The following is a 142,150-nucleotide window of genomic DNA, read 5'->3' on the forward strand; positions in this document are numbered from 1 at the left end:
CCCCAGCCCCCACCACCCCCCCAGCCCCCACCACCCCCCCCAGCCCCCACGACCCCCCCAGCCCCTACGACCCCCCCCAGCCCCCACGAACCCCCCCAGCCCCCACGACCCCCCCCAGCCCCCACCACCCCCCAGCCCCTACGACCCCCCCCAGCCCCCACCACTCCCCCAGCCCCTACGACCCCCCCAGCCCCCACGACCCCCCCAGCCCCCACCACCCCCCCAGCCCCCACCACCCCCCCAGCCCCCACCACCCCCCCAGCCCCCACCACCCCCCCCAGCCCCCACGACCTCCCCAGCCCCCACGACCCCCCCAGCCCCTACGACCCCCCCCAGCCCCCACGACCCCCCCCAGCCCCCACCACCCCCCCAGCCCCCACCACCCCCCCCCCCCCCCCAGCCCCCACCACCCCCCCAGCCCCCACCACCCCCCCCAGCCCCTACGACCCCCCCCAGCCCCCACGACCCCCCCAGCCCCCACGACCCCCCCCAGCCCCTACGACCCCCCCCAGCCCCCACCACCCCCCCAGCCCCTACGACCCCCCCCAGCCCCCACGACCCCCCCAGCCCCCACGACCCCCCCAGCCCCCACGACCCCCCCCAGCCCCTACGACCCCCCCCAGCCCCCACCACCCCCCCAGCCCCTACGACCCCCCCCAGCCCCCACCACCCCCCCAGCCCCCACGACCCCCCCCAGCCCCCACGACCCCCCCAGCCCCTACGACCCCCCCAGCCCCCACGACCCCCCCAGCCCCCACGACCCCCCCCAGCCCCCACCACCCCCCCAGCCCCCACCACCCCCCCCAGCCCCCACCACCCCCCCAGCCCCCACCACCCCCCCCAGCCCCCACGACCCCCCCAGCCCCTACGACCCCCCCCAGCCCCCACGAACCCCCCCAGCCCCCACGACCCCCCCCAGCCCCCACCACCCCCCAGCCCCTACGACCCCCCCCAGCCCCCACCACCCCCCCAGCCCCTACGACCCCCCCCAGCCCCCACCACCCCCCCAGCCCCCACCACCCCCCCCAGCCCCCACGACCTCCCCAGCCCCCACGACCCCCCCAGCCCCTACGACCCCCCCCCAGCCCCCACGACCCCCCCCAGCCCCCACGACCCCCCCAGCCCCCACGACCCCCCCAGCCCCCACCACCCCCCCCAGCCCCCACCACCCCCCCAGCCCCCACGACCCCCCCAGCCCCCACCACCCCCCCCAGCCCCCACGACCCCCCCCAGCCCCCACCACCCCCCCAGCCCCCACCACCCCCCCCAGCCCCCACGACCCCCCCCAGCCCCCACGACCCCCCAGCCCCCACGACCCCCCCAGCCCCTACGACCCCCCCCAGCCCCCACCACCCCCCCAGCCCCCACCACCCCCCCCAGCCCCCACGACCCCCCCAGCCCCCACGACCCCCCCAGCCCCCACGACCCCCCCCAGCCCCTACGACCCCCCCCAGCCCCCACCACCCCCCCAGCCCCCACCACCCCCCCCAGCCCCACGACCCCCCCAGCCCCCACGAACCCCCCCAGCCCCCACGACCCCCCCCAGCCCCCACCACACCCCCAGCCCCTACGACCCCCCCAGCCCCCACCACCCCCCCCAGCCCCCACGACCCCCTCCAGCCCCCACGACCCCCTCCAGCCCCCACGACCCCCCCCAGCCCCCACCCCCCCCAGCCCCCACCACCTACACATGAAGAACTTACAGATCACCCACCTGCCAATCAGCACAATAAAAAAATGCCAAAAATTGAAGGAGGAGTGTATAGTCCAATCACATAAACCTCAGAACATCGAACAGTTCATCCGTGACTCAGAACTCACACTTGGTTCAAACAGTGGCCTCTGCTGGGAGCGATCGCTGACCCTCTGGCCTCTGTTGGGAGCGATCACTGACCCTCTGGCCTATATTGGGAGTGATCGCTGATCCTCTGGCCCCATTGGGACCAATCGCTGACCCCTTGGCCCTGTTGTGAGCAATCACTGACCCTCTGGCCTCCATTGGGAGCGATCACTGACCCTCTGGCCGAACACCTTCACCTCTGTGCTTCAATCTTCTTTGACGCTTTGAGGTGAATTTGCTCATGACACCACGTCCCATCTTTGGTTTTGTTCCATGAGTCAGCTTGTGTTCTTTGTCCTTTTTGGGTTCTCATCTCTGATCTCCACGAGGTTGCTTTCTGGACATAGCACCACACTGGATCCTTCAGTCAAGATCCAAACAATACATCACAGGCAGCAACAGTTTCTATAACACAAACAATACAAAAAGAACAAGCAGAAGGTGTAGAAAATGATTTAAAAGATTTGCTGTCTGAAAGATGTCATCCGAGGAATCATTGTTCACTGGTGCCATCTTGACCAGCTCACCCTTCAGGACATGGGGACCTGAGATATAGGGAAAGGCTGAATAGGTCAGGACTTCATTTCCTAGAGGTAGGAAAATTAGGGAGATTTGAAAGAGGTATACAAAATTTGGTGGGTATAGATAGGATAAATGCAAGCAGGCTTTTTCCACTGAAGTTGGGTGGGTCTACAAGTAGAGATCATGGGTTAAGGGTGGAAGGTGAAACGTTTAAGGGAAACTTGAGGGGGAATTTCTTCACTCAGTAGGTCGTGAGAGTGTGGAATGAACTGCTTGCGGAAGTGGTTTGATTTCAACATTTAAGAGACATCTGGATGGGTACATAGATGGGAGGGCTATGGCCTATGAACAGGTCAATGAGACTAGGCAGATTAATAGTTTGTCACAGGCTAGATGGGCAAAGGGCCTGTTTCTGTGCTGTAGTGTTCTATCACTCTATCAATATCTGATTCCATCACATTCTCCGGCAAAAACTGCCAATACCCACCATTCTCTGCATAAAATATCCCCTTATAGTCCTCATGTCCCCTTTAAAACTCCTTCCTTTCACCTTAAACCTCTGCCCTCTTGAATCCCTCACCCAGGGAAAAATTCTGAACATGTACTCTATTTACACTTATATACACCGATCAGGTAACCTCTCAGCCTCCCTTGCTCTATCAAATCTCTCCCCTTAATTAAAGCCCTTCCTTCCAGGCAAAAGCTTGATAAATCTCCTCTGCCTTCTCTCTAGCACAATCAGATTCTTTGTATCATGTGACAACCAGAATTGCATATGTACTCCAAGTATGGTCTAACCATTGGTTTGTAAAGTTACAATGTCCCAACTTATTTATTTCATACTCCAAACTTTGAAAAAAAAGCCCTCTTCACCACCTTATCAACCTGTGTTGCCACTTTCAAGTTACTATAGACATAAATCCCAAAGTCATTACAGTTCATCAGCATATCTCAGTGCATTATCACACTATACATTCTAGCTCTATTTGACTTCCCAAAATGCATCACTTTGCACTTGTTGGGAGCACATTCTGTCCAACATTACAACTGTATCTATATTGTGCATTTTCTGTAGGCAATCTTCCTTTGTCTTCACAACACCAACAAATTTTCATGTCATCAGCGCACTTACTAATTATTCTTCCAGACTTGTAGATATAAACAGAAAATAAATTGAAAGCACAGCTTAAATAAATACTCAGAAGATATCAGCAACACTCCAATGAAAAAGACAACACAAAAGATGAAATGAGACATAATACTTCAACAATAAAATAGTACATGCTAGACAACCGACAGAGAAGAATGTTTCAAGCACTTGACAAGTCAAGAGGACAGAATTGATGTCTTTAGTTAATAGTCCCTCATTAGCCTGAGGAAAATGACAAAACGCATGTTAAACTAGAGATAGAGGGAGAATGAGGACAGCAGAGTGAATCATTGTGATAGGGGACAGATGAAAGTTGTTAAGGATACAATTACTCTCAAAACTGACAATCAGATATAAAAACATAACGGAAGTTACCACCACATCTGTTGGGAGAGATGCCTTTGTGAGCAGAGAGCTGCAAGTTCGGTTAGGGATTCATAGATCTGGAGATGTTAAGAGAGTAGAAGAATTCCAGCTGGAATGTGAATTCAGCAGACAGTTCACAGCATGAGGGATATGAAGGGTCTCGGCCCGAAATGTCAGCTGGTAACACTTTTCCATATATGCCGCCCAGCCTGTTGAGTTCCTCTAGCATCTTGTGTGTGTGTTACCTAGATCTCTGGTGCTGTGAGGCAACAGCACTAGAGCCATAGATTCATAAAGCAATACTTCATGCATACAGGCCACTCAGTCCAATCAAGCCTGCTGAGTGAAAATGACTGTTCTGATGGACCTATCATGCTGTCCTCACGCACCACAAAGCCGTGTGCTCAGCTCCCTGCTCTACTCACTTTATGCTTATGACTCTGAGGTTCCAATGCCATGTTTAAATTTGCTGATGAGACCACTGTTGTTGGCCAAATCAAAGGTGGTGACAACTCGACATATAGGAGGGAGATTGAAAATCTGGCTGAATACCATAACAACAATCTCTCACTCAACCCAGCAAAACCAATGAGCCTATTATTGACTACAGGAGGAAGAAACCAGAGGTCCATGAGCCAATGTTCATCGGCAGTCTTCAATCATCATGAGCACTTGGTTGTTGTAGAGGCAATGCAAGGTTTTAAAAAAAAGCCCAGGGCTATTAGGAATTTTTCAGCAGGCTTCAATCATCAAGAGCATTTATTTCTCAGAGGGGAGGGGCAAGGTTTAAAAAGAGTTTAAGATGCTCTGGAACTTTTCAGTAGGCTTCAATCATTATTATCTATTCGGCACTTGGCAAAGGCAAATAAAAAAAAGTGAAGTGTAAGTAGAGTGACTGTTGCGTGAGTGGACCAGTGTTAGAGTGGTCAGTTTCGGACTTTGGTTCAAGAGGCTTGGGAGACAAAAGGCAAAGGCTCTGTTTCTATTAAGTTGTTTTTTTCTTCTTTCTCAATTAGTGCATAGGGAGTGCAGTGAGAATGGGTCCATGGTCAGTGGTTGTTCTTCAGGTGAGATGTGGGAACTCTGGTAAACCACCAGTCTCCCTGAAAACTACATTTGCATGAGATGTGACCAACTGCAGCTCCTTACAAACAATATTAGGGAACTGGAGCTGCAGCTCACATGGGAGAATGAGGAGGTGGTAGATAAGAGCTACAGGGAGGTAGTCACCCCATGTTGCAGGAGGCAGGTGGCTGAGTGACTGTCATAAGAGGGAAAAAGAAAAGACATCCAGTGCAGAGTACCCCTGTGGCTGTTCCCCTCAAAAATAAGTACACCGTTTTGGGTACTGTTGAGGGGGTACCCTACTAGGGAAAAGCTACAATGACTGGCTCTCTGGCACTGAGTCTTGCCCTGTGGCTCAGAGGGGAAGGGAGGAGAAGAGGACTGCAGTAGTGATAGGGGATTCCATACTTAGAAGAGCAGACAGAAGATTCTGTGGACATTTGCCTCCCAGGTTCCAGGGTCAAGGACCACAACATTCTAAATGAGGAGGATGAATAGCTGGAAGTCATGGGACATATTGGTAAAAGTGACATTGGCAGGAAAAGGGATGCGGTCCTGAAGAGAGAATAAAGGGAATTAGGTGGAAATCTGAAAAGCAGGACCTCCAGAGTATTGCTGCCTGTGCCATGTCCCAGTGAGGGTAAACATAAGATAACCTGGCACATGAATATATGACTGAGAAATTTGCAGCTTTCAGATTTCTGAATGATTGCAGTCTCTTCTCAGGAAGGGATGACCTGTACAAAAAGAATGGGTTATACACAAACTCAAGGGGAACCAATATTCCTGTAGGCAGTTTTGCTAGAGCTGTTGAGGAGGGTTTAAATTAATTTGGCAGGAGGATGGGAAACAGAATGACAGAGATGAGGATGGGGCAGTTGGTATACAATTAGATGTAGTGTGTAGTGAGGCAGTGAGGAAAGATGGGCAGATGATAGGGCAACATTGCAGTCAGTGGGATAAGTTAAAGTGTAACATGGGGGCAAAATCAAAATAGGTGATGAATACAGGACCAAAGGTAATAAATTTGAATGCATGCATTATCCAGTGTTGGATTCTAATGTTTTGATCCAAGGTTCTTTCAGAACTCAGGAAAAAGGCAAAAAACTTGTTGCTTCATGATCATTTTATTAAGAGTTGATGGGACAAGGAAAATTGAAACAAACTGTGATAGAGGTCTACTAACAAAAGAAAGAGGCCAGAAAACTAGGGTGGTGCTGCTTTGTGGTCGGCTATCTTTTTTACTACAGAGAAAAGGAAAATTCCATTTAAATTTGTAGATAGAGTTAACCAATAAGAAAGCACTTATTCAAATACTGAAGTACAAAGAAGCCTCTAGAGCTTTCCAGAATAATACTTTGTATAATATCTAGAGGCATGTTAAACTTGCATATACATAATATTATGACCACGAGGAAGCATACTAGACAGTTATTTGTATACTGAAAGATTCAAAGTACATATATTATCAAAGTATGTATGCAGTATACAACTCTGAGATTCTTTACCCACAGACAGTCACGAAAGAAAGAAGAACTTCTTAAAATAATAATTGTTGTAAATAATTAATTGTTGAACTGGAAAGAAAATATCAATTAAGCATTCTAATCTAAGAATTAACAGAATAAGGTAAATGATATTCCAGTGCAATTAGACATTGGGAGGTGTGACAATATCATTGGAAGGCATCACTGAGTTGTGGCAAAAAGAAGAATATAGTTGAGAGCATAACATTGTATCAATATGACAGGCAGGTAGGCAGAGAGGGTGGGTGGCTCGGTGGGTAAAAGATGAAATCAAATCCTTTAAAAAAGGTGACATTAGATCAGAAGATGTAAAATCCTTATGGGCAGAGTTAAGAAACTGCAAGAATACAAAGACCCTAATGGGAGTTATACACTGGCCTCTGAACAGTAGCCAGGGTGTGAGTACAAATTACAATGGGAAATAGAAAAGGCATGCAATATTACGATAGTGGTGGGGGATTTCAATATACAGGTAGATTGGGAAAATCAGATTGGTGCTGGATCCCAGGAGATGGAATTTATAAAATGTCTATGAGTTGGCTTTTTAGAGCACCTTGTGGTTGAGCTCACTAGGGGAAAGGCAATTCTAGATTGAGAGTTGTGGAATGAATCAGGTTTGATTAGGGAGCTTAAGGTAAAGGAACTGTTAGAAGACGGTGATTAGAATATGTTAGTGGTCTATCTGGCCTACAGTATAATAAGGGACTACTTTATGTTGTAGGGACACGTCGTCGCATGAGCTATTAGGCACATATCGATCTGTTCGTTTGTGCTGGGTTCAGTTTCTGCCAGTAAAGAACCATGAACCTTAGCTCCCATCTCCAGCATTTTTATTAATAGCATTGTTGTGTAACCAGGCCACAAACACAACAAATGGGCGACGAGGTTAATGAACCTACATCGTATTGGAATGATAATGACACTCAGAGGAACAGCCCAAGAAGCGAGCTAAGGAAGCGGGAGCACAGACGGTATCAGGAATGTCGAGAGACCAAGAGGCACAGTCGGAGCTGCAGCACGTCCAGGCGAGACCACAGCCGGCACTGAACTCCAGGGCTGGGGGTCTGCCTGCCCCAGAAGGGAGATAAAAAGGAGCAACACATGCACATCTAGACGAAGTGCACTCGTGACGCTAGCAAAAGGTTACGTGAGTCCAAAAAAAGGGAGAACAGGGCTAAATTAACGTAACAAAGATGGCGATGACTGGAACCATCACAGCATTTGATAGCAGCATTGAAGACTGGGCAATTTACATTGAAAGAGTGGAGTTAGATTGTGATGCTAACGATGTTAATGATGAAAAGAAAGCCAGTATTTTACTTAATATTATGGGAGCAAAAACATATGGACTGCTACGGAGTTTGTTAATCTCTGAAAAGCCAGCTGACAAAATGTTCAAGCAAATAGTAGACACTCTCCAACAGCATTTTACAATCGGAATCAGAGCAAAAATGAAAGCATTTCTGAATATTGAGCTGGATTGCACAAATTATCCAAACATTTGTCAATTTGGAGCAGGTCTATCGGACGCATTGAGGGACAGGTTAGTGTGTGGCAAGCGCTGTGAAACCACACAGAAGAAGCTTCTGTGTGAAAGGGACCTTACATTAGAGGAGGTGCTGAACATTGCAATATCAACGGAAACAGCCGCAAGGGGTGCTTCCAGGATACAACAAAAATCTCTGGAATATACCACAAATAAAATGCAACTGAACGGAAATGAAGGAAAGAAATGTTACCATTGTGGGAACAGGTCACATAACCCGGATGACTGTTGGATTAAAGACAAAGAATGCAGGAACTGTGGCAAACAGGGCCACATTGGCAGAGTATGCAAAGCTAGTCAACAGCAGAAAAAGGGCAAAATACAGAGAAACAAGAAACCCCAGAAAGGAAAATACAACAAGGTACACAAAATGAAAGAAGGCAGTTCTGATGAAAGCAGCTCTGACGAAAACGACTCCGACGAAAGTGAATTGTCTTGTTGGCAACTTCACAGCATGAAAGAGACAGATGATCGAAGAGTAATATGGATCACTCCACAAGTGGCGGGTGTGAGACTGAAAATGGAGTTGGACACAGGCTCAGCTTTAACAGTGATCCCTGTGCACAACTACAAATGACTGTTTTCGCATATACCTCTGAAACGAACTAAACTTCTACTAAAGACTTACACAGGACAGAAAGTGCATCCCGAAGGCAAAATTAAAGTGGTAGTAACCTACGGAGATAAAACACAGCAACTGAACCTCTATGTACTGAAAAACGGAGGACTACTGTTGCTGGGACGTGAATGGCTCAGGAAAATCCAGTTGGATTGGCACACCATCAAGGCACTCGGTGTGTCGACAAAGGAGGGCAGCTCGGTGGGTAAGATGTCCGCAGCTCTCCTCTCACCAATTGCCGACTAATACAACAACGAGGAGGAGCTAGACAGTGTCGATGATGAGGACGAACGCAGTATCCGTGGCTGCGACTCAGATGAAGATACAGAGGATGCAAGGAAGACAGATATTGCCAAAAAGCAGGATGATGAATACTACCTGGAAGTAAAAGAGCAGATGTACCAGGAGAAATTGACATCTCTCAAAAGACAGCTACAGCAGTTACAGGAAGGCACTTTGCAGGAATATCAGAAAAAGATGAAGAAACTAGATCAACAATACAAGGAAAGACTACGAAATGCAGAGCTTTTTCTGCAACTGGAGACAGAACAAGTGGAAAGGAATTATATTAAAGAGAAGAAAGCAGCAGTGAAGGAATTTGAAGATCAAAAGATAGAGTTAGAAGAAAAAGATGATTGAGAATGAGAGGCTAACAATGGAACTCACATGAGATTCTATGGCGGTAAAGCCAGTAACGACTAGGAAACTAAGGAGAAGACCTAATGACCCTGCTCCAATTACAGACAAAAGACGAAAACCTGCACCTACGCAGTTAAATTACTTGTTAACAGATGAACAGATAATGGAAGATCCGCAAACTCTGAATAAGCTTAAAATGCCGAAAAGACCAGCATCTCTGTCTCTCCTGAACATCTTCCCAGCACTCCTGCTGAATCACCAGCACAAAGATATGAAGCACGAATAGAAGCTGGAAAGTTATATTATGTTAAGAAATGGTATCATAAAGGTCAGGCTATCTATTTGGAATCTAAGGAGAATACGAAGATTGGCTGTGTAATTAGCTCAGTTGGAACAAATGAGATATGGGTAAGGAAGACAAATGATAGCACAAAGATGCGTATATATCTAGGACAGCGGCAAATAGGAATCTTCATTATACAGAGACGATCTGCTGCCTAGAATTCTTAGCAAGTTGGAAGCGCACATCTCTTAACTTCCTATGCTCAGAGGTCAACTTTTCATGACCTTTATATGGAAATCTGTATTAAAACAAACAAGTTTATTGTCAGACTGAAGAACACACTATTTAAAGACACTTTTCAATGCCATCTCAGTTTTGATGATTGTACATATCTTTAAGAATAAGATTCACCTTTTCACGGATTTCACTTTGCTTTCGTCATCTTTGCAAGATGGAGGTGACTACTCTTTATGGCTGGAACCTGCCAATTTGAGGATTGTTCAATTTATTCCAGTCAATAGAGGGCAGACCTATTTGCTTCAGTGTCGGACAATCTAGAGAAGACACCCCCCTCCCCCCAAGACTTGAGTTATAAATGGGTCTTAGACCAAAAGTAAAAAAAAAAGGCTTGTTATAATTCGATATTATTACGTGACTTTGTTATAATTTGATATTATTAAGTTACTAAGTAAACAAATGGTAGGCTTTTGTATGTTAAGGGTAGACATATTTGATTAGCATAGTGACCCAGTAAAAAAAAAGTTGATACACTATTAAAATAAAAGGGGAGGAGTGTACTGTATGGCCTACAGCAGTGGTCCCCAACCTCCAGGCCACGGACAGATACTGATCCGCGAAGCATGCAGTCTGATCTGGGCCAACATTTACGTGCCGCGCGACACCTAATTAATTAGCTTGTTTATTTCGGCTTTGTTCTTAAAGATGTGCGAGGTGCATTCCAGCTACCGCTGCACTCCTGCCTGCTTTGTGGATCGGTATCGGTCCGTGGCCCAGAGGTTGGGGACCACTGGCCTGCAGTATAATAAGGGTTGTTGCATGTGCTATTAGGCACGTATTGTTCTGTATGTGTGTGCCGAGTTCAGTTTCTGCCAGTAAAGAACCATGAACCTTAGCTCCTGTCTCCAGCATTTTTATTAATAGCATTATTGTGTGACCAGGCCACATACACAACAGATAGAATTCACCTTGCAGTTTGAGAGGGGAAGCAAGCCATGATCATAATAAATGGCGGTGCAGGCTCGAAGGGCTGAATGGCCTACTCCTGCACCTATTTTCTATGTTTCTATGTTTCTATCAGTATTACAATGGAGTAAAGGGAATTACAGAAGTGGAAGCTGGTCGAAGTTGATTGGAAGGGGACACTAGCAGCGATGATGGCAGAATAACAATGGCAGGAATTTCTGGGAGAAATTTGGAAAGTGTAAGATAGATAAATCACAAAGATAAAGTAGTATTCTAAAGGGAGGCTGACGCAACCTTGGCTGACAAAGGTAGTCAAAGCATAAAAAGAAAAGAGAGGGCATTTAATACAGCTAAAATTAATGGAAAGTTAATTAATGGAGGACTAGGAAGCTTTTCAGAACTAACAGAAGGCAACTAAAAATGCAATAAGGATAGAATGGATGAAATATGAAGGTAAGCTTGTCAATAATATAAAAGATGATACCAACAGATTTTTCAGATACACGAAGAGTAAATGAGTGTTGTGAGTAGCCATTGGACCACTGGAAAATGACGCTGGGGAGTTGATAATGAGGGGCAAAGAAATAGCGGCTGAATATCTTGTATTCGTCTTCACTGTGGAAAACACTAGCTTGAAATTCAAGAGGGTTGGGGGACAGTAGTGAGCATAGCTGCTATTACTAAGGCAAAAGTGCCTGGGAAGTTGGAATGTCTGAAGGTCGATAAGTCATCTAGAGGTAGTGCGTAAAAAGAGCTACCTTTTAATCAGGAAGGCGACTGAGATTTCAAAGGCAGAGTTTTGTGGCACTTTCTCTGGGTTGAGGAGAAAGCTAGAGGGATTCATTATAAAGGGCAAATAAAAATAATTCAAGTGCAAGCAGAGCGGCCATTCTTGTGAATGTACCTGTGTTTAGAGTGGCTTTGGTTCATCAGGCTTAGGTGAGATCAGGCTTGGGTGAGGTCGATTGTTTCTCACTGTCCTTATTTGTTCATTCCTCATCTGTTAGGGCATAGTAGATTAGTGAGAATGGCTTCAGGGGCAGTGTTTTGTCCTTTGTCTGGGAGACCTCTGATAAAACAGGAGCTACAGGGAGGTAGTCACCCCTAGATTGCAGGAGGCAGGTAACTGGGTGACTGTTAGGAGAAGGAGGGCAAATGCACAGTCAATACAGAGTACTTTTTTCCCCTCAATAATACAACCTTAGGTACAATTGAGGGGGCAACATACCAGGGGGAGCAGTGCCACAGTAACTGGGTCTCTGGCACCGAGTTTGATGCTGTGGCTGAGGAGAGCAGAGAGGTGAAGAGGATTGCAGTGTTGGTAGGAGATTCCTTAGGCAGAGGAACAGACACGAGGTTCTGAGGGCATAATAGAGATAGCTGGATGGTAAATTGTCTCCCTGGTGCCAGGATCAGGGACATCTTGACATTCTCAAGGGTGAGGGTGGCACCAATGACATAGGTAGACAAGGTGAGGAGGCCTGAAGAGCGATTTTAGGGAGCTAAGTAGAAAGCTGAGAACCAGTACCTCCAGAGTAGTAATTTCTGGATTGCTGCCTTGCCACATGCCATTGAGGGAAAGAATAGAATGATTTGGCAGGTGAATATGTGGCTGAGGAACTGGGGCAGAGGGCAGGAGTCCATATTTATGGATCATTGGGATCGCTTCTGGGGAAGGTATGGACATGTACAAAAGGGATGGGTTACATCTGAACCTGAAGGGGTGCAATATCCTTGCAGGCAGGTTAGCTGGAGGTGTTTGGGCAGATTTAAGTGAATTTGGAAGGGAGATGGGAACTGGAGTGATAGTGCTGAAGATGAGGTGGGTTTACAAGCTGAGGCAATCTGTAGTCAGACTCCCAGCAACGAGAGGCTGGTGACAGGGCAAAGTTGCAGTCAACAGGATGAGTTGCAATGTAAAAGGCGGACAAAATCGAATAGGATAAATAGAGGACTGAAGGTGTTATACTTGAATGTTTGCAGGAGACTCCCGGAACTTCTGGGAGAGGTGAGATGTCTGTAATACAGTAGATCCTTAGCAGTTTGCCAGCTAGTTTAAATAGCGTTAGCTGTGCTAATGAATGAATGACACCTGTTAATCTCACCTCAACATGTCTTTTACAGTTTTAACCCACAATGGGCAATAGAAAAGTCACTGTTGCAAACAGTGCAGCGAGCAACACTGTCATTAATTTTGACCCCTATTAGGCAGGGGTACACTTCAGGGTAGTCTGGGGTGACGTACGTTTTATATTTTCTTTTTCTGGAACACTCTGCCATGGCCCACACGCTCTCTCTCTCTCTCTCTCGCGCTCTCTCTCTCTCTCTCTCATGGTTGCTCTCGCATTCACTCTCTCTAGCGCGCTCTCTTGCTCTCTCTCACGCTCTCTCTTGCTCACTCTCTCGTGGTTACTCTCGCGCTTGCTCTTTCTCACACTCTTGCTGTCTCTCTCTCTCTCTCTCTCTCGTCACTCTCGTGCTCGCTCTCTCTCTCTCATGGTTGCTCTCTTGCTCTCTCTCACGCTCTCTCACTCTCGCTCTCTCATGCTCTCACTTGCTCTCTCTCTCTCTCTCTTGCTCTCAAAAAAATTGATTTCCGGGACATTGTATATAATTCGCGGGCATCAGAGAGCCACTATTAATATACGGGAGACTCCTGGAACTTCCAGAAGAGGTGGGATGTCTGTTATAGGAAAGTTACTAACATGGTTAGAACAATGGTTGATTGGTAGGAGGCAGCGAGTGGGAATAAAAAGATCCTTTTCTGGTTGGCTGCCAGTGACTAGTGGTGTTCCACAGGGGTCGGTGTTTGGACCACTTCTTTTTATGCTGCATATCAATGATTTACATGATGAAATAGATGGCTTTGTTGTCAAGTTTTTTCTAGATTAGATTATGACAACACATAGTCCTCTTTTATTGTCATTTAGTAATGCTTGCATTAAGAAATGATACAATATTCCTCCGGTGTGATATCACAGAAACACAGGACAGACCAAGACTGAAAAATTAACAAAAACCACAGAATTATAACATATAGTTACAACAGCGCAACAATACCATAACTTGATGAAGAACAGACCATGGCACAGTAAAAAAGTTCAAAGTCTCTCGAAAATCCCACATCTCACACAGACGGGAGAAGGAAGAAAACTCTCTCTGCCGTGCCTGACCACAGTCCGACTCTGAGTCGTCCGAAAACTTCGAGCTCTGATCAGTCCTCCGACACCGAGTACTGAGCGCCATCTCTGCCGAACGCTTTGACCTCAGCCTCGGTCGCCAGCAGCAGGCAAAGCCGGGGATTTTGGGGCCTTCCCTCCGGAGATTCTTGATCGCACAGTAGCAGCGGCAGCAAACCGGGCATTTCAGAAATTTCTCCAGATGTTCCTCTGTGCCTCCTCACGTCTGTCTCCATAAAATCAGAATTGTGCACGGTACCCTATTTAACAACTACGATATAATTTCACCGGAGAGCTGCGCGTGCTGCGGCGCGTCGCCATCTTGTCCTCCCGCCCACCAGTTTGCAGATGATACAAAGATTCGTGAAGGGTCAGGTAGTGATGAGGAAACAGGTAGGCTGCAGAAGGACTAAGAGAGATTAGGAGAATGAGCAAGAAAGTGGTAAATCAAACACAATGTTGTAAAATGCATGGTCATGCACTTTGTTAGTAGAAATAAATATGCAGACTATTTTCTTAATGAGGAGAAAATCCAAAAATCTGAGGTGCTAAGGGACTTGGAGTCCTTGTGCAATCACTTGCAGGTTGAGTCAGTGATGAGGAAGGCAAATGCAATGTTAGCATTCATTTCAAGAGGTCTTCAAAAGCAGGGATGTGATGCAGAGGCTTTATAAGGCACTGGTGAGGCTGCACCTTGAGTATTGTGCACAGTTTTAGACTCCTCATCTAAGAAAAAATGTGCTGGCATTGGAGAGCATCCAGAGGCAGTTTATAAGGATAATTTTTCGGAATGAAGGGAATGAAAGGGTTGTCATGTGAGAAACATTTGATGGCTCTGGGTCTGTACTTGCTGGAGTTAAGAAGGATGGGGGGCATCTCATTGAAACCTTTCGAATGTTAGAAGACCTGGATAGAGTAGATGTGAAAAGGATGTTCCCCATGGTGGGATGGTCTAGGACAAGAGGGAACAGCCTCAGGATAGAGGGGCATCCATTTAAAACAGAGATGCGAAGAAATTTCTTTTGCAAGAGGGTGGTGAATTTGTGGAATTTGTTGCCACGTGCAGCTGTGGAGGCCAAGACATTGGGTGTATCTAAGGCAGAGTTTGATAGGTTTCTTGTTTGAAAATGGCATCAAAGGTTGCAGGGAGAAGCCAGGGGAATGGGGTTGAGGAGAGGAACAAGAATCAGCCATGATGGAGCAAACTCAATGGGCCAAATGGCCTAATTCTGCTCCTATGTCTTATGGTCTAACCTCATTCTCCGGGGTCCCCACACTTACCATATTTTTTTCTGTTCTGAAAGGATATAACTGAGGGCCATAAAATAGATCCATGATGGAACAACACGAAGTACTGTAGTTACTGGAAATCTGAACTACAAAGAATGTTGGAAATACTCAGCAGCTTGGACAACATCTGTGGAGAAAGGAAAATGGGGCTAATGTTTTAGTTTAATATACTTTTATCAGAACTAGCCAGCTCTAGTTTTACTTAATACTTTATTGTCACCAAACAATTGATACTAGAACGTACAATCATCACAGCGATATTTGATTCTGCGCTTCCCACTCCCTGGATTACAAATATTAAATATTAAAAATGGTAAATATTAGTAAATATTAAAAATTTAAATTATAAATCATAAATAGAAAATAGAAAAATGGAAAGTAAGGTAGTGCAAAAAAACTGAGAGGCAGGTCCGGAAATTTGGAGGGTACGGCCCAGATCCGGGTCAGGATCCATTCAACAGTCTTATCACAGCTGGAAAGAAGCTGTTCCCAAATCTGGCCGTACGAGTCTTCAAGCTCCTGAGCCTTCTCCTGGAGGGAAGAGGGACGAAAAGTGTGTTGGCTGGGTGGGTTATGTCCTTGATTATCCTGGCAGCACTGCTCTGACAGCGTGCGGTGTAAAGTGAGTCCAAGGACGGAAGATTGGTTTGTGTGATGTGCTGTGCCATGTTCACAATCTTCTGCAGCTTCTTTCGGTCTTGGATAGGACAACTTCCATACCAGGTTGTGATGCACCCTAGAAGAATGCTTTCTACGGTGCATCTATAAAAATTAGTGAGGGTTTTAGGGGACAGGCCAAATTTCTTTAGCTTTCTCAGGAAGTAAAAGCGCTGGTGGGCCTTCTCGGCAGTGAACTCTGCTTGGTTGGACCAAGTCAGGTCATTTGTGATATTGACCCTGAGGAACTTAAAGCTTTTGACCTGTTCCACTTGCGCACCACCAATGTAAGTTAGGTCGTGCGGTTCACTACTCCTTCTGAAGTCAACAACCAATTCCTTCGTCTTGCTGACGTTGAGGTAGATCAGTAGAGCTACTAGGACTTGATGTTTCAATCCCTATGGTAAGTTGGCACTCTCGATGTTGGCAGTGGGTTTGGAGTTGTGACAAGGAGGGAGGGTAAGTATGTCATTGGGGTCATCAGGTGGGCACCCTCCTTCTTTGACGTTTCATTGATAAGCCCACGACGTCTCCAGAGGGCTCAACGGTGCTACCTGGCATCCCAGATACACCCCTCTCAGTTCCATACCCTCCTGCCTTCATCTTGCAGCCCAGTTGTTGTCTTTCCTTTTAATCCAAATCCAATGGCTGCTTTCTTCTGCTGCATTTGACAAGGACTTGATGGCTTGTTGGAGGGAGTGACCCCTCACCTCCATCTTCTTCAATAGACTGGTCGTAGATGTAGCAACGAATCCCCTGCATCCCACTTCTACAGGGAAAATCTTGGTCTTCCAGACATTCTGGGCAGCTTCAGTTGCCAGTTCAGAGTACTTGGTCTTTTTCCTCTCATAAGCTTCTTCAACACCATCACCCATGGTACTGTCAATTCCACATAGGTTATTGTCTTTGCACCATGCCACCAGGTTCTTAATGTCCTCTCTGTATTCAGACTCATCATTACCTGAGATACGGCCTACAATTGTTGTGTCATCAGCAACAATTTGATGAAACTTGCCTACACAGTCATGGATGTACAGTGAGTACAGCAGGGGGCTGAGTACACAGCCTTGTGGGGCACCGGTGCTCAGAGTGATTGTAGCGGAGAGCTTGTCCCCTATTTTTACAGCCTGGGTCCTGTCTGTGAGGAAATTGAAGATCCAGCTGCAGATCTGACTGCTAAGGCCCAGGTTCCGGAGCTTAGGAATCAGTTTATTTGGAATGATGGTATTAAAGGCAGAGTTGTAGTCAATGAAAAGGAGCCTTACGTATGTGTCTTTATTCTCCAGGTGTTCTAAGGAGGAATGTAGGACCAGAGAGATGGCATCTGCTTTAATGAAAGATCTATTAGAAAATACAAAGATGTTAAAGTTTACATTAAGCTTCACTTTACCACTGTAAAAGGCTGATAGGCAAGATCAGAGAGGAAGTGGGTTGAAGATCAGGGTTGCCCTTGCTGACTGAACAGTGGTATTCCACAAAATTATCACTCACTCTGCATTGACTTCCTCCGATGTAATAGCATCGACAACATTACAACGGCAAATGCAGTATGTTAAATCATAAGAAGTGAACGTGAATCCTTGCTTCAACTAAAGAATATTAAGGGCTGCTGTTAATGGGAAGGGAAAAAGCTTCAACAACTTCAGAGCATTTAGTAGTTCCCTTCTCACAACAATCAATGTGCACTTTTTGGACAGGTTGACAGTTTGGTCCGGTGGCCAAACATTTTAATTCCAATTCCCATTCCAACATAGTGGTCCCTGGCCTCTTGTGCCAAGATGAGGTTACCATCAGTATGAAGGACCAACACCTTATATTCCATCTGGGTAACCTCCAATGGCATAAATATCAATTTCTTCATCGGGTAATAAAATCACCATTCCCCACTTTGGCCTCTTACCTGCCTATCACCTCCCCCTGAGTCCACTCCTCCTTCCCTTTCTCTTATCGTCCTCTCTCCTCTTCTATTAGATTCCTTTGTCTCCAGTTTTACCTTTACCACCCATTTGGCTTCACCTATCACCTTCCAGCTAGCCTCCTTCCTCTCACCACACCTTTCTTATTCTGGATCCTCCCTCTTCCTTCTAAGTCCTGAAAAAAGGGTCTTGGCACAAAATGGCAACTGCTTATTCATTTCTGTAGATGCTGCCTGACTTGCTGAGTTTCTCAGCAGTTTGTGCTGTTGCTTTGGATTTCCAGCATCTGTAGCCTTTCTTGTGTTTAAGATATCATTCAGTTTTTTTCATAGTCTTGGCTTTAGAATCTTGAAAGACAGTATACATCAACTGGTTCTTAAAACATCTTAAACCCATCCAGAATAAGACAGAAAACTTCATGCTCACAGTGTTAGAATGTGAAGCTCTTCGGAAATATGGCTTCATGTCTTTATATGGATATTTTTCTGATTCAGTTCATTCTTTTAAAGTTTGCTCATCTTCTTTCTGACTTAGTTATCTCTGTTGCCACAAATGGAAAATCATCTGGTATTTCCAATCTGAACATCATGTTTTCCCTTTCTTTATCTGAGTTCCTCAACATCAACCATGACTAATGCATTTTATTTCAATATTCTATGATTGTATAACTATATTAAGGGAAGAGAATGACTCAACCTTTGTATTATTGACACATCCTTTGTCATCCTTGCTTCAGATAATTGCTAATAACGGCTTACAACCTGTAAGCAAAATAAAAGGTCACTCAGTATGAACTTTTCCAATCCTGAGATACTTCCTAATGTAATTTACTCAATATAAGCAGTTGCTTCACTCTTCATTTTCACGCAGGTGAGAAACTGCTAGAAAGTTCAGCAGTCTAATGAACCAGGAAGCAATTAAAAGAGAGAGAGAGTACGGTGTGAGTTGAGACACGAGCTGGGAAGTCACCATGGTAACAGCTCAGAGTGGTTGATCTAACGGACGCTGGAATTTTGGATGGATTATAAAAAGTTGATCCTTCGGTCTGATAATGGCAGAGGAGACAGGACAAGGGAGAACTGTGGAAGCTACCCGAGAATCCACTGGTGGAGTTTAAGACCACCACAAGGGTGGAGGCAACGGACTGATTAATTTCGACCCGTGATGACCAGTGCAGGTAAGAGCTTGCCTGTGGGGGTCTGCTGGTAGTGAACCCATGCCATGGGTTAATAGACCATTCCCTAGAAGGGGCTCTTTCCATCTGTGTCTGTGTGGGGGTCACACGAGGTGACTCTGAAGACTTCGGAAGCAAGAACAACTAAAGCTGCCAACTTGAACATCAACTCAATTAACTCTCTCTCTCTCCATCAGTTCAACTTGACGTAACACAAAGTGAACTGAACTGCTTAAACTTACCTGACACCGTAAGACTGATATCTACCTCCTGGACTATTATTTTTTGTATCCACATACACATTTATGGATATATATATATAATATAGCGTGTATTGTATTATTCGGTTTAACGGTATTGATTTGTAGTAGTAATAAATATAGTCTTAATTTATAGTAAACCAGACTCCATTTCTGCTGGTCCTTTTCAACCCGTCACAGGGTTCATGACAAAATTGGGACCTGCGTCCGGGATCTGAACAAATTTTGTTGGAGCCAATTTTCGAAATTGGGAGATTGTCTTGATTGGGGAAATCCCTTGTAATCAATCTATGTGTGGAAAACAGCAGAAATGGAGGCTAGGGAATTTATAGAGAACCCTACTCCTCTGTTTTTGAGGAGTGCCAGAAAGGAGGTTCTATGTGAGATTGCTAAGAAATGGAAACTTTCCAGAATTCAGAAGAGTATGACGAAGGCAGGACTTCAGAGGAAAATAGCTGAATATTGTGTTGGGAAAGAGTTATTTGAGGAGGAGTCGCTACAGGGGTTTCTGAAAGGTGATGAAGAGACCCTTTTACGATTAGAACAATTAAGAATGGAGAGACTTAAGTTCGAGGCTGCAGAGGCAGAGAAACAAAGGGAGTTTGAGAGCGAGATGCGGCGTCGAGGGTCAATTGTCAGGCTGTGGTGGTGAGAGGGGTGTATCAATTAATGTCAGTCAGGAAATTAAGTTGGTACCTCCGTTTGCTGAAGAAGACGTTGATAGGTACTTCCTACATTTTGAGAAAGTGGCTGAGAACAGGAAGTGGCTGAGAGAGGACTGGGCAGTATTGTTGCAAAGTGTGTTAAAGGGGAAGGCGCAGCAAGCATATTCTGCCTTATCTGTGACCGGGTCAACTAATTATGATACAGTGAAGGGAGGCTGTGCTGAAGGTCTATGAAATGGTGCCAGAAGCGTACCGACAGAAGTTTTGGGGTTTGAGGAAGTTCGCCAATGAAAAGGAGAGGTACTTTGATTGGTGGTGTGCCTCGAAAGAGGTAGACGGGGACTACCACAAAGTGAGACAGCTGATGCTGATCGAGGAATTTAAAGAGTGTGTCCCTAGTGAGATACAGACATACGTAGAAGAGAAAAAGGTTGAGATTCTTTCCGCAGCCGCTAGGTTAGTGGATGAGTTTGCCCTGACTCACAAGATTAAGTTTTTCCCAAGCAAGGGTTATCAGAAGAGTTACCGGTATAATCCGCAGAGTAAAACAGAAAACAAGGCAGGGGCGAGTGACAGAGGTAAAGCGGAGGGGAAACAGACCAAAAATAAGCTTTCCAATTTTACCTGTTACTACTGCAGAAAGCCTGGCCATGTGGCATCTAACTGTCTCATTTGGAAGAAAGAAATGGGAAAGGAGAAGGGGAAAACCCCCGACGCGTGTACGCCGGCGGCTGAGACCACACGAAGGAAGATGGGCTCTGGCCGAGTTCAGGAAGGGATTGACTGGTTTATTATCAAGGATTTTGTGTCTGTGGAGGAGGGGTCACCCCTAGTTCCAATGAGAATCTGGCGCGATACTGGAGCCTTTCAGTCACTGATATTAAGTGATGTCTTAGAATTTGATGACGAGACAAAAACGGACCAAGTGAATATTCTGGAAGGTATTGGCAAGGGAACAGAGGTCGTGCCTTTGCACAAAATAATTTTGAAATGTGACTTAGTGTCTGGACCAGTTGAGATAGGTATATGGCCTAAATTAGCTAACGCGGATGTCTTGTTGGGAAATGACCTGGCAGGAAAAGATGTATACCCAGGGTTACAGCTAACAAGCTGGCCTGCTGTTAGTGAGACAAGCGCAGACAGTGAACTTTATCCCACATGCACGGTCACAAGAAGCACGACAAGGGAGGCTGCAGAAGTGAAGCAATCTGGACGGGAGGGGTCAGGTGCCCGCGATAGCAAAGACAGGGGTACGGATCCTACTGACTTATCTGAAACTTTTCTACCACCTGTGTTCGACCAGGACCCAGGTAGTGAGGCGGATAAGAGGGGTTTGTCATTGTCCAGGTGGAAGCTTGTGGAAGAGCAGGATAGGGATCCTGAGATTGCAGTTTTAAAAGAGACAGCTCTTTCTGAGGATGAAATTCAGAGGGAGTCAATGGGTTACTATCTGAAGGACGGGGTATTAATGAGGAAGTGGAGGCCTACGACAGTACCTGCCACTGGGGATTGGGCTGTAGTGGTTCCGAAGGGTTACCATACAGAAATTTTAAAGATGGCTGATATAATGCCTTTAGGGGGACATCTTGGAGTTAGAAAGACAGGGCACGAGATTATGAAAGAATTTCATTGGCCGGGTATAAGGAAGGATATGGCAGTTTTTTGTAAAACTTGTCACACATGTCAAGTGGTAGGAAACCCAATCAGACTATCCCAAAAGCACCACTTCGCCCCATACCAGCTTTCGGCGAACCTTTCTCCATGGTCATTGTGAATTGTGTTGGCCCACTGCCAAAGACTGCAGGTGGCCACCAATACTTGTTAACCATTATGTGCACTACCTCTAGGTTCCCAGAAGCAATACCCCTCAGGAACCTAAAGGCTAAAACAGTGGTGAAGGCACTTATTAAGTTCTTCACGTTAGTGGGTCTACCCAAGGAGATACAATCGGACCAGAGCAGTAATTTTACATCGGGTGTATTCCAACAGCTAGTTACGGAACTGGGAGCGAAACAAATTTTGTCCACGGCATACCATCCCCAATCCCAGGGAGCAATAGAGAGGTTTCACTCTACCCTCAAAACCATGATTAAAACATGCTGTATGGAAAACGAAAAACATTGGGATGAGAGTATACCTTTACTCCTATTTGCAATAAGAGATTCGATCCAGGAATCGTTGGGGTTCAGTCCGTTTGAGCTTGTGTTCAGTCATAGGCCTCGAGGACCTTTGACCTTACTGACAGATCAATGGTCTGACAAGGAAGTGCAAATTGGTGTATTGGATTATGTCTTAGAGTTTCGAGACAGGCTGAGCAGGGCTTGTGGCCTTGCAAAACACAATCTCCAAGACTCCCAGGCTGATATGAAGCGCTGGTATGACGCTTCTCAGATATGAAGGAGAACATCAAGTCCTAAGCCTTTCCCAGATACAGAATAATGATAATGAAATGATTGCTTGCTCAAGTACCAGAGACTCTATAGGTGAAAGGTGGTAATGATGTGGGGCAAACAGTGTCTGCTGAATCCATTTAAAGTGTAAACAAGAGAGAATCTGCAGATGCTGGAAATCGGAGCAACACCCACAAAATGCTAGAGTAACTCAGCAGGCCAGGCAGCATCTACGGAAAAAAGTACATACGACGTTTCGGGCCGAAACGCCGCCCTTTTAAAGTGCAATAGATCTTACAAAACTTTTCCAATATTGCTTCAGTATGTGGATGGTTTTATGTTTCCCAAACCTCTGAACAAGACTTTTAGATTAAAGTACACTGTTTGCAAGACCAAAGAGAGGTCTCATCAGAAATGAGTAGGATGAACCATTTTTGAATTTTTCAGTTTTTTTTCCCGTCGGCATTCAGAGAGGCGGGACTGTGCAGGCGTGTGACGTGGGGCAGTGAAGCTCGGAAGATTTAAAAGGAACAGAGCCTCATACAGTGGGCAGCGGAGTTTGTGGGTTGCAGAGTGAGCCAGGAGCAGAGTGAAGGCTTAAAGGCTTCGGCTCAACGGGCTTAGGTGGAAATGGGGGAGGCGAAGAGGGTTTGGTATTCATTTTTTGTTGTTATTTGAGGAAAGGGGCAGTATGAGTGTGAGGGCAGCTTGTTGTTCTCGGTGTTGGATGTGGGAGGCCCTGGAGTCTCCAAGCATCCCGGACGTCCACATCTGCGCCAGGTGCGCTGAGATGCAGCTCCTAAGGGACCGCATTAGAGAACTGGAGCTGCAGCTCGATGACCTTTGCCTGGTCAGGGAGAGTGAGGAATTGACAGCGAGGAGTTACAGGCAGGTAGTCACACCGGGGCCACGGGAGGAAGACAAGTGGGTCACGGTTAGGAAGGGGAAGGATCAGGTACTAGAGAGTACCCCTGTGGCTGTGCCCCTTGACAATAAGTACTCCTGTTTGAGTACTGTTGGGGGGACAGCTTACCTGGGGGAAGCGACAGTGGCCATGCCTCCGACACAGAGTCCGACCCTATAGCTCAGAAGGGTAGGGAAAGGAAGAGGAGAGCAGTAATAATAGGGTACTCGATAGTAAGGGGGTCAGATAGGTGATTCTGTGGACGCAGTCCAGAGACCCGGGTGGTAGTTTGCCTCCCTGGTGCCAGGGTCCAGGATATTTCTGATTGCATCCAAGATATCCTGAAGTGGGAGGGTGAGGAGCCAGAGGTCGTGGTACATATAGGTACCAATGACGTAGGTAGGAAAAGGGAAGAGGTCCTGAAAGGAGAATATAGGGAGTTAGGAAGGGAGTTGAGAAAAAGGACTACAAAGGTAGTAATCTCGGGATTACTGCCTGTGCTACGCGACAGTGAGAGTAGGAATGCGATGAGGTGGAGGATAAATGCGTGGCTGATGGATTGGAGCAGGGGGCAGGGATTCAAGTTTTTGGATCATTGGGACCTCTTTTGGCGCAGGTGTGACCTGTACAAAAAGGATGGGTTACACTTGAATCCTAGGGGGACCAATATCCTGGCGGGGAGATTTGCGAGGGCTACTGAGGTGACTTTAAACTAGAATGGTTGGGAGGTGGGAATCAAATTAAAGAGACTAGGAGAGAGGAGGTTAGTTCACAACAGGGGGATGGGAACAAGTGCAGAGAGACAGAGGGGTGTAAAATGAGGGTAGAAGTAAAAAGTAGTAAGGAGAAAAGTAAAAGTGACAGGCTGGCAAATCCAGGGCAAAAATCAAAAAGGGCCACTTTTCAACATAATTGTATAAGGGCTAGGAGTGTTGTAAAAGCAAGCCTGAAGGCTTTGTGTGTCAATGCAAGGAGCATTCGTAACAAGGTGGATGAATTAAAACTGCAGATTGTTATTAATGAATATGATGTAGTTGGGATCAGAGAGACATGGCTCCAGGGTTACCAAGGATGAGAGCTCGACATTCAGGGATGTTCAATATTCAGGAGGAATAGACATGAAAGAAAAGGAGGTGGGGTAGCATTGCTGGTTAGAGAGGAGATTAACGCAATAGAAAGGAAGGACATTAGCCGGGAGGATGTGGAATCGATATGGGTAGAGCTGCATAACACTAAGGGGCAGAAAATGCTGGTGGGAATTGTGTATAGGCCACCTAACAGTAGTAGTGAGGTTGGGGATGGCATTAAACAGGAAACTAGAAATGCGTGAAATAAAGGAACAGCAGTTATAATGAGTGACTTCAATCTACGTATAGATTGGGTGAACCAAATTGGTAAGGGTGCTGAGGAAGAGGATATCTTGGAACGTTTGCGGGATGGTTTTTTTGAAGCAACATGTCGAGGAACCAACTAGAGAGCAGGCTATTCTAGACTGGGTATTGAGTAATGAGGAAGGGTTAATTAGCAATCTTGTCATGAGAGGCCCCTTGGGTAAGAGTGACCATAATATGGTGGAATTCTTCATTAAGATGGAGAGTGACATAGTTAATTCAGAAACAAAGGTTCTGAACTTAAAGAAGGGTAACTTTGAAGGTATGAGATGTGAATTAGCTAAGGTAGACTGGCAAATGATACTTAAAGGGTTGACGGTGGATGTGCAATGGCAAGCATTTAAAGATCGCATGGATGAACTACAACAATTGTTCATCCCAGTTTGGCAAAAGAATAAATTAGGGAAGGTAGTGCACCCGTGGCTGACAAGAGAAATTAGGGATAGTATCAATTCCAAAGAAGAAGCATACAAATTAGCCAGAAAAAGCGGCTCACCTGAGGACTGGGAGAAATTCAGAGTCCAGCAGAGGAGGACAAAGAGCTTAATTAGGAAAGGGAAAAAAGATTATGAGAGAAAACTGGCAGGGAACATAAAAACTGACTGTAAAAGCTTTTGTAGATATGTGAAAAGAAAAAGATTGGTTAAGACAAATGTAGGTCCCCTACAGACAGAAACGGGTGAATTGATTATGGGGAACAAGGACATGGCCGACCAACTGAATAATTACTTTGGTTCTGTCTTCACTAAGGAGGACATAAATAATCTTCCGGAAATAGTAGGGGACAGATGGTCCGATGAGATGGAGGAACTGAGGGAAATACATGTTAGTAGGGAAGTGGTGTTAGGTAAATTGAAGGGATTAAAGGCAGATAAATCCCCAGGGCCAGATGGTCTGCATCCCAGAGTGCTTAAGGAAGTAGCCCAAGAAATAGTGGATGCATTAGTGATAATTTTTCAAAACTCTTTAGATTCTGGACTAGTTCCTGAGGATTGGAGGGTGGCTAATGTAACCCCGCTTTTTAATAAAGGAGGGAGAGAGAAACTGGGGAATTTTAGACCGGTTAGCCTAACATTGGTGGTGGGGAAAATGCTGGAGTCAGTTATCAAAGATGTGATAACAGCACATTTGGAAAGCGGTGAAATCATTGGACAAAGTCAACATGGCTTTGTGAAAGGAAAATCATGTCTGACGAATCTAACAGAATTTTTTGAGGATGTAACTAGTAGAGTCCATAGGGGAGAACCAGTGGATGTGGTATATTTGGATTTTCAAAAGGCTTTTGACGCACAAGAGATTAGAATGCAAACTTAAAGCACATGGTATTGGGGGTAAGGTATTGATGTGGATAGAGAATTGGTTGGCAGACAGGAAGCAAAGACTGGGAATAAACGGGACCTTTTCAGAATGGCAGGCAGTGACTAGTGGGGTACCGCAAGGCTCAGTGCTAGGACCCCAGTTGTTTACAATATATATTAATGACTTAGACAAGGGAATTAAATGCAGCATCTCCAAGTTTGCGGATGGCATGAAGCTGGGCGGTAGTGTTAGCTGTGAGGAGGATGCTAAGAGGATGCAGGGTGACCAGGTTAGGTGAGTGGGCAAATTCATGGCAGCTGCAATTTAATGTGAATAAATGTGAGGTTATCCACTTTGGTGGCAAAAACAGGAAAACAGATTATTATCTGAATGGTGGCCGATTAGGAAAAGGGGAGGTGCAACGAGATCTGGGTGTCATTATACACCAGTCATTGAAAGTGGGCATGCAGGTACAGCAGGCGGTGAAAAAGGCGAATGGTATGCTGGCATTTATAGCGAGAGGATTCGAGTACAGGAGCAGGGAGGTACTACTGCAGTTGTACAAGGCCTTGGTGAGACCACACCTGGAGTATTGTATGCAGTTTTCGTCCCCTAATCTGAGGAAAGACATTCTTGCTATAGAGGGAGTACAAAGAAGGTTCACCAGATTGATTCCTGGGATGGCAGGACTTTTATATGATGAAAGACTGGATCGACTAGGCTTATACTCGCTGGAATTTAGAAGATTGAAGGGGGATCTTATTGAAACGTATAAAATCCTAAAGGGATTGGACAGGCTAGAAGCAGGAAGATTGATCCTGATGTTGGGGAAGTCCAGAATGAGGGGTCACAGTTTGAGGATAAAGGGGAAGCCTTTTAGGACCGAGATTAGGAAAAACTTCTTCATACAGAGAGTGGTGAATCTGTGGAATTCTCTGCCACAGGAAACAGTTGAGGCCAGTTCATTGGCTATATTTAAGAGGGAATTAGATATGGCCCTTGTGACTGAAGGGATCAGGGGGTATGGAGGGAAGGCTGGTACAGGGTTCTGAGTTGGATGATCAGCCAATACTGCAAACACAAGGAATTCTGCAGATGCAGGAAATTCAAGCAACACACATCAAAGTTGCTGGTGAAGGCAGCAGGCCAGGCAGCATCTCTAGGAAGAGGTACAGTCAACATTTCGGGCCGAGACCCTTCGTCAGGACTAACTGAAAGAAGAGCTAGTAAGAGATTTGAAAGTGGGATGGGGAGGGGGCGTTCCAAAATGATAGGAGAAGACAGGAGGGGGAGGGATGGAGCCAAGAGCTGGACAGTTGATTGGCAAAAGGGATATGAGAGGATCATGGGACAGGAGGTCCGGGGAGAAGGGGGGTGGAACCCAGAGGATGGGCAAGGGGTATAGTGAGAGGGACAGAGGGAGAAAAAGGAGAGAGAGAGAAAAAGAATGTGTGTATATAAATAAATAACAGAAGGGGTACGAGGAGGAGGTGGGGCATTAGTGGAAGTTTGAAAAGTCAATGTTCATGCCATCAGGTTGGAGGCTACCCAGACGGAATATAAGGTGTTGTTCCTCCAACCTGAGTGTGGCTTCATCTTTGCAGTACAGGAGGCTGTGGATAGACATATCAGAATGGGAATGGGACGTGGAATTAAAAGTCCAACATATTATTCTCCATAACTTCCGCCACCTCCAACGGGATCCCACCACTAAGCATATCTTTCCCTCCCCCCTCTCTCTGCTTTCTGCAGGGATCGCTCCCTACGTGACTCCCTCGTCCATTCGTTCCCCCCATCCCTCCCCACCGATCTCCCTCCTGGCACTTATCCTTGTAAGCGGAACAAGTGCTACACATGCCCTTACACTTCCTCCCTTACCACCATTCAGGGCCCCAGAAAGTCCTTCCAGGTGAGGCGACACTTCACCTGTGAGTCGGCTGGGGTGATATACTGCGTCCGGTACTCCAAATGTGGCCTTCTATATATTGGTGAGACCCGACACAGACTTGGGAGATCGTTTCGCTGGACCCCTACGCTCTGTCCGCCAGAGAAAGCAGGATCTCCCAGTGGCCACACATTTTAATTCCACGTCCCATTCCCATTCTGATATGTCTATCCATGGCCTCCTCTACTGTAAAGATGAAGCCACACTCAGGTTGGAGGAACAACACCTTATATTCCGTCTGGGTAGCCTCCAACCTGATGGCATGAACATCGACTTCTCTAACTTCTGCTAATGCCCCACCTCCCCCTCGTACCCCTTCCGTTATTTATTTATATACACACATTCTTTTTCTCTCTCTCTCCTTTTTCTCCCTCTGTCCCTCTCACTATACCCCTTGCCCATCCTCTGGGTTTTTCCCCCCTTCCCCCTTTTCTTTCTCCCTAAGCCTCCTGTCCCATGATCCTCTCATATCCCTTTTGTCAATCAACTGTCCAGCTCTTGGTTCCATTCCTCCCCCTCCTGTCTTCTCCTATCATTTTGGATCTCCTCCTCCCCCTCCTACTTTCAAATCTCTTACTAGCCCTTCTTTCAGTTAGTCCTGACGAAGGGTCTCGGCCCGAAACTTCGACTGTAACTTCTTAGAGATGCTGCCTGGCCTGCTGCGTTCACCAGCAACTTTGATGTTCATTGAATACCGCAGTCTCCTTTCAGCCATGAAACCTGTGTCTCATGACGATAGTTTACCAGTACCGAAGCCACCAGAGACATGGAGTCCAGAGGAGGCAGACAAAATGCGATAATGCACAGGCCTGGGATGGAAAACAATGCTGATACTAATATTGGACCTTTTATGTCACGTGAGCCTTATCTAATAACTCAATCTGAGTTAAGTGACCTCGTCAGAGAGTTGGATCCAAGACTGCAAGGATGAAATCTGCTGTCACCCGGCACAAAAATTTCTGTGAAGGATTTCGATATTTGAGATAGATGTTTCCCAGAATAACTGGTATCAAGATTAAAGAAGGAGATTTTGCTGGTCCACAAATCAAACAGGTCATCAATGACAGGCATTTCCAAGAACTTCCAGTGGGGCCAGAGAAAATCGAATGAAAACATTCAAGAATGTTGTTGAAAATTTTCTTGGCAACTCCAGAACACTAAACCATGTTCAGCTGGTTCAAACATACTTAAAGCATACAAAACCATGAATTGCAACATGTCACTAAAGATTCATTTTCTGCATTCCCATTTGAACTTCTTCCCTGCAACTCTTGGCACTGTCAGTGACGAGCATGGTGAAAGTTTTCACCAGGACATTGCGGTCATGGAGAAACGGTATCAGGGAACTAGAATCCGTTAATATTGGCTAATAATTGTTGAACACAAGTGTGAAGCCTCAGACACTGAGTACCAATGTAAATCATCAACAAAATATTTTTAGCTTAGTTGAACTATTGAAACTGTCAACACTGTTTTGCAATTAAACATTATATTCAATAAAAATTAATTTCTTGCTTCTCCCAGTTTCTTTGTGATACTAATAGTCTGAAATTATATTTATGTTCAGCTTCAAGCAATCTATCATAACCACAAAATAATTCTGAGGATGAAACGCTTTTGAAAAAAAGATTGCACTCTAGTGTTTTGGGTTACATGTCAAAATCCGTTAATTGTGTTTGTTGTCAAACTACCATGTGATACGTGCGCACCTCAGTTAAAGTAATCCCAAGTAGATCCACTTTTGCAGACTCCTTTGTCTTCATTTGAATTAATTTAATGTTTTGAAGTTACAAAACGTAACATTGGTGTCAAGGTACTTTTAAAACAAACCCAACATGGCTACCAGCCTATTAAAATGCAGCGAGATGTTCAAACTAAAGATAACGCAGCGAAGAATTGCAAGTTTAAAAAAAAGCAGTCCAGCATGTGTGATAGATGATCAAGTTACAAAAAGCAGTGCAGCACATTTGCTTCAGAAGGGAAGATGTGTTCTAGTTTTATGGCTGGGGCTACCAAAGAGCCTGAGCAGCATCGCACTCTATGGACACCACAACAAACTGCAACTGCCCTTCAAATCCTTGGGGGAAGAATTCAAGGTAACAAGAGCCAGAGAAGTGATACAGTACAGGGGCTCAAGTGATCCAAAGGTGGCTAGAGCAGGGATCCATGTAAGTACTGGCAGGAAGTGGAGGGCAGAGGAAGCTGTTCAGGAGGCAGAGGCAAGGCTGCGTCACAGGAGGCTGGTGGGAGTGATCACACGAGGCCGAACTGGGCTAGGATCCTTTCCAACTCCCCAAATGGACACCAGAGGGAAGGAAAGTTGTCGTCTAGTTCAGGAGGAGGTGAGAGCAGTAGTGGAGGAGACGAGAGCATGCAAGGCGGTGGGAATGAAGCAACAGGGAGCTTGGACAAGATGAGAGAATGAGGTTGAGAGGAAAGTGACCTGGGCTGATCTTTGGAAAGTCAAACCACACTGCATCCAATTTCTCATCCAGGCAGTGTATAATGTGCTTCCAAGCCCATCAAACCTGCACACATGGGGCAAGGCAGAGTCATCTGTGTACCTGCCGTGCTCCAAGCGAGGAACCCTGGAGCACATCCTCAGCGGCTGCGCAAGGGCACTTGGTGAGGGATGGTACTGATGGAGGCATGATCAGGTCCTGAAGACCATCACTGAAGCAGGAGCTGAGTGGGTGAAGTGGTCCCAACTCTCCAGACCATTGCCTTTGTCAGAGCTGGGGAGCAGCCAATACCTGCCAAAAGAACATCTGCAGGCATTCTGACCTCTGCAAGGGACTGGCAGCTGTTGGTGGACTTCAAACAGCAGCTGAAGTTCCCCAACCATATCGCAGCCACCACCCTGCGACCAGACATTGTCCTAGTGTTTGAGTCCACTAAGCAAGTGGTGCTGCTGGAGCTGACAGTCTCATGGGAAGATCGCTTGGAAGGGGCCTTTGAAAGGAAGCTCTCCAAGTACGCAGGACTGGTCAGCAACTGTCAGCAGGCTGGATGGAGAGCGAGGTGTCTCCCAGTAGAGGCTGGTTGTAGGGGATTTGTAGCCCATTCTTTAGTTAGAGCCTTCAGCAATTTGGGCATCGAGGGAGAGAGGAAGAGGAGAGTCATCCGCAATACCACCGATGCGGCAGAGAGGGCCTCAAGATGGCTGTGGCTCAAAAGAGGAGAGCCATGGAGTCATAAGTAGCTAGCCATCTGGACACAAGCTGGGGTCTGATCATCCATGGCTGGGTCACCTGGAGGAGGGTGTATGATGCTGAAAGACCTGAAACACCCGATGATTTCAGGAACATCACTGAAGATGTGTCCAGAGGCATCAGGAGATGAATGTACACAGAATAATTTAACTAAAATAACTGCACTTAGAAATTTAAAAAAATTAAAATACTTAAAATTATTCTTTTGAGTGAACTTTGGTGGGACCATCCAACTTGACTTAGCATTTCTCTACGACTTGTCTCAAAGGCAGTACATTGAGTGAGCAGTAAAAGTAAATGAAATTGGTAAATTATTCTCTGTTCTGACCAGCGGGTTCAGGTTTTGCAATTCACTCACAGGGAACTGAAACTATTCCCACCCACCCTGCAGTTGAGGAAATCTGACAAACGAATTGACAATGTGGGATACCTGTTAATGTGAGGAAATGGATGATTTCAGTTTCAATTATTTAGTTTGAGCAATTAACTTCATAAGAAAATGACACTCATTGGATGCATGAATAGATCAAAGGGATTATGCCAATGTGCAGAAATAAATTTCATTTAGGGGTTCCCATCCTTTTTTATGCCATGGACCTTTCCAATTAACAAAGAGATCTGTGGATCCCAAGTTGGGAACCCCATTTTACCTAGACCTTTGTCATGACCCGAAGATTTAGAGATATTGGACTATTTTTAAAAATGGGTGGAAATGTTTCCTGCAAAGGAAACCACAGCTTTTCAAAAACTAAATGAAAGGATCAGAAGAATCATGCCTTGAAGTGAAGAATCAGGTCAGAGAATCCATTTTATAAGGTTCCTTAAAGTGTAAACGTAACTTTGCTAGATCAAATAACGACAGCACAAAAAGATCGTTACTTATCTTTTCACCCGTTTATTTCTTCGAGCTCAGCCGGTGAGTGAACTTAGACCCGACATCAGGGAGAGACCCTTTCTCATCTCCCCGGCGGTTTACAAGTTCACTGCCCAATGTCAGAATTGTCAGAAGTTATAAGGCCACCGATACAAAAGAACAATCAGTTTGATAACCATTCCGGTCAAGTCAATGGACTATTTATACAAAAGTACAATCAATTTGTTAGACACTCCAACCATCTTACTTAAAGAAAGGAATGTCCTACCTGGTTTGCTGGAGCCACAACTTCATTACAAAGATAAGAACATCCGTCAAATTTATGCTTTAATTAAGAAAGGAATGTTCTGTCTAATTTCCATCAGGGACTGCTTTTTGTTAAAATCAAAAGGTGTGAAAAGCCCAGAGACATCTGATGTGGATCTGGGCGAACTTTAATCATCTTGCTCCAAAGAAGGCATCTGTGATTCATTATTCAAACACACTGCGGTCACAGACATAGTCAGTACTTAATTCATTGTTTACAGGGATTTGAGAATTCCCCATTCCCTTAAACTTTATCATTCCCTCCTTTTTATCGTTACATGATAACTTTTAAGAACAGATTGTCGCTTCTGCAACATGATACAAAACATATCCAACATACTCCAAATTCTACTTGCTTAGCGTAGGAGGGACAGAAAAGTGTTAACATGGGGGCCTCCCGAAACAGGGGCAGGTCCCCTTAGGGTCATTTAAATCATCATTAACCAATGCATTTTTCACTCCTTATCAGTTCCGCCAGTAACGAGTTTATAGTCCGTTCGATGTATCCACTGGAGCTGCCCTTCCACCTTCACTGCAATAGGTGTTGTCAGTAGCACTTGGTACGGTCCTTTCCACCTCTGTTCCAACTTCTTACGATTCCAGTTCTTAATCAGGACAAAATCTCCAGGCTCAATGGTGGGGTAGTCACCCTCAGGCTGAGTGTCATCCTCTCGAATGCCTGTCATACCTGTGAATGCAAGCTTCGGAGAGTTTTAGTCAACATGCATAAATATTTTCCCATCTCCTCCCCTTTCAGGAAGGGGAGGTCGGGCCAGATCCGACCCCCATGGGGTTCGCCTGGCCTTCCTGTAGATAATCTTGAAGAGGGATAAGTACTCTGATTTATAGGCCTCCAAACAGCTGCAGTAATGTGGACTACAAATTACAACAGGAAATAGAAAAGGCTTGTCAGAAGGGCAGTGTTATGACAATTGTGGGGGATTTTAACATGCGAGTGGATTGGGAAAATCAGGTCGGCACTGGATCTCAAGAGAGAGAATTTGTAGAAAGTCTGCGAGATGGCTTTTTGGAATAGCTTGTTGTTGAGCCCACTAGGGAATCGGCTGTACTGGATTGGGTATTGTGTAATGAACCGGAGGTGATTAGAGAGATTGAGGTGAAGGAACCCTTAGGAGGCAGTGATCATAACATGATTGAGTTCACTGTGAAATTAGAAAAAGAGAAGCCGAAATCTGATGTGTCGGTATTTCCATGGAGTAAAGGAAATTACAGTGGCATGAGAGAGGAACTGGCCAAAGTTGACTGGAAAGGGACACTAGCGGGAAGGATGGCAGAGCAGCAGTGGTTGGAGTTTATGCGAGAAGTGAGGAAGGTGCAAGACAGGTATATTCCAAAAAAGAAGAAATTTTCGAATGGAAAAAGGATGCAACCGTGGTTGACAAGAGAAGTTAAAGCCAAAGTTAAGACCATAAGACCATTCGGCCCATCGAGTCTGCTCTGCCATTTTATCATGAGCTGATCCATTCTCCTATTTAGTCCCTCTGCCCCGCCTTCTCACCATAACCCTTGATGCCCTGGCTTCTCAGATACCTATCAATCTCTGCCTTAAATACACCCAATGACTTGGCCTCCACTGCTGCCCATGGCAACAAATTCCATAGATTCACCACCCTCTGACTAAAAAATTTTTTTCGCATTTCTGTTCTGAATGGGCGCCTTTCAATCCTTAAGTCATGCCCTCTCGTACTAGATTCCCCCATCATGGGAAACAACTTTGCCACATCCACTCTGTCCATGCCTTTTAACATTCGAAATGTTTCTATGAGGTCTCCCCTCATTCTTCTAAACTCCAAGGAATACAGTCCAAGAGCGGACAAACGTTCCTTATATGTTAACCCTCTCATTCCTGGAATCATTCTAGTGAATCTTCTCTGTACCCTCTCCAACGTCAGCACATCCTTTCTTAAATAAGGAGACCAAAACTGCCCACAGTACTCCAAGTGAGGTCTCACCAGCGCCTTATAGAGCCTCAACATCACATCCCTGCTCCTATACTTTATTCCTCTAGAAATGAGTGCCAACATTGCATTTGCCTTCTTCACCACCGACTCAACCTGGAGGTTAACTTTAAGGGTATCCTGTACGAGGACTCGCAAGTCCCGTTGCATCTCAGAACTTTGAATTCTTTCTCCATTTAAATAATAGTCTGCCCGTTTATTTTTTCTGCCAAAGTGCATAACCATACACTTTCCAACATTGTACTTCATTTGCCACTTCTCTGCTCATTCTTCCAATCTATCCAAGTCTCTCTGCAGACCCTCCGTTTCCTCAGCACTACCGGCCCCTCCACCCATCTTCGTATCGTCAGCAAACTTAGCCACAAAGCCATCTATTCCATAATCCAAATCGTTGATGTACAATGTAAAAAGAAATCCAAATATACAACATCCACTGCATCTCCCTTGTCTAGCCTACTGGTAATTTCCTCAAAAAATTGTAATAAGTTTGTCAGGCAGGATTTTCCTTTAAGGAATCCATGCTGAGTTCTGCCTATCTTGTCATATGCCTCCAGGTACTCTGTAACCTCATCCTTGACAATCGACTCCAACAACTGCCCAACCACCGATGTCAAGCTAACAGGTCTATAATTTCCTTTTTGCTTCCTTGCCCCCTTCTGAAATAGCGGAGTGACATTTGCTATCTTCCAGTCCTCCGGAACCATGCGAGAATCTATTGACTTTTGAAAGATCATCGCTAATGCCTCCGCAATCTCCACAGCTACTTCCTTCAGAACACGCGGGTGCATTCCATCTGGTCCAGGAGGTTTATCTACCTTTAGACGATTCAGCTTCCTGAGTACTTTCTCTGTCGTAATTGTGACTGCGCACACTTCTCTTCCCTGCCAGCCTTGAGTGTCCGGTATACTGCTGATGTCTTCCTCAGTGAAGACTGATGCAAAATACTCCTTCAGTTCCTCTGCCATCTCCTTATCTCCCATTACAATTTCTCCAGCATAATTTTGTATCGGTCCTATATCTACTCTCACCTGTCTTTTCTCTTTATATACTTGAAAAAGCTTTTAGTGTCCTCTTTGATATTATTTGCTAGCTTCCTTTCATAGTTAATCTTTTCCCTCTTAATGACCTTCTTGGTTTCCTTTTGTAAGGTTTTAAAAACTTCCCAATCCTCTGTCTTCCCACTAATTTTTGCTTCCTTGTATGCCCTCTCCTTTGCTTTAACTTTGGCTTTGACTTCTCTTGTCAACCATGGTTGCATCCTTTTCCCATTCGAAAATTTCTTCTTTTTTGGAATATACCTGTCTTGCACATTCCTCATTTCTCACATAAACTGCCACTGCTGCTCTGCTGCCTTTCCTGCCAGTGTCCCCTTCCAGTCAACTTTGGCCAGTTCCTCTCTCATGCCACTGTAATTTCCTTTACTCCACTGAAATACCGACACATCAGATTTCGGCTTCTCTTTTTCTAATTTCACAGTGAACTCAATCATGTTATGATCACTGCCTCCTAAGGGTTCCTTCACCTCAATCTCTCTAATCACCTCCGGTTCATTACACAATACCCAATCCAGTACAGCCGGTCCCCTAGTGGGCTCAACAACAAGCTGTTCTAAAAAGCCATCTCGCAGACATTCTACAAATTCTCTCTCTTGAGATCCAGTGCTGACCTGATTTTCCCAATCTACTCGCTTGTTAAAATCCCCCACAATTATCATAACACTCCCTTCTGACAAGCCTTTTCTATTTCCAGTTGTAATTTGTAGTCCACATCCCTGCAGCTGTTTGGAGGCCTATAAATAACTGCCATCAGGGTCCTTTTACCCCTGCGATTTCTTAGCTCAACCCATAAAGATTCTGCACCTTCCAATCCTATATCACCTCTTTCTAATGTTTTAATATCATTTCTTACCAATAAAGCCATGCCTCCCCCTCTGCCTACCCTCCTATCCTTCTGATACACTATGTATCCTTGGACGTTCAGCTCCCAGAGACATGCATCCTTTAGCCAGGTCTCTGTGATGGCCACAATATCATACCTGCCAATCTGTAGCTGTATGACAAGATCATCCACCTTATTCCTTATGCTGCGTGCATTTAAGTACAACACCTTAAGACCAGTATTTGATACTTTTTGCTTTGATTTCACTGCAACTTTATTGCACTGCAACTCATCCCAATGGCTACAAATTTGCCCCATCACCTGCCTGTCTTTCCTGACATCTTTACTGCTCACTATCTTAGATTTATTTCTGTTTTCCCCTTCCTCCACTCTATCATTCCGGTTCCCATCCCCCTGCCAAATTAGTGTAAACCCTCCCTAACAGCTATTAAATTTTCCCGCCAGGATATTGGTCCCCTTCGGGTTCAGGTGTAACCTGTCCTTTTTGAACAGGTCATACTTCCCCCAGAAGAGATCCCAATTATCTAAGAATCTGAAGCCCTGCCCCCTACACCAGTCTCTCAGCCATGCATTCATCTGCCTGATCCGACTACTCTTGCCCTCGCTAGCACGTGGCACAGGTAGCAATCCCGAGATTACTACCCTGGAGGTCCTGCTTCTCAGCTTCCTTCCTAACTCCTGGAAATCTCTCTTCAGGACCTCCTCCTTTGTCCTATCTATGTCATTGGTACCAACATGTACCAAGACAACTGGCTGCTCACCGTCCCCCTTTAGAATATTAAGGACCCGATCCGAGACATCCCGTACCCTGGCACCTGGGAGGCAACACACCATGCGGGTATCTCTGTCAGGCTCACAGAATCTCCCATCTGTTCCCTTGACTATGGAATCCCCTACGACTACCGCATTTCTCTTCTCCCTCCTTCTCTCCTGCACAACAGCGCCAGGCTCAGTGCCAGAGACCCGGTCACCGTGGGCGTCCTCTGTCAGGTCATCCCCCTCAACAGCATCCAGAACAAGATATTTGTTGCTGAGGGGGACAGCCACAGGTCTGCTCTCCACTATCCGAGCATTTCCCTTCCCTCTCTTGACAGTGACCCAGTTTTCTGACTCCTGTAGCCTAGGGATGACTATCTCCCTGTAGCTCCTGTCTATCACCTCTTCACTTTCCCTGATAAGCAGTAGGTCATCAAGCTGCAGTTCCAGATCCCTAACACGGTCTCTGAGGAGCTGCATCTCGGTGCACCTGGCGCAGATGTGGCCATCAGGGAGGCTGGAGGTCTCCCAGGATTCCCACATCTGACACCCTGAACAAAGCACTAACCCTGCAGGCATTCTACCTAATTCTACAGGAATGAAACAGGAAAAATAAGTCTACTCACCCACCTACCTCACCAAACGGACGAACTTTTAAAATCGTTAGCTTGTACTGTTAGCTGTGAGAGCCCTGCTGTTCCTGTCTGTCCGGGCCGATTCGCGAAAGGGGTGGGGGGGAGAAAAAAAGAGTTGATGCCACGCTGTCGCCTGTTCCTGTTTACCGCCGAAGCCCGTTGAAGCCAAAGCCCTACGCTCTGCTACCGCTCACTCCGCTGCCCGCTGTATAGGGTGGTCTCCTTTTTAAACTCTCCATGCGGTCCTGTTGACGTCATGCGCCTGCACAGTCTCGCCCTTCTTGCACTGGAAGAAGTTTTGAAAAAAACTGCCTTCCTTCAGAATTCAGCTCCCACGACGCTCTGTAGTCCCGATCCAAAAGCAAAGGAGAGGGCATATAAGGAAGCAGAAATTAGTGGGAAGACAGAGGATTGGGAAGTTTTTAAAAGCTTACAAAAGGAAACTAAGAAGGTCATTAACAGGGAAAAGATTAACTATGAAAGGAAGCTAGCAAATAATATCAAAGAGGATATTAAAAGCTTTTTCAAGTATATAAAGGGTAAAAGACAGGTGAGAGTAGATATAGGACCAATAGATAATTATGCTGGAGAAGTTGTAATAGGAGATAAGGAGATGGCGGAGGAACTGAATGAGTATTTTTCATCAGTCTTCACTGAGGAAGACATCGGCAGTATACCGGACACTCAATGGTGGCAGGGAAGAGAAGTGTGCGCAGTCACAATTACGACATAGAAAGTCTCAGGAAGCTGAATAGTCTAAAGGTAGATAAATCTCCTGGACCAGATGGAATGCACCCTCGTGTTCTGAAGGAAGTAGCTGTGGAGATTGCAGAGGCATTAGTGATGATCTTTCAAAAGTCGATAGATTCTGGCATGGTTTCGGAGGACTGGAAGATTGAAAATGTCACTCCGCTATTTAAGAAGGGGGCAAGGAAGCAAAAAGGAAATTATAGACCTGTTAGCTTGACATCGGTGGTTGGGAAGTTGTTGGAGTTGATTGTCAAGGATGAGGTTACAGAGTACCTGGAGGCATATGACAAGATAGGCAGAACTCAGCATGGATTCCTTAAAGGAAAATCCTGCCTGACAAACCTATTACAATTTTTTGAGGAAATTACAAGTCGGCTAGACAAGGGAGATGCAGTGGATGTTTTATATTTGGATTTTCAGAAGGCCTTTGACAAGGTGCCACTCATGAGGCTACGTAACAAGATAAGAGCCCATGGGATTATGGGAAAGTTACATATGTGGATAGAGCATTGGCTGATTGGCAGGAAACAGAGAGTGGGAATAAAGGGATCCTATTCTGGTCGGCTGCCGTTTACCAGTGGTGTTCCACAGGGGTCTGTGTTGGGGCCGCTTCTTTTCAGATTGTACATCAACGATTTGGATTATGGAATAGGTGGCTTTGTGGCTAAGTTTGCTGATGATACGAAGATAGGTGGAGGGGCCGGTAGTGCTGATGAAATGGAGAGTCTGCAGAGAGACTTGGATAGATTGGAAGAATGGGCAAAGAAGTGGCAAATGAAATACAATGTTGGAAAGTGTATGGTTATGCACTTTGGCAGAAGAAATAAACGGGCAGACTATCATTTAGATGGGGAAATAATTCAAAGTTCTGAGATGCAACGGGACTTGGGAGTCCTTGTATAGGATACCCTTAAGGTTAACCTCCAGGTTCAGTCGGTGGTGAAGAAGGCAAATGCAATGTTGGCACTCATTTCTAGAGGAATAAAGTATAGGAGCAGGGATGTGATGTTGAGGCTCTATAAGGCACTGGTGAGACCTCACTTGGAGTACTGTGGGCAGTTTTGGTCTCCTTATTTAAGAAAGGATGTGCTGACATTGGAGAGGGTTCAGAGAAGATTCACTAGAATGATTCCAGGAATGAGAGGGTTAACATATGAAGAACGTTTGTCCGCTCTTGGACTGTATTCCTTGGAGTTTGGAAGAATGAGGGGGGACCTCATAGTAACATTTCGAATGTCGAAAGGCATGGACAGAATGGATGTGGTAAAGTTGTTTCCCATGATGTGGGAGTCTAGCACAAGAGGGCATGACTTAAAGATTGAAGGGCACCCATTCAGTACAGAAGTGCGAAGAAATTTTTTTAGCCAGAGGGTGGTGAATCTATGGAATTTGTTGCCATGGGCAGCAGTGGAGGCCAAGTCATTGGGTGTATCTGAGGCAGAGATTGATAGGTATCTGAGTAGCCAGGGCATCAAAGGTTATGGTGAGAAGGCGGGGGAGTGGGACTAAATGGGAGAATGGATCAGCTCATGATAAAATGGTGGAGCAGACTCAATGGGCCAAATGGCCTTTGTCTTATGGTTTTAACTGAGGGTGTGATTCTCATGTGGAACAAGGCCAGAGGTAATACCTTAGGCCAGGTTAGCCCAGTTTCTTACATAAGTTTAGTTGGCTTATTCCTTAAGGTTCCATTTGCTCGTTCCACTATACCAGCTGCTCTTGGATGGTGAGCGCAGTGAAGTTGCTGTCTGATTGCCAGTTCTTTTACAGATGTTCTCATTTACTTTGGCTACAAAGTGCGGTCCATTGTCTGAGCTTATCATTTTCAGGAGTCCATAACGGGGAATCACTTCTCTTAATAATATTTTTACAACAGTATTATCAGTAGTGGGTATAGCCTCTATCTGCTAAATACATCTACTATTAACAAGCAATATTTACGACAACGTACTCTGGGTAGTTCTATAAAATCAAGTTGCAGACAAGAAAATGGTCCACCAGGCAAGGGGGTAGTTCCGGAAACACACGGCATTCCCTTTCCAGCATTCATTTTTTTTCCACAAGCTGTGGCTCGCCTTTCAACTGCTTGCTGGAAATCAGGGCACCACCGCCACCAAGATATTAACCATTCCCTCCTTGCCCAAGTATGTACAATTATTTACATCATCTATCAAGATAGATAAGAACACAAACCTGTCTAGCAGGGGTCACCCATAAATTGGTCTGAGGTTCAAGGTGGCAACCCATTTGGGACCATAGCTTGCGCTCTCCTTCAGGGGCGTCCCCCGCAAGTTCCATATTTTCCCCCATATCTGGCATACGCGTCCTTAGGTTTTTGTCTAATAAGGTGTTAGGCTCCTGAGGGGACTAAAAGTGTGGGGTCCAAGACTGCCTGTTTTGCTGCTGCACCAGCCCAAGTATTACCCTTAAATATCTCATCAGATTCTCCAGTATAGGCTGCACATCTAATAATAGCCAAAACTCGAGGTAGCTGTAGAGCTGTGTGTAAGTTGTTTACAAAGGTAGCATTACTTATGGTGGGGGGGGCAGAGGAAGTCAGGAAACCCCAGAGTTCTGTAGTCAGGGCATAACGGGAGTCTATGTAGAAGTCCGCACTTTAATCTGTTTGAGATTTCTTTACCACAGGCTTTTTCATTTTAAAATTCGAAACGTTAATTAAAGAGGATTCCAGCTTAGGCTTGTACTTTTGGCTCCTCCACTGAAGCCCTCGTTCAGGCCCTTTTTATTTTGTTCCAAATAGTTGTGGACTCCCTCTTCAAAGTCATCTTCATTTATGACTTGGTGTTTTTTTTAAGGTCTTCTACAAAGAATTGGTTCTGTGGTGGATTCTTCAAAATCAGAACTGAGTACACTGTTAGACTAGTCTGTTTCTAAGGTTCAGGCATGAGTCAGAGCAAGTAGCTCAGCTTTCTGGGCGGAGACAGCTGCTGCAAAGGAGACTTGCTTAACTACTTCACTGTCGTCGCTTATCACATAGACAGAACATCATTTTCCTGTTGGATCCACAAAAGAGCTTCCATCCTCATAAAATGTTGCCTCGGGTTTGAGGGGGTATTGCGGAAGGGGTGGGAGAGTCTATCCTTGTTTCATGGTGGGGGAGGGGTGCAGTTGCTGTGACCGACTTCATGGCCTGAAATTGCCCAGAGATGGAGTACAACGTCTTGGGTTCCGTCAGTATTAAAAGTGTCTCACCAGATGTCCCATCTTCACCTTTGACTCCTTCCAGTATCGGAGCTGGCCCACGGCCAAGTCCCGCCAGTGTCCCTCGGTGCTGGTTTGTTTCGTCAGGGTGTAGGCAAGGAATCCAGGCTCTTTGGCTTGAATCCAGGGCAAAGCCTATCGGTGATATGGGGAACCATCGGTCCTGTCTGTCGCCAGAGGAAATCTAGAACTTCAGCCAGTAATACACTGCCCCCTCTTCCTTTAACCTTTCCAATCACCGTGACTGGGAACTTCTGTCCCTCGAGGGGTGCATAATACTGGTTTTCCTCAGTGAAGCACCCTGTAGGACCATAGCACAGAGTCACATGAGGGTCTGCCTCTGGCAGAGAGGGTTCAAACGAAGTGGAGTCCAAATTAAGTGCCCATCACCGGAGGGGGAGGGGTCAGTTTTTCATTAGTCCCAGGGTGATACCCTTGTCCGTGCATAGAATCTCGATTTCCGGCGGACAGAACAAGTCTCATTCTGCTAGATTACACCTCAGACTGGTAGTGACTGTAAATTAAACCTCACACTGGGTCCCCTTGGAATTTCACCTGCAGTGGCTGGGTACGTGAATATGTACGTTCTGTGCCTTCGAACCCAGTGTGATTGTAGCGTCTGATAGCCGGTATCCCTTTTCCTATACCATCATAAACGGAATTAGAATTGCAGCATCTTGCAATATTATATTTGGCTCTTCCTGAGGGGTGGTACTCACGGTAGGAAGCATCCTTCTTCCTGCTGAACATATTCACCTTTAATGTTAGTTCCCTTCGGGGTTGATCAGGATTTGAAAGCTGGGTCCCAGTCATATGTCAAAGCTCGTCGCATTCGATTTCGGTCATTGTCAGGCCAATCCATATTATTAGTTTTAATCCTGTTGGCTAATTTAGTTGGCAAACACTTGAGTAGTAGGGCATTAAACTGGGGGAACAGATTCCCATTATTAAAGGCTTGGTCTCCTGTGAAAGTGCCGTAGCAGGCCATAAATCGCTCCCAATAGGCTGGTCCCAATTTCCCAGGCTTAGGTTTGCATTCAAGTACTTTAGGGATATTTACAGGTTGTTGGAGAGCCTTCTCCAAGGCTTGAATAATCGGGTCTGTCTGTTCATCCTCATTATGGATTCCTGCCGGTAACTCCTGATAAGTTTGGTACCTTAATTCTGCCTTCCATTTCCGCCCCTCATCAGATGAGAGAATCATGCAGCAAAGACAAAATAAATCTTGCGGTACTGCGGACATACCAAGCAAACTGTGCTGGTTTTTCTTTTCTTTCGGGAGCCTGATTCATGATCGTTAACATCTCTTGAGGCTTCCAGGGTGCATACAAGAGTTACTGAGGGCTGTCCCTCCTCGGCTGCTCATGGACTGGGCAGCATTTGGGTAGGCAATCTCTGTGGAGCCCTTAACTCTGGGGCTTTATTGGATTCTTCCCTCCCTGTCTCAGAATAATCCCTGGTATTCCCTTTCTGAATCTCAGGGTACAGGAAGCCTTCCCTTCCCTGCCACTACTGTTTTACCCGAGTGGCCACCGTATCTGAGTACTGGGAGGATTGGGGTTCGGAAGCACTGGGTGCACTCGGCCTCTGGTAAGGTGGGGGATAAGGTGGGTGCCCAATCCTCATCGCGGTCACTGTCCTTAAACAGGGTCAATAGACAATAGACAATAGGTGCAGGAGTAGGCCATTCAGCCCTTCAAGCCAGCACTGCCATTCACTGTGATCATAGCTGATCATCCACAATCAGTATCCAGTTCCTGCCTTATCACCATAACCTTTGATTCCGCTATCTTTAAGAGCTCTATCCATCTCTTTTTTGAAAGCATCCAGAGACTTGGCCTCCACAGCCTTCTGGATTCCATATATCCACCACTCTCTGGGTGAAAAAGTTTTTCCTTAACTCCGTTCTAAATGGCCTACCCCTAATTCTTAAACTGTGGCCTCTGGTTCTGGACTCACCCATCAGCGGGAACATGCTTCCTGCCTCCAGCGTGTCCAATCCCTTAATAATCTTATATGTTTCAATAAGATCCCCTCTCAGCCTTCTAAATTCCAGAGTATACAAGCCCAGTCACTCCAATCTTTCGACATATGACAGTCCCTCCATCCCGGGAATTAAACTTGTGAACCTAAGCTGCACTCCCTCAATAGCAAGAATGTCCTTCCTTAAATTTGGAGACCAAAACTGCACACAGTACTCCAGGTGTGGTCTCACCAAGGCCCTGTACAGCTGTAGAAGGACCTCTTTGCTCTTATACTCAATTCTCCTTGTTATGAAGGCCAGCATGCCATTAGCTTTCTTTACTGCCTGCTGTACTTGCATGCTTGCTTTCAGTGACTGATGTACAAGAACACCTAGATCTCGTTGTGCTTCTCCTTTTCCTAACTTGACTCCATTTAGATAATAATCTGCCTTCCCGTTCTTACCACCAAAGTGGATAACCTCACATTTATCCACATTAAACTGCACCTGCCATGTTGGTATGCCAGATATGGGTTCGGGATCCCGTATTGGCCCTAGATCTTCGCACGTGGCACTGCCGATTTTAATCCTTCCTGTCTGTCCATATCTGCTTTTGCCTGTTTTCTTTGTTTCTCTCTTTCTTCTCTCTTCTACCCATTAGCACTCCACTCCGCCTGCAGTGTCTCCCAACTCTTGGGAGTCCCTTCTGCCGTACATACCTCTATCCCTTAATCACATGCATTATTCCTCCAGCTGGCCAGTAAGGCACCATTCCATTTAGTGTAGGCTCTACTTTTCCATTCTTTAATCAATAATTTCCACTTTTTACCGCAATTCTTTTCCCAAATTAAATTTACTGCTTGTCTCCCCTGGTGGCCACACTGTTTCCCTAGTTTCTTTGTTAGCGCTGCACTTAACATCCGGAGGTCCTTTTCTTATCCGGTATTCGTTCACACATAGCTGTATCAAGAGCCTGTCCCATTATTGCCTTTATCAGTTGTTCTTAATTATCAAGTCAAGTCAAGTATGTAGCACATTTAAAAACAACCACGTTGACCAGGGTGCTGTACAAAGTAAAGCAAGTAGCCAAAATCACAAATACACAAAACACAGACAAACCAATGAGACAAACAGCTTATAGACACAAAATACACAACACAAGGGTTTAGGCACAAGCCACTGGGTGAGAAATTCAGCCAGCCTGCCTCCCCCTTAATCACTTTCAACCAGCCATATTATCAGGAAGCAGCTGATATGGTCAAATCCGTCAGGTAGTGGTGGCCACCTCTCCTGACTGGGGTCCCCAGTCCCGACTCTTTCCTTAGGAACAATACAGAATACCCAATGTCTCCTGCAGCCTTTAATTCTCACAAAAACTGCTAGCCTATTTTCTGTTAATACTCGCAAAAAAAAACAACTCTCACGTACTCTGGAGGCCTTTCTTCCTTTATCCTGAACTTGTCTCATTAAATTTCAACTGGCCATATTTCTGCTGCCAAGTTGAGAATTTAACCGGGCTGCCAGTCTTGTATTAATTACAAATTTCAACCAGCCATATTGTGAGACATGCGCAACCCCTTTTCCGAATCATCAAATTTCAACCGGCCATACCGTCACCCGCAGCAATGTAAAAGAGACAACTGCTTACCTTAAATTCTGTATCCAAATGGGTCGTCCGATCCCGTCAAGGTACCAGTCCCAATGGGCGAGGGGCAAAAATGCTCAATTGGACACAAGGAGTAGCCAGAGGTAAACTACCTCAGGGCACCTGCTACTCATTGTGTTTGATTCAAGCCCCCTGTCACTTACTCAGCCCAGAGAGACGTCCCCTATGTTGGGATCTGAGTCACGGCACCAAATGTACACGTAACTTTGCTAGATCAATTAACGACAGCACAAAAAGATCGTTACTTATCTTTCCACCCATTTATTTCTTCAAGCTCAGCCGGCGAGTGAACTTAGACCCGACATCAGGGAGAGACCCTTTCTCATCTCCCCGGCGGTTCTACAAGTTCACTGCCCGATGTCAGAATTGTCAGAAGTTATAAAGCCACCGATACAAAAGAACAATCAGTTTGATAACTATTCCGGCCAAGCCAATGGACTATTGATACAAAAGTACAATCAATTTGTTAGACACTCCAGCCACCTTAATTAAAGAAAGGAATGTCCTACCTGGTTTGCTGGAGCCACAACTTAATTACAAAGATAAGAACATCCGTCAAATTTATGCTTTAAATAAGAAAGGAATGTTCTGTCTAATTTCCATCAGGGACTGCTTTTTGTCAAAATCAAAAGGTGTGAAAAGCCCAGAGACATCTGATGTGGATCTGGGCGAACTTTAATCATCTTGCTCCAAAGAAGGCAGCTGTGAGACATTAGTCAAACACACTGCAGTCACCGACATAGTACTGAATCCATTGTTTACAGGGATCTGAGAATCCCCCATTCCCTTAAACTTTATCAAAAGCTATTGGCTGGAGGGTAAATGGCAGGGGATTCTTCCCTTCAGGAATGAGAGAACAAATATATGGATCCTAAGCAACACTCACAACACGCTGGAGGAACTCAGCAGGTCAGGCAGCATCCGTGGAAAAGATCGGTCGATGTTTTGGGCCGGAACCCTTCGTCAGGACTGTAGGGGGAAGGGGCAGAGGCCCTATAAAGAAGGTGGGGGAGGGTGGGAAGGAGAAGGCTAGTAGGTTCCAGGTGAAAAACCAGTAAGGGGAAAGATAAAGGGGTGGGGGAGGGGAAGCAGGGAGGTGATAGGCAGGAAAGGTGAAGAAGGAATAGGGGAAAACACAATGGGTAGTAGAAGGAGGCAGAACCAAGAGGGAGGAGGTAGGCAGCTGGGGAAGGGGCAGAGAGACATAGGGATAGGGGAAATGGGAGGGGGAGGGAATTACCAGAAGTTGGAGAATTCTATGTTCATACCAAGGGGCTGGAGACTACCTAGACGGTATATGAGGCGTTGCTCCTCCAACCTGAGTTCAGCCTCATCATGGCAGTAGAGGAGGCCATGTATAGACATATCTGAATAGGAGTGGGAAGCAGAGTTGAAGTGGGTGGCTACTGGGAGATCCTGTCTGTTTTGGCGGACAGAGCGGAGGTGCTCGACGAAGCGGTCCCCCAATCTGCGTCGGGTTTCACCGATGTGCCTCCAGCGTGTTGTGAGTGTTGCTTTGACCCCAGTATCTGCAGGTTATCTTGTGTTTTAAATGGATCCTAAAATGGCTCTGAGATTGGAATTGGGAATTGCAAATTGAAACCCAAGGAAACGGAATGAAATTCTTTCACTGCTTGTGATGCGGATTTGGAAGTAAACTGATACTACACAAATTAGAATAAAGATCACTTCTAACATGGAAGAAGGTCACTCACCTGATACTAACCTTGCTTGTATAAAAAGAGCCCCCTAATCCTAATTTCCAGCGTTCAATTGATTACTATGCAGCTAGTGCCTTTCTAATACAGTACATAAACTTTTTTAAAAAGGTGACAAGAGTTTCTGCCTCTGTCACATTTCAGATGGTGAGTTCCAGATTCATACTGTCCACCAGCAAAAACAGTTTACCTTCCCCCAGTCCTTCTAGCGATTACTTTAAATCCATGCCCTTTGTTTTTCACTGCTTTCATTAATCCTTCCTATTTATTCAGTCTTGCATGTTCATCATTTATTACATTTTCCAATGAAAACAACACTACCTTCTCCAATCTTTCCTTATAGGTACCATTTCCCAGTCCTTACAGCATCCTCGTCAATCTCCTGTATACTCTCCAGTGTAATTTCTTCTTTCCTGTGCTGTGGAGTTCAGAATGAACACAGTTTTCCAAATATGGCCTAAAACATCAGGCCAGTACTGGACCTCAAGAGCTAGAATTTGTAGAATGTCTAACAGATGGCTTTTTAGAACAGCTGGTGTTGAGCCCACTAGGGGATCAGCTGTGCTGGATTGGGTGTTGTGCAATGATCCGGAGATGATAATAGAGTTTAAGATTAAGGAACCTTTAGGGAGCAATGATCACAATATGATCAAGTTCACTTTGAAATTTGAGAAGGAGAAACTAAATTCCAATGTGTTGGTATTTCAGTGGAATAAAGGAAATTACAATGGCCTGAGAAGTGAACTGGCCAAAGTTGACTGGAAAGGGACACTAGCAGGAAGGACAGCAGAGCAGCAAGACTGGAGTTTCTGTGAAAAATGAGGGAAGTGCAAGACAGATATTTTCCAAATAAGAAGGAATTTTCAAATGCAAGAAGGACACTATCATGGCTGCAAGTGAAGTCAGAGTGGAAGTAAAAGCAAAGGGGCATACAAGGAAGCCAAAGCTAGTGGGAAGATAGAGGATTGGGAAGCTTTTAAAAACTATGAAAGGAAACTAATATCAAAGAAGATACTAAATGCTTTTAAGTATATAAAGGGCAAGAGAGAGTTGAGGGTAGATATAGGACGAATAGAAAATGACGCTGGAGATATTGTAATGAGGGACACAGTGATGGCAGAGGAACTGAATGTGTATTTTCCATCAGTCTTCACAGTGGAAGACATCTGCAGTATACCAGACATTCAAGAGTGTCGGCTAAATGAAGTACGTGCAGTGAAAATTACGACTGAGAAGGTGCTCAGGAAACTTAATGGACTGAGGGTAGATAAATCTCCTGGACCTGATGGAATGCACCCTCGCATTCTGAAGGAAGTAACTGGAGAGATTGCGGAGGCATTAACAATGATCTTTCAAGAATTGATAGATTCTGACATTGTACCAGGTGACTGGAAAATTGCAAATGTTACTCTGCTATTTAAGTAGGGTGGGAAGCAGCAGAAAGGAAACTATAGACGTGTTAGCCTGACATCAGTGGTTGGGAAGTTGTTGGAATCGATTGTTAGGGATGAGGTTACGGAGTACCTGGAGACACATGACAAGATAGGCCAAAGCCAGCATAGTTTCCTCAAAGGAAAATCCGGCCTGACTAATCTACTGCAATTTTTTGAGGAAATTACAAGCAGGGTAGACAAAGCAGATGCAGTCGATGTGGTGTACTTGGATTTTCAGGTGTTTGACAAGGTGCTGCACATGAGGCTGCTTATCAAGATAAGAGTCCATGGAATTACAATGGAGTTACTAGCATGGGTGGGGCATTGGCTGATCAACAGAAAACAGAGAGTGGGAATAAAGGGATCCTATTCTGTTTGGTTGCCGGTTACCAGTAGAGTTCCACAGGGTTCGGTGTTGGGACTGCTGCTTTTTACGATGTATGTCAATGATTTGGACTATGAAATTAATGGATTTGTGACTAAATTTGCTGATGATACAAAGATAGGTGGAGGAGCGGGTAGTGTTGAGGAAACAGGGAGCCTGCAGAGAGACTTAGATAGTTTAGGGAAATGGGCAAAGAAGTGGCAAATGAAATACAATGTTGGAAAGTGTATGGCCATACATTTTGGTGGAAGAAATAAACGGGCAAACTATTATTTAGATGGGGAGAAAATTCAAAATGCAGAGATGCAAAATGTATTGGGAGTTCTTGTGCAGGATACCCTAAAGGTTAACCTCCAGGTTGAGTTGGTGGTGCAGAAAGCGAATGTAATGTTGGCATTCATTTCTAGAGGTATAGAATCTAAGAGCAGGGATGTGGTGTTGAGGCTCTATAAAGCACTCGTGAGACCACACTTGGAGTATTATGTGCAGTTTTAGGCTCTTTATTTTAGAAAAGATATACTGACATTGGAAAGGGTTCAGAGAACATTCACGAGAATGATTCCAGTAATGAAAGGATTGCTGTATGAGGAACGTCTGACAGCCCTTGGGCTGTATTCCCTTGGAGTTCAGGAGAATGAGGGGGATCTCATAGAAACATTCCAAACGTTAAAAGGCCTGAACAGATTAGATATGGCAAAATTATTTCCCATGGTAGTGGAGTCTAGGACAAGAGGGCATGACTTCAGTATTGAAGAACGTCCATTTAGAACAGAGATGTGGAGAAATTAGTCAGAGAGTGGTAAATCTGTGGAATTTGTTTCCAGGAGCAGCTGTAGAGGCCAAGTCATTGGGTGTATTTAAGGCAGAGAAAGATTGATTCTTGATTAGCCAGGGCATCAAAGGGTAAGGGGAGAAGGCAGGGGAGTGGGGATGACTGGAAAAGCTGGATCAGCCCATAATTGAATGGCGGAGCAGACTCGATTTGAAGAAGTTTTTGAAGATATTGGGGATGCAGGGGTTAATGACCTTCAAGGACTTTGTACTCTGTTAGCATAAGTTGCATCCTTTGTTTTTTGCTTTTTGCAGCTGAGGTTGTGAAATAGCTAAGCTACTTCTTTGTTTCAATCAAGGACAGAACTGTCTGATTCTGTAGAGTAACAGATGTGTGTGTGTGACAAACACTTTGAGGCTGACTACTTCTTTGTCTGGCTTTCTGTATCTTGTAGTTTGACAAACCTGTACTAAGAATTGGAAAACAACTCCATATATGGATAAGATGGCCTCTTTGAATTGTATAAACGTTGCTGTATGTAACCTACCGATAGAAGTCCGGTACAAGCTCCACGAGGGAGAGGAACTTTGTCCCTCTGGTAGCCAGCTCCGGAGCTTCTTGCCGGCTGAGTTTGAATAAATAAACTGGTGAAAAGGATAAAGTAAAGAACTGTTTGTAGTGTGGTTATTGGTCCAGCAAATTTAAGTTTATAGATGGGCCAATTGGCCTATTTCTGCTCCTATATCTTATGGTCTTAAACAGTTTTGAATATAACTCAAGCATAATCTGACAACTCTTGTACTCTCTGACTTGTCTAATAAAGGAAAACATTATATGCCATTTTAACCAACATATTGACCTCTTCACTAGCTTGGAACTAGTTTTATCAGACTTCTCTCTCTGGAGTGTTGGGATGAAATGCTACCATGCTATCCAAAAAACTCAGCATTGTGGATGGGCCGCCAAGACATCAGTGTTGCTTAAGCTCCAAAACTCCAAGCTCATGCTTCTCAGTCACTCCTGTAGCTGAGGTTGTCCTGGACATGTTGGAGTTTAAGACTGCCTTTATATTAGATTATAATGAAACCACTTCTGCCACTTACTACAGCAAACTTACCTACTCATTAAAAATAACAAGTTTTATACTCTGGAAAAAATATACTTATACACTAATACACTAAATACTCTAATGAATGACAAAATTATTGTCATTAGTGCCAAAACTATCTGAGAAATTGTTGAAAGAATATTGGTTTCTCATTCCCAGCGACATACTGTAAATATTAGATATTGAACCATTATGAAATAATTTCAAATTAAAAATTACATCTAATAAGTTCTTATCGGGACTTTAGACAAAAATCCTTGGGAACAAGATTTACAGACTTCAATTTCTGAGGAAACTTGGAATGAAGTATTTAAATTGGTTAACACTTTATCATTATGTGCCCGCCACTCCCTCTTACAATTTAAAGTGGTCCATAGGGCCCACATGACCAAGGATAAGCTATTTGGTTTTTTTTAGGATATATCTCCCTTTTGTGATATTTGTAATAATGGAGAAGCTTCACTAATTCATATGTTTTGGACATGTCCGAGTCTTGGGAAATACTGGAAGGATGTATTTCAAACTTTCTCTGTACTTTTCAAAGTAAATTTTAAGCCTAACCCTTTGACTGCTTTATTCAGTATTGTTGGAGAAAAAGATACTATTCTGGGGACATTTGATTTGCACATCTTGGCTTTTATTTCTCTTATAGCTAGGAGGACGCTCTTGCTTAAGTGGAAGGATGTCATTCCACCTACTCACGCTCAATGGTTATGTGATATTATGTCATGTTTAAATTTAGGAAAGATCCGTTGTTCAATTTCTGAATCTAGCCAAGACTTTCACACATAGTGGGGACCATTTTTGAACTATTTTCAAAATCTTTGATGTGTTGTTAAAGTACAGACGTTGGCTAATAACATATTTCACTCTATGATAAGAATTTGTTTTTCCTTCTTTCTTTCTTTACCAAGCAGCTTCGATCTTAGTTGTGGGTTTAGATTTTATTGTACAATAATAAAATTATCATATTTCAATATGATTTAATTTAATTTACATGAATATAGAGTAATGAGGTTGCAAGTGTGATTCAAATTTATCTTTTTTTTGACTTATAATATATGCTTCTTGTACTCTGTGTTCTTCTATGTAGAAATTAATAATAAAAATATTGAAAAAGAAAGAATATTGGTTTGATGTGGTTAATGGGAAATCCTGAATGAGATGCACCTTAGTGTAGTCCATAACAGTGGTCCCCAACCACCGGGCCATGGACCGGTACCGGGCTGCAAAGCATGTGCGAGGAAACGATATGATTTGGCAATATGAAACGATGTGAGTCAGCTGCACCTTTCCTCATTCCCTGTCATGCACTGTTGAACTTGAACACATGCGAGGTCATCAGTGACCCAAGATGCAAAAGACGTGCAAAGGAATGGGCCTGTGACCCATTTGTGAATGTCCCCAGTGAATCACCCATGTCTGTGCGGGAAAAAGGTCAACTCCTCAAGCATGCAAATGACGACGGGCTGAAATGTATGTTTGACATAGCATCTCTGCCAGCATTCTGAATCAAAGTCAAGGCTGAATATCCTGAGATAGCCACGAAAGCACTGAAAACATTGCTTCCATTTCCAACATATCTCTGCAAAGCAGGGTTTTCCGCAATGAATGCAACAAAAACTAAATTGCGGAATAGACTGGACATAAGGAACCCCCTTTGAGTGTCGCTGTCTCCCATCACCCCTCGATAGGACCGTCTTGTTGCAGGAAAACAAGCCCAGGGCTCCCACTGATTCAGCGATTTTGGTGTGTTGCAATGATTTTATATGTTCATACGAGGAAAATATGTGCTGTGTGTTTAATATCCAAATGTTACCTAAAATGTTATGATGCTATTGACTTATCAATATTCATGCAAGGAAAATATGCGCTGTGTTTAATATTAAATTCGTTAGATAAACCCTTTTAGAAATGAAATTATAAGTGAGTGACTTATAGTTGACTTATCATCTATATTCCAGTCGTGATTAACACCCCCCGCCCCCCGGTCAGCCGGTCCGCAAGAATATTGTCAATATTAAACCAGTCCGCAGTGCAAAAAGGTTGGGGACCCCGGTCCATAACACTGAGAAGGCTTACAAAGGGTAAAGACTTTTATTGGCACCCACCACCCACCCTGCAGACCTCAGCAAAGGGAAGTTAGTGGCCTGGTAATAATGGTGCAGAGCTGCAGGAGAGTAAATGTTTTTGAAACCTTGCACAAAGGTTCATATATCATGGAATTAATGCAAGTGACACATTTCACAAATTGTTTTGACGTACATGTGAGAAATAAACTTGAATCTTGAATGGAAAAGGGTGGTCCAATTGTAAATCTGTTGCAATTTCCTGAAGAATAAAATGAGAGTTTGATTTGTCAATAAAATTGCTTCTTCAAGCCTTCCAAAGATTAAAATGACAATAGTCTACAATTGTGATTACGATAACAAACTCTGCTCTTCTGTGGGACAAGGAAGGTGGATCCCTAGAAGCAGACTCACCCAATTCTCTTCTACACGAACGTTCAATGCAATAAAACAGGCCCACTTAATAATTGTCATTGGAAGGAGAATGGGGAAATGACAACATGTCCGTGCTGAATCAAATCTGCCCACCATATGATAAAAATGCTGTGTGAAATTCTGCAAATGGAAGTCAATGTCACATTGGACATACGAGAGGGTGTTCACACAGTATCTCAGTACGAGCACCTTGAGGACAGGAGTAATCGGATATGAAATATAGGGCAGCATCATGTTTACTATCCAAAATGTTCTGTTGAGTGGGTATGAAGAATTCCTTATGTACTATGATTTGACAGTAAATGTGCACAATATTTTTAACTTGCAACAAATGCAGTTGGTAACAGATAAGGTAAGAGCAAATAGTGATTTAACAATAATGAGTAGCAAAGTTTGTCAAACTGTGACAAACAAGAGAAAATCTGCAGATGCTGGAAGTCCAAGTAGCACTCACAAAATGCTGGAGGAACTCAGCAGGCCAGGCAGCATCTAAAGAATGACATTTCATGCTATGACCCTCAGTATGATTCAGAAACTGTACTCTTTTCCATAGATGCTGCCTGGCTTTCTGAATTCCTTCAGCATTTTGAGTGTGGAACTAAACTGTGAACGGCTTACAGGAAATATGTAAACTGGTAGCAGGCAGATGCTGAATGGCATTATTCAAAGGGTACAAAAGTGAAATCTGATACAAAAATGGAGTATAGGAAAAGAAGCAAATGTGATTTTTTTGGGACAGAACATTAAATGCTAGAAATACTTAACAGATCAGGCAGCATCTGTGGAAAGAGAAAGAGACTTACTGGTCTAGCACTCTTCACAGAATGGGGAAAGAAAGAAATACATTAGTTGGCGGGGGGAGGGTATGGATGGAAGAGGAGTTTCTTCTGAAGGCTGAGACTAGATGACCTAAAGTGGCAATTAAAGTCAGATTAAGCTTCGTGTGTGTAATCTGTTGGATTTAGAATTGTAGGGCAATACAAAACAGGAAAAGTTAAGGCAAAATGGACATTTGGACAAATGGACATAGCCAACAATGGACATTTCTTATACAAAGAGGAAACAAAGTGAGTTATCTAAAGTTGGCTGACCATCAAGAATCAGAACGCAAAATGTTGCAACACCATATGTTGTACCTGGTGGCACCTTTTAAAGTCAACAGGGGAATACTTACAATGGTTGGAAGTGTGCATCGCCAAAAGGAAGACAACTGTGGTTATTGGAATTCAATCTTTCAACTCAAGACCATGCTGCTTCTCAGGGCAGTGTCCTAGCCATCTTCAACTGCTTTAGCAATGATCTACCTTCCATCATAAGGTCTGAAGTGGGTTTGTTTGTAGATAATTGCACAATGTTGAATTCCATTCACAACTTCTCAGAAAATGAAGCAGAGTCCGCCCGTCCGGAGCAAGATTTAAATAAAACTAAGGGTGCCAAGTAACATTCGTATTATAAAGTGGCAGACTGTGACCACCACTAATAAGACAGACTCCATACATCTACCCTTAACATTGAAAGGCATTACTATTGCTGAGCCTCCAACTATCAAAATTCTCAGGGTCATCACCTCCCAATACCATCTTCAAGGCACAAAAGTGATGGGAAACTCTCAACCAGCCTGGATGAGTGCAGCCCCAAAAAAAACTTCGATACAGTCCAAGACAAAACAACTAACTTGAATGGTGCCCACAAACCACTGAAAATTATTGTTCCTTGCTTTATTTTTTGCAATCTGGATGTCACTGACTAGGCCAACACATGCGTCCATCTCTAATTGTGCGAAAGAAAGTGACAGTTTCCTTTCCATGAGCATTCTTCTACTCTGAATGGTAGGATGTTCTAGGATTACAAACCACCTTTATTGAAGGAAATTCAACATATTTTCAAACCAGGATGGTGTGTGACTTGGAGGCGAACATGGTCATACCAGTATTCCCTTGAATCTCTAGTCCTAGCAGGCAGCTCTTGAAAGTAAAGTCATGAATTCAGAATGTACTGTTGGAGTAGTCAATAGCAGTAATAGCAGTGTTTTTTTTTAAAGTTACACACTGATGGTGGAAGGAAGGAATAAAAGGAAAAAATATGCTCCTGTCCCTGTGTTACAGCCACTGTTACAGCTTGCTACAGTTTATTGCAGTTACAGTTAATCTGCCCTAACTGCTGGTACAAAATGACCCAGCCTGACCTGTACGACAATGAACTAATAAAACATCTGTAACAATAAGGTTTATGCCTCAGTCTTGACTTCAAAGATACTTCTGGACAACATTATTGGCAGATTTAATAGCAATGAATCCAAGGATCGAACACTTTACGAATTTCAGTAAGGGAAAATCAAGGCATTGATGTGAAAAGGGGAAGTATAATCCAAGAGCAGGTTAGTGATAAACATAAAAACCAGATTTATGTAAGAGCTTCTATAGATATAGAAAAGGAAAACAATTAGCAACTGTTAGAAAACAGTTCTTTACAAACTGAGACAGCAAAAATTATTTTAAAACAAATTGGTATTGAAGAAATCAATGGAACTGATAGGCAATAAGTCTTTGAATTTCTAACTTTCATTGTAGGATCTTGATGAGGCTGGCAAGAGATGATAGATGGATTGGTAGTCATGTTTCAAACTTCCATTGATTGGTTCACACAAAGTAGAAGGTAGCAAGTGAAACCTCGCTATTTAAGGAAGGACAGGGAGAATAAGTAAGTTTAGTGGCATCCATGACTGAATTTAGAGTATTGGGGTCAGAACTCTTCACGATCTATTGTAGCCTGGAAAAATACACACTCAGGACTACAAATACTTCTTCGGGTTTATAATTCCCTTATCTGTTTTAGGTGCTTTAATGCAGAAACAAGGTATCAAAATAAAAATGAAATGAATTTTTTAAAAAACAGTTCCTGCTGCTTCAATCTCAGCTTGATTTTGGTTCACTCACTCATGTATCAACTAGTTACATACACGGCATAAAAATAAATAGCACATATACAAAACCAACGTGGTATTAGCAATTCTAGAAAACAATGCAAACAATATTAGAATCCTACCAACCCTGTGCCTTATACACATCAAACACATAGGCTAGACCCTGAAACAAGTTCTCCTTGCACATGCTACGTGAACATTTCATATTACTCCGTTACATTCACATTCGGTCATGGAGCAATAAAGTAAGGCAGAAATAAACCTTTACAAATATTTTTACAATATATATAGCCTTGTAGTTAAATTACTAGAAAGACTAACCCACTAGGCCTATAAGGAACTTTGCACAACCACGCTATCCAGTGCCGATGAAAATCTAAAGCATCCACATGTAAAACATACCAAATTACCAAAATTCTAGATTTACAAACAAGTATACACGAATTTACATGGATATTATCAGACGTTATTCATTTTTCCTCACCATACGATGAGTACTCGGCGTTCTTTCCAGAACATGGCAACTCTTCTTTCTACACCGCACGGGCATAATGACATCACCATTTTCTCTTAAAGGCACAGGCAGCTATTTTAGTATTACCAGGGTGAATACTGTACATGAGTGCACTTTAACAATAAAAAATGATATTCAGCGGTCATTCTCCCCTGCACACAGGTAAGCGTCCTCGATTACTCGCTCACTGCAAAAGTACTTTTAACCACTTTAACTGCTTCTCTGGATAGAACTGAACTTAGACTAGCCAGTATCTGTGACACTGCTGCAGGACTCATGGAGGCCACATCTCAGACTGACCTTGGTCTGTAATGTGAGTTAGAGTGCTGTCCAGCATTTACTCTTTTACTCCTGCTGGGTGCTGCAACAGGAAGACATCTGACCCTGTACCAACATCTGACCCTGTATCAACTGTCACAGGCACAATGGTCTCAGTTCCAGAAGTTTTGCTGTCACGGCTAGGGTCGAGATTATGTTCTGACACAACTTCTCCCAACATCACACCATCCTCTGAATCCTCAGAACCTGATTCATATCCAGGGGAGGGCCAGCCTGAATTACAGGAGTTTGCAGTCTTCTTTGAGGAGCTGGGCTTGGAATGTTCTCACGAGGCCTTATGTCTACCCTGTTCACCCTCTTGCTAGGCCCTCCCTCCAAAGGTATGTAGGTATCCATGTATGTGCTGTCTAGTCTAGTACCCCTACCACTGTGTAGACAGTTGCTTTCCAAGCATCCTGGATATTATTACGACCTAATGGTCTGTTCCAGAGGTAAACTAGTGCATTTACATCAATCTGTGGACAATGAATTTTATCCTTCTGTCAGGCAATATGTTCTGCAGCCTTCTGTTCAGAGCATTCTTTTGCTCTGGCATTAGCATCCCTCAGTCGTTTCTGATGTATGGCTAACCCATCATATCTCCTGTCCACAGACTGTTCCTGCCCCAGCAGAGCATCGACAGGCAAGTGGGGGATCAACACTAAACAGCAGGTAATAAGGGGACTATCTGGTGGTTGTGTGAGGCATCACATTATACCCATACACTAACTCGGGTAGATGCTCTGGCCACCTGCGTTTCTTTTCTGGAGGCAACGTATGCAACAAATCATGCATCATCCTGTTGAAACGCTCACACTGAGTATTGCCAGTAGGATGATGGGGGATAGTACGACTTTTCTTTAGCCAGTACAGTTTGCAAAGCTCAGTTATGACCTCACTTTCGAAGTTACTAGTCCTGGTCAGAATGCAAACTCTTAGGAACACCAGTAAATTCATAAACCATTCCCTTTAGAGCACCTTTGCTGTGGTATCTGCCTTTTGATCCTGAGTTGGGAATGCTTGGATGAATTTTGTAAAAACATCCGTGACTACGAAGACATTCTCACGCCCGTCAGCTGCTGGCTCAAGCACAGTGAAATCTACAGCGACAACTTCGAGTGGCCTAGAAGCACGGAATAATTTCATGGGGGAACAAATCTTAGGGTGTGGCATTTTAGTTAACACACAACATGGACAACCTTTGATCCACCAAGCCACATCCTCATGCATGCCTACCCAAAAACATCTACTTTTCAACAAGTGCAAAGTATACTCTATGTCTTGATGACCCATAGAGTCATGAATATATGCTAACACTTTACTCCTCAAGTTGGCAGGTAGCAGAAGCTGATAACAATCCCCGTCCTCAACTACATGATACAGTAACCGCTTTCGCACCCTGATCCTGTCCCAGTGCTTTAACAGAGACAAAACAGGTTTAGGCAGAATGTTACATTCCGTTCCATTCAGCTTGTAATTTTTCAGTAGCATCCATAATGGTAACTTCAGGACCTTGTATTCAAATATTTATTTCATTCAAATGGTTAAAAATATCTACCAAGTAAGCCAACTCATGGATACAATCCTTTTTTTCAAACTGTTCCAAGAGTGGGGTTTCTTTTTCTTTCAGAAAAAGTGAAATTTCTGTTGTTAGTTTGAACGAGTGCTTCAGACTTGTCCTCTTTAAAGCCAGCCAACTTCTGTGTGATGAAAAACACTTCATATTCTGCACCCATTTTTTGACTAAATCTTTCGCAATGCAATTATTCAGAGACTGGCTTTTCATAAAGTTGATGAACTTATGGTTGTGGACAAAACCTCTTTCAAGGTTGTTGGAAGAGTCTTTGTTGCCAGTGCAAGTCTGTATAAAACAACAACGAGAGCTTCCTTTTTCATTAAAGTAGCAAAACCGGAAGTTATCAAGCATCACAGGAGCTCCATCTGAGCAAAGAATATGATGTTTTTCTTTCCTGTCAAAGTTTTGTTTGACAAAAGCAGCTTTTTTTTTTACCATTTCCAAAACACTGACAGCCTTTGCAGTTTCCAAAAGGGACTCACAAAATAAGAATTCTTCTTTGATGGCATCAGCCTGCATATAACAAACATAAACCAGGAGCTGACTGTATTGAGAGAGATATCTGTAGTTTCATCCAGTTCCATATGGAACAGGTATTGCAAGGCTGCTAATGTCATAAGGGCGGTGGCTGGGAACGGACCCAAGTGCAAGATACAGACACTGAAGTACTAGGGACAGGACTAGGATACAGGGCAAAGGCAAGGACATGGACAGGAAAACCAGGAACCTGGAACAGGACTGAACAAGAGATCTAGGAGCCTGGGCTTGGACTCCGAGCCAGAGACTGGACAAGGACCCAGTACCTGGGTCTTGCCTCTGGCTCGGACCCCAGAACTAGGCAAGGACGAGGCTTGGCAGGCAGGCAGGACGAGGCAGAAATTTACAGGATTGAAGCTTGAGGCTGGAGGCCGGAGACTTGAGGCGAGGCTGGAGACCGGAGACTGGAGGCGAGGCTGGAGGCCGGAGACTGGAGGCGAGGCCGGAGGCGAGTCTGGAGGCCGGAGACTGGAGGCGAGGCTGGAGGCCGGAAGCCGGAGACTTGAGGCGAGGCCGGAGGCCGGAGACCTGAGGCAAGAGGCCAGAGGCCAGAGGCCGGAGACCTGAGGCCGGAGACCAGAGGCGAGGCCGGAGGCCGGAGACTTGAGGCGAAGCCGGAGACCTGAGGCCGGAGACCGGAGGCCGGAGACCTGAGGCCGAAGGCCTGAGACCTGAGACCTGAGACCGGAGGCCGGTGACCTGAGGCCAGAGACTTGAGGCCAGAGACCGGAGGCCAGAGGCCAGAAACTGGAGACCTGAGGCCAGAGGCTGGAGACCTGAGGCCAGAGACTGGAGACCTGAGGCCAGAGGCCAGAGGCTGGAGACCTGAGGCCGGAGGCTGGAAACCTGAGGCCAGAAGCCGGAAACTTGAGGCCGGAGACCTGAGGCACGGCTGGAGACCTGAGGCGAGGCCGGAGACCCGAGGCCAGAAGCTGGAGGCCGGAGGCCAGAGACCTGAGGCCAGAGACTGGAGGCCAGAGGCCAGAGGCTGGAAACCTGAGGCCAGAGGCTGGAGACCTGAGGCCAGAGGCCAGAGGCTGGAGACCTGAGGCCAGAGGCTGGAAACCTGAGGCCAGAGGCCAGAGGCCGGAAACCTGAGGCCGGAAACCTGAGGCACGGCTGGAGACCTGAGGCGAGGCCGGGTCTCCGAGGCCAGAAGCTGGAGGCCGGAGGCTGGAGACCTGAGGCCGGAGACTTGAGGCAAGGACAGAGGCCTGAGGCCTGAGGCCAGGCCCGAGGCCGGAGACCTGAGGCAAGGCCCGTGGCTGGAGACCTGAGGCGAGGCCCGAGGCCGGAGAGCTGAGACCAGGCCAGAGACCCGAGGCGATGCCAGAGGCCGGAGACCGGAGGCGATGCCAGAGGCCGGAGACCCGAGGTGAGGCCAGAGGCCGGAGGCCGGAGACCTGAGGCGATGCCAGAGGCCGGAGACCTGAGGCCAGAAGCTGGAGGCTGGAGTCCGGAGACCAGAGGCCGGAGACTTGAGGCAAGGCCAGAGGCCGGAGACCTGAGGCCAGGCCCGAGGCCGGAGACCTGAGGCGAGGCCCGAGGTCGGGGACTGAGGCCAGAGACCTGAGGCCAGAGGTCGGAGATCCGAGGCGATGCCAGAGGTCGGAGACCCGAGGCGATGCCAGAAGCCGGAGACCCGAGGCGAGGCCAGAGGCCGGAGACCTGAGGACGGAGACCTGAGGCAAGGCCGGAGACCTGAGGGCAGAAGCTGGAGGCCGGAGGCCGGAGACCTGAGGCTGGAGACTTGAGGCAAGGCCAGAGGCCGGAGACCTGAGGCCAGGCCAGAGACCTGAGGACAGAGGCCGGAGACCCGAGGCGAGGGCAGAGGCCGGAGACCTGAGGCCGGAGACCTGAGGCGAAGCCGGAGGCCGGAGACCTGAGGCGATGCCAGAGGACGGAGACCTGAGGCCAGAGGCCAGAGGCCTGAGACCTGAGGCCGGAGACCTGAGGCGATGCCAGAGGCCGGAGACCTGAGGCCGGAGACCTGAGGACAGAGATCTGAGGACGGAGACCTGAGGTGAGGCCGGAGACCTGAGGCCAGAGACTTGAGGCGAAGTTGGAGGCTAGAGGCCAAGAGAATTGAGGCGAGGCCAGAGACCTGAGGCGAGGCCCGAGTCCGGAGACCTGAGGCCAGAGGCCAGAGGCCTGAGACCTGAGGCCGGAGACCTGAGGACGGAGACCCGAGGCGAGGCCGGAGGCCGGAGACCTGAGGCGAGGCCGGAGACCTGAGGCGAAGCCGGAGGCCGGAGACCTGAGGCCAGAGACCGGAGATCTGAGGCCAGAGGCCAGAGGCTGGAGACCTGAGACCTGAGGCCGGAGACCTGAGGACGGAGACCTGAGGCGAGGCCGGAGACCGGAGACATGAGGCCAGAGACTTGAGGCGAAGCTGGAGGCTGGAGGCTGGAAGCCGGAGACCTGAGGCGAGGCCGGAGACCTGAGGTGAAGCTGGAGGCCGGAGACCTGAGGCCAGGGCCAGAGGCCTGAGTCCTGAGGCCGGGGACCTGAGACCGGAGACCTGAGGCGAGGCCGGAGGCCGGAGACCTGAGGCCAGAGACTTGAGGCCAGAGACTTGAGGCGAAGTTGGAGGCTAGAGGCCAAGAGAATTGAGGCGAGGCCAGAGACCTGAGGCGAGGCCCGAGTCCGGAGACCTGAGGCCAGAGGCCTGAGACCTGAGGCCGGAGACCTGAGGACGGAGACCTGAGGCGAGGCCGGAGACCGGAGACATGAGGCCAGAGACTTGAGGCGAAGCTGGAGGCTGGAGGCTGGAAGCCGGAGACCTGAGCCGAGGCCGGAGACCTGAGGTGAAGCTGGAGGCCGGAGACCTGAGGCCAGAGGCCTGAGTCCTGAGGCCGGAGACCTGAGACCTGAGGCCAGAGGCCAGAGGCTGGAGACCTGAGACCTGAGGCCGGAGACCTGAGGACGGAGACCTGAGGCGAGGCCGGAGACCGGAGACATGAGGCCAGAGACTTGAGGCGAAGCTGGAGGCTGGAGGCTGGAAGCCGGAGACCTGAGGCGAGGCCGGAGACCTGAGGTGAAGCTGGAGGCCGGAGACCTGAGGCCAGAGGCCAGAGGCCTGAGTCCTGAGGCCGGAGACCTGAGGCCGGAGACCTGAGGCGAGGCCGGAGGCCGGAGACCTGAGGCCAGAGACTTGAGGCCAGAGACTTGAGGCGAAGTTGGAGGCTAGAGGCCAAGAGAATTGAGGCAAGGCCGGAGACCTGAGGCGAGGCCGGAGGCCTGAGGCGAGGCCGGAGACCTGAGGCCAGAGACTTCAGGCCAGAGGCCAGAGACCGGAGACCTGAGGCCAGAGACCGGAGACCTGAGGCCAGAGGCTGGAGACCTGAGGCGAGGCCAGAGACCTGAGGCGAGGATAGAGACCTGAGGCGAGGCCAGAGACCTGAGGTGAAGCTGGAGGCCTGAGGCCAGAGGCCAGAGGCTGGAGACCTGAGGCCTGAGGCCAGAGGCCGGAGACCTGAGGCCGGAGACTTGAGGCCAGGCCCGAGGCCGGAGACCTGAGGCGAGGCCAGAGGCCGGAGACCTGAGGCCAGGCCCGAGGCCGGAGACCTGAGGCGAGGCCGGAGGCCGGAGACCTGAGGCCAGAGACTTGAGGCGAGGCCGGAGGCCGGAGACCTGAGGTGAAGCCGGAGACCTGAGGCGAGGCCGGAGGCCTGAGTCGAAGCCTGAGGCCGGAGACCTGAGGACGGAGACCTGAGGCGAGGCCGGAGGCCGGAGACATGAGGCCAGAGACTTGAGGCCAGAGACTTGAGGCGAAGCTGGAGGCTGGAGGCTGGAAGCCGGAGACCTGAGGCGAGGCCGGAGACCTGAGGCCAGAGGCCAGAGGCCTGAGACCTGAGGCCGGAGACCTGAGGCCAGAGACTTGAGGCCAGAGACTTGAGGCGAATTTGGAGGCTAGAGGCCAAGAGAATTGAGGCGAGGCCGGAGACCTGAGGCGAGGCCGGAGGCCTGAGGCGAGGCCGGAGACCTGAGGCCAGAGACTTCAGGCCAGAGGCCAGAGACCGGAGACCTGAGGCCAGAGACCGGAGACCTGAGGCCAGAGGCTGGAGACCTGAGGCCAGAGGCCAGAGACCGGAGATCTGAGGCCAGAGGCCAGAGGCTGGAGACCTGAGGCCTGAGGCCGGAGGCCGGAGACCTGAGGCCGGAGACTTGAGGCCAGGCCCGAGGCCGGAGACTTGAGGCAAGGCCAGAGGCCGGAGACCTGAGGCCAGGCCCGAGGCCGGAGACCTGAGGCGAGGCCCGAGGCTGGGGACTGAGGCCGGAGACCTGAGGCGAAGCTGGAGGCTGGAGGCTGGAGACTTGAGGCGAGGCCGGAGGCCGGAGACCTGAGGTGAAGCCGGAGACCTGAGGCGAAGCCGGAGACCTGAGGCGAGGCCGGAGACCTGAGGCCAGAGGCCAGAGGCCGGAGACCTGAGGCCAGAGGCCGGAGACCTGAGGCCAGAGGCCGGAGACCTGAGGCGAGGCCGGAGACCTGAGGCGAGGCCCTAGAGACCTGAGGCGAGGCCGGAGACCTGAGGCGAGAGGCTGGAGGCTGGAGACTTGAGGCGAGGCCGGAGGCCGGAGACCTGAGGTGAAGCCGGAGACCTGAGGCGAAGCCGGAGGCCGGAGACCTGAGGCGATGCCAGAGGCCGGAGACCTGAGGCCAGAGGCCAGAGGCCTGAGACCTGAGGCCGGAGACCTGAGGCGAGGCCGGAGACTTGAGACCTGAGGCCGGAGACCTGAGGACAGAGATCTGAGGACGGAGACCTGAGGTGAGGCCGGAGACCTGAGGCCAGAGACTTGAGGCGAAGCTGGAGGCTAGAGGCCAAGAGAATTGAGGCGAGGCCGGAGACCTGAGGCGAGGCCCGAGTCCGGAGACCTGAGGCCAGAGGCCAGAGGCCTGAGACCTGAGGCCGGAGACCTGAGGACGGAGACCTGAGGCGAGGCCGGAGGCCGGAGACTTGAGGCCAGAGACTTGAGGCGAAGCTGGAGGCTGGAGGCTGGAAGCCGGAGACCTGAGGCGAGGCCGGAGACCTGAGGCGAAGCCGGAGGCCGGAGACCTGAGGACGGAGACCTGAGGCGAGGCCGGAGACCGGAGACATGAGGCCAGAGACTTGAGGCGAAGCTGGAGGCTGGAGGCTGGAAGCCGGAGGCCTGAGTCCTGAGGCCGGAGACCTGAGGCCGGAGACCTGAGGCGAGGCCGGAGGCCGGAGACCTGAGGCCAGAGACTTGAGGCCAGAGACTTGAGGCGAAGTTGGAGGCTAGAGGCCAAGAGAATTGAGGCGAGGCCGGAGACCTGAGGCGAGGCCGGAGGCCTGAGGCGAGGCCGGAGGCCTGAGGCGAGGCCGGAGACCTGAGGCCAGAGACTTCAGGCCAGAGGCCAGAGACCGGAGACCTGAGGCCAGAGACCGGAGACCTGAGGCCAGAGGCTGGAGACCTGAGGCCAGAGACCAGAGGCCAGAGACTTGAGGCGAAGCTGGAGGCCGGAGGCCGGAGACTTGAGGCCAGAGACTTGAGGCGAAGCTGGCGGCTAGAGGCCGAGAGAATTGAGGCGAGGCCGGAGACCTGAGGCGAGGCCGGAGGCCAGAGACCTGATGCCAGAGGTGGGAGACCTGACGCCAGAGGCCGGAGACTTGAGGCGAGGCCGGAGACCTGAGGCGAGGCCGGTGGCTGGAGGCCGGATATTTGAGGTGAGGCCGGAGACCTGTGGCGAGACCCGAGGTTGGAGACCTGAGGCAAGGCCGGAGACCTGAGGTGAGGCCAGAGACCTGAGGCCACAGACCTGAGGCCGGAGACCTGAGGCCAGAGACTTGAGGCGAAGCTGGAGGCCGGAGGCCGGAGACTTGAAGCAAGGCCGGAGGCCAGAGACCTGAGGCGAGGCCGGAGACTTGAGGTGAAGCTGGAGGCTGGAGGCCAGAGACTTGAGGCAAGGCCGGATGCCGGTGACCTGAGGCCAGAGGCCAGAGACCTGAGGCTTGGCCGGAGGCCAGAGACCTGAGGCGAGGCCCGAGGCCGGAGACCTGAAGCGAGGCCGGAGACTTGAGGCGAGGCTGGTGGCTGGAGGCCAGAGACTTGAGGCGAAGCTGGAGGCCGGAGGCCGGAGACTTGAGGCTGGAGACTTGAGGCGAAGCTGGCGGCTGGAGGCCGGAGACTTGAGGCAAGGCCGGAGGCCAGAGACCTGAGGCGAGTCCGGAGACTTGAGGCTTGGCCGGAGGCCAGAGACCTGAGGCGAGGCCCGAGGCCGGTGACCTGAGTCGAGGCCGGAGGCCGGAGACCTCAGGCGAGGCCAGAGACCTGAAGCCAGAGACTTGAGGACAGAGACTTGAGGCTGGAGACTTGAGGCCGGAGACCAGAGGCGTGGCCAGAGGCCGGAGACCTGATGCCAGAGACTTGAGGCATGGCTGGAGGCTGGAGGCCGGAGAATTGAGGCGAGGCCGGAGACCTGAGGCGAGGCCGGAGGCCTGAGGCGAGGCCGGAGGCCTGAGGCCAGAGACCTGTGGCGAGACCCGAGGTTGGAGACCTGAGGCGAGGCCGGAGGCTGGAGGCCGGAGTCCTGAGGTGAGACCAGAGACCTGAGGCCAGAGACTTGAGGCCAGAGACCTGAGGCCGGAGACTTGAGGCGAAGCAGGAGGCCGGAGGCCGGAGACTTGAGGCGAAGCTGGAGACCTGAGGCCTGAGGCGAAGCTGGAGGCTGGAGACCTGAGGTTAAAGACTTGAGGCCAGAGACCTGAGGACAGAGAATTGAGGCGAAACTGGAGACCGGAGACTGGAGACCTGAGGCCAGAGGTCAGAGACCAGATTCCAGAGGCCGGAGACCTGAGGCCTGAGGCCAGAGGCCGGAGACCTGAGGCGATGCCAGAGGCCAGAGGCCGGAGACCTGAGGCGAGGCCAGGCCGGAGACCTGAGGCCAGAGGCCAGAGACCTGAGGCGAGGCCAGAGACCTGAGACCAGAAGCTGGAGGCCGGAGGCCGGAGACTTGAGGCAAGGCCGTAGACCTGAGGACAGAGGCCGGAGACCCGAGGCGATGCCAGAGGCTGGAGACCCGAGGCGATGCCAGAGGCCGGAGACCCGAGGCGAGGCCAGACGCCGGAGATCTGAGGCGAGGCCAGAGACCTGAGGCGAGGCCGGAGACCTGAGGCGAGGCCAGAGACCTGAGGCCAGAAGCTGGAGGCCGGAGACCTGAGGCCAGAGGCTAGAGGCTGGAGACTTGAGGCCAGAGGCTGGAAACCTGAGGCCAGAGGCCGGAGGCCAGAGACTTGAGGCCGGAGACCTGAGGCGAGGCCGGAGACCTTAGGTGAGGCCGGAGACCCGAGGCCAGAAGCTGGAGGCCGGAGGCCGGAAACCTGAGACCAGAGACTTGAAGCAAGGCCGGAGGCCGGAGACCTGAGGCGAGGCCCGAGTCCGGAGACCTGAGGCCAGAGGCCAGAGGCCTGAGACCTGAGGCCGGAGACCTGAGGACGGAGACCCGAGGCGAGGCCAGACGCCGGAGATCTGAGGCGAGGCCAGAGACCTGAGGCGAGGATAGAGACCTGAGGCGAGGCCAGAGACCTGAGGCCAGAAGCTGGAGGCCGGAGACCTGAGGCCAGGCCCGAGGCCGGAGACCTGAGGCCAGAGGCTAGAGGCTGGAGACTTGAGGCCAGAGGCTGGAAACCTGAGGCCAGAGGCCGGAGACCTGAGGCGAGGCCGGAGACCTTAGGTGAGGCCGGAGACCCGAGGCCAGAAGCTGGAGGCCGGAGGCCGGAAACCTGAGACCAGAGACTTGAAGCAAGGCCGGAGGCCGGAGACCTGAGGCGAGGCCCGAGTCCGGAGACCTGAGGCCAGAGGCCAGAGGACGGAGACCTGAGGCGAGGCCGGAGGCCGGAGACATGAGGCGAGGCCAGAGACCTGAGGCGAGGCCAGAGACCTGAGACCAGAAGCTGGAGGCCGGAGGCCGGAGACCTGAGGCCGGAGACTTGAGGCAAGGCCGTAGACCTGAGGACAGAGGCCGGAGACCCGAGGCGATGCCAGAGGCTGGAGACCCGAGGCGATGCCAGAGGCCGGAGACCCGAGGCGAGCCCAGACGCCGGAGATCTGAGGCGAGGCCAGAGACCTGAGGCGAGGATAGAGACCTGAGGCGAGGCCAGAGACCTGAGGCCAGAAGCTGGAGGCCGGAGACCTGAGGCCAGAGGCTAGAGGCTGGAGACTTGAGGCCAGAGGCTGGAAACCTGAGGCCAGAGGCCGGAGGCCAGAGACTTGAGGCCGGAGACCTGAGGCGAGGCCGGAGACCTTAGGTGAGGCCGGAGACCCGAGGCCAGAAGCTGGAGGCCGGAGGCCGGAAACCTGAGACCAGAGACTTGAAGCAAGGCCGGAGGCCGGAGACCTGAGGCGAGGCCCGAGTCCAGAGACCTGAGGCCAGAGGCCAGAGGCCTGAGACCTGAGGCCGGAGACCTGAGGACAGAGACCTGAGGCGAGGCCGGAGGCCGGAGACATGAGGCCAGAGACTTGAGGCCAGAGACTTGAGGCGAAGCTGGAGGCTGGAGGCTGGAAGCCGGAGGCCTGAGTCCTGATGCCGGAGACCTGAGGCCGGAGACCTGAGGCGAGGCCGGAGGCCGGAGACCTGAGGCCAGAGACTTGAGGCCAGAGACTTGAGGCGAAGCTGGAGACCGGAGACTGGAGACGTGAGGCCAGAGGCCGGAGGCCAGATTCCAGAGGCTGGAGACCTGAGGCCAGAGGCCGGAGACCTGAGGCCAGAGGCCAGAGACCTGAGGCCTGAGGCCAGAGGCCGGAGACCTGAGGCGATGCCAGAGTCCGGAGACCCGAGGCCAGAGGCCAGAGGCCGGAGACCTGAGGCCGGAGACCTGAGGCCAGAGGCCAGAGGCCGGAGACCTGAGGCCAGAGGCCAGAGGCCGGAGACCTGAGGCGAGGCCAGAGGCCGGAGACCTGAGGCGAGGCCAGAGGCCGGAGACCTGAGGCCGGAGACCTGAGGCCAGAGGCCGGAGGCTGGAGACTTGAGGCCAGAGGCCGGAAGCCAGATTCCAGAGGCTGGAGACCTGAGGCCTGAGGCCGGAGACCTGAGGCGATGCCAGAGGCCAGAGGCCGGAGACCTGAGGTTAGAGACTTGAGGCCAGAGACTTGAGGCCAGAGACTTGAGGCGAAGCTGGAGACCGGAGACTGGAGACCTGAGGCCAGAGGCCAGAGGTCAGATTCCAGAGGCCGGAGACCTGAGTCCAGAGGCTGGAGACCTGAGGCCTGAGGCCAGAGACCTGAGGCCAGAGACCTGAGGCCTGAGGCCAGAGGCAGGAGACCTGAGGCGATGCCAGAGGCCAGAGGCCGGAGACCTGAGGCTGGAGACCTGAGGCGAGGCCAGAGGCCGGAGACCTGAGGCCAGAGGCCGGAGACCCGAGTGATGCCAGAGGCCGGAGACCCGAGGCGATGCCAGAGTTTGGAGACCCGAGGCGAGGCCAGAGGCCGGAGACCTGATGCCGGAGACCTGAAGCCAGAGGCCGGAGGCTGGAGACCTGAGGCCAGAGGCCAGAGGCCGGAGACTTGAGGCGAGGCTGGTGGCCGGAGGCCGGAGACTTGAGGCGAGGCCGGTGGCCGGAGGCCGGAGACCTGAGACTTGAGGCGAGGCCAGAGACCTGAGGCCTGAGGCGAAGCTCAAGGCTGGAGGCCGGAGACCTGAGGTTAGAGATTTGAGGCCAGAGACTTGAGGCGAAGCTGGAGACCGGAGACTGGAGACCTGAGGCCAGAGGCCGGAGGCCAGATTCCAGAGGCTGGAGACCTGAGGCCAGAGGCCGGAGACCTGAGGCCTGAGGCCGGAGACCTCAGGCGATGCCAGAGGCCAGAGGCCGGAGACCTGAGGCGAGGCCAGAGGCCGGAGACCTGAGGCCAGAGGCCGGAGACCTGAGGCCAGAGGCCGGAGACCCGAGCGATGCCAGAGGCCGGAGACCTGAGGCGATGCCAGAGTCCGGAGACCCGAGGCGAGGCCAGAGGCCGGAGACCTGAGGCCGGAGACCTGAAGCCAGAGGCCGGAGGCTGGAGACCTGAGGCCAGAGACCAGAGGCCGGAGACTTGAGGCGAGGCTGGTGGCCAGAGGCCGGAGAGTTGAGGCGAGGCCGGAGACCTGAGACTTGAGGCAATGCCGGAGACCTGAGGCCTGAGGCAAAGCTCGAGGCTGGAGGCTGGAGACCTGAGGTTAGAGACTTGAGGCCAGAGACTTGAGGCGAAGCTGGAGACCGGAGACTGGAGACCTGAGGCCAGAGGCCGGAAGCCAGATTCCAGAGGCTGGAGACCTGAGGCCAGAGGCCGGAGACCTGAGGCCTGAGGCCGGAGACCTCAGGCGATGCCAGAGGCCAGAGGCTGGAGACCTGAGCTTAGTGACTTGAGGTCAGAGACTTGAGGCCAGAGACTTGAGCCGAAGCTGGAGACCGGAGACTGGAGACCTGAGGCCAGAGGCCAGAGGTCAGATTCCAGAGGCCGGAGACCTGAGTCCAGAGGCTGGAGACCTGAGGCCTGAGGCCAGAGGCCAGAGACCTGAGGCCTGAGGCCAGAGGCCGGAGACCTGAGGCGATGCCAGAGGCCAGAGGCCGGAGACCTGAGGCTGGAGACCTGAGGCGAGGCCAGAGGCCGGAGACCTGAGGCCAGAGGCCGGAGACCCGAGCGATGCCAGAGGCCGGAGATCTGAGGCGAGGCCAGATTTCGGAGACCCGAGGCGAGGCCAGAGGCCGGAGACCTGAGGCCGGAGACCTGACGCCAGAGGCCGGAGGCTGGAGACCTGAGGCCAGAGGCCAGAGGCCGGAGACTTGAGGCGAGGCTGGTGGCCGGAGGCCGGAGACTTGAGGCGAGGCCGGTGGCCGGAGGCCGGAGACCTGAGACTTGAGGCGAGGCCAGAGACCTGAGGCCTGAGGCGAAGCTCAAGGCTGGAGGCCGGAGACCTGAGGTTAGAGACTTGAGGCCAGAGACTTGAGGCGAAGCTGGAGACCGGAGACTGGAGACCTGAGGCCAGAGACCGGAGACCTGAGGCCTGAGGTCGGAGACCTCAGGCGATGCCAGAGGCTAGAGGCCGGAGACCTGAGGCGAGGCCAGAGGCCGGAGACCTGAGGCCAGAGGCAGGAGTCCTGATGCCAGAGGCCGGAGACCCGAGCGATGTCAGAGGCCGGAGACCCGAGGCGATGCCAGAGTCCGGAGACCCGAGACGAGGCCAGAGGCCTGAGACCTGAGGCCAGAGGCCCGAGACCCGAGGCAATGCCATAGGCCGGAGACCCGAGGTGATGCCAGAGGCCGGAGACCCGAGGCGAGGCCAGAGGCCGGAGACCTGAGGCCGGAGACCTGAGGCCAGAGGCCAGCGGCTGGAGACCTGGGGCCAGAGACCTGAGACCTGAGGCAAAGCTGGAGGCTGGAGGCCGGAGACTTGAGGCGAGGCTGGTGGCCGGAGGCCGGAGACTTGAGGCGAGGCCTGTGGCCAGAGGCAGGAGACTTGAGGCGAAGCTGGAGACCGGAGACTGGAAACCTGAGGCCAGAGGCCAGAATACAGAGGCTGGAGACCTGAGACAAGAGGCTGGATACCTGAGGCCAGAGGCAAGAGGCTGGAGACCTGAGACAAGAGGCTGGATACCTGAGGCCAGAGGCAAGAGGCTGGAGACCTGAGGCCAGAGACTGGAGACCTGAGGCCAGAGGCTGGAGACCTGAGACCAGAGGCCAGAGGCAGGAGGCCAGAGGCCGGAGACCTGAGACCTGAGGCAGGGCCGGAGACCTGAGGCGATGCCAGAGGCCGGAGGCCGGAGGCCGGAGACCTGAGGCCCAAGGCCAGAAGCTGGAGGCCGGTGGACGGAGACCTGAGGCCGGAAACCTGAGGTGAGGCCCGATGCCAGAGGCCAGAGGCCGGTGGCCAGAGGCCGGAGACCTGAGACTTGAGGCGAGGCCAGAGACCTGAGGCCTGAGGCGAAGCTCAAGGCTAGAGGCCGGAGACCTGAGGTTAGAGACTTGAGGCCAGAGACTTGAGGCGAAGCTGGAGACCGGAGACTGGAGACCTGAGGCAAGAGGCCAGAGGCCGGAGACTTGAGGCGAGGCTGGTGGCCGGAAGCCGGAGACTTGAGGCGAGGCCGGTGGCCGGAGGCCGGAGACCTGAGACTTGAGGCGAGGCCAGAGACCTGAGGCCTGAGGCGAAGCTCAAGGCTGGAGGCCGGAGACCTGAGGTTAGAGACTTGAGGCCAGAGACTTGAGGCGAAGCTGGAGACCGGAGACTGGAGACCTGAGGCCAGAGGCCGGAGGCCAGATTCCAGAGGCTGGAGACCTGAGGCCAGAGACCGGAGACCTGAAGCCTGAGGCCGGAGACCTCAGGCGATGCCAGAGTCCAGAGGCCGGAGACCTGAGGCGAGGCCAGAGACCGGAGACCTGAGGCCTTAGGCCGGAGACTTCAGGTGATGCCAGAGGCCAGAGGCCGGAGACCTGAGGCCGGAGACCTGAGGCGAGGCCAGAGGCCGGAGACCCGAGCGATGCCAGAGGCCGGAGACCTGAGGCGATGCCAGAGTCCAGAGACCAGAGGCGAGGCCAGAGGCCGGAGACCTGATGCCGGAAACCTGAAGCCAGAAGCCGGAGGCTGGAGACCTGAGGCCAGAGGCCAGAGGCTGGAGACTTGAGGCGAGGCTGGTGGCCGGAGGCCGGAGACTTGAGGCGAGGCCGGAGACCTGAGACTTGAGGCGATGCCGGAGACCTGAGGCCTGAGGCGAACCTCGAGGCTGGAGGCTGGAGACCTGAGGTTAGAGACTTGAGGCCAGAGACTTGAGGCCAGAGACTTGAGCCGAAGCTGGAGACCGGAGACTGGAGACCTGAGGCCAGAGGCCAGAGGTCAGATTCCAGAGGCCGGAGACCTGAGTCCAGAGGCTGGGGACCTGAGGCCAGAGGCCAGAGACCTGAGGCCTGAGGCCAGAGGCAGGAGACCTGAGGTGATGCCAGAGGCCAGAGGCCGGAGACCTGAGGCTGGAGACCTGAGGCGAGGCCAGAGGCCGGAGACCCGAGCGATGCCAGAGGCCGGAGACCCGAGGCGATGCCAGAGTTCGGAGACCCGAGGCGAGGCCAGAGGCCGGAGACCTGATGCCGGAGACCTGAAGCCAGAGGCCGGAGGCTGGAGACCTGAGGCCAGAGGCCGGAAGCCAGATTCCAGAGGCTAGAGACCTGAGGCCTGAGGCCGGAGACCTCAGGCGATGCCAGAGGCCAGAGGCCGAAGACCTGAGGTTAGAGACTTGAGGCCAGAGACTTGAGGCCAGAGACTTGAGCCGAAGCTGGAGACCGGAGACTGGAGACCTGAGGCCAGAGGCCAGAGGTCAGATTCCAGAGGCCGGAGACCTGAGTCCAGAGGCTGGAGACCTGAGGTTAGAGACTTGAGGCCAGAGACTTGAGCCGAAGCTGGAGACCGGAGACTGGAGACCTGAGGCCAGAGGCCAGAGGTCAGATTCCAGAGGCCGGAGACCTGAGTCCAGAGGCCGGAGACCCGAGTGATGCCAGAGGCCGGAGACCCGAGGCGATGCCAGAGTTCGGAGACCCGAGGCGAGGCCAGAGGCCGGAGACCTGATGCCGGAGACCTGAAGCCAGAGGCCGGAGGCTGGAGACCTGAGGCCAGAGGCCAGAGGCCGGAGACTTGAGGCGAGGCTGGTGGCCGGAGGCCGGAGACTTGAGGCGAGGCCGGTGGCCAGAGGCCGGAGACCTGAGACTTGAGGCGAGGCCAGAGACCTGAGGCCTGAGGCGAAGCTCAAGGCTGGAGGCCGGAGACCTGAGGTTAGAGACTTGAGGCCAGAGACTTGAGGCGAAGCTGGAGACCGGAGACTGGAGACCTGAGGCCAGAGGCCGGAGGCCAGATTCCAGAGGCTGGAGACCTGAGGCCAGAGACCGGAGACCTGAGGCCTGAGGCCGGAGACCTCAGGCGATGCCAGAGTCCAGAGGCCGGAGACCTGAGGCGAGGCCAGAGGCCGGAGACCTGAGGCCAGAGGCCGGAGACCTGAGGCCAGAGGCCGGAGACCCGAGCGATGCCAGAGGCCGGAGACCTGAGGCGATGCCAGAGTCCGGAGACCCGAGGCGAGGCCAGAGGCCGGAGACCTGATGCCGGAGACCTGAAGCCAGAGGCCGGACGCTGGAGACCTGAGGCCAGAGGCCAGAGGCCGGAGACTTGAGGCGAGGCTGGTGGCCGGAGGCCGGAGAGTTGAGGCGATGCCGGAGACCTGAGGCCTGAGGCGAAGCTCGAGGCTGGAGGCTGGAGGCTGGAGACCTGAGGTTAGAGACTTGAGGCCAGAGACTTGAGGCGAAGCTGGAGACCGGAGACTGGAGACCTGAGGCCAGAGGCCGGAAGCCAGATTCCAGAGGCTGGAGACCTGAGGCCAGAGGCCGGAGACCTGAGGCCTGAGGCCGGAGACCTCAGGCGATGCCAGAGGCCGGAGACCTGAGGTTAGAGACTTGAGGTCAGAGACTTGAGGCCAGAGACTTGAGCCGAAGCTGGAGACCGGAGACTGGAGACCTGAGGCCAGAGGCCAGAGGTCAGATTCCAGAGGCCGGAGACCTGAGTCCAGAGGCTGGAGACCTGAGGCCTGAGGCCAGAGGCCAGAGACCTGAGGCCTGAGGCCAGAGGCAGGAGACCTGAGGCGATGCCAGAGGCCAGAGGCCGGAGACCTGAGGCTGGAGACCTGAGGCGAGGCCAGAGGCCGGAGACCTGAGGCCAGAGGCCGGAGACCCGAGCGATGCCAGAGGCCGGAGACCCGAGGCGATGCCAGATTTCGGAGACCCGAGGCGAGGCCAGAGGCCGGAGACCTGATGCCGGAGACCTGAAGCCAGAGGCCGGAGGTTGGAGACCTGAGGCCAGAGGCCAGAGGCCGGAGACTTGAGGCGAGGCTGGTGGCCGGAGGCCGGAGACTTGAGGCGAGGCCGGTGGCCGGAGGCCGGAGACCTGAGACTTGAGGCGAGGCCAGAGACCTGAGGCCTGAGGCGAAGCTCAAGGCTGGAGGCCGGAGACCTGAGGTTAGAGACTTGAGGCCAGAGACTTGAGGCGAAGCTGGAGACCGGAGACTGGAGACCTGAGGCCAGAGACCGGAGACCTGAGGCCTGAGGCCGGAGACCTCAGGCGATGCCAGAGGCCAGAGGCCGGAGACCTGAGGCGAGGCCAGAGGCCGGAGACCTGAGGCCAGAGGCAGGAGTCCTGATACCAGAGGCCGGAGACCCGAGCGATGTCAGAGGCCGGAGACCCGAGGCGATGCCAGAGTCCGGAGACCCGAGGCGAGGCCAGAGGCCTGAGACCTGAGGCCATAGGCCGGAGACCCGAGGCAATGCCATAGGCCGGAGACCCGAGGTGATGCCAGAGTCTGGAGACCCGAGGCGAGGCCAGAGGCCGGAGACCTGAGGCCGGAGACCTGAGGCCAGAGGCCAGCGGCTGGAGACCTGGGGCCAGAGACCTGAGACCTGAGGCAAAGCTGGAGGCTGGAGGCCGGAGACTTGAGGCGAGGCTGGTGGCCAGAGGCCGGAGACTTGAGGCGAAGCTGGAGACCGGAGACTGGAAACCTGAGGCCGGAGACCTGAGGCCAGAGGCCGGAGACCCGAGCGATGCCAGAGGCCGGAGACCTGAGGCGATGCCAGAGTCCGGAGACCCGAGGCGAGGCCAGAGGCCGGAGACCTGATGCCGGAGACCTGAAGCCAGAGGCCGGACGCTGGAGACCTGAGGCCAGAGGCCAGAGGCCGGAGACTTGAGGCGAGGCTGGTGGCCGGAGGCCGGAGAGTTGAGGCGATGCCGGAGACCTGAGGCCTGAGGCGAAGCTCGAGGCTGGAGGCTGGAGGCTGGAGACCTGAGGTTAGAGACTTGAGGCCAGAGACTTGAGGCGAAGCTGGAGACCGGAGACTGGAGACCTGAGGCCAGAGGCCGGAAGCCAGATTCCAGAGGCTGGAGACCTGAGGCCAGAGGCCGGAGACCTGAGGCCTGAGGCCGGAGACCTCAGGCGATGCCAGAGGCCAGAGGCCGGAGACCTGAGGTTAGAGACTTGAGGCCAGAGACTTGAGGCCAGAGACTTGAGCCGAAGCTGGAGACCGGAGACTGGAGACCTGAGGCCAGAGGCCAGAGGTCAGATTCCAGAGGCCGGAGACCTGAGTCCAGAGGCTGGAGACCTGAGGCCTGAGGCCAGAGGCCAGAGACCTGAGGCCTGAGGCCAGAGGCAGGAGACCTGAGGCGATGCCAGAGGCCAGAGGCCGGAGACCTGAGGCTGGAGACCTGAGGCGAGGCCAGAGGCCGGAGACCTGAGGCCAGAGGCCGGAGACCCGAGCGATGCCAGAGGCCGGAGACCCGAGGCGATGCCAGATTTCGGAGACCCGAGGCGAGGCCAGAGGCCGGAGACCTGATGCCGGAGACCTGAAGCCAGAGGCCGGAGGCTGGAGACCTGAGGCCAGAGGCCAGAGGCCGGAGACTTGAGGCGAGGCTGGTGGCCAGAGGCCGGAGACTTGAGGCGAGGTCGGTGGCCGGAGGCCGGAGACCTGAGACTTGAGGCGAGGCCAGAGACCTGAGGCCTGAGGCGAAGCTCAAGGCTGGAGGCCGGAGACCTGAGGTTAGAGACTTGAGGCCAGAGACTTGAGGCGAAGCTGGAGACCGGAGACTGGAGACCTGAGGCCAGAGACCGGAGACCTGAGGCCTGAGGCCGGAGACCTGAGGTGATGCCAGAGGCCAGAGGCCGGAGACCTGAGGCCGGAGACCTGAGGCGAGGCCAGAGGCCGGAGACCTGAGGCCAGAGGCAGGAGTCCTGATACCAGAGGCCGGAGACCCGAGCGATGTCAGAGGCCGGAGACCCGAGGCGATGCCAGAGTCTGGAGACCCGAGGCGAAGCCAGAGGCCTGAGACCTGAGGCCATAGGCCGGAGACCCGAGGCAATGCCATAGGCCGGAGACCCGAGGTGATGCCAGAGTCTGGAGACCCGAGGCGAGGCCAGAGGCCGGAGACCTGAGGCCGGAGACCTGAGGCCAGAGGCCAGCGGCTGGAGACCTGGGGCCAGAGACCTGAGACCTGAGGCAAAGCTGGAGGCTGGAGGCCGGAGACTTGAGGCGAGGCTGGTGGCCAGAGGCCGGAGACTTGAGGCGAAGCTGGAGCAGGAGACTGGAAACCTGAGGCCGGAGACCTGAGGCCAGAGGCCGGAGACCCGAGCGATGCCAGAGGCCGGAGACCTGAGGCGATGCCAGAGTCCGGAGACCCGAGGCGAGGCCAGAGGCCGGAGACCTGATGCCGGAGACCTGAAGCCAGAGGCCGGACGCTGGAGACCTGAGGCCAGAGGCCAGAGGCCGGAGACTTGAGGCGAGGCTGGTGGCCGGAGGCCGGAGAGTTGAGGCGATGCCGGAGACCTGAGGCCTGAGGCGAAGCTCGAGGCTGGAGGCTGGAGGCTGGAGACCTGAGGTTAGAGACTTGAGGCCAGAGACTTGAGGCGAAGCTGGAGACCGGAGACTGGAGACCTGAGGCCAGAGGCCGGAAGCCAGATTCCAGAGGCTGGAGACCTGAGGCCAGAGGCCGGAGACCTGAGGCCTGAGGCCGGAGACCTCAGGCGATGCCAGAGGCCAGAGGCCGGAGACCTGAGGTTAGAGACTTGAGGTCAGAGACTTGAGGCCAGAGACTTGAGCCGAAGCTGGAGACCGGAGACTGGAGACCTGAGGCCAGAGGCCAGAGGTCAGATTCCAGAGGCCGGAGACCTGAGTCCAGAGGCTGGAGACCTGAGGCCTGAGGCCAGAGGCCAGAGACCTGAGGCCTGAGGCCAGAGGCAGGAGACCATAGGCGATGCCAGAGGCCAGAGGCCGGAGACCTGAGGCTGGAGACCTGAGGCGAGGCCAGAGGCCGGAGACCTGAGGCCAGAGGCCGGAGACCCGAGCGATGCCAGAGGCCGGAGACCCGAGGCGATGCCAGATTTCGGAGACCCGAGGCGAGGCCAGAGGCCGGAGACCTGATGCCGGAGACCTGAAGCCAGAGGCCGGAGGTTGGAGACCTGAGGCCAGAGGCCAGAGGCCGGAGACTTGAGGCGAGGCTGGTGGCCAGAGGCCGGAGACTTGAGGCGAGGCCGGTGGCCGGAGGCCGGAGACCTGAGACTTGAGGCGAGGCCAGAGACCTGAGGCCTGAGGCGAAGCTCAAGGCTGGAGGCCGGAGACCTGAGGTTAGAGACTTGAGGCCAGAGACTTGAGGCGAAGCTGGAGACCGGAGACTGGAGACCTGAGGCCAGAGACCGGAGACCTGAGGCCTGAGGCCGGAGACCTCAGGCGATGCCAGAGGCCAGAGGCCGGAGACCTGAGGCCGGAGACCTGAGGCGAGGCCAGAGGCCGGAGACCTGAGGCCAGAGGCAGGAGTCCTGATACCAGAGGCCGGAGACCCGAGCGATGTCAGAGGCCGGAGACCCGAGGCGATGCCAGAGTCTGGAGACCCGAGGCGAGGCCAGAGGCCTGAGACCTGAGGCCATAGGCCGGAGACCCGAGGCAATGCCATAGGCCGGAGACCCGAGGTGATGCCAGAGTCTGGAGACCCGAGGCGAGGCCAGAGGCCGGAGACCTGAGGCCGGAGACCTGAGGCCAGAGGCCAGCGGCTGGAGACCTGGGGCCAGAGACCTGAGACCTGAGGCAAAGCTGGAGGCTGGAGGCCGGAGACTTGAGGCGAGGCTGGTGGCCGGAGGCCGAAGACTTGAGGCGAAGCTGGAGACCGGAGACTGGAAACCTGAGGCCAGAGGCCAGAGGACAGAGGCTGGAGACCTGAGGCCAGAGACTGGAGACCTGAGGCCAGAGACTGGATACCTGAGGCCAGAGGCTGGAGACCTGAGACCAGAGGCCAGAGGCTGGAAGCCAGAGGCCAGAGGCCGGAGACCTGAGGTTAGAGACTTGAGGTCAGAGACTTGAGGCCAGAGACTTGAGCCGAAGCTGGAGACCGGAGACTGGAGACCTGAGGCCAGAGGCCAGAGGTCAGATTCCAGAGGCCGGAGACCTGAGTCCAGAGGCTGGAGTCATGAGGCCTGAGGCCAGAGGCCAGAGACCTGAGGCCTGAGGCCAGAGGCAGGAGACCTGAGGCGATGCCAGAGGCCAGAGGCCGGAGACCTGAGACTGGAGACCTGAGGCGAGGCCAGAGGCCGGAGACCTGAGGCCAGAGGCCGGAAGCCAGATTCCAGAGGCTAGAGACCTGAGGCCTGAGGCCGGAAACCTCAGGCGATGCCAGAGGCCAGAGGCCGGAGACCTGAGGTTAGAGACTTGAGGCCAGACTTGAGGCCAGAGACTTGAGCCGAAGCTGGAGACCGGAGACTGGAGACCTGAGGCCAGAGGCCGGAGGTCAGATTCCAGAGGCCGGAGACCTGAGTCCAGAGGCTGGAGACCTGAGGCCTGAGGCCAGAGGCCAGAGACCTGAGGCCTGAGGCCAGAGGCAGGAGACCTGAGGCGATGCCAGAGGCCAGAGGCCGGAGACCTGAGGGTGGAGACCTGAGGGTGGAGACCTGAGGCGAGGCCAGAGGCCGGAGACCTGAGGCCAGAGGCCGGAGACCCGAGTGATGCCAGAGGCCGGAGACCCGAGGCGATGCCAGAGTTCGGAGACCCGAGGCGAGGCCAGAGGCCGGAGACCTGATGCCGGAGACCTGAAGCCAGAGGCCGGAGGCTGGAGACCTGAGGCCAGAGGCCAGAGGCCGGAGACTTGAGGCGAGGCTGGTGGCCGGAGGCCGGAGACTTGAGGCGAGGCCGGTGGCCGGAGGCCGGAGACCTGAGACTTGAGGCGAGGCCAGAGACCTGAGGCCTGAGGCGAAGCTCAAGGCTGGAGGCCGGAGACCTGAGGTTAGAGACTTGAGGCCAGAGACTTGAGGCGAAGCTGGAGACCGGAGACTGGAGACGTGAGGCCAGAGGCCGGAGGCCAGATTCCAGAGGCTGGAGACCTGAGGCCAGAGGCCGGAGACCTGAGGCCAGAGGCCGGAGACCCGAGTGATGCCAGAGGCCGGAGACCTGAGGCGATGCCAGAGTCCGGATACCCGAGGCGAGGCCAGAGGCCGGAGACCTGATGCCGGAGACCTGAAGCCAGAGGCCGGAGGCTGGAGACCTGAGGCCAGAGACCAGAGGCCGGAGACTTGAGGCGAGGCTGGTGGCCAGAGGCCGGAGAGTTGAGGCGAGGCCGGAGACCTGAGACTTGAGGCAATGCCGGAGACCTGAGGCCTGAGGCAAAGCTCGAGGCTGGAGGCTGGAGACCTGAGGTTAGAGACTTGAGGCCAGAGACTTGAGGCGAAGCTGGAGACCGGAGACTGGAGACCTGAGGCCAGAAGCCGGAAGCCAGATTCCAGAGGCTGGAGACCTGAGGCCAGAGGCCGGAGACCTGAGGCCTGAGGCCGGAGACCTCAGGCGATGCCAGAGGCCAGAGGCTGGAGACCTGAGCTTAGTGACTTGAGGTCAGAGACTTGAGGCCAGAGACTTGAGCCGAAGCTGGAGACCGGAGACTGGAGACCTGAGGCCAGAGGCCAGAGGTCAGATTCCAGAGGTCGGAGACCTGAGTCCAGAGGCTGGAGACCTGAGGCCTGAGGCCAGAGGCCAGAGACCTGAGGCCTGAGGCCAGAGGCAGGAGACCTGAGGCGATGCCAGAGGCCAGAGGCCGGAGACCTGAGGCTGGAGACCTGAGGCGAGGCCAGAGGCCGGAGACCTGAGGCCAGATGCCGGAGACCCGAGCGATGCCAGAGGCCGGAGACCCGAGGCGATGCCAGAGTTCGGAGACCCGAGGCGAGGCCAGAGGCCGGAGACCTGATGCCGGAGACCTGAAGCCAGAGGCCGGAGGTTGGAGGCCAGAGGCCAGAGGCCGGAGACTTGAGGCGAGGCTGGTGGCCGGAGGCCGGAGACTTGAGGCGAGACCGGTGGCCGGAGGTCGGAGACCTGAGACTTGAGGCGAGGCCAGAGACCTGAGGCCTGAGGCGAAGCTCAAGGCTGGAGGCCGGAGACCTGAGGTTAGAGACTTGAGGCCAGAGACTTGAGGCGAAGCTGGAGACCGGAGACTGGAGACCTGAGGCCAGAGACCGGAGACCTGAGGCCTGAGGTCGGAGACCTCAGGCGATGCCAGAGGCTAGAGGCCGGAGACCTGAGGCGAGGCCAGAGGCCGGAGACCTAAGGCCAGAGGCAGGAGTCCTGACCCCAGAGGCCGGAGACCCGAGCGATGTCAGAGGCCGGAGACCCGAGGCGATGCCAGAGTCCGGAGACCCGAGGCGAGGCCAGAGGCCAGAGACCTGAGGCCAGAGGCCAGCGGCTGGAGACCTGGGGCCAGAGACCTGAGAACTGAGGCAAAGCTGGAGGCTGGAGGCCGGAGACTTGAGGCGAGGCTGGTGGCCGGAGGCCGGAGACTTGAGGCGAGGCCTGTGGCCAGAGGCAGGAGACTTGAGGCGAAGCTGGAGACCGGAGACTGGAAACCTGAGGCCAGAGGCCAGAAGACAGAGGCTGGAGACCTGAGACAAGAGGCTGGATACCTGAGGCCAGAGGCAAGAGGCTGGAGACCTGAGACAAGAGGCTGGATACCTGAGGCCAGAGGCAAGAGGCTGGAGACCTGAGGCCAGAGACTGGAGACCTGAGGCCAGAGGCTGGAGACCTGAGACCAGAGGCCAGAGGCAGGAGGCCAGAGGCCGGAGACCTGAGACCTGAGGCAGGGCCGGAGACCTGAGGCGATGCCAGAGGCCGGAGGCCGGAGACCTGAGGCCCAAGGCCAGAAGCTGGAGGCCGGTGGACGGAGACCTGAGGCCGGAAACCTGAGGTGAGGCCCGATGCCAGAGGCCAGAGGCCGGCGACCTGAGGCCGGAGACCTGAGACCTGAGGCGAGGCCGGAGACCTGAGGCAAGACCGTTGGCCGGAGGCCGGAGACCTGAGGCGAGGCCGGTGGCCGGAGGCCGGAGACTTGAGGCGAGGCCGGAGACCTGAGGCCTGAGGCGATGCCAGAGGCCGGAGGCTGGAGACCTGAGGTTAGAGACTTGAGGCCAGAGACTTGAGGCCAGAGACTTGAGCCGAAGCTGGAGACCGGAGACTGGAGACCTGAGGCCAGAGGCCAGAGGTCAGATTCCAGAGGCCGGAGACCTGAGTCCAGAGGCTGGAGACCTGAGGCCTGAGGCCAGAGGCCAGAGACCTGAGGCCTGAGGCCAGATGCAGGAGACCTGAGGCGATGCCAGAGGCCAGAGGCCGGAGACCTGAGGCTGGAGACCTGAGGCGAGGCCAGAGGCCGGAGACCTGAGGCCAGAGGCCGGAGACCCGAGCGATGCCAGAGGCTGAAGACCCGAGGCGATGCCATATTTCGGAGACCCGAGGCGAGGCCAGAGGCCGGAGACCTGATGCCGGAGACCTGAAGCCAGAGGCCGGAGGTTGGAGACCTGAGGCCAGAGGCCAGAGGCCGGAGACTTGAGGCGAGGCTGGTGGCCGGAGGCCGGAGACTTGAGGCGAGGCCGGTGGCCGGAGGTCGGAGACCTGAGACTTGAGGCGAGGCCAGAGACCTGAGGCCTGAGGCGAAGCTCAAGGCTGGAGGCCGGAGACCTGAGGTTAGAGACTTGAGGCCAGAGACTTGAGGCGAAGCTGGAGACCGGAGACTGGAGACCTGAGGCCAGAGACCGGAGACCTGAGGCCAGAGGCAGGAGTCCTGACCCCAGAGGCCGGAGACCCGAGCGATGTCAGAGGCCGGAGACCCGAGGTGATGCCAGAGTCCGGAGACCCGAGGCGAGGCCAGAGGCCGGAGACCTGAGGCCAGAGGCCAGCGGCTGGAGACCTGGGGCCAGAGACCTGAGAACTGAGGCAAAGCTGGAGGCTGGAGGCCGGAGACTTGAGGCGAGGCTGGTGGCCGGAGGCCGGAGACTTGAGGCGAGGCCTGTGGCCAGAGGCAGGAGACTTGAGGCGAAGCTGGAGACCGGAGACTGGAAACCTGAGGCCAGAGGCCAGAAGACAGAGGCTGGAGACCTGAGACAAGAGGCTGGATACCTGAGGCCAGAGGCAAGAGGCTGGAGACCTGAGACAAGAGGCTGGATACCTGAGGCCAGAGGCAAGAGGCTGGAGACCTGAGGCCAGAGACTGGAGACCTGAGGCCAGAGGCTGGAGACCTGAGACCAGAGGCCAGAGGCAGGAGGCCAGAGGCCGGAGACCTGAGACCTGAGGCAGGGCCGGAGACCTGAGGCGATGCCAGAGGCCGGAGGCCGGAGACCTGAGGCCCAAGGCCAGAAGCTGGAGGTCGGTGGACGGAGACCTGAGGCCGGAAACCTGAGGTGAGGCCCGATGCCAGAGGCCAGAGGCCGGCGACCTGAGGCCGGAGACCTGAGACCTGAGGCGAGGCCGGAGACCTGAGGCAAGACCGTTGGCCGGAGGCCGGAGACCTGAGGCGAGGCCGGTGGCCGGAGGCCGGAGACTTGAGGCGAGGCCGGAGACCTGAGGCCTGAGGCGATGCCAGAGGCCGGAGGCTGGAGACCTGAGGTTAGAGACTTGAGGCCAGAGACTTGAGGCCAGAGACTTGAGCCGAAGCTGGAGACCGGAGACTGGAGACCTGAGGCCAGAGGCCAGAGGTCAGATTCCAGAGGCCAGAGACCTGAGTCCAGAGGCTGGGGACCTGAGGCCTGAGGCCAGAGACCTGAGGCCTGAGGCCAGAGGCAGGAGACCTGAGGCCTGAGGCCAGAGGCAGGAGACCTGAGGCGATGCCAGAGGCCAGAGGCAGGAGACCTGAGGTTGGAGACCTGAGGCGAGGCCAGAGGCCGGAGACCCGAGCGATGCCAGAGGCCGGAGACCCGAGGTGATGCCAGAGTTCGGAGACCCGAGGCGAGGCCAGAGGCCGGAGACCTGATGCCGGAGACCTGAAGCCAGAGGCCGGAGGCTGGAGACCTGAGGCCAGAGGCCAGTGGCTGGAGGCTGGATACGAGGCGAGGCCGGAGACCTGTGGCGAGACCCGAGGTTGGAGACCTGAGGCGAGGCCGGAGGCTAGAGGCCGGAGACTTGAGGCGAGGCTGGTGGCCGGAGGCCGGAGACTTGAGGCGAGGCCGGTGGCCAGAGGCCGGAGACCTGAGACTTGAGGCGAGGCCAGAGACCTGAGGCCTGAGGCGAAGCTCAAGGCTGGAGGCCGGAGACCTGAGGTTAGAGACTTGAGGCCAGAGACTTGAGGTGAAGCTGGAGACCGGAGACTGGAGACCTGAGGCCAGAGGCCGGAATCCAGATTCCAGAGGCTGGAGACCTGAGGCCTGAGGCCAGAGACCTCAGGCGATGCCAGAGGCCAGAGGCCGGAGACCTGAGGTTAGAGACTTGAGGCCAGAGACTTGAGGCCAGAGACTTGAGCCGAAGCTGGAGACCGGAGACTGGAGACCTGAGGCCAGAGGCCAGAGGTCAGATTCCAGAGGCCGGAGACCTGAGTCCAGAGGCTGGAGACCTGAGGCCTGAGGCCAGAGGCCAGAGACCTGAGGCCTGAGGCCAGAGGCAGGAGACCTGAGGCGATGCCAGAGGCCAGAGGCCGGAGACCTGAGGCTGGAGACCTGAGGCGAGACCAGAGACCGGAGACCTGAGGCCTGAGGCCGGAGACCTCAGGCGATGCCAGGGGCCAGAGGCCGGAGACCTGAGGCCGGAGAGCTGAGGCGAGGCCAGAGGCCGGAGACCTGAGGCCAGAGGCCGGAGACCTGAGGCCAGAGGCCGGAGACCCGAGCGATGCCAGAGGCCGGAGACCTGAGGCGATGCCAGAGTCCGGAGACCCGAGGCGAGGCCAGAGGCCGGAGACCTGATGCCGGAGACCTGAAGCCAGAGGCCGGAGGCTGGAGACCTGAGGCCAGAGGCCAGAGGCCGGAGACTTGAGGTGAGGCTGGTGGCCGGAGGCCGGAGACTTGAGGCGATGCCGGAGACCTGAGGCCTGAGGTGAAGCTCGAGGCTGGAGGCTGGAGACCTGAGGTTAGAGACTTGAGGCCAGAGACTTGAGGCGAAGCTGGAGACCGGAGACTGGAGACCTGAAGCCAGAGGCCGGAAGCCAGATTCCAGAGGCTGGAGACCTGAGGCCAGAGTCCGGAGACCTGAGGCCTGAGGCCGGAGACCTCAGGCGATGCCAGAGTCCGGAGACCCGAGGCGAGGCCAGAGGCCGGAGACCTAATGCCGGAGACCTGAAGCCAGAGGCCAGAGGCCGGAGAGTTGAGGCGAGGCTGGAGACCGGAGACTGGAGACCTGAGGCCAGAGGCCAGAGGTCAGATTCCAGAGGCCGGAGACCTGAGTCCAGAGGCTGGAGACCTGAGGCCTGAGGCCAGAGGCCAGAGACCTGAGGCCTGAGGCCAGATGCAGGAGACCTGAGGCGATGCCAGAGGCCAGAGGCCGGAGACCTGAGGCTGGAGACCTGACGCGAGGCCAGAGGCCGGAGACCTGAGGCCAGGCCTGAGGCCGGAGACCTGAGGCCAAGCCTGAGGCCGGAGACCTGAGACCTGGCCGGAGACCCGAGGTGAGGCCAGAGGCCAGAGACCTGAGGCGAGGCCGGAGACGTGAGGCGAGGTCGGAGGCCGGAGACCTGAGGCGAGGCCGGAGACGTGAGGCGAGGTCGGAGGCCGGAGACCTGAGGCGACGCTGGAGGCCAGAGACCAGAGACCTGAGGCGAGGCCAGAGGCCGGAGACCTGAGGCCAGAGGCCGGAGACCCGAGGCGAGGCCAGAGGCCGGAGACCCGAGGCGAGGTCCGAGGCCGGAGACCCGAGGCAATGCCAGAGTCCGGAGACCCGAGGCGATGCCAGAGGCCGGAGACCTGAGGCCAGAGGCCGGAGACCCGAGGCAATGCCATAGGCCGGAGACCCGAGGTGATGCCAGAGTTCGGAGACCCGAGGCGAGGCCAGAGGCCGGAGACCTGAGGCCGGAGACCTGAGGCCAGAGGCCAGCGGCTGGAGACCTGGGGCCAGAGACCTGAGGCAAAGCTGGAGGCTGGAGGCCGGAGACTTGAGGTGAGGCTGGTGGCCGGAGGCCGGAGACTTGAGGCGAGGCCTGTGGCCAGAGGCAGGAGACTTGAGGCGAAGCTGGAGACCGGAGACTGGAAACCTGAGGCCAGAGGCCAGAGGACAGAGGCTGGAGACCTGAGACAAGAGGCTGGATACTTGAGGCCAGAGACTTGAGGCGAAGCTGGAGACCGGAGACTGGAGACCTGAGGCCAGAGGCCGGAGGCCAGATTCCTGAGGCTGTAGACCTGAGGCCAGAGACCGGAGACCTGAGGCCTGTGGCCGGAGACGTCAGGCGATGCCAGAGGCCAGAGGCCGGAGACCTGAGGCGAGGCCAGAGGCCGGAGACCCGAGCGATGCCAGAGGCCGGAGACCTGAGGCGATGCCAGAGTCCAGATACCCGAGGCGAGGCCAGAGGCCGGAGACCTGATGCCAGAGACCTGAAGCCAGAGGCCGGAGGTTGGAGACCTGAGGCCAGAGGCCAGAGGCCGGAGACTTGAGGCGAGGCTGGTGGCCGGAGGCCGGAGACTTGAGGCGAGGTCGGTGGCCGGAGGCCGGAGACCTGAGACTTGAGGCGAGGCCAGAGAGCTGTGGCCTGAGGCGAAGCTCAAGGCTGGAGGCCGGAGACCTGAGGTTAGAGACTTGAGGCCAGAGACTTGAGGCGAAGCTGGACACCGGAGACTGGAGACCTGAGGCCAGAGGCCGGAGACCTGAGACTTGAGGCGAGGCCAGAGACCTGAGGCCTGAGGCGAAGCTCAAGGCTGGAGGCCGGAGACCTGAGGTTAGAGACTTGAGGCCAGAGACTTGAGGCGAAGCTGGAGACCGGTGACTGGAGACCTGAGGCCAGAGGCCGGAGGCCAGATTCCAGAGGCTGGAGACCTGAGGCCAGAGACCGGAGACCTGAGGCCTGAGGCCGGAGACCTCAGGCGATGCCAGAGGCCAGAGGCCAGAGACCTGAGGCCGGAGACCTGAGGCGAGGCCAGAGGCCGGAGACCTGAGGCCAGAGGCCGGAGACCCGAGCGATGCCAGAGGCCGGAGACCTGAGGCAATGCCAGAGTCCGGAGACCCGAGGCAAGGCCAGAGGCCGGAGACCTGAAGCCAGAGGCCGGAGGCTGGAGACCTGAGGCCAGAGGCCAGAGGCCGGAGACTTGAGGCGAGGCTGGTGGCTGGAGGCCGGAGACTTGAGGCGATGCCGGAGACCTGAGGCCTGAGGCGAAGCTCGAGGCTGGAGGCTGGAGACCTGAGGTTAGAGACTTGAGGCCAGAGACTTGAGGCGAAGCTGGAGATCGGAGACTGGAGACCTGAGGCCAGAGGCCGGAAGCCAGATTCCAGAGGCTGGAGACCTAAGGCCAGAGGCCGGAGACCCGAGGCGATGCCAGAGTCCGGAGACTCGAGGCGAGGCCAGAGGCCGGAGACCTGAGGCCAGAGGCCGGAGACCCGAGGCAATGCCATAGGCCGGAGACCCGAGGTGATGCCAGAGTCCGGAGACCCGAGGCGAGGCCAGAGGCCAGAGACCTGAGGCCAGAGGCCAGCGGCTGGAGACCTGGGGCCAGAGACCTGAGACCTGAGGCAAAGCTGGAGGCTGGAGGCCGGAGACTTGAGGCGAGGCTGGTGGCCGGAGGCCGGAGACTTGAGGCGAGGCCTGTAGCCAGAGGCAGGAGACTTGAGGCGAAGCCTGGAGACCGGAGACTGGAAACCTGAGGCCAGAGGCCAGAGGACAGAGGCTGGAGACCTGAGACAAGAGGCTGGATACCTGAGGCCAGAGGCAAGAGGCTGGAGACCTGAGGCCAGAGACTGGAGACCTGAGGCCAGAGGCTGGAGACCTGAGACCAGAGGCCAGAGGCAGGAGGCCAGAGGCCGGAGACCTGAGACCTGAGGCAGGGCCGGAGACCTGAGGCGATGCCAGAGGCCGGAGGCCGGAGACCTGAGGCCCAAGGCCAGAAGCTGGAGGCCGGTGGACGGAGACCTGAGGCCGGAAACCTGAGGTGAGGCCCGAGGCCAGAGGCCAGAGGCCGGCGACCTGAGGCTGGAGACCTGAGACCTGAGGCGAGGCCGGAGACCTGAGGCGAGACCGTTGGCCGGAGGCTGGAGACCTGAGGCGAGGCCGGTGGCCGGAGGCCGGAGACTTGAGGCGAGGCCGGAGACCTGAGACTTGAGGCGAGGCCGGAGACCTGAGGCCTGAGGCGATGCCAGAGGCCGGAGGCTGGAGACCTGAGGTTAGAGACTTGAGGCCAGAGACTTGAGCCGAAGCTGGAGACCGGAGACTGGAGACCTGAGGCCAGAGGCCAGAGGTCAGATTCCTGAGGCCAGAGACCTGAGTCCAGAGGCTGGGGACCTGAGGCCTGAGGCCAGAGACCTGAGTCCTGAGGACAGAGGCAGGAGACCTGAGGCGATGCCAGAGGCCAGAGGCCGGAGACCTGAGGCTGGAGACCTGAGGCGAGGCCAGAGGCCGGAGACCCAAGCGATGCCAGAGGCCGGAGACCCGAGGTGATGCCAGAGTTCGGAGACCCGAGGCGAGGCCAGAGGCCGGAGACCTGATGCCGGAGACCTGAAGCCAGAGGCCGGAGGCTGGAGACCTGAGGCCAGAGGCCAGAGGCCGGAGACTTGAGGCGAGGCTGGTGGCCGGAGGCCGGAGACTTGAGGCGAGGCCAGTGGCCAGAGGACGGAGACCTGAGACTTGAGGCGAGGCCAGAGACCTGAGGCCTGAGGCGAAGCTCAAGGCTGGAGGCCGGAGACCTGAGGTTAGAGACTTGAGGCCAGAGACTTGAGGTGAAGCTGGAGACCGGAGACTGGAGACCTGAGGCCAGAGGCCGGAAGCCAGATTCCAGAGGCTGGAGACCTGAGGCCTGAGGCCGGATACCTGAGGTTAGAGACTTGAGGCCAGAGACTTGAGGCCAGAGACTTGAGCTGAAGCTGGAGACCGGAGACTGGAGACCTGAGGCCAGAGGCCAGAGGTCAGATTCCAGAGGCCGGAGACCTGAGTCCAGAGGCTGGAGACCTGAGGCCTGAGGCCAGAGGCCAGAGACCTGAGGCCTGAGGCCAGAGGCAGGAGACCTGAGGCGATGCCAGAGGCCGGAGACCTGAGGCTGGAGACCTGAGGCGAGGCCAGAGGCCGGAGACCTGAGGCCAGAGGCCGGAGACCCGAGTGATGCCAGAGGCCGGAGACCCGAGGCGATGCCAGAGTTTGGAGACCCGAGGCGAGGCCAGAGGCCGGAGACCTGATGCCGGAGACCTGAAGCCAGAGGCCGGAGGCTGGAGACCTGAGGTTAAAGACTTGAGGCCAGAGACCTGAGGACAGAGAATTGAGGCGAAACTGGAGACCGGAGACTGGAGACCTGAGGCCGGAGGTCAGAGGCCAGATTCCAGAGGCCAGAGACCTGAGTCCAGAGGCTGGAGACCTGAGGCCAGAGGCCGGAGACCTGAGGCGATGCCAGAGGCCAGAGGCCGGAGACCTGAGGCTGGAGACCTGAGGTGAGGCCAGAGGCCGGAGACCCGAGGCGATGCCCGAGTCTGGAGACCCGAGGCGAGGCCAGAGGCCGGAGACCAGAGACCAGAGGCCGGAGACCCGAGGCAATGCCAGAGGCCGGAGACCCGAGGCAATGCCAGAGTCCGGAGACCCGAGGTGAGGCCAGAGGCCGGAGACTGGAGGCGAGGCTGGTGGCCGGAGGCCGGAGACTTGAGGCGAGGCCGGAGACCTGAGACTTGAGGCGATGCCGGAGACCTGAGGCCTGAGGCGAAGCTCGAGGCTGGAGGCTGGAGACCTGAGGTTAGAGACTTGAGGCCAGAGACTTGAGGCGAAGCTGGAGACCGGAGACTGGAGACCTGAGGCCAGAGGCCGGAAGCCAGATTCCAGAGGCTGGAGACCTGAGGCCAGAGGCCGGAGACCTGAGGCCTGAGGCCGGAGTCCTCAGGCGATGCCAGAGGCCAGAGGCCGGAGACCTGAGGTTAGAGACTTGAGGTCAGAGACTTGAGGCCAGAGACTTGAGCCGAAGCTGGAGTCCGGAGACTGGAGACCTGAGGCCAGAGGCCAGAGGTCAGATTCCAGAGGCCGGAGTCCTGAGTCCAGAGGCTGGAGACCTGAGGCCTGAGGCCAGAGGCCAGAGACCTGAGGCCTGAGGCCAGAGGCAGGAGACCTGAGGTGATGCCAGAGGCCAGAGGCCGGAGACCTGAGGCTGGAGACCTGAGGCGAGGCCAGAGGCCGGAGACGTGAGGCCAGAGGCCGGAGACCCGAGCGATGCCAGAGGCCGGAGACCCGAGGCGATGCCAGAGTTCGGAGACCCGAGGCGAGGCCAGAGGCCGGAGACCTGATGCCGGAGACCTGAAGCCAGAGGCCGGAGGTTGGAGACCTGAGGCCAGAGGCCAGAGGCCGGAGACTTGAGGCGAGGCTGGTGGCCTTAGGCCGGAGACTTGAGGCGAGGCCGGTGGCCGGAGGCCGGAGACCTGAGACTTGAGGCGAGGCCAGAGACCTGAGGCCTGAGGCGAAGCTCAAGGCTGGAGGCCGGAGACCTGAAGTTAGAGACTTGAGGCCAGAGACTTGAGGCGAAGCTGGAGACCAGAGACTGGAGACCTGAGGCCAGAGACCGGAGACCTGAGGCCGGAGACCTGAGGCGAGGCCAGAGGCCAGAGACCTGAGGCCTGAGGCCAGAGGCCGGAGACCTGAGGCTGGAGACCTGAGGCGAGGCCAGAGGCCGGAGACCTGAGGCCAGAGGCCGGAGACCCGAGCGATGCCAGAGGCCGGAGACCCGAGGCGATGCCAGAGTTCGGAGACACGAGGCGAGGCCAGAGGCCGGAGACCTGAAGCCAGAGGCCGGAGGTTGGAGACCTGAGGCCAGAGGCCAGAGGCCGCAGACTTGAGGCGAGGCTGGTGGCCTTAGGCCGGAGACTTGAGGCGAGGCCGGTGGCCGGAGGCCGGAGACCTGAGACTTGAGGCGAGGCCAGAGACCTGAGGCCTGAGGCGAAGCTCAAGGCTGGAGGCCGGAGACCTGAAGTTAGAGACTTGAGGCCAGAGACTTGAGGCGAAGCTGGAGACCGGAGACTGGAGACCTGAGGCCAGAGACCGGAGACCTGAGGCCGGAGACCTGAGGCGAGGCCAGAGGCCGGAGACCTGAGGCCAGAGGCAGGAGTCCTGATGCCAGAGGCCGGAGACCCGAGCGATGTCAGAGGCCGGAGACCCGAGGCAATGCCAGAGTCCGGAGACCCGAGGCGAGGCCAGAGGCCGGAGACCTGAGGCCAGAGGCCGGAGACCCGAGGCAATGCCATAGGCCGGAGACCCGAGGTGATGCCAGAGTTCGGAGACCCGAGGCGAGGCCAGAGGCCGGAGACCTGAGGCCGGAGACCTGAGGCCAGAGGCCAGCGGCTGGAGACCTTGGGCCAGAGACCTGAGACCTGAGGCAAAGCTGGAGGCTGGAGGCCGGAGACTTGAGGTGAGGCTGGTGGCCGGAGGCCGGAGACTTGAGGCGAGGCCTGTGGCCAGAGGCAGGAGACTTGAGGCGAAGCTGGAGACCGGAGACTGGAAACCTGAGGCCAGAGGCCAGAGGACAGAGGCTGGAGACCTGAGACAAGAGGCTGGATACTTGAGGCCAGAGACTTGAGGCGAAGCTGGAGACCGGAGACTGGAGACCTGAGGCCAGAGGCCGGAGGCCAGATTCCTGAGGCTGTAGACCTGAGGCCAGAGACCGGAGACCTGAGGCCTGTGGCCGGAGACGTCAGGCGATGCCAGAGGCCAGAGGCCGGAGACCTGAGGCGAGGCCAGAGGCCGGAGACCCGAGCGATGCCAGAGGCCGGAGACCTGAGGCGATGCCAGAGTCCAGATACCCGAGGCGAGGCCAGAGGCCGGAGACCTGATGCCGGAGACCTGAAGCCAGAGGCCGGAGGCTGGATACCTGAGGCCAGATGCCAGAGGCCGGAGACTTGAGGCGAGGCTGGTGTCTGGAGGCCGGATACTTGAGGCGAGGCCAGAGACCTGTGGCGAGACCCGAGGTTGGAGACCTGAGGCGAGGCCGGAGGCTAGAGGCCGGAGTCCTGAGGTGAGACCAGAGACCTGAGGCCAGAGACTTGAGGCCAGAGTCCTGAGGCCGGATACTTGAGGCGAAGCTGGAGACCTGAGGCCTGAGGCGAAGCTGGAGGCCAGAGGCCTGAGGCGAAGCTGGAGGCTGGAGGCCGGAGACCTGAGGTTAAAGGCTTGAGGCCAGAGACCTGAGGACAGAGAATTGAGGCGAAACTGGAGACCGGAGACTGGAGACCTGAGGCCGGAGGTCAGAGGCCAGATTCCAGAGGCCGGAGACCTGAGTCCAGAGGCTGGAGACCTGAGGCCTGAGGCCAGAGGCCGGAGACCCGAGGCGATGCCAGAGGCCAGAGGCCGGAGACCTGAGGCTGGAGACCTGAGGCGAGGCCGGAGGCCGGAGACCTGAGGCCAGAGGCCGGAGACCCGAACGATGCCAGAGGCCGGAGACCCGAGGCGATGCCCGAGTCTGGAGACCCGAGGCGAGGCCAGAGGCCGGAGACCTGAGACCAGAGGCCGGAGACCCGAGGCGATGCCAGAGGCCGGAGACCCGAGGCAATGCCAGAGTCCGGAGACCCGAGGTGAGGCCAGAGGCCGGAGACCTGAGGCTAGAAGCCAGAGGCTGGTGACCTGGGGCCAGAGACCTGAGACCTGAGGCGAGGCCGGAGACCTGAGACCTGAGGCGAAGCTGGAGGCTGGAGGCCGGAGACTTGAGGCGAGGCTGGTGGCCGGAGGCCGGAGACTTGAGGCAAGGCCGGTGGCCGGTGGCCGGAGACTTGAGGCGAGGCCGGAGGCCGGAGACCTGAGACTTGAGGCGAGGCCGGAGACCTGAGGCCTGAGGCGAAGCTGGAGGCTGGAGGCCGGAGACCTGAGGTTAGAGACTTGAGGCCAGAGACCTGAGGCCAGAGACTTGAGGTGAAGCTGGAGACCGGAGACTGGAGACCTGAGGCCAGAGGCCGGAGGCCAGATTCCAGCGGCTGGAGACCTGAGGCCAGAGGCCAGAGACCTGAGGCGAGGCCGGAGACCTGAGGCGAGGCCGGTGGCTTGAGGCCGGATACTGGAGGCGAGGCCGGAGACCTGTGGCGAGACCCGAGGTTGGAGACCTGAGGCAAGGCCGGAGACCTGAGGTGAGGCCAGAGACCTGAGGCCAGAGACTTGAGGCCACAGACCTGAGGCCGGAGACCTGAGGCCAGAGACTTGAGGCGAAGCTGGAGGCCGGAGGCCGGAGACTTGAGGCGAAGCTGGAGGCCGGAGGCCGGTGACTTGAGGCGAAGCTGGAGACCTGAGGCCTGAGGCGAAGCTGGAGGCTGGAGGCCGGAGACCTGAGGTTAAAGACTTGAGGCCAGAGACCTGAGGACAGAGACTTGAGGCGAAACTGGAGACCGGAGACTGGAGACCTGAGGCGAGGCCAGAGGCCAGAGGCCAGAGGCCAGATTCCAGAGGCCGGAGACCTGAGTCCAGAGGCTGGAGACCTGAGGCCTGAGGCCAGAGGCCGGAGACCTGAGGCGATGCTAGAGGCCAGAGACCAGAGACCTGAGGCGAGGCCAGAGGCCGGAGACCTGAGGCGAGGCCGGAGACCTGAGGCCAGAGGCCGGAGACCCGAGGCGAGGCCAGAGGCCGGAGACCCGAGGCGAGGTCCGAGGCCGGAGACCCGAGGCGAGGTCCGAGGCCGGAGACTGGAGACCTGAGGCCAGAGGCCGGAGACCTGATGCCAGAGGCCAGAGGTTGCAGACCTGAGGCCAGAGGCTGGAGACCTGAGACCAGAGACCAGAGGTTGCAGACCTGAGGCCAGAGGCTGGAGACCTGAGACCAGAGGCCGGAGACCTGAGGCGAGGCCCGAGGCCGGAGAACGGAGACAAGAGGCCAGAGGCCAGAGGCCGGAGACCTGAGGCCGGTGACCTGAGGCGAGGCCCGAGGCCGGAGACCGGAGACAAGAGGCCAGAGGCCAGAGGCCGGAGACCTGAGGCCGTTGACCTGAGGTGAGGCCGGAGACTTGAGGCGAAGCTGGAGGCTGGAGGCCGGAGACTTGAGGCAAGGCCAGAGGCCAGAGACCTGTGGCCAGGCCCGAGGCTGGAGACCTGAGGCCAGGCCCAAGGCTGGTGACCTGAGGCCGGAGACCTGAGGCCAGGCCTGAGGCCGGAGACCTGAGGCCAAGCCTGAGGCCGGAGACCTGAGACCAGGCCGGAGACCCGAGGTGAGGCCAGAGGCCAGAGACCTGAGGCGAGGCCGGAGACGTGAGGCGAGGTCGGAGGCCGGAGACCTGAGGCGAGGCCGGAGACGTGAGGCGAGGTCGGAGGCCGGAGACCTGAGGCGACGCTGGAGGCCAGAGACCAGAGACCTGAGGCGAGGCCAGAGGCCGGAGACCTGAGGCCAGAGGCCGGAGACCCGAGGCGAGGCCAGAGGCCGGAGACCCGAGGCGAGGTCCGAGGCCGGAGACCCGAGGCAATGCCAGAGTCCGGAGACCCGAGGCGAGGCCAGAGGCCGGAGACCTGAGGCCAGAGGCCGGAGACCCGAGGCAATGCCATAGGCCGGAGACCCGAGGTGATGCCAGAGTTCGGAGACCCGAGGCGAGGCCAGAGGCCGGAGACCTGAGGCCGGAGACCTGAGGCCAGAGGCCAGCGGCTGGAGACCTGGGGCCAGAGACCTGAGGCAAAGCTGGAGGCTGGAGGCCGGAGACTTGAGGTGAGGCTGGTGGCCGGAGGCCGGAGACTTGAGGCGAGGCCTGTGGCCAGAGGCAGGAGACTTGAGGCGAAGCTGGAGACCGGAGACTGGAAACCTGAGGCCAGAGGCCAGAGGACAGAGGCTGGAGACCTGAGACAAGAGGCTGGATACTTGAGGCCAGAGACTTGAGGCGAAGCTGGAGACCGGAGACTGGAGACCTGAGGCCAGAGGCCGGAGGCCAGATTCCTGAGGCTGTAGACCTGAGGCCAGAGACCGGAGACCTGAGGCCTGTGGCCGGAGACGTCAGGCGATGCCAGAGGCCAGAGGCCGGAGACCTGAGGCGAGGCCAGAGGCCGGAGACCCGAGCGATGCCAGAGGCCGGAGACCTGAGGCGATGCCAGAGTCCAGATACCCGAGGCGAGGCCAGAGGCCGGAGACCTGATGCCGGAGACCTGAAGCCAGAGGCCGGAGGCTGGATACCTGAGGCCAGATGCCAGAGGCCGGAGACTTGAGGCGAGGCTGGTGTCTGGAGGCCGGATACTTGAGGCGAGGCCAGAGACCTGTGGCGAGACCCGAGGTTGGAGACCTGAGGCGAGGCCGGAGGCTAGAGGCCGGAGTCCTGAGGTGAGACCAGAGACCTGAGGCCAGAGACTTGAGGCCAGAGACCTGAGGCCGGATACTTGAGGCGAAGCTGGAGACCTGAGGCCTGAGGCGAAGCTGGAGGCCAGAGGCCTGAGGCGAAGCTGGAGGCTGGAGGCCGGAGACCTGAGGTTAAAGGCTTGAGGCCAGAGACCTGAGGACAGAGAATTGAGGCGAAACTGGAGACCGGAGACTGGAGACCTGAGGCCGGAGGTCAGAGGCCAGATTCCAGAGGCCGGAGACCTGAGTCCAGAGGCTGGAGACCTGAGGCCTGAGGCCAGAGGCCGGAGACCCGAGGCGATGCCAGAGGCCAGAGGCCGGAGACCTGAGGCTGGAGACCTGAGGCGAGGCCGGAGGCCGGAGACCTGAGGCCAGAGGCCGGAGACCCGAACGATGCCAGAGGCCGGAGACCCGAGGCGATGCCCGAGTCTGGAGACCCGAGGCGAGGCCAGAGGCCGGAGACCTGAGACCAGAGGCCGGAGACCCGAGGCGATGCCAGAGGCTGGAGACCCGAGGCAATGCCAGAGTCCGGAGACCCGAGGTGAGGCCAGAGGCCAGAGACCTGAGGCTAGAAGCCAGAGGCTGGTGACCTGGGGCCAGAGACCTGAGACCTGAGGCGAGGCCGGAGACCTGAGACCTGAGGCGAAGCTGGAGGCTGGAGGCCGGAGACTTGAGGCGAGGCTGGTGGCCGGAGGCCGGAGACTTGAGGCAAGGCCGGTGGCCGGTGGCCGGAGACTTGAGGCGAGGCCGGAGGCCGGAGACCTGAGACTTGAGGCGAGGCCGGAGACCTGAGGCCTGAGGCGAAGCTGGAGGCTGGAGGCCGGAGACCTGAGGTTAGAGACTTGAGGCCAGAGACCTGAGGCCAGAGACTTGAGGTGAAGCTGGAGACCGGAGACTGGAGACCTGAGGCCAGAGGCCGGAGGCCAGATTCCAGCGGCTGGAGACCTGAGGCCAGAGGCCAGAGACCTGAGGCGAGGCCGGAGACCTGAGGCGAGGCCGGTGGCTTGAGGCCGGATACTGGAGGCGAGGCCGGAGACCTGTGGCGAGACCCGAGGTTGGAGACCTGATGCAAGGCCGGAGACCTGAGGTGAGGCCAGAGACCTGAGGCCAGAGACTTGAGGCCACAGACCTGAGGCCGGAGACCTGAGGCCAGAGACTTGAGGCGAAGCTGGAGGCCGGAGGCCGGAGACTTGAGGCGAAGCTGGAGGCCGGAGGCCGGTGACTTGAGGCGAAGCTGGAGACCTGAGGCCTGAGGCGAAGCTGGAGGCTGGAGGCCGGAGACCTGAGGTTAAAGACTTGAGGCCAGAGACCTGAGGACAGAGACTTGAGGCGAAACTGGAGACCGGAGACTGGAGACCTGAGGCGAGGCCAGAGGCCAGAGGCCAGAGGCCAGATTCCAGAGGCCGGAGACCTGAGTCCAGAGGCTGGAGACCTGAGGCCTGAGGCCAGAGGCCGGAGACCTGAGGCGATGCCAGAGGCCAGAGGCCGGAGACCTGAGGCTGGAGACCTGAGGCGAGGCCAGAGGTCGGAGACCCGAGCGATGCCAGAGGCCGGAGACCCGAGGCGATGCCAGAGTCTGGAGACCCGAGGCGAGGCCAGAGGCCGGAGACCTGAGGCCGGAGACCTGAGACCAGAGGCCGGAGACCCGAGGCGATGCCAGAGGCCGGAGAACCGAGGCGATGCCAGAGTCCGGAGACCCGAGGCGAGGCCAGAGGCCATAGACCTGAGGCCGGAGACCTGAGGCCAGAGGCTGGAGACCTGAGACCAGAGGCCAGAGGTTGCAGACCTGAGGCCAGAGGCTGGAGACCTGAGACCAGAGGCCAGAGGTTGCAGACCTGAGGCCAGAGGCTGGAGACCTGAGACCAGAGGCCGGAGACCTGAGGCGAGGCCCGAGGCCGGAGACTGGAGGCAAGAGGCCAGAGGCCAGAGGCTGGAGACCTGAGGCCGGTGACCTGAGGCGAGGCCCGAGGCCGGAGACCGGAGACAAGAGGCCAGAGGCAAGAGGCCGGAGACCTGAGGCCGGTGACCTGAGGCGAGGCCGGAGACTTGAGGCAAGGCCAGAGGCTGGAGACCTGAGGCCAGGCCCGAGGCTGGAGACCTGAGGCCAGGCCCGAGGCCGGTGAACTGAGGCCGGGGACCTGAGACCAGACCTGAGGCCGGAGATCTGAAGCCGGAGACCTGAGACCAGGCCGGAGACCCGAGGCGATGCCAGAGGCCGGATCCCGAGGCGAGGCCAGAGGCCGGAGACCCGAGGCGAGGCCAGAGGCCGGAGACCTGAGGCCGGAGACCTGAGGCGAGGCCGGAGACGTGAGGCGAGGTCGGAGGCCGAAGACCTGAGGCGATGCCGGAGGCCGGAGACCTGAGGCGATGCTAGAGGCCAGAGACCAGAGACCTGAGGCGAGGCCAGAGGCCGGAGACCTGAGGCGAGGCCGGAGACCTGAGGCCAGAGGCCGGAGACCCGAGGCGAGGCCAGAGGCCGGAGACCCGAGGCGAGGTCCGAGGCCGGAGACCCGAGGCGAGGTCCGAGGCCGGAGACTGGAGACCTGAGGCCAGAGGCCGGAGACCTGATGCCAGAGGCCAGAGGTTGCAGACCTGAGGCCAGAGGCTGGAGACCTGAGACCAGAGACCAGAGGTTGCAGACCTGAGGCCAGAGGCTGGAGACCTGAGACCAGAGGCCGGAGACCTGAGGCGAGGCCCGAGGCCGGAGAACGGAGACAAGAGGCCAGAGGCCAGAGGCCGGAGACCTGAGGCCGGTGACCTGAGGCGAGGCCCGAGGCCGGAGACCGGAGACAAGAGGCCAGAGGCCAGAGGCCGGAGACCTGAGGCCGTTGACCTGAGGTGAGGCCGGAGACTTGAGGCGAAGCTGGAGGCCGGAGGCCGGAGACTTGAGGCAAGGCCAGAGGCCAGAGACCTGTGGCCAGGCCCGAGGCTGGAGACCTGAGGCCAGGCCCAAGGCTGGTGACCTGAGGCCGGAGACCTGAGGCCAGGCCTGAGGCCGGAGACCTGAGGCCAAGCCTGAGGCCGGAGACCTGAGACCAGGCCGGAGACCCGAGGTGAGGCCAGAGGCCAGAGACCTGAGGCGAGGCCGGAGACGTGAGGCGAGGTCGGAGGCCGGAGACCTGAGGCGAGGCCGGAGACGTGAGGCGAGGTCGGAGGCCGGAGACCTGAGGCGACGCTGGAGGCCAGAGACCAGAGACCTGAGGCGAGGCCAGAGGCCGGAGACCTGAGGCCAGAGGCCGGAGACCCGAGGCGAGGCCAGAGGCCGGAGACCCGAGGCGAGGTCCGAGGCCGGAGACCCGAGGCAATGCCAGAGTCCGGAGACCCGAGGCGAGGCCAGAGGCCGGAGACCTGAGGCCAGAGGCCGGAGACCCGAGGCAATGCCATAGGCCGGAGACCCGAGGTGATGCCAGAGTTCGGAGACCCGAGGCGAGGCCAGAGGCCGGAGACCTGAGGCCGGAGACCTGAGGCCAGAGGCCAGCGGCTGGAGACCTGGGGCCAGAGACCTGAGGCAAAGCTGGAGGCTGGAGGCCGGAGACTTGAGGTGAGGCTGGTGGCCGGAGGCCGGAGACTTGAGGCGAGGCCTGTGGCCAGAGGCAGGAGACTTGAGGCGAAGCTGGAGACCGGAGACTGGAAACCTGAGGCCAGAGGCCAGAGGACAGAGGCTGGAGACCTGAGACAAGAGGCTGGATACTTGAGGCCAGAGACTTGAGGCGAAGCTGGAGACCGGAGACTGGAGACCTGAGGCCAGAGGTCGGAGACCCGAGGCGAGGCCAGAGGCCGGAGACCCGAGGCGAGGTCCGAGGCCGGAGACCCGAGGCGAGGTCCGAGGCCGGAGACTGGAGACCTGAGGCCAGAGGCTGGAGACCTGATGCCAGAGGCCAGAGGTTGCAGACCTGAGGCCAGAGGCTGGAGACCTGAGACCAGAGACCAGAGGTTGCAGACCTGAGGCCAGAGGCTGGAGACCTGAGACCAGAGGCCGGAGACCTGAGGCGAGGCCCGAGGCCGGAGACCGGAGACAAGAGGCCAGAGGCCAGAGGCCGGAGACCTGAGGCCGGTGACCTGAGGCGAGGCCCGAGGCCGGAGACTGGAGACAAGAGGCCAGAGGCCAGAGGCCGGAGACCTGAGGCGAGGCCGGAGACTTGAGGCGAAGCTGGAGGCCGGAGACTTGAGGCAAGGCCAGAGGCTGGAGACCTGAGGCCAGGCCCGAGGCTGGAGACCTGAGGCCAGGCCCGAGGCCGGTGAACTGAGGCCGGGGACCTGAGACCAGGCCTGAGGCCGGAGACCTGAGGCCGGAGACCTGAGACCAGGCCGGAGACCCGAGAACAGGCCGGAGACCCGAGGCGATGCCAGAGGCCGGAGTCCCGAGGCGAGGCCACAGGCCGGAGACCCGAGGCGAGGCCAGAGGCCGGAGACCTGACGCCGGAAACCTGAGGCGAGGCCGGAGGCCGGAGACCTGAGGCGATGCCGGAGGCCGGAGACCTGAGGCGATGCTAGAGACCGGAGACCTGAGGCCAGTGGCCTGAGACCTGAGGCAGGTGACCTGAGGCGATGCCGGAGACTGGAGACTTGAGGCGACGCCGGAGGCCAGAGACCTGAGGCAAGGCCGGAGGCCGGAGACTTGAGGCGAGGCCAGTGGCCGGAGGCCGGAGGCCGGAGACTTGAGGCGAGGCCGGAGACATGAGGCCTGAGGCCAGAGACTTGATCCCAGAGACCTGAGGCCAGAGGCCAGAGGCTGGAAACCTGAGGCCAGAGACTTGAGGCCGGAGACCCAAGGCCAGAAGCTGGAGGCCGGAGACCTGATGCCAGAGCCCGGAGACCTGAGGCCGGTGTCCTGAGGCGAGGCCAGAGGCCAGAGACCTGAGGCGAGGCCGGAAGCCAGAGACCTGAGGCGAGGCCGGAGACTTGAGGCGAAGCTGGAGGCTGGAGGCCGGAAGCCAGAGACCTGAGGCGAGGCCGGAGACTTGAGGCGAAGCTGGAGGCTGGAGGCCGGAGACTTGAGGCCAGGCCAGAGGCCGGAGACCTGAGGCCAGGCCCGAAGCCGGAGACCTGAGGCCAGGCCCGAGGCCGGAGACCTGAGGCCAGGCCTGAGGCCGGAGACCTGAGACCAGGCCGGAAACCCGAGGCGATGCCAGAGGCCGGAGACCCGAGGCCGGAAGCCAGAGACCTGAGGCGAGGCCGGAGACTTGAGGCGAAGCTGGAGGCCGGAGGCCGGAGACTTGAGGCCAGGCCAGAGGCCGGAGACCTGAGGCCAGGCCCGAGGCCGGAGACCTGAGGCCAGGCCCGAGGCTGGAGACCTGAGGCCAGGCCCGAGGCCGGGGACCTGAGACCAGGCCTGAGGCCGGAGACCTGAGGCCGGAGACCTGAGACCAGGCCGGAGACCCGAGAACAGGCCGGAGACCCGAGGCGATGCCAGAGGCCGGAGTCCCGAGGCGAGGCCACAGGCCGGAGACCCGAGGCGAGGCCAGAGGCCGGAGACCTGACGCCGGAAACCTGAGGCGAGGCCGGAGGCCGGAGACCCGAGGCGAGGTCCGAGGCCGGAGACCTGAGGCTAGAGACCGGAGACTGGAGACCTGAGGCCAGAGGCCGCAGACCTGATGCCAAAGGCCAGAGGTTGCAGACCTGAGGCCCGAGGCTGGAGACCGGAGACCAGAGGCCAGAGGCCAGAGGCTGGAGACTTGAGGCGACGCTGGAGGCCGGAGGCCGGAGACCTGAGGCCAGGTCCGAGGCTGGAGACCTGAGGCCAGGCCCGAGGCCGGTGACCTGAGGCCGGAGACCTGAGGCCAGGCCTGAGGCCGGAGTCCTGAGGCCAGGCCTGAGGACGGAGTCCTGAGGCCAGGCCTGAGGACAGAGACCTGAGACCAGGCCGGAGACCCGAGGCGATGCCAGAGGCCGGAGACCCGAGGCGAGGCCAGAGGCCGGAGACCTGAGACCGGAGACCTGAGGCGAGGGCGGAGACGTGAGGCGAGGCCGGAGGCCGGAGACCTGAGGCGATGCCGGAGGCCGGAGGCCGGAGACTTGAGGCGACGCCGGAGGCCAGAGACCAGAGACCTGAGGTGAGGCCGGAGGCCGGAGACCTGGGGCGATGCCAGAGGCCAGAGGCGGGAGACCTGAGGCGAGGCCGGAGGCCGGAGACCTGAGGCCAGAGGCCGGAGACCCGAGGCGAGGTCTGAGGCCGGAGACCCGAGGCGAGGTCCGAGGCCGGACACTGGAGACTTGAGGCCAGAGGCCGGAGACCTGATGCCAGAGGCCAGAGGTTGCAGACCTGAGACCAGAGACTGGAGACCTGAGACCAGAGGCCGGAGACCTGTGGCCGGTGACCTGAGGCGAGGCCCGAGGCCGGAGGCCGGAGACCAGAGACCAGAGGCCAGAGACCGGAGACCTGAGGCCGGTGTCCTGAGATGAGGCCCGAGGCCAGAGACCTGAAGCGAGGCCCGAGGCCGGAGACCGGAGACCAGAGGCCAGAGACCGGAGACCTGAGGCTGGAGACCTGAGGCCGGTGTCCTGAGGCGAGGCCGGAGGCCAGAGACCTGAGGCGAGGCCGGAGACTTGAGGCCAGGCCAGAGGCCGGAGACCTGAGGCCAGGCCCGAGGCCGGTGACCTGAGGCCGGAGACCTGAGACCAGGCCTGAGGCCGGAGACCTGAGGCCAACCCTGAGGCTGGAGAACTGAGACCAGGCCGGAGACCCGAGGCGATGCCAGAGGCCGGAGACCCAAGGCGAGGCCAGAGGCCGGAGACCTGAGGTGAGGCCGGAGGCCGGAGACCTGAGGCCAGAGGCCGGAGACCCGAGGCGAGATCTGAGGCCGGAGACCCGAGGCGAGGTCCGAGGCCGGAGACCCGAGGCGAGGTCCGAGGCCGGAGACTGGAGACCTGAGGCCAGAGGCCGGAGACCTGATGCCAGAGGCCAGAGGTTGCAGACCTGAGGCCAGAGGCTGGAGACCTGAGACCAGAGGTCGGAGACCTGAGGCGAGGCCCGAGGCCGGAGACCGGAGACAAGAGGCCAGAGGCCGGAGACCTGAGGCCGGTGACCTGAGGTGAGGCCCGAGGCCGGAGACCGGAGACCAGAGGCCAGAGACCGGAGACCTGAGGCCGGAGACCTGAGGCCGGTGTCCTGAGACGAGGCCCGAGGCCGGAGACCTGAGGCAAGGCCCGAGGCCGGAGACCGGAGACCAGAGGCCAGAGAGCGGAGACCTGAGGCCGGAGACCTGAGGCCGGTGTACTGAGACGAGGCCCAAGGCCGGAGACCTGAGGCAAGGCCCGAGGCTGGAGACCGGAGACCAGAGGCCAGAGACCGGAGACCTGAGGCCGGAGACCTGAGGCCGGTGTCCTGAGGTGAGGCCGGAGGCCAGAGACCTGAGGCGAGGCCGGAGACTTGAGGCGAAGCTGGAGGCCGGAGGCCGGAGACTTGAGGCGATGCCGGTGGCCGGAGACCAGAGGCCAGAGGCCAGAGGCCAGAGACCTGAGGCCGGAGACTTGAGGCAAGGCCAGAGGCCGGAGACCCAAGGCGAAGCCAGAGGCCGGAGACCCGAGGCGAGGCCAGAGGCCGGAGACCTGAGGCGAGGCCGGAGGCCGGAGGCCGGAGACCGGAGACCAGAGGCCAGAGACCGGAGACCTGAGGCCGGTGTCCTGAGATGAGGCCCGAGGCCGGAGACCTGAAGCGAGGCCCGAGGCCGGAGACCGGAGACCAGAGGCCAGAGACCGGAGACCTGAGGCTGGAGACCTGAGGCCGGTGTCCTGAGGCGAGGCCGGAGGCCAGAGACCTGAGGCGAGGCCGGAGACTTGAGGCCAGGCCAGAGGCCGGAGACCTGAGGCCAGGCCCGAGGCCGGTGACCTGAGGCCGGAGACCTGAGACCAGGCCTGAGGCCGGAGACCTGAGGCCAACCCTGAGGCTGGAGAACTGAGACCAGGCCGGAGACCCGAGGCGATGCCAGAGGCCGGAGACCCAAGGCGAGGCCAGAGGCCGGAGACCTGAGGTGAGGCCGGAGGCCGGAGACCTGAGGCCAGAGGCCGGAGACCCGAGGCGAGATCTGAGGCCGGAGACCCGAGGCGAGGTCCGAGGCCGGAGACCCGAGGCGAGGTCCGAGGCCGGAGACTGGAGACCTGAGGCCAGAGGCCGGAGACCTGATGCCAGAGGCCAGAGGTTGCAGACCTGAGGCCAGAGGCTGGAGACCTGAGACCAGAGGTCGGAGACCTGAGGCGAGGCCCGAGGCCGGAGACCGGAGACAAGAGGCCAGAGGCCGGAGACCTGAGGCCGGTGACCTGAGGTGAGGCCCGAGGCCGGAGACCGGAGACAAGAGGCCAGAGGCCGGAGACCTGAGGCCGGTGACCTGAGGTGAGGCCCGAGGCCGGAGACCGGAGACCAGAGGCCAGAGACCGGAGACCTGAGGCCGGAGACCTGAGGCCGGTGTCCTGAGACGAGGCCCGAGGCCGGAGACCTGAGGCAAGGCCCGAGGCCGGAGACCGGAGACCAGAGGCCAGAGAGCGGAGACCTGAGGCCGGTGTACTGAGACGAGGCCCAAGGCCGGAGACCTGAGGCAAGGCCCGAGGCCGGAGACCGGAGACCAGAGGCCAGAGACCGGAGACCTGAGGCCGGAGACCTGAGGCCGGTGTCCTGAGGTGAGGCCGGAGGCCAGAGACCTGAGGCGAGGCCGGAGACTTGAGGCGAAGCTGGAGGCCGGAGGCCGGAGACTTGAGGCGATGCCGGTGGCCGGAGACCAGAGGCCAGAGGCCAGAGGCCAGAGACCTGAGGCCGGAGACTTGAGGCAAGGCCAGAGGCCGGAGACCCAAGGCGAAGCCAGAGGCCGGAGACCCGAGGCGAGGCCAGAGGCCGGAGACCTGAGGCCGGAGACCTGAGGCGAGGCCGGAGGCCGGAGACCTGAGGCGATGCCGGAGGCCGGAGACCTGAGGCGATGCTAGAGGGCGGAGACCTGAGGCCAGTGGTCCGAGACCTGAGGCGGGTGACCTGAGGCGAGGCCGGAGGCCGGAGACTTGAGGCGAGGCTAGTGGCCGGTGGACGGAGAATTGAGTCGAGGCCTGAGGCCGGAGGCCGGAGACTTGAGGCGACGCCGGAGGCCAGAGACCAGAGACCTGAGGCGAGGCCGGAGGCCGGAGACCTGAGGCGATGCCAGAGGCCAGAGGCCGGAGACCTGAGGCGAGGCCGGAGGCCGGAGACCTGAGGCCAGAGGCCGGAGACCCGAGGCGAGGTCCGAGGCCGGAGACCCGAGGCCGGTGACCTGAGGCGAGGCGGGAGACTTGAGGCGAAGCTGGAGGCCGGAGACTTGAGGCAAGGCCAGAGGCCGGAGACCTGAGGCCAGGCCCGAGGCTGGAGACCTGAGGCCAGGCCCGAGGCCGGTGAACTGAGGCCAGGGAACTGAGACCAGGCCTGAGGCCGGAGACCTGAGGCCAGGCCTGAGGCCGGAGACCTGAGGCCAGGCCTGAGGCCAGGCCTGAGGCCGGAGACCTGAGACCAGGCCGGAGACCCGAGGCGATGCCAGAGGCCGGAGACCCGAGGCGAGGCCAGAGGCCGGAGACCCGAGGCGAGGCCAGAGGCCGGAGACCTGAGGCGAGGCCAGAGGCCGGAGACCTGAGGTCGGAAAACTGAGGCGAGGCCGGAGATGTGAGGCGAGGCCGGAGGCCGGAGACCTGAGGCGATGCCGGAGGCCGGAGAACTGAGGCCAGAGGCCAGAGGCCTGAGACCTGAGGCTGGTGACCTGAGGCGATGCCGGAGGCCGGAGACTTGAGGCGAGCCGGTGGCCGGAGGCCGGAGACCAGAGGCGACGCCGGAGGCCGGAGACCCGAGGTGGGGCCAGAGGCTGGAGACCCGAGGCGGGGCCAGAGGCCGGAGACCCGAGGCGAGGTCCGAGGCCGGAGACCCGAGGCGAGGTCCGAGGCCGGAGACCCGATGCAAGGTCCGAGGCCGGAGACCCGAGGCCGGAGACCTGAGGCTAGAGACCGGAGACTGGAGACCTGAAGCCAGAGGCCGCAGACCTGATGCCAGAGGCCAGAGGTTGCAGACCTGAGGCCCGAGGCCGGAGACGGGAGACCAGAGGCCAGAGACCTGAGTCCGGTGACCTGAGGCGAGGCCGGAGACTTGAGGCGAAGCTGGAGGCCGGAGGAAGGAGACTTGAGGCAAGGCCAGAGGCCGGAGACTTGAGGCGAAGCTGGAGGCCGGAGGCCGGAGACTTGAGGCAAGGCCAGAGGCCCGAGACCTGAGGCCAGGCCCGAGGCTGGAGACCTGAGGCCAGGCCCGAGGCCGGTGACCTGAGGCCGGAGACCTGAGGCCAGGCCTGAGGCCGGTGACCTGAGACCAGGCCGTAGACCCGAGGCAATGCCAGAGGCCGGAGACCCGAGGCGAAGCCAGAGGCCGGAGACCCGAGGCGAGGCCAGAGGCCGCTGAGGCGAGGCCGGAGACGTGAGGTGAGGCCGGAGGCCGGAGACCTGAGGCGATGCTAGAGGCCGGAGACCTGAGGCCAGTGGTCTGAGACCTGAGGCGGGTGACCTGAGGCAAGGCCGGAGGCCGGAGACTTGAGGCGACGCCGGAGGCCAGAGACCAGAGACCTGAGGCGATGCCAGAGGCCAGAGGCTGGAGACCTGAGGCGATGCCAGAGGCCAGAGGCCGGAGACCTGAGGCGAGGCCGGAGGCCGGAGACCTGAGGCCAGAGCCCGGAGACCCGAGGCGAGGTCCGAGGCCGGAGACCCGAGGCGAGGTCCGAGGCCGGAGACCCGAGGCGAGGTCCGAGGCTGGAGACCCGAGGCGAGGTCCGAGGCCGGAGACTGGAGACCTGAGGCCAGAGGCCGGAGACCTGATGCCAGAGGCCAGAGGTTGCAGACCTGAGGCCAGAGGCTGGAGACCTGAGACCAGAGGCCGGAGACCTGAGGCGAGGCCCGAGGCCGGAGACCGGAGACAAGAGGCCAGAAGCCAGAGGCCGGAGACCTGAGGCCGGTGACCTGAGGCGAGGCGGGAGACTTGAGGCGAAGCTGGAGGCCGGAGACTTGAGGCAAGGCCAGAGGCCGGAGACCTGAGGCCAGGCCCGAGGCTGAAGACCTGAGGCCAGGCCCGAGGCCGGTGAACTGAGGCCGGGGACCTGAGACCAGGCCTGAGGCCGGAGACCTGAGGCTGGTGACCTGAGGCGATGCCGGAGGCCGGAGACTTGAGGCGACGCCGGAGGCCGGAGACTTGAGGCGAGCCGGTGGCCGGAGGCCGGAGATCAGAGGCCAGAGGCCAGAGGCCGGAGACCTGAGGCGAGGCCGGAGGCCGGAGACCTGAGGTCCGAGGCCGGAGACCCGAGGCGAGGTCCGAGGCCAGAGACTGGAGACCTGAGGCCAGAGGCCGGAGACCTGATGCCAGAGGCCAGAGGTTGCAGACCTGAGACCAGAGGCTGGAGACCTGAGACCAGAGGCCAGAGACCTGAGGCAAGGCCCGAGGCCGGAGACCGGAGACAAGAGGCCAGAGGCCAGAGGCCGGAGACCTGAGGCCGGTGACCTGAAGCGAGGCGGGAGACTTGAGGCGAAGCTGGAGGCCGGAGACTTGAGGCAAGGCCAGAGGCCGGATACCTGAGGCCAGGCCCGAGGCTGGAGACCTGAGGCCAGGCCCGAGGCCGGTGAACTGAGGCCTGGGACCTGAGACCAGGCCTGAGGCCGGAGATCTGAGGCCAGGCCTGAGGCCGGAGACCTGAGACCAGGCCGGAGACCCGAGGCGATGCCAGAGGCCGGAGACCCGAGGCGAGGCCGGAGGCCGGAGACCTGAGGTCGGAAACCTGAGGCGAGGCCGGAGACCTGAGGCGATGCCGGAAGCCGGAGACCTGAGGCCAGGCCAGAAACCCGAGGCGATGCCGGAGGCCAGAGACCTGAGGCCAGAGGCCAGAGGCCTGAGACCTGAGGCTGGTGACCTGAGGCGATGCCGGAGACCGGAGATTTGAGGCGACGCCGGAGGCCGGAGACTTGAGGCGAGCCGGTGGCCGGAGGCCGGAGACCCGAGGCGGGGCCAGAGGCCGGAGACCCGAGGCGAGGTCCGAGGCCGGAGACCCGAGGCGAGGTCCGAGGCCAGAGACCCGAGGCGAGGTCCGAGGCCGGAGACCCGAGGCGAGGTCCGATGCCGGAGACCTGAGGCTAGAGACCGGAGACTGGAGACCTGAGGCCAGAGGCCGCAGACCTGATGCCAGAGGCCAGAGGTTGCAGACCTGAGGCCCGAGGCCGGAGACCGGAGACCAGAGGCCAGAGGCCAGAGGCCAGAGACCTGAGTCCGGTGACCTGAGGCGAGGCCGGAGACTTGAGGCGAAGCTGGAGGCCGGAGGAAGGAGACTTGAGGCAAGGTCAGAGGCCGGAGACTTGAGGCGAGGCCAGTGGCCGGAGGACGGAGACTTGAGGCGAGGCCGGAGGCCGGAGACCTGAGGCGATGCCAGAGGCCAGAGGCCGGAGACCTGAGGCCAGAGGCCGGAGACCCGAGGCGAGGTCCGAGGCCGGAGACCCGAGGCGAGGTCCGAGGCCGGAGACTTGAGGCAAGGCCGGAGGCCGGAGGCCGGAGACCTGAGGCGAGGCCGGTGGCCGGAGGCCGGAGACCTGAGGTGAGGCCGGTGGCCGGAGGCCGGAGACATGAGGCCGGAGACTTGAGGCCGGAGGCCGGAGACCTGAGGCGAGGCCGGAGACCTGAGGCGAGGCCAGAGACCTGAGGCCAGAGACTTGAGGCATGGCTGGAGGCTGGAGGCTGGAGACTTGAGGCGAGGCCGGAGACCTGAGGCGAGGCCGGAGGCCTGAGGCCAGAGACCTGACGCCAGAGGCCGGAGACCTGAGGTTAGAGACTTGAGGCCAGAGACCTGAGGCCAGAGGCCAGAGGCCAGATTCCAGAGGCCTGAGACCTGAGTCCACAGGCTGGAGACCTGAGGCCTGAGGCCAGAGGCCAGATTCCAGAGGCCTGAGACCTGAGTCCAGAGGCTGGAGACCTGAGGCCTGAGGCCAGAGGCCGGAGACCTGAGGCCAGAGGCCGGAGACCTGAGGCCTGAGGCCAGAGGCCGGAGCCCTGAGGCGATGCCAGAGGCCAAAGGCCGGAGACCTGAGACTTGAGGCAAGGCCGGAGGCCTGAGGCGAGTTCGGAGACCTGAGACCCGAGGCGAAGCTGGAGGCTGGAGGCAGGAGTCTTGAGGTGAGGCTGGTGGCCGGAGGCCGGAGACTTGAGGCGAGACCGGAGACCTGAAGCCAGAGGCCGGAGACCTGAGGCGAGGCCCGAAGCCGGAGACCTGAGGCGAGGCCCGAAGCCGGAGACCTGAGGCGAGGCCCAAGGCCGGAGACCTGAGACCTGAGGCGAGGCCGGAGACCTGAGGCCAGAGACCCGATGCGATGCCAGAGGCCGGAGACCCGAGGTGAGGCCAGAGGCCGGAGACCTGAGGCCGGAGACTTGAGGCGATGCCGGAGGCCGGAGATCTGAGGTGAGGCCCGAGGCTGGAGACTTGAGGCGAGGCCCGAGGCCGGAGACCCGAGGCGATGCCGGAGGCCGGAGGCCCGAGGCGAGGCCGGAGGCCGGAGACCTGAGGCTGGAGACCGGAGACTGGAGACCTGAGGCCAGAGGCCGGAGACCTGATGCCAGAGGCCGGAGACCTGTGACCAGAGGCTGGAGACCTGAGGCCAGAGGCCAAAGGTTGCAGCCCTGAGGCCAGAGGCTGGAGACCTGAGACCAGAGGCCGGAGACCTGAGGCGAGGCCCGAGGCCGGAGACCTGAGGCGAGGCCCGAGGCCGGAGACCGGAGACCAGAGGCCAGAGGCCGGAGACCTGAGGCCGGAGACCTGAGGCCGGTGTCCTGAGGTGAGGCCGGAGGCCAGAGACCTGAGGCGAGGCCGGAGACTTGAGGCGAAGCTGGAGGCCGGAGGCCGGAGACTTGAGGCCAGGCCAGAGGCCGGAGACCTGAGGCCATGCCCGAGGCCGGAGACCCGAGGCCAGGCCCGAGGCCGGAGACCCGAGGCGAGGCCAGAGGCCGGAGACCCGAGGCGAGGCCGGAGACCTGAGACGATGCCGGAGACCGGAGACCTAAGGCCAGAGGCCAGAGGCCTGAGACCTGAGGCTGGTGACCTGAGGCGATGCCGGAGGCCGGAGACTTGAGGCGACGCCGGAGGCCGGAGACTTGAGGCGAGCCGGTGGCCGGAGGCCGGAGACTTGAGGCAAGGCCGGAGGCCGGAGGCCGGAGACCTGAGGCGAGGCCGGTGGCCGGAGGCCGGAGACCTGAGGTGAGGCCGGTGGCCGGAGGCCGGAGACATGAGGCCGGAGACTTGAGGCCGGAGGCCGGAGACCTGAGGCGAGGCCCGAGGCCGGAGGCCAGAGGCGAGGCCCGAGGCCGGAGGCCCGAGGCGAGGCCGGAGGCCGGAGACCTGAGGCTAGAGACCGGAGACTGGAGACCTGAGGCCAGAGGCCGGAGACCTGATGCCAGAGGCCGGAGACCTGTGACCAGAGGCTGGAGACCTGAGGCCAGAGGCCAAAGGTTGCAGCCCTGAGGCCAGAGGCTGGAGACCTGAGACCAGAGGCCGGAGACCTGAGGCGAGGCCCGAGGCCGGAGACCGGAGACCAGAGGCCAGAGGCCGGACACCTGAGGCCGGAGACCTGAGGCCGGTGTCCTGAGGTGAGGCCGGAGGCCAGAGACCTGAGGCGAGGCCGGAGACTTGAGGCGAAGCTGGAGGCCGGAGGCCGGAGACTTGAGGCCAGGCCAGAGGCCGGAGACCTGAGGCCAGGCCCGAGGCCGGAGACCCGAGGCCAGGCCCGAGGCCGGAGACCCGAGGCGAGGCCAGAGGCCGGAGACCCGAGGCGAGGCCGGAGACCTGAGACGATGCCGGAGGCCGGAGACCTAAGGCCAGAGGCCAGAGGCCTGAGACCTGAGGCTGGTGACCTGAGGCGATGCCGGAGGCCGGAGACTTGAGGCGACGCCGGAGGCCGGAGACTTGAGGTGAGCCGGTGGCCGGAGGCCGGAGACTTGAGGCAAGGCCGGAGGCCGGAGGCCGGAGACCTGAGGCGAGGCCGGTGGCCGGAGGCCGGAGACCTGAGGCGAGGCCGGTGGCCGGAGGCCGGAGACCTGAGGTGAGGCCGGTGGCCGGAGGCCGGAGACATGAGGCCGGAGACTTGAGGCCGGAGGCCGGAGACCTGAGGCGAGGCCCGAGGCCGGAGGCCAGAGGCGAGGCCCGAGGCCGGAGGCCAGAGGCGAGGCCTGAGACCGGAGACCTGAGGCCGGAGACCTGAGGCGAGGCCGGTGGCCGGAGACCTGAGGCGAGGCCCGAGGCCGGAGGCCGGAGACCTGAGGCGAGGCCCGAGGCCGGAGGCCGGAGGCCTGAGGCGAGGCCCGAGGCCGGAGACCTGAGCCGAGGCCCGAGGCCGGAGGCCAGAGGTGAGGCCCGAGGCCGGAGACCTGAGGCCGGAGGCTGGAGACCTGAGGCGAGGCCGGTGGCCGGTGGCCGGAGACCTGAGGCGAGTCCGGTGGCCGGAGACCTGAGGTGAGGCCGGTGGCCGGAGGCCGGAGACCTGAGGCGAGGATGGTGGCCGGAGGCCGGAGACCTGAGGCGAGGCTGGTGGCCGGAGGCCGGAGACCTGAGGCCGGAGACCTGAGGCGAAGCTGGAGGCCAGAGGCCGGAGACTTGAGGCGAGGCTGGAGGCCGGAGTCCTGAGGCGAAGCTGGAGGCCGGAGACCTGAGGCTAGAGACCGGAGACTGGAGACCTGAGGCCAGAGGCCGGAGACCTGATGCCAGAGGCCGGAGACCTGTGACCAGAGGCTGGAGACCTGAGGCCAGAGGCCAAAGGTTGCAGCCCTGAGGCCAGAGGCTGGAGACCTGAGACCAGAGGCCGGAGACCTGAGGCGAGGCCCGAGGCCGGAGACCTGAGGCGAGGCCCGAGGCCGGAGACCGGAGACCAGAGGCCAGAGGCCGGAGACCTGAGGCCGGAGACCTGAGGCCGGTGTCCTGAGGTGAGGCCGGAGGCCAGAGACCTGAGGCGAGGCCGGAGACTTGAGGCGAAGCTGGAGGCCGGAGGCCGGAGACTTGAGGCCAGGCCAGAGGCCGGAGACCTGAGGCCATGCCCGAGGCCGGAGACCCGAGGCCAGGCCCGAGGCCGGAGACCCGAGGCGAGGCCAGAGGCCGGAGACCCGAGGCGAGGCCGGAGACCTGAGACGATGCCGGAGACCGGAGACCTAAGGCCAGAGGCCAGAGGCCTGAGACCTGAGGCTGGTGACCTGAGGCGATGCCGGAGGCCGGAGACTTGAGGCGACGCCGGAGGCCGGAGACTTGAGGCGAGCCGGTGGCCGGAGGCCGGAGACTTGAGGCAAGGCCGGAGGCCGGAGGCCGGAGACCTGAGGCGAGGCCGGTGGCCGGAGGCCGGAGACCTGAGGTGAGGCCGGTGGCCGGAGGCCGGAGACATGAGGCCGGAGACTTGAGGCCGGAGGCCGGAGACCTGAGGCGAGGCCCGAGGCCGGAGGCCAGAGGCGAGGCCCGAGGCCGGAGGCCCGAGGCGAGGCCGGAGGCCGGAGACCTGAGGCTAGAGACCGGAGACTGGAGACCTGAGGCCAGAGGCCGGAGACCTGATGCCAGAGGCCGGAGACCTGTGACCAGAGGCTGGAGACCTGAGGCCAGAGGCCAAAGGTTGCAGCCCTGAGGCCAGAGGCTGGAGACCTGAGACCAGAGGCCGGAGACCTGAGGCGAGGCCCGAGGCCGGAGACCGGAGACCAGAGGCCAGAGGCCGGACACCTGAGGCCGGAGACCTGAGGCCGGTGTCCTGAGGTGAGGCCGGAGGCCAGAGACCTGAGGCGAGGCCGGAGACTTGAGGCGAAGCTGGAGGCCGGAGGCCGGAGACTTGAGGCCAGGCCAGAGGCCGGAGACCTGAGGCCAGGCCCGAGGCCGGAGACCCGAGGCGAGGCCGGAGACCTGAGACGATGCCGGAGGCCGGAGACCTAAGGCCAGAGGCCAGAGGCCTGAGACCTGAGGCTGGTGACCTGAGGCGATGCCGGAGGCCGGAGACTTGAGGCGACGCCGGAGGCCGGAGACTTGAGGTGAGCCGGTGGCCGGAGGCCGGAGACTTGAGGCAAGGCCGGAGGCCGGAGGCCGGAGACCTGAGGCGAGGCCGGTGGCCGGAGGCCGGAGACCTGAGGCGAGGCCGGTGGCCGGAGGCCGGAGACCTGAGGTGAGGCCGGTGGCCGGAGGCCGGAGACATGAGGCCGGAGACTTGAGGCCGGAGGCCGGAGACCTGAGGCGAGGCCCGAGGCCGGAGGCCAGAGGCGAGGCCCGAGGCCGGAGGCCAGAGGCGAGGCCTGAGACCGGAGACCTGAGGCCGGAGACCTGAGGCGAGGCCGGTGGCCGGAGACCTGAGGCGAGGCCCGAGGCCGGAGGCCGGAGACCTGAGGCGAGGCCCGAGGCCGGAGGCCGGAGGCCTGAGGCGAGGCCCGAGGCCGGAGACCTGAGCCGAGGCCCGAGGCCGGAGGCCAGAGGCGAGGCCCGAGGCCGGAGACCTGAGGCCGGAGGCTGGAGACCTGAGGCGAGGCCGGTGGCCGGTGGCCGGAGACCTGAGGCGAGTCCGGTGGCCGGAGACCTGAGGTGAGGCCGGTGGCCGGAGGCCGGAGACCTGAGGCGAGGATGGTGGCCGGAGGCCGGAGACCTGAGGCGAGGCTGGTGGCCGGAGGCCGGAGACCTGAGGCCGGAGACCTGAGGCGAAGCTGGAGGCCAGAGGCCGGAGACTTGAGGCGAGGCTGGAGGCCGGAGTCCTGAGGCGAAGCTGGAGGCTGGAGGCCAGAGACTTGAGGCCAGGCCCGAGGCCGGAGACCCGAGGCCAGGCCCGAGGCCGGAGACCCGAGGCGAGGCCAGAGGCCGGAGACCCGAGGCGAGGCCGGAGACCTGAGACGATGCCGGAGGCCGGAGACCTAAGGCCAGAGGCCAGAGGCCTGAGACCTGAGGCTGGTGACCTGAGGCGATGCCGGAGGCCGGAGACTTGAGGCGACGCCGGAGGCCGGAGACTTGAGGTGAGCCGGTGGCCGGAGGCCGGAGACTTGAGGCAAGGCCGGAGGCCGGAGGCCGGAGACCTGAGGCGAGGCCGGTGGCCGGAGGCCGGAGACCTGAGGCGAGGCCGGTGGCCGGAGGCCGGAGACCTGAGGTGAGGCCGGTGGCCGGAGGCCGGAGACATGAGGCCGGAGACTTGAGGCCGGAGGCCGGAGACCTGAGGCGAGGCCCGAGGCCGGAGGCCAGAGGCGAGGCCCGAGGCCGGAGGCCAGAGGCGAGGCCTGAGACCGGAGACCTGAGGCCGGAGACCTGAGGCGAGGCCGGTGGCCGGAGACCTGAGGCGAGGCCCGAGGCCGGAGGCCGGAGACCTGAGGCGAGGCCCGAGGCCGGAGGCCGGAGGCCTGAGGCGAGGCCCGAGGCCGGAGACCTGAGCCGAGGCCCGAGGCCGGAGGCCAGAGGCGAGGCCCGAGGCCGGAGACCTGAGGCCGGAGGCTGGAGACCTGAGGCGAGGCCGGTGGCCGGTGGCCGGAGACCTGAGGCGAGTCCGGTGGCCGGAGACCTGAGGTGAGGCCGGTGGCCGGAGGCCGGAGACCTGAGGCGAGGATGGTGGCCGGAGGCCGGAGACCTGAGGCGAGGCTGGTGGCCGGAGGCCGGAGACCTGAGGCGAAGCTGGAGGCCAGAGGCCGGAGACTTGAGGCGAGGCTGGAGGCCGGAGTCCTGAGGCGAAGCTGGAGGCTGGAGGCCAGAGACTTGAGGCGAGGCTGGAGGCTGGAGGCCGGATACTTGAGGCGAGGCCGGAGGCTGGAGGTGAAGCTGTTGGCTGGAGGCCGGAGACTTGAGGGGAGGCCGGAGGCCGGAGACCTGAGGCGAGGCCCGAGGCCAGAGGCCGGAGACCTGAGGCCGGAGACCGGAGACTTGAGGCGAGGCCGGTGGCCGGAGACCTGAGGCCAGAGGCCGGAGACTTGAGGCGAGGCTGGAGGCCGGAGACCTGAGGCGAAGCTGGAGGCTGGAGGCCAGAGACTTGAGGCGAGGCTGGAGGCCGGAGACTTGAGGCGAGGCCGGAGGCTGGAGGTGAAGCTGTTGGCTGGAGGCCGGAGACTTGAGGCGAGGCCGGAGGCTGGAGACTTGAGGCAAGGCGAGGCAGGCTCCTCCTGGGCAGGGCACGGATCACCACCTGACAGAAGCAAGGGACAGGAAGGGACAGAACCAACCCCATGTAACGGCAAGACGGCCTGGCTTACCTGGGCAGAGGCAAGGGACAGAAAGGGAGCTAGGTACAGGGTGGCTCCAGGACCAGACAGCAAGACAAGGCAAGGCTACAGGCAAAGCAAGGCAAGACAAGAACTTCAGGCGAGGCGAGAGTTACTGGCAAGTCAAGGCAGGGCTTCAGGCGAGGAAACAGAAGGCAGGGGAAGGGATACAAGGAGTAAGGACAAGAACCATCTAGCAACCACACCCTGGTCTCTGGAGGTATTTCTGCAGCCCGCCCCAACGAGCATCAGCTGCCTCAATTAGCTCAACAAGGACAGAAACAGGGTAAATAGGAAAACTTGGAGCAAGGGTCAATGGACAGGACCGTGATCCGGAATACGGACTTCACGGACCAGACTATGACAGCTAATTCCTCAATGACCTGCTTCAAAACATTAAAAGAAATATCAACTATTCTGGAATGTATCACATTATTTGATAAGGGATCAGCTTTCAGTTTTTTCCTCTGTTCCAGCCCACAAACTGGCTTGACCATTTCCAATGTACATGGCTTTACAAAAGTCTCTCCAATAGTGGGTGCTTCTTTCCTTCGATAATCTTGAAAGCAACTTTATAGGATGCTTCAAGAAAAAGTTTTTATGAAATGGCAAATACAATTTTAGGAGTGGCCCTCTTTTCTCACATGAAAAAAATACATCTTAGATACTTTTTCAAGATGTATAGATGTGAGGTGCTCTTTCAGTTTTGATGGCTTCATACTTCGGTTCACAAGAATTTTTCCACACAAAAATACTGTGGCTTTTGCATCCTGTCACGTCCAAGTGCAACTGTATAATACAATCTTTTCATCATACTTCGGTTTCCTGGACATTACAGCTTAAATTGGGTCTGCAGAAAATATAAAATAAAGCTAAAATAAAATACTTGATTCAATTGACATTTTTAAAAACAATATTTTTGTATGGTTCTAAGTAATTTGTTTGAGAAATCTGCAAATAAAAAATCTGTATGTTAACTAAATGAAGTGAAATTCAAGAAATTTGTATGCCAGGTAAGTAAAATAAGTCATTCAAAGTTTTAACACTTTTAATGGCTTTTAGATACTCAGATAGACATAAGGATTAGCTCAAGTGTTGTGTCCTTCCGAGAATTAGGCTATTGTTGCACATGGAGTCATGTGGTATTACAAAAGACTGCACAGCCATACGAAGAGAATTCATTTGAACTGACCAGTATTGCAAAACTTTTAATAAACAGTAAAAATGATTCACCTCCCTGTATGCATCGATCAACGACCAATTATAGACAGGGACTAATGGAGAGCAACGTAAACACAGCTTCACCGTTTGGTGGCTGAGCAGGTGTGCCCAATAATAGACCAGACAGGAAGACTGCAATCACCTTCGATCTAGTAGTGTGTCTAATAACTACCATAACTTTGAAGCAGTGATGAGCATACCTTAAATAATATTTTGAGATATTTGTAACAACTGTAACGTGATATGAAAATATCTGTGATTTCTGTTGGAGACAGTCACAGGTACTGCTAATACTACTGTGGTGTATTGCCTACATTCATAATTGAAGAAAATGCTAAACTTCAGTTACAAGTAAGTGAAAAAAATGTAAATTGTTTTCCATCCAAAGTCACAGATACCTGGAATCTATCCACGGATGCCTAAGGTGTCCATTGACCCTAGGTTCAGAACCACTGCTCTAAGGAAATGTCTGATCAAGATGCCTGCTACTTTCCAAATCTTATAAGGAGCCCATAGAAACAACATGCTGCAATTTGTTTAGGCCTTATTGGTCTCACCTGGTAAGTTAATCAAAATACTTTGACTTTTGATAAGTTTTGATTAGTTTTCATAAACAAAGAAATAAAATTGAGATCTGATTGCAGGTGTCTATAAACTTCTAGAAAAGACTTGTAGCTTCCCGCTGGATCTTTACCCCTCTCCAGAATGTCATTACTGAACTGCTTGCTATGGGTCGGGAGTACCCTCTGTAATTCAAAGTTTCTTCATCACGAGCTCCGCAATTAATTTATGAATGTCTTTAAATAAAATCACAACCACCTAAACAGACTTCTGTACTCATGTTCCAGCAATCTGTTTTAAGGGTGTTCTATGAGAGAAAGAACATCCCTTTTACTTTATTTCAGTTCCGAGGATGCAGGAACATTATGTTCATCAAATGCCTCTTTTGTTCATTAAATTGGATTATAAAAAAATTGGCGAAACAAAGCACTGCATGTCTGCCTGCTTCTCTGTGATTATAGCCAGATGGGAAGACTGGAGAACAGAGTATATTCAATGACAGGATGATGCCATTCACGCTGCTATTTGTTGCCAAATGTTTAAAATGATGTTTCTAACTCTGAACATTGCAGATATCTTAATGTCAAATGAGTTTTGAAAGATAAAACAATTCACTGGGACTTTTGCAAAGATTCATATTTAAATTATGGTAACATGTGGGAGGAAAAGCGATTTATTGATGGCTGTGTGCAATACGTCTCTGTGAGTTCATAGTCATTGGTGGAGAAGCATTCAGGGTACTCACACAGGGAACATGGCAAGCTCCAAGGACATGTCTTCTCTCTTCAAGGTTCTTCTCCGAGTGCAAATGCACACAACAGGAGGCACAGCATTCAGGACATAATGCTGGCATAGTCACACATACCGCACTGCTTTCCCATTTGAAGAAAAAGGTGAAACATTTATGAATTTGCAAGTTTAACTTTTTAACTGGATTTCAAATTCTTCATAGTCATGTTGTTTCTTGCTTTTGTTGATTATAAGATTGTGTTCATCTCTGGACTCACTAAAAATGTCATGCAGTGCCCGTTCTTTTTAACATTTTTTGTCAATTGTTCATTGATATCAGGACTCATTTCATGCATTATTTCAAATTCACTCTTCACAATTCTCTGAAGTATTTTGCTCTGAGATCATGAATGTTTCTGAATCGCTTGTCTATACATCCAAAATATTTCTTAGATATGTACCTCCACAATCTCTCCAATGTTCCATTTTCCCAACTCTGACCTGCCTGCTTCATGTAATCTGAATATATTTTAGCTTTAAACTGAGATTTAAGCACCAGGCCAAATCGGAAAGGTTGGGTCAATCAGGAAGGCGGGGTCCAGGCCCAGAGTGTATCGATGCAATGTTTGGAGCCCCAATATTTAGATGTCGATTGAAAAGGTAAGGGTGTTGGGGCCCGAGGTGAAGGAAGGGTCAGTTCATCTCGTTGCTCCCCGACAGGTACTCGACTCTGTGCTGAACTATGGATCTCGGACTCTCTTGGTGGATTTCTATTCAGAACGCTATTTGCTTCTGGTTATTGCTTGCACTATTTGTCTTTTTTACTCTCTCCGAAAATTGGGTGTTCAACGGTCTTTTTTTTATGGGTTATTTTGAGGCTTCTTTGTTTTGTGGCTGCCTTTTAGGAGACAAATCTCAGGGTTGTATAATGTATCCATACTTGGATAATAAATGTACTTTGAATCTTCAACTTTGAATTTTGCTATAGTTTGCTTTGTTTCAGCTGCCTTTACTCCACCTTCCCTTCTTCTACAGCTGGACTTGATTCAGACTAGAACGTAAAAGCAAGAATGTAATGTTAAAACTTCATGAGGCACTGGTGAGGCCTTATCTGGAATATTGTGAGCAGTTTTGGTCCCCTTATCTAAGAAAGGATGTACTGATACTGGAGAAGGTTCAAAGAAGATTCACAAAAATGATTCTGAGATTGAAAAGCTTATCATATGAGGAGCATCTGATGACTCTGTGCCTCTATTCACAGGAATTCAGAAGAATGAGGGGTGACCTCATTGAAACCTATCGAATAATGAAAGGCTTCAATAGAGTGAATGTGGAGAGGATATTTCTTGTGGTGGGGGAGCCTAAGATCAGAGGATACATTGTCAGAATAGAGAGACATTGTTTTAGAATGGAGATGAGGAGGTATGTCTTTAGCCAGAAAGTGGCAAATCTCTGGAATTCATTGCCACCAGTGGCTGTGCAAGTCATTAAGACAGAAGTTGATAAATTTTTGATTAGTCAGGGCACAAAGGAATACAGGGAGAAGGCAGGAGATTGTGGCTGAGTGGGTATATGGATCAGCAGACTCAATGCAGCAAAAAGCCTAATTCTGTTCCTATATCTTCAGTCCAGAGTCTTCTGCAGGAAAGTATCCTATCAAGGAGTGCAGTGCCCATCAGCAGCTCAGAAAAAGATGTGTGAGTTGATTCTTCACAGTAAAGCCTGATCTTCCTTGCAAAGCTCTTTTATTTAACATGCCAATCTTTTGAGTTGTCTCTTTGAGGCTGCATTATAAAGAGACATGAAGCTATGTATGATCCTCGTTTGTTTCCCACACTGTCCAAATTACAGACCATTATCCAATGCAGTTTCCTCGGGAATGAGTGGTGGGAAGGGTGGGAAAAGGGCTTGTTCTGCTCAGCATTGTGGTCAACCCATTGTGGCGACACTTACAGGCTGCTCCCAGCACATCTGTGGCTGTGTTGTTTGTTAACATAAATGACACATTTTACTGTATGTTTCAAAGTACATGTGATAAATAATTTCAATCTGAAGTGAATTTGAGTTCTTCTATCGTGCACTCGGACATGACACATGACCCCACACTCTTTACCTCAATCCTGTTTATTAACATGAAGAAGTTGCTGTGGTAATCTTTTGCTGTGAGGTCAGTTTAAAACTGGAGGGACCTTGCATTTTGTGCTATTGTTATCAATGGCCTTAAGTGAAGAATGCAAAAATGAAAATGATTTTGTGCACAGATCTCCACATTTTAACTGAGGGATTTTGAGTGATGTTTATACTTATATTTAAATATATTGAACAATGCCAATACGATAACTAGAGATGACAATGAAAGAAGATTAACCACGATTATGAGATCCTGTATGATATTTCAAAGATTCAAAGTACATTTATTATCAAAGTATGAATGCAGTATACAACCCTGAGATTCGTCTTCCTGCAGACAGCCATGAAACCTGTTCAAAGAAAAACATCAGGCCCCCATTGCACAAAAAAAGAACATAGAAACATAGAAACATAGAAAATAGGTGCAGGAGTAGGCCATTCGGCCTTTCGAGCCTGCACCGCCATTTATTATGATCATGGCTGATCATCCAACTAAGAACCCAGCCTTCCCTCCATACCCCCTGACCCCTGTAGCCACAAGGGCCATATCTAACTCCCTCTTAAACATAGCCAATGAACTGGCCTCAACAGTTTGCTGTGGCAGAGAATTCCACAGATTCACCACTCTCTGTGTGAAGAAGTTTTTCCTAATCTCGGTCCTAAAAGGCTTCCCCTCTATCCTCAAACTGTGACCCCTCGTTCTGGACCTCCCCAACATCGGGAACAATCTTCCCGCATCTAGCCTGTCCAATCCCTTTAGGATCTTATACGTTTCAATCAGATCCCCCCTCAATCTTCTAAATTCCAACGAGTACAAGCCCAGTTCATCCAGTCTTTCTTCATATGAAAGACCTGCCATCCCAGGAATCAATCTGGTGAACCTTCTTTGTACTCCCTCTATGGCAAGGATGTCTTTCCTCAGAATAGGAGACCAAAACTGCACACAATACTCCAGGTGTGGTCTCACCATGGCCTTGTACAACTGCAGTAGTACCTCCCTGCTCCTGTACTCGAATCCTCTCGCTATAAATGCCAGCATACCATTCGCCTTTTTCACCGCCTGCTGTACCTGCATGCCCACTTTCAATGACTGGTGTATAATGACACCCAGGTCTCGTTGCACCTCCCCTTTTCCTAATCGGCCACCATTCAGATAATAATCTGTTTTCCTATCATGCAAACAGAAAAAAAAATGAAAAACACAGAATATAAAACACCAAACCACAAATCATTGTAATGGTCCAGGAATGAAAGGGTTACCGTATGAGGAACGTCTGGCAGCTCTTGAGCTGTATTCCCTGGAGTTCAGGAGAATGAGGGGGGAACCTCATAGAAACATTCCAAATGTTAAAAGGCCTGAACAGATTAGATATGGCAAAGTTACTTCCCATGGTAGGGGAGTCTAGGACAAGAGGGCATGTCTTCAAGATTGAAGGACGTCCATTTAGAACAGAGATGCAGAGAAATTAGTCAGAGGGTGGTAAATCCGTGGAATTTGTTGCCACAAGTGGCTGTGGAGATCAAGTCATTGGGTGCATTTAAGGTAGAGATAGATAGGTTCTTGATTAGCCAGGGCATCAAAGGGTATGGGGAGAAGGCAGGGGAGTGGGGACGACTGGAAGAATTGGATCAGCCATGATTGAATGGCAGAGCAGACTCAATGAGCCAGGTGGCCTACTTCTGCTCCTATATCTTATGGTCTTATGGTCAGCTCAGTTCAGTTCAATCTATAAGCAATAGAAAATCTGCAGATGCTGGAAATCCAAGCAAAACATGCTAAATGCTGGTGGAACTCAGGTGGCTAAGCAGCATTTATGGAAAAAAGTACAGTTGACGTTTTGGGCTGAGACCCTTCGGCAGGACTGGCGAGAAAAAGATGAGGAGTAAATTTAAAAGGTGGGGGGAGGGGGAGAGCGAAACATTAGGTGATAGGTGGAGAAGAGATAAAATCAAAAGCTGGGAAGTTGATTGGTGAAAAAGATATAAGGCTGGAGAAGGAGGAGTCCAATAGGAGAGTGCAGAAGGCCATGGAAGAAAGACAAGGGGGGGGGGAAGAGGGAAAAGGAGATGGAGAATGGTGAAGGGGGGTGGGGGGTTTAGTCATTACCAGAAGTTTAAAAAAACAATGTTCATGCCATCAGTTTGGAAGCTACCTAGATAGAATATAAGGTGTTGATCCTCCACCCAGATGGAATATAAGATGTTGATCCTCCAACTTGAGTGTGGCCTCATTGCGACAGTAGAGGAGGCCATGGATTGACATATTGGAATGGGACTGGGAAGTGGAATTAAAATGGGTGGCCACTGGGAGAATCCACTTCTTCTATTGGAAGGAGCGTAGGTGCTTGGCAAAACAGTCTCCCAATCTACGTTGGGTCTCACTGATATACAGGAAGTCACACTGGGAGCACCGGCTACAGTAGATGAACCCCAACAGGCTCACGGGTGAAGTGTCGCCTCACCTGGAAGGACTGTTTGGGGCCCTGAATGGTGGTGAGGGAGGAAGTGTTGGGGCAAGTGTAGCACTTATTCCGCTTGCAAGGATAAGTGCTGGGAGGGAGATCAATGGGGAGGGACGAATGGACAAGGGAGTTGCGTAGGGGGCATTTATCCCTACGCCAGGGAGGGACAAAGTGAGCTTGGTGGTGGATCCCGTTGGAGATGACGGAAGTTGCAGAGAATTACATGCTGGATACAGAGGCTGGTGGGGTGGTAGGTGCCCACCCTATCTCAGATAGGGTGGCGGGAGGATGGGGTAAGAGCAGATGTGTGTGAAATGGAAGAGATGTGATTTGTGTGTGTTGTCAGTTCAATCTAGCTCTCTGTTGTTTGTTAACTTCAGACCACAAAGCCAAGCTGCCCTGATCAAAAATTGCACAAAATAGCAACAAAAAAAAGGAGCAACCAGAAACCATAACCACATTGTAACATGAACTACAGATCCCAATCCACAAATTGTGTCGATTAAACCCTGCCCAAGGTTCAGAACTCCATCACCATCCTCCGTCAGCATCAAGTGAGAAGGGGAGAAAGTCAATTTAGATGCAGGAACCTGCCTACAGGAGCAGCAGATGAGAGGGAGGGAGAGACTGTTACACACAAATACCTTCCTCCAGGAGCAGTGGATGAGACGGAGGGAGAGACCGTTACACACAGATGGGAGGAGCAGATGAGAGGGAGGGAGAGACCATTACACACAAACATGTTCCTCTGGGAGCAGCAAGAGAGGGGGAGAGAGAAACCAGTCACATACAGGTAGACGGCCCTGAGCATCCACTTGCCTTCCACTCTCATCCTCGATGTGTTCAATCTTCCTCGATGCTTTCAATCTTCCTCGATGCTTTAAATAGCAAGATCAGCAAGAAATGGAGTCTATCATGGGCTCGCACACTGTCTCCAGGCTTCTTGGCCTCCAGGTCACACACTTTGCTTGAAACCTCACCGAACCCCCTCAGAGACAACAAAGTGCCAGATCAAAACACACCACCTAAATATAGATCACAGGTTCTTGGTTTATTTCTCAGATGCTCTGAGGCACAAAGGTTTATTAAGGTCAACTAAAAATTTATTATTTTAACCTTTTTGGTTTCCATCACTTGTGCGTGACATAGCTCAAGTGAAAGAAACTGCAAATGGGACTTGAAATTCTTTCAATAAATCAGAGGATTAGTGAATTGAACCTATGAAAGGTTCACTCTCCTTCCAGTCAAGATGGCACTGAGCTGTGCTCTCCTTCGAGATTTTGTTTCAGACCTATGTTACGTACCCCATAACAGTTTTTAAAGAACCAGCAGAAATGGAACACACCTTTAGTCTGGTTTTGGTGTTAACTAATGCTATTTTTATTCGTAACTACGCAATAGAGTAATATATAACCAGATAAATCAAACAGGTTAGCAGAACTTATGCATATACAGGTGTGTAAATATAAAACCCAAACTTCTTCAAGCTTAGGTGATAATTGACACAGTCTTAGAATGGAATGTAAGATAGTTCAGTTCGATGCTCAGGTTAATTAATGAGAGATATTTATAATCCAAAGGTGAATGTTGTGAGAAGTCAATATTCCACAGATTCCACAACAGCAATACAAGATAACAATAGTAGTAGGTTTTATCTCCCAAGTTGTTCCACTCCACACACGAAGTATCACTGACAGTGATCTTCAACGAATATCCTTTCGATACAAGTGGTACCACACCGGAATTCAGCTATGGGTCATCCCGAAGTGGTGGCCACAGGATACTCAAAGAGAATCCATGTATGTATTATCACCAACAGTAGCTTATCACTAAGGGGACCCTCTTCAAGGGAACCCCCACCCAGGCAAGGGTCAACACACCAGTAGATTCCACAAGGTTACCCCAAACACACAATGTGAAAGCCACTTATCCAGCTCTACGACATACGAAATAACTCCAACAGTGATTTGCCACAGGGGTGCCTTTCTTCAGTGGAACTACCACACCCAAACAAGGATAACACACAAGTGGTATTTACAAAGGTACTCCCCTCACCAGAGAACTCACTCTTGTGGATTAACTACATGACAGTCACACCTTCATATTCCAATGGAACTCAAACTCACCCTCATGGGCTACTTAGGAGAGAGTCCAAACAGTGACCTCTTTGTCACTAGGTTTCTTCTTTTTCAAACCTTCCTCTCCCCTCTCCACTTCCTTTAAAGTCACTGAATGTGACCACAAAAAGGAGACCGTCTTCTGTGGTAGTTACCAACCCAGGCAAGGATTGAAAACACTGATAACTTCCCACCGGTCACACCTTTTCCACACTGCGAGAGTCACTGATCGATTGTCCCGATCTATCCTCAAAAACCTACCTTTCTGTGGGCACTACAAAGCTCATCCAGTGTCCAAAACCATGTGTGTCTGTCTAACAACCAGCTGACCTTGTACTTATCGGAGCATGCTGAACAGCAGCCGTCCATCAAATAACGCTGCCCTCAGTCGCCATGGCGACCCACGAGCTGCCCGTTGCTCTCTCTCGGTAAGAACTCACAAGCAGGCATAGCATCCTTGTAGAAGTGTGAACACCATCTCAAGACAGGCTTCATCCCTCTCTCTCTGTAACAGTTCCAACAGTGTCCAAAGGTAAGTCTCATTCTCCCGACATCTTAAAGTGACAGTCCACAGAAAATATGAACCCTAGGGGTGCATAACACCTAGCTGTTTTTTTTAAATTCATAGAGATAATTTTGGTGACAGAGAGGGGAGTTAGGAACCAGGTTAGGGTTTAGGGACAGTGATGTGAGGGAATTAGATAGATAGATATACTTTATTAACCCCGAGGGAAATTTGGTTTCGTTACAGCCGCACCAACCAAGAATAGAGCAATATAGCAAATAAATAGCGTAAATATAGCAATACAAAAAACCCCAACAGTCAAACAATAAAATGCAAAACTATGCCAGATGGAAAATAAGCCCAGGACCAGTCTATTGGCTCAGGGTGTCTGACCCTCCATGGGAGGAGCTGCACGTTCGATGGCCACAGGCAGGAACGACCTCCCGTACCGCCAAGTGTTGTATCACGGTGGAATGTGGCCTAAGTCCAACAGTAAAAAGTTCAATATCCAGTCTGCAAACACGTTCCTCGATCGTAATATACCCCGGATTGCACCATCCGTTGTTAGCTAGATCGGTAAGCACCCCACTCCTTTACACTTACCGCTCTCAGTGCACTTCCGGTCAGCCGGAACGGTATTTACCACCGAACTCCTCTTCTCCAAAAGTCTCTGTTGTCTCGACCCGGTCCTCTTTCCTCGGCTTTGTGATCCCCCTCTGTGTGTTTTCCTCCGGATTTCAGCAGGGGTGTCCACCGCTCTGTTCACTAAGCTGGCCGGTCTTTGTTGGTCTGTGGAATACACAATGCGACCTTGCTTCTGTCCCGCGTGTCGGGATGTAACCATTTCCAGCGCTAAAGAAAACCCAAATAAAACTCTCTCTACCAGCATATTAGAGAGGGTGCAGCTTCGACGTGTTACCGTGAGAAAAAAATACAAAAATAACAAATTTAAAAGTAAGAAGAAGAAAGTAAAAGAATAGATCGGAACGGCTGTACCAGGCTGCATACACAACCAGCCTTAGAGGTCAGGCTCTGTGTTCCGGCAATGTGGACAAGTGACAAAGGGCATTTCAAGTCTGGGCTTCCACTCTGCACTCAAAGGCCTGCAATGTGATGCATGGATGTCCATGTACATGTGATACAAAAATCTTACTCTGAATCTGAAATATCGTTTGCTCCGAATAATATTTCCAGAAGGAAGAAGTCCATTTTATTCTCAGCTGTAGGTGCAAAGAAACAACGGTTGATATATACCAGAACAGGAGACAAGAGATTCAAAGAGTTGTTTGAACTAGTTGAAGAGCTTGTTGTCTCATTCTCAGCCTTGCCATTGATTGGAACATGTGTAGCAAATGGAATCTGCATCCAGATGAAATTGTTCAATATTTTCTTACAACTTTAAGCTGAGCCATTGAGCACTGCGAGCATGGTACAAATTTGTAGCATCTGTTGTGGGCTCCCAGAGGTGCTGGAGTCAAAAATGATTCTACTCAGAGGAGAATACTAAGTGAGAAGCAAGTGTAGTTAAAGCAGCCACTGTAAATTGCACAGGCAATGGAGAATGGCCAGCAGACAGAAGATCTGCAATGTCATGTGATGATAGGACTTTGTTCTACTTTCAGAAAAAGGGAAGGTCGCTTGTGGAAGGGAAGGTGTTCTGGTGGCATAATAATGAATTAGTGAGTCAGGTACAAAGAATTGTTTTCCCTCATCGTAGTATCAAGGGATTTCAGCCAACAGCCTCTGAAAGCAAAGTGATACCATGTCAAACTCAAGCAGACAAGCTGTGCACAACTTAATGGTTTAAACAGTAAAGGACAATGCACACCTGAACTAAGTGAAGAAGATGTGACCTAAGTGGATTGTATAATTTTTTTACCCTATTGAGAAAATTGTACTGAGCTTTTCTGTATGACGAAGTATCTTGGAAAGTGATTGCCAGCACCTAGATATTTTCTTGAAGTACACAGAAGCATTCAAGATGAGGAAGCCAAGATTCACCTGAAAGAGAAATCTACACCTCGGTTCTTCAAAGCATGTGTGAAGGAATATATTGTGGATGAGCGTACAGGAAGCTGGTATCTTTGAACTTGCTGAGGTTCCTGTTTGCTTGGCTCTCTTCATTCCTGCAGAGGAGGAATCTGTACAAATTTGTACAAATTGCGAAGTAATAATCAACAAAGAAACAAATTAGATATATACTCATTATTCCCTGACTGATAATTTGTTTGTTTAGCTGGCAAGGTAACAGATCTTAATAATCCTTAATTAACCCTTGATGGCGAACATGGCACCAGCAAACAACACTATCAAAGGCAACATCCTCAAGCTGGGTCACAAAGCAACTCCTTTCCCTTCTTTTACCTCTTTTTTATTTCAGCTGTGGTTTGCTACTGTTGGAGCCTGTTATCTACATTCTGGCAGTGTGGTTTTTGGCACTTTGCTGTCTCGGAGAGGGTTCCATGAGGCTGCGAGGAGACCGGGAAGCCTGGAGATGGGGCACGAGCCCGTGATCAACTCCATCCCTCGCTAATTAAAGCGGCAAGGAAGATTGAAATTGTTGAGGCGGCTGTGGAGTGTGAGCGAGTATTCAGCCTCATCTACTAGTCTCTCACTGGCTGCTGCCAGAGAAGGGTGTCTGCATGTGGTGATCTCTCTTTCCCTCTTGCTTGCTGCTCTCAAGGGAGGGCCCCTGCACTCGAATGATCTCTCTCTCTCTCTCGATGCTGTGGGAGGATGGTACCAGGACAAGGTTTAATCAATGCAGTCTGTGGATCGTGGACTCCATGATATGTTTCTAGTTTCTCTGGTCGTACTAGTTTTGTTGCTAGTTTGGGCAATTTTGAATCAGGGCGGCCTGCAGATAACAAACACTGAGCGGAACTGAATATGCCTTTTGATTTTTGTGTTTTATATTCTATGTTTTTGCTCTTTTTTTTTGTCTGTGCAATTTGGGTTTTTTTGTGTTTGGCGGCAGTTAATTTTTTTTTCTTCGAATGGATTCCATGGTTCTTTGTTTTGTTGCTGTCTATGAGGAAGACAAATCTCGGAGTTGTACATACTTTGAATCTTTGAATGTATAAAATGTTTACCAGCAAGCCAAGTTAGACAGCGGGTCGAAGGAATACTCCTTGGATTGTTCCAGTATCACACATTTCCATTTGAAATAGCATGGACTCTGCACAGAGGGCGATGGGAAGTTTGATCCAAAATCTGCAGGTGATATCGGATATCTGGATGAGACATCTATGCATGGAAAATCAGAGCAGGAACACAGGGTACACTTTAATAATTCTGAGAAGTGAGAGTGTTATTGGGAAAAGGGAAAATGGGTATTGATTATCTCAGAAGAGATCTAAATTGCCCTTAAGATGGATGCTGACAGTGGAGACAAGATTAAAGGTTTCATGTCCCTGGTACAGTTAATCAAACAGAAGTTAACACTTCTCAATTACCATGGATATTTCCCTTCCTCTTTAAGCAAAATATCAAGGTTTCTACATACATTGCTGGACCACAAGAGAAAGTGGAAGTGGACAAGAAAACAAGAAGCTGCTCTTTTAGAGTTCAGAATCAGAATCCGGCTTAATATCACTGGTCTTTGTCATGAATTTATTGGTTATGCAGCAGCAGTACATAATAAAACTGTGAGTTACAGTAAATATATAAAAGAAGTTAAGTTAAACAAGTAGTGCAAAAATGGCAGAGGGGAAGACATTGTTCTTGAATCATTGAGTGAGTGTTTTCAGGTGTTATGAAGACCACACAACTGTGCCAGCTTCTGTGGTTTAGATGTTCTAACCCTCTGGAATATGGATATCTGGCTGGCCTTTTAAAGATTCACCAGCCCCGCTAATTGGTGACCATGTTTTGGTGCCAGGGTTTAATATTCAAAGAACACCTGACCTCAAGGCTCAGTCACCCTCTGCCTGTTCCGGACAGACCATGGGCACATGGACTTTGTCACGGGGTTTCTTCCTTCCAAGGGGAAGACTGTCATCATGGTAATTGTGGATCGTTTTTCAAAGGTCCAAAAATTCCATCTGCAGTGAAGATGGCCGAAATTGGACAGACTACCATCTGCAGTGAAGATGGCTAAAATTGTCCTGCAGTTCACGTCACATTTTTGGAGGGCATTCTGTAAGATGATTGAGACGACAACGAATCTTTCCTCTGGGTTTCACCTGCAGTCCAACGGTCAGTCAGAACGGGTGAACCAGGTTTGGAATGAACCTAAGATGTCCGGCCTCTGAAAAACCAAATGAGTGGTGCGACCATTTGATGTGTGCAGAGGGTGCCCACAGCACTTTACAGCACTCAGCACATGGGGTGTCCCCTTTTGAATATAAATTTGGGTATTCTCTGAGCAGGAGGCCAAGGTTGGGGTTCCTGCAGCCGAAGATCTCGTCTGATGCTGCAAGGAGAAATGGACTAGGGCAAGGGAGAGTTTGTTAACCTCTACCTGGAAGGGTGAAATAAAGGCTAACCACAATAGAAGACAGGGACCAGTTTTGCAGCCTGGGCAACAGGTCTGGCTGTCAATTCCAAGTGGAGTCTAGGAAATTGGCACCCAAGTTCAATGAACCCTTCAAAGTTCTCAAGAAAGTAAACCTAGTGTCTTACACCTTGCATTCCCAACCCCCTGAAGATCCTATACCTCCTCCCTGATGGTAGCAATTTGAAGAGGGCATATCCTGGGTGATGTGAGTCCTTAATGATGGACGCCGACTTTTTGCAGCATTGCTCATGGATGCTGGGGAGGCTAGTGCCCATGATAGAGCTGAGTTTACATCTTTCTGCAACTTATATTGATCCAGTGCAGTGCCCTCCCCCCATACCAGCCAGTGATTCAGCCAGTTAGAATGCTCTCTACAGGACATCTGTAGAAATTTGTGAGTGTTTTTGGTGACATACCAAATCCTCAAACTCCAAATGAAATGATGTCATTGTTGTGCTTTCTTTCTTTGTAACTGCCTCCATATGTTGGGCACAGGACCAATCCCCCGAGATGCTGACACCCAGGAACTTGAAACTGCTCACCCTTTCCAATTCTGATACCTCTTTAAGGACTGGTGTGTGTTCCTTCGTCTAACATTTGCTGCTGAATTAATAGCTTCCTGTATATTATGATCTGATGAAGCTTTACTTTCTATACTGTAATATATTGCTTTATGGCTGTGGTGTGTTTTCTTACTCACTTTGAAATGGAACTGAGGGACACGTTGGTTTTGCATCCGGTCTTTTTCCAAGTGGAGTAATTTTACTTACAACAGGACAAGATTGCTATACCAAATTGTACACTAAATTGCCTATGCTAGGTTCTGCTGTTCACAAGTAATCCCCTGCTCTATCTGGGCCCATTTACTAGTAACTCTGCTGTGTATGCTTTTTGATATTCTTAAGTATCTGCTTAAATACGCCAGGTCTACAGAATGATCCACAATCCCTGAAAGGCATTTTTGTTAAATCCAAAGGGATGACTCCAATGCACTCAGCTAGAGAGCAGAGGTAAGCACTATTAATGCCCGTATACAATGTTGTTCTGATGTACAGTATGTGCAAAATTCTTAGGCACATATATGTAGCTAAGATGCCTAAGACTTTTGCACAGTACTGTATTTGCCACTGTGGAGCAGAGAGGAGTTTGTAAATCCAGCAGGAGCAAAGGATGTTGGGAATGGTGAAGCTGGAGCACCATGGGAAGGGTGTGGGACAGGTAGCAGACAGGGGGTGTCATGGCTGGGGGGGCAGGGTGGCATGGATATAGACACACTCAAACCTGAGACACCAGGCAAGGTCATTTGATTCAAAACAATTGGTTTATTGATCTCTACAGAGTGCTTCCCACTCCCTTCCCCTTTTCCCAACCATGATTACCTTCCCACACTCAGTCCACATAGGGATCAGGTTTATCATCACTTACACATGTCATGAAATAATTTTTTTTAGCAGCAGCTGTACATAAAATGACTAGAGTACTGTGTAAAAGTCTTGGGCACCCTAGACTTATTCTGCCTTATTCTGTACAATACATTCAGAATAAGGATAGACTGAGTCAACTGTCCCTTCAAGAGTACCACAACCTTGTCATGGTTTGGAGGCTTGCTTCCTTCAATGACCCAAGAGCTATGCTGCCCTTTAGGCTTTGGCTGTTGGTAGGGTCACCTATACCAAACAGGTCAAAGGATAGATGCCAGACTAAGTTCCTCCCGGTTCGGGGGTTCAGCTCAGGACTAACAACCCTGACAGTTATGGATACAGCAATGAAGAATAACCCTGACAGTTATGGATACAGCAATGAAGAATCCTTCTACATCTGTGTGTGACAGTATTCCTGAGTCTCCACCCAGGACTTGTGTGACTGACAGTAAAATGAGAGGAAGCTACTGACATGATGAAGGAAGCCGTGAATATTGCCAGAGGTAGTGGACCTTCATTGCTGCCTTAAACACCAGCAGCATAATAGGCAAAGGAAGAAAGAGTCAACTGCCAGCTGGTTCACATCCATGTAAGACACCATACCAGGTGAGATTGTGCAGGGGGTGGAATAAGTGGACAGTAACACAATCACAATCCAGTAGTTTGATACCATAATGAGGTATGACCTCAACATCTTGTTGGTATCCCAAAACATCCATGCAGGATGGGTGGGAAAATAGCAGAATATAAACATATTTCAGGAATAGATATGAACTAAGCGGGCAGGAGGTGTGGTTCATTGAAGATTTGGAGTTGTTCCATCCCGAGGAAGAGTAGTTGCAGAAAGGGATTTCTTGTATCAAGCAGGCTGCTCAAAGTTTTGTCTGGTAGCTGGGACTAGGTAACTATTCAGAGGACGCTGTCAAGGAATGTAAGGGATGACAAGAACATTACAAGGATCTAACTAGAGGCTCTTGTAATGAAATCTACCAGGGGTTGAGCTCCTGTACCCCTGACCCTTGCCAAACAAGTCTTGGTTCAAAGTTCAAATTCAAAGTGCACTTATTATCAAAGAATATATAAACTTTGTAACCTTGAGATGTGTTTGCTGACAGGCAGGCTGATGATGCAAGTGGATTTTGCAGCTCCGTTTATGGCAATAAGTATCATGATGTGGAGATGAAAAGTATCTCTCTGTATCTTTTCTCATTCTGCTTGAAGATAAATGAACAAACTGAAGTTATTTGTTTATTAAAAAATACAAATTGCACAAGCAAATTTTCTCATAGCAACTTTGAGGTAGATTCAACATTGGTTGCATGCACAAATTATTAAAGAAATACCAGCTTACATATTTAAACATCCCCATAATTCTGTTTAATAATAAAATAAAAAATCAAAAAAGTAAATCAAATTCATAGCAACACACACAAAAAATGCTGGTGAACGCAGCAGGCCAGGCAGCATCTATAGGAAGAACCACAGTCGACGTTTCGGGCCAAGACCCTTCGTCAGGACTAACTGAAAGAAGAGATAGTAAGAGATTTGAAAGTGGGAGGGGGAGATCCGAAATGATAGGAGATGACAGGAGGGGGAGGGATGGAGCTAAGAGCTGGAAAGTTGATTGGCAAAAGGGATACAAGGCTGGAGAAGGGAGAGGATCATGGGACGGGAGGCCTAGGGAGAAAGAAAGGGGGGCGGTGAAATAACCCAGAGGATGGGCAAGGAGTTATAGTGATAGGGACAGAGGGAGAAAAAAGAAAGAGAGAGAAAAAGGGGGAAAGAAAAATAAATAAATAAGGGATAGGGTATGAAGGGGAGGTGGGGCATTAACGGAAGTTAGAGAAGTCAATGTTCATGCCATCAGGTTGGAGGCTACCCAGACGGAATATAAGGTGTTGTTCCTCCAACCTGGGTGTGGCTTCATCTTGACAGTAGAGGAGGCCGTGGATAGACATATCAGAATGGGAATGGGACGTGGAATTAAAATGTGTAGCCACTGGGAGATCCTGTTTTCTCTGGCAGACAGAACGTAGGTGTTCAGCAAAACAGTCTCCCAGCCTGCGTCGGGTCTCGCCAATATATAGAAGGCCACATCGGGAGCAGTATATCACCCCAGCCGACTCACAGGTGAAGTGTCGCCTCACCAGGAAGGACTGTCTGGGGCTCTGAATGGTAGTGAGGGAGGAAGTGTAAGGACATGTGTTGCACTTGTTCTGCTTACAAGGATAAGTGCCAGGAGGGAGATCAGTGGGAAGGGATGGGGGGGACAAGGAAGTCGTGTAGGGAGCAATCCCTGCGGAAAGCAGAAAGAGGGGTGGGAGGGAAAGATGTGCTTAGTGGTGGGATCCCGTTGGAGGTGGCGGAAGGAGAATTATATGTTGGACCCGGAGGCTGGTGGGGTAGTAGGTGAGGACAAGGGGAACCCTATTCCTAGTGGGGTGGTGGGAGGATGGAGTGAGAGCAGATGTGCGTGAAATGGGGAAGATGCGTTTGAGAGCAGAGTTGATGGTGGAGGAAGGGTAGCCCCTTTCTTTAAAAAAGGAAGACATCTCCTTCGTCCTGCAATGAAAGACCTCATCCTGAGAGCAGATGCGGCGGAGACGGAGGAATTGCGAGAAGAGGATGGCATTTTTGCAAGAGACAGGGTGGGAAGAGGAATAATCCAGATAGCTGTAAGAGTCAGTAGGCTTATAGTAGGTAAGCTATCTCCAGAGATAGAGACAGAAAGGTGAGGGAAGTGTCAGAAATGGACCAGGTAAACTTGAGGGCAGGATGAAAGTTGGAGCAAAGTTGGACTATTCCTCTTCCCATCCTGTCTCTTGCAAAAATGCCATCCCCTTATCGCAATTCCTCCTTCTCCGCCGCATCTGCTCTCAGGACGAAGGAGATGTCCTTTTTTAAAGAAAGGGGCTTCCCTTCCTCCACCATCAACTCTGCTCTCAAACGCATTGCTCCTATTTCACGCACATCTGCTCTCATTCTATCCTCCCGTCACCCCATTAGGAATAGGGTTCCCCTGGTCCTCACCTACCACCCCACCAGGCTCCGGGTCCAACATATAATCCTCCGTAACTTCTGCCACCTCCAACGGGATCCCATCACTAAGCATATCTTTCCCTCCCCCCTTTTTCTGCTTTCTGCAGGGATCACTCCCTACGCGACTCCCTTGTCCATTCGTCACCCCCATCCCTTCCCACCGTTCTCCCCCACACCCACGCCCCCCCCCGGCACTTATCCTTGCAAGCGGAATAAGTGCTACACATTTCCTTACACTTCCTCCCTTACCACCATTCAAGGCACCGGACAGTCCTTCCAGGTGAGACGACACTTCACCTGTGAGTCGGCTGGGGTGATATACCGTGTCCGGTGCTCCCGATGCGGCTTTCTATATATTGGCGAGACCCAACGCAGACCGGGAGACTGTTTCGCTGAACACCTACGCTCTGTCCGCCAGAGAAAGCAGGATCTCCCAGTGGCCACACATTTTAATTTTCATGTGCCATTCCCATTCTGATATGTCTATCCACAGCCTCCTCTACTGTCAAGATGAAGCCACACTCAGGTTGGAGAAACAACACCTTATTTTCCGTCTGGGTAGCCTCCAACCTGATGGCATGAACATTCACTTCTCAAACTTCTGCTAATGCCCCACCTCCCCCTCGTAACCCATCCATTATTTATTTATTTATTCATTTGTCTCTCTCTTCCCCCCCCCACCTCTTTTTTCTCCCTCTGTCCCTCTCACTATAACTCCTTGCCCATCCTCTGGGTTTCCCCCCCCCTCCCCTTTTCTTTCTCCCTGGGCCTCCCATCCCATGATCCTCTCCCTTCTCCAGCCTAATATCCCTTTTGCCAATCAACTTTCCAGCTCTTAGCTCCATCCCTTCCCCTCCTGTCTTCTCCTATCATTTTGGATCTCCCCCTCCCCCTCCCACTTTCAAATCTCTTACTATCTCTTCTTTCAGATAGTCCTGACGAAGGGTCTCGGCCTGAAACGTCGACTGTACTTCTTCCTATAGATGCTGCCTGGCCTGCTGAGTTCACCAGCATTTTTTGTGTGTGTTGCTTGAATTTCCTGCGTCTGCAGATTTCCTCGTGATTGCGTTTTTAAAATCAAATTCATAGCTTAGTCTCTGCCTGCCTCACTATAGCACAAAGAGGCCCACAACTGTTCACAACATTCCAAATGTAGTCTGACTGATGCCTTATAAAGCTTCAGCATTACATTCTTGCTTTTATATTCTGCAGAAAGGTCTCAGCCCGAAATGTTGACTGTTTATTCATTTCCATATGTAGCCCCCTGGTAAGCCTCAGGCTCGCTCAGCTCGCTTTCGTCCAGGGGGAGCAGCCTTCGGCCCCTCCAAACTGGGTAATCAGGTTTGTGTGGATGTTGTGTGATGTACCCCACCTCACCAAATAACAGACAGTACACCATATGTGATTAAATGATTACACTTTATAGATCTTATTGGAACTACATACAAGTTTCCCCCGCCATCCAAAGGTAGAGCGTTCCTGTGAAACGGTTAGTAAGCCGGAATGTTGTAAAGCGAAAAAGCAATTACCATTTATTTATATGGGAAATATTTGTGAGCGTTTGCAGACCCAAAAATAACCTACCAAATCATGCCAAATAACACATAAAACCTAAAATAACAGTAACATATAGTAAAAGCAGGAATGATATGATAAATACACAGCCTATATAAAGTAGAAATACTTTTCTACAATCATTGCTGCACTGTTCTCCGTAGCAAAAATCTCACGCAAGCGCTTTTGGCAGAAACACTCTTCTCCAGTAATATTTTAGCTATGAAGCTGCCAAATCATAGCAAATAATGCTTAAAAATACACAGCCTATATAAAGTAGAAATAATGTATGTACAGTGTAGTATCACTTACGGGAATCTGGAAGACAGCGCCGAGCCCACTGATGATGGTGTGTTAGGCTGAGTCATCGGAGGTTGGGGTGGTACAGTGGTCCCCACCCTCCGGGCTGCCGACCGATCTGTGAAAAATGCAGTGGTAGCCCGGATGCATCCAGCACACCTTTAAGAAATAAAGCCAAAATAAACAAGCTGATTAATTAGGTGCCGCCCGGCACGTAAATTTTAGCCCAGATCAGAGGCGATGCGATCAGCAATCACTTCTGATCTGGGCCGACATTTACGTGCTGGGCAGCACCTAATTAATTAGCTTGTTTATTTTTGCTTTTTTCTTAAAGACGTGCTGGATGCCTCCTGGCTACTGGTGCATTCTCCGCGGCAATGTATCGGTTGGGGTAGTGGGACACTGGGGTGACATCTCGTCTGTTTCCATCAGGGCAGGTAGGTCATCTTCTTCTATGTCTGCCTGCCTTGATGTTGAAGGTCGAGGTTCGTCATCTGCTGTGGCTAATATGGAAGGCTTGCTTGACTGCTTAGCCTCGCGCATTTTTAGATCATACAGTTCTTTGTAAACCATTCAAACCATCCTGCAAATATCCCCGAAACCGATGTACCCTTTCAAAATTAAAGTTGTACTTTATCATTGCAGCGAAAATCTCACGCAGTTGCTTCAAGTTCAGTTCCTGGACAACTTCACTTTCGGTCCATTCGCTACTGCATTCGGTTTCGATTGTTATCCTTTCCTCTTCCAATTGCATCAGCTCTTCATCTATCAGTTCTTGGTCATGGGACGCCAAAACCTCTTCGACATCATCTTCGTCAACTTCCACAAGCCAAACTCACTTTGTCCTTACTTCGTTCACCACGATCGAAATGCTTAATTATGTCTAGTTTTACGCTCAGTGTAACACCCTTACGAGCTCTTTTAGGCTTTTCTGAGACCTTAGAACTCATCTTGCTAATGGGGGCTTACAAGCACGTGTTTAAGCAATGCCGGCTAGAATGCAGTTCCAAATCTGGGGCGCGCGCTGCCTTTTTTTGCGACAGTGAAAACACCTTCTGTTAGCAAAAACAGGTAACTAATGTAGGTCTTTCGTAACAGTGAGGTTTCGTAAAGTGAACATTCGAAAAGCAGGGGACACCAGTAATTAATCGAGATAAAATATAAAAAGAAAGCCAAAGGTGCCAAGTTTATCAAAGTTCAACCGCTTCGTGCACAACCGTTGGAGCTCAATTAATGGAGCCTTCTTTCCACCATTCAATCCCCTCCGACCTCCTCGACCCGCCGCCTGGGACCAACCATGGTGGTCGACCAGGCGCTCCACACGAGTCTGTCTTCGTTTCCTCTCCTTGCCGAAGACCCTGGGCCTCGGGCTCCCGCTCGGGGTCCGTCCCGCCGCCCAGCTTACAGCATCGCATCTCCTCTCTCTGTTCCCATCGCCTTCTGCCCCAAAGCCCATGAAAACAATAGCTTACAGACACACAAGAAAGAATAACATCTATCCCAATTGGTTAGCAAATGTATACAATTCTCATTATCAGTAATATAACCCAAACAAGCTGCTATAGAGAACCACTGTCTCAGCAGTTAACAGTACAGAGAAGCCATTTTATTCTTGCCAGTAACATAAAAGAAGAAACCCCTTACACTCTCCCCCCCACCAAATTTAGTCATGTCCTCATGACTTCTAAATAAGTCGCCAACCATTCCTACAGACACAATTCCCAATCCAGTTATAAATAGTGACATTGCTCCCCAAACAGTGGACCTTACGCCCGGTCCCACGGGCGCTACATAGCCCAACCTATCTTGGAGTTTCCTAATCCTCCAAGACCTACGTACCCCCTCACCTAAACCCTTCAGGCTCGGACACTACTGGGGATAGCTCAGGTCTGCTTGCCAACTCCTCTCTCAATCTCTCACTTATGCCCCCACTGCAACTTGGAGCCCCCGTCCCGTGTCCGGGGCCCTGCTTCTTTTTCTTCAGGGTCCTGCAGTAACCTAGGCTGCCCACAGATAGCCCTCCTCACTACCCCTGCCTCAGTGGGAGAAGGGCCAAAAGTCTCTTCCTCAATCAAGGGGAAGTTAGCGAAAGGAAGCATGTACCACACATTCAGCACGTCATCCTTCGAATTCGTATTCTTCCCCATTTCCTCGATTGGTATCTGCTGTGTGATTTTCTCCAAACTGAAGCACTTAGCCTGGGCTGCCTCTGCAGCCTCTTCAACCTCCAGCAATCAAGACATCAGCTTCTTCTTTGACTCCTCTGCCTCCACCTGCAGTCGCAGCAGTTCTGACTCACGCTTCGTGTTTATCTCCATCTGGGATGCAATTTCATCACCAGCTTCTTCCAATCTGTTCTGGATCAATTTCTTGAGTTTCTGCTGATCCTTTCGAAGGTTGGTCATTGTTCCGTCTCTCTAGGTTAATTCACCAGTACATGACCGCCATTTCGGCTCGGAATTCCATTTCCTTGTCCCCACTTTGATGAGCGTGGACTCCAGTTCTTCAATAGTTGTCCCAAAATTGCAGCATTCAGTCTCCAGCCTGCATTTCTGAGCGTTCAGTTCAGCGATGCAAATCTCCTCTCTCAGCCAAACACTCAGGATCTGTGTCCTTCTCCAGACCTGGCACTCGTCCAAAGAAAGTTTTACTTTGTTAATTCTTTGTCGTCCGGGCTCCACCACCCGCTTCGCATCATCGTCCCCCAAGGTGAATCCAAACCCTAGGCAATCATCCACATACGCCAAAACCCATGATCCTGCCTCACATGGGGCACCAACAGATACTGGCAGTCCCACCACCATTTCGTCAGCGCTAGTCTGAACTTGAACAAAGACCTCCGGGGTACCAAGAGCCAACCCATCCAACACGCATGCAGTGACAACCAGCAATGCATAATTTAAAGAGGGCGATCATACAGCTTCCTACCAAAAATCCATACTCCAGACGAGTAACCCCACAATGTAGCCCCCTGGTAAGCCTCAGGCTCACTCAGCTCTGTCCCTCATGTCTTAGCATCACCTTTGTAAACATTTCCTGCACTTTCTCTACTTTATAAGCAACTTTCCTATAGCGGGACACGTGAAACTGGACACAATACTGCAAGTGGAGTCACCGGTGTCCTCCCACTACATGACCTCCCAACTTTTATCCTCAATGCCCTGACTTATGAAGGCCAGCTCTCCAAAAACTTTCTGTACCACCCTGTCTACCTGTGACTCCACTTTCTGAGAACCATGTACTAGTATTCCAAGGTCCCTCTGTTCTATTACACTCGTCAGGGCCCTGGCATTGTCACTGAGAATGTCCTACCTCGATTTGCCTTTCCAAAATGCAACATCTTCCACTTATTCCAATTTAACTCCATTTGCTATTCCTTGTCCCACTTACTCAGTTGATCAAGAACCCCCTGCAACTTTTGATAACTTCCCTCATTGTCCACTCTACCACTTACTTTGTTGTCATCTGCAAACTTACTAACCATGCTTCTACATTCAAATCCGAATTGTTACTATAGATACCAAATAACAATAGAGTCCAACACCACCCCCTGAGGTTCACCACTAGTCAGAGGCCTCAAGGCCAAGAAACAACCTTCCAACATCACCCTCTGCTTTCTATCATCAAGCCAATTGTGTATCCAATTAGCCAGCTCTCCCTGGATTCCATTCAATCTTGCCTTCCTGAGCAGCCTATATGGAACTTTATCAACGGCCTCACTGAAGTCCATATAAACCATGTCTTCATCAAAAAAATCAACTAATTCATAAGACATGATCTCCCATGCACAAAGCCAAGCTGACAACCTCCAAAGTAACTTTCTTTCCAGATGTACACATATCTTGTCCTGCAGAATCCTCTCCAGTAATTTACCTGCCATAGATGTTAGCCTTACTAGCCTATAGTTCTCAGGTTTCCTTAAATAAAGGCAAGGCATTTGCTACCCTCCAGCCTATCCGCATCACACCAATGGCAAAAAATATGTAAGTATCTCTGCCAGGGTCCCCGGATTTTCTTCTCCAGCCTCCTGGTATTCTTGGATATACCTGACCAGGTGCTGAAGATTTGAACACCTACATTTTTAATATATTCAGCATCTCCTCTATCTTCTGTGATGTTGCCTATCCTCATAACCTTCCTTAGTTTTGAAATCTTCATGTCTTTCTCCACAGTAAAAAGAGAGGAGAAATATTTGTCAAATACCTTGCCCATCTCCTGAGTTTACTCTTAGGTCTTTGAGGGGCCCTATTCTTCTCTAGTTACTCTTTTTCGCTTAATATACTTATAAAATCTCACTGGATTTTCTTTAAGGGAGGAAGGAGAAGATGGCAATGGGATGCAGTGCGCGTGGCCGTTCTGAATGAATATCGTATGTGTAACTAGGGGGCCGTGCACAATCCGGATTTGATGGAGACAGCCGTGAGAAGCACGGAGGAACACCTGGAGTAACTTCTGAAATGCCTGCTTCGCTGCGCTGCTACTGTATGATCGAGAATCTCTGGATTCAAAGGCCCCAACTCCTTGGCTTTGCCTATTGCCTGTTGCTGGGGTCGGGGTCGAAGTGCTCGGTGTCAGAGAGCTGGTCGAAGGCTCGGAGTTTTCGGACGGACTCGGAGACGGACTGTGGTCGGATGCTTCCAGTATGCTGCATCGGCAGGTTGGCGGTGCTGGAGGTTTACCGTCTGTGTGAGATGATGGGACTTTCAAGAGACTTTGAGACTTTTACCGTGCCCATGGTCTGTTCTTATCAAATTACAGTATTGCTTTGCACTGATGTAACTATATGTTATAATTATATGGTTTTTGTTAGTTTTTAAGTTGGCTTGTCATGTGTTTTCGTGATATCATTCTGGAAAAACATTGTATCATTTCTTAATGCATGCATTACTAAATGACAATAAAAGAGGACTGCGTGTCCTCATAATCTAATCTAATCTTCTCTGATCCTTTTTTGCCCTCCTGATTTCCGACTGCATCCTATATACTCCTTCAGGGACTCAGTTATTCCTAGCTGCCTGTACCTGTTCCACACCTTCTTTTTCCTGGCCAGGCCATCACTACCCCATGTCATCCGATCCTAGCAACCTGCCCTTCACTCTGACAGGAGTATGCAGACCCTGAGCTCACCTATAAAATCCTGTGGTCCTGCGCTCCAGTTTCCCACTAACAACCTACTCCAATCAAGCTTTGCAAGCTCTTGTCTCATCCTGTCAAAATTTGCCTTGCCACATTTTAGAACTTGAACCTATGGATGGACCAGTTCTGACCTTTCAAACTAGTCCCAACGCTCTGCAACTGTCAACTGAATCACTTGCCCTGCCCTATTACACAAGAATAGGTCAACCTTTGCCCTTTGCCTAGTAAGGCACTCTATATTTCCAGATGAAAGTTTCCTGACCTCACTTAACAAATAATACCCCATCTAAGCTGTTAATAGTATGGAAGTTGCAGTCTATGTTAGGAAAGTTAAAATCCCCTATGACAATCCTATTGTTCTTACAGCTCTACACAATCTCCTGTATTTTTGTTCCTCCAATTCCCCTTGAATACTTGAGAGCCCATATCCTAACAATGTGATCATCTTCTTCAGCTCTACCCACTAAGCCACACTGGATGATCCTTCAGCAATTTCATCTATGACTGTTCTGTTCTGTTCTGAGACCTCTGTCAGTCAGAGTTGACCATGAATATTCCATCCTAGCTGTCTAGATATGCAAGCCTGGTCAGTACGATATGGAACACAAGCTGCTACCCATGTAGCAAGCACCCCCTCTCCACGCATTTGATGAACCCAAAGGAACGGCAGGGGCCGATGCAGTTTGGTACCAGCAGCATCGCAGGAGTTGCCAGTCAGTATTGAACTCAATGTAGGACTGCCTTAGGGACTCCAGCTCCTGATTTTTCCCTTGGGGTTTACTCCTGAAGCCTTCCCCATGGGTGGATATAGCCACTAGGCAGTGGAGGTTTGAAAACAGAATTTTTCTTCACCTAGATAAGTTGCCAACCACAGCTAATGAGCTCCATCTGCCTGAAGCAACTGGTTTAAAGATGCCAGTAACCTACCTTTGCCCCTTCTCCTCTCAGTAGAAATGGTTCTGCCTGGCTTAGTAGCTAAGCCATACTTGAAGGCCAGAAGCTGAACTTGGTTGTCAGAGGCTGTTTGAGGCACACACTGTTGGGAGCATTTAATAGGTAGTGGGAGCTTATCCCCATTATCACCCCCAGTTATAACAACTTTATGACTACTGCTGTGACATTCCCCGTAATCATAAATGCAATGCCCCTTCCTCTCTTTCCTCGGCCTCTATCCTGCCTAAAGTGCCTGTATCCCGGAACAGTCCTGTTCCTCCCTTTGTCACGTTTCCATAAGGACTATAATATCCTAGTCCCATGTAGCTATCCAGTCGCTAATTTCATCCGTCTTACCTGTCAGACCTTAGACTGAAATAAATGCAATTCAATCCAAAAAGCTTTCTTGCACCCTGTCTCACTCCTGCCTATTCAATTTACTGTCACTGACGTCGGCATCACTTTCCAGCCTTTCAATTGTTTCCCTGATGCTTGGGATCCCAGCCCCTCCCAGTGGAATTTAAATCCATCCCAGTAGCACAAATAAACTTGCCTGACAGATCATTGATACTTTACAGCTTGTGTGTTGTAGATTCCTGTATGTTCTGTATGTAGCTCATCGACAGATCTGGAGAATATGTACAGTGGCTCCACAGTATCGGCATTTTAAAGTTCACCAGTTACTTGATATTTAAACTAGCAGATATCCTGAACAATGCTGTAAAACTTCTCATCGAAATTTTTCAAGGTTGGTCCAGCCTTTCAAACATTGTCCATAGATATGATTCAGCTCCACTTCTTGCTGAGTCATCTGAGCAACGCACACAGCTTTCACCGGGCAATCTACTACAGTGTTTTAGCACTATATTTGGAGTGTGTAGTGGCAGAACCAAGCCATTGCCACTGCCTGCCATCATTACAGAGTTGTTATATTTGCATGATGCTTCCTCAGCTCCAATGATTGTTCCAAAAGTTGAATCCTTTCTTCAATCCTTTATTAGCAATTAGTAAACATACAATCTTGAGGCGATGAAACTTAAGCATACCCAAGTGATATGAATGCCTAACCACTATGCAGCGATGTTTAGTGATATCTTAAGATAATCTCAAAGAAAGATACAATCTCTGCTGCTCCCAAGGTACAACTGCTGCAAAGTAAGCAAGAATACCTAACTTATTCCCCTTGCTTTTACCACGCTTCCCCACTCTTGTGACTGGTTACCATAATAAACACATAACACAGAATACAAAGCAGATAGAGAATCACGTACACGGCTCCTACAGAGTGCCCAGTTTAGCTGCCCGTACTATTGGAAAGAGTGCAAATGAGATGCATCAGGATTTTGCCTGGGTTGAAGAACCTTGGTTATACAGTGAGAGATTGGATAGGCTGGACTTGTTTTCCATAGGACGAAGGAGACTGCGAGGTGACCTTGGGTAAGATTATCAGGGGCGTAAATCAGAGGGATAATCAACATCTCTTCCCCATGATAGGGATATCAAAAACACAAGAAGATGTGTACATTTAACCTGAGAGGAAGCAGTTTTTAAAAGGGATCTGGGGAATTAGTTTCATTATACACAGGGAGTGGTTGGTACCTGAAATGGTGTACTGGAGATAGGATTGGATACAATTATTACATTTGAGAGGAATTTAATAGCAATGTGAAGACGAATAGTATCCTAACGTGGGCAAATGATACATATGTAGATAAGCAAAAAGCTCAGGAAGGACACAGGGAGCCAAAACTCAAAAATGTGAAAATCTGTAGGTGCTGGAACTCCAAAATGCTGAAGGAACTCAGCAGCTCAGGCAGAATCTGTGGAAAAGAGTAAACAGTCAACCTTTTTGGGCCAAGACCCTTCATCAGAACTGGAAAAAAGATGAGGTTAGAGCAAGAAGATGGGGGGAGGGGAGGAAGAAGTACAAGGTGGTAGGTGATATGTGAAACCAGGAAAGGGAAGAGTGAAGTAAAGAGCTGGGAAGCTGATAGGGGAAACAGATAAAGGACTGGAGAAGGGGGAATCCTGTAGGAGAGGGTAGATGACCATGGAAGAAAGGAAAGGGGGAGGAGCACCAGAGGAAGGTGATGGTTAGGTAATGAGATGAGATGAGAGAGGGAAATGGGAATGGGAATGGTGAAGGGGGGGGGCAATTACCAGAAGTTCAGGAAATTGATGTTCATACGATCAGATTGGAGGCTACCCAGATGGAATATAAGCTGTTGCTTCTCCAACCTGAGTGTAGCTTCATCGCAGCAATAGAGGAAGCCATGGACTGACATTTCATAGAAACATAG

At 53.5% G+C, this 142,150-nt stretch overlaps 1 protein-coding gene, 1 long non-coding RNA gene and 1 pseudogene across 4 annotated transcripts; 1 reads left to right on the forward strand and 2 right to left on the reverse strand.

The window, feature by feature from the left end:
- Window positions 1-8,844: 8,844 nt before the first annotated feature.
- On the forward strand, window positions 8,845-9,774 carry LOC134338101 (sin3 histone deacetylase corepressor complex component SDS3-like; annotated as a pseudogene).
- Window positions 9,775-15,243: 5,469 nt separating this feature from the next.
- LOC134338164 (uncharacterized) lies at window positions 15,244-56,487 on the reverse strand. Of its 3 annotated transcripts, XR_010016171.1 has the most exons (5): window positions 56,419-56,487; window positions 37,490-37,832; window positions 32,184-32,922; window positions 18,498-18,562; window positions 15,244-15,355 (listed from the first exon to the last, which is right to left on the reverse strand). It is a non-coding gene; the product is annotated as an uncharacterized LOC134338164 (long non-coding RNA). The 3 variants fall into 3 exon arrangements; XR_010016161.1 differs by lacking the exons at window positions 15,244-15,355; window positions 18,498-18,562 and having other exon boundaries at window positions 31,936-32,922; XR_010016167.1 differs by lacking the exons at window positions 15,244-15,355; window positions 18,498-18,562 and having other exon boundaries at window positions 31,936-32,922; window positions 37,482-37,832.
- A 7,902-nt stretch (window positions 56,488-64,389) lies between these two features.
- On the reverse strand, window positions 64,390-114,077 carry LOC134342653 (uncharacterized). The gene is made up of 5 exons (XM_063041078.1): window positions 114,045-114,077; window positions 102,374-102,629; window positions 101,062-101,309; window positions 65,100-65,448; window positions 64,390-64,870 (listed from the first exon to the last, which is right to left on the reverse strand). Exons 1-5 carry the CDS (start codon window positions 114,075-114,077, stop codon window positions 64,407-64,409), a joined length of 1,350 nt encoding a protein of 449 aa, XP_062897148.1. The 3' UTR covers window positions 64,390-64,406.
- Between the last annotated feature and the right edge of the window lie 28,073 nt (window positions 114,078-142,150).

Source organism: Mobula hypostoma, chromosome 1, assembly GCF_963921235.1.
Source record: "Mobula hypostoma chromosome 1, sMobHyp1.1, whole genome shotgun sequence".
Classification (NCBI taxonomy): Eukaryota; Metazoa; Chordata; class Chondrichthyes; order Myliobatiformes; family Myliobatidae; genus Mobula; species Mobula hypostoma.

Excerpts from the sequence above, each read along its gene's own strand:
- LOC134342653 (XM_063041078.1), bottom strand. The coding sequence starts at position 114,077 with ATGTCCAGGAAACCGAAGTATGATGAAAAGATT. Across the intron at positions 65,449-101,061 it reads CCTCAGGTCACCGGCCTCAG|GTCTCTGGTCTCACCTCAGG; the intron begins GTCTCCGGCCTC and ends CTCTGGCCTCAG. Across the intron at positions 64,871-65,099 it reads GGCCTCGGGCCTCGCCTCAG|GTCTCTGGCCTCCGGCCAAG; the intron begins GTCTCTGGCCTC and ends GCCTCGCCTCAG.